General features: G+C 51.0%; 4 protein-coding genes across 5 annotated transcripts; 1 reads left to right on the top strand and 3 right to left on the bottom strand.

Moving 5' to 3' along the window:
• Window positions 1-4,449: 4,449 nt before the first annotated feature.
• LOC144949534 (NFX1-type zinc finger-containing protein 1-like) lies at window positions 4,450-62,371 on the bottom strand. Its single transcript, XM_078879460.1, has 20 exons — window positions 61,797-62,371; window positions 61,519-61,694; window positions 61,248-61,434; window positions 60,157-60,169; window positions 49,342-49,405; window positions 47,045-47,124; window positions 41,753-41,831; window positions 39,494-41,428; window positions 38,125-38,253; window positions 37,431-37,576; window positions 36,043-36,189; window positions 34,777-34,888; window positions 33,643-33,890; window positions 31,932-32,068; window positions 31,264-31,418; window positions 29,172-29,317; window positions 20,757-20,867; window positions 19,555-19,650; window positions 8,167-10,327; window positions 4,450-7,630 (listed from the first exon to the last, which is right to left on the bottom strand). The coding sequence occupies exons 1-20, from the start codon at window positions 62,369-62,371 to the stop codon at window positions 7,254-7,256; spliced, it is 7,074 nt and encodes a 2,357-aa protein (XP_078735586.1). The 3' UTR covers window positions 4,450-7,253.
• Window positions 62,372-65,290: 2,919 nt separating this feature from the next.
• LOC144949504 (1-acylglycerol-3-phosphate O-acyltransferase ABHD5-like) lies at window positions 65,291-66,419 on the top strand. Its single transcript, XM_078879428.1, has 2 exons — window positions 65,291-65,479; window positions 66,284-66,419. The coding sequence occupies exons 1-2, from the start codon at window positions 65,315-65,317 to the stop codon at window positions 66,371-66,373; spliced, it is 255 nt and encodes an 84-aa protein (XP_078735554.1). The 5' UTR covers window positions 65,291-65,314; the 3' UTR covers window positions 66,374-66,419.
• Window positions 66,420-75,876: 9,457 nt separating this feature from the next.
• LOC144949687 (2,4-dienoyl-CoA reductase [(3E)-enoyl-CoA-producing], mitochondrial-like) lies at window positions 75,877-92,169 on the bottom strand. 2 transcript variants are annotated; one of them, XM_078879699.1, is made up of 10 exons: window positions 91,783-92,169; window positions 87,464-87,666; window positions 86,445-86,502; window positions 85,662-85,755; window positions 82,973-83,149; window positions 81,914-82,013; window positions 80,969-81,041; window positions 79,815-79,961; window positions 77,291-77,353; window positions 75,877-76,323 (listed from the first exon to the last, which is right to left on the bottom strand). In XM_078879699.1, exons 1-10 carry the CDS (start codon window positions 91,855-91,857, stop codon window positions 76,264-76,266), a joined length of 1,050 nt encoding a protein of 349 aa, XP_078735825.1. In that variant the 5' UTR covers window positions 91,858-92,169; the 3' UTR covers window positions 75,877-76,263. The 2 variants fall into 2 exon arrangements, with proteins under 2 accessions (XP_078735825.1, XP_078735827.1); XM_078879701.1 differs by having other exon boundaries at window positions 82,973-83,120; window positions 85,669-85,755; window positions 91,783-92,166.
• Window positions 92,170-95,757: 3,588 nt separating this feature from the next.
• LOC144949510 (NFX1-type zinc finger-containing protein 1-like) lies at window positions 95,758-136,390 on the bottom strand. Its single transcript, XM_078879434.1, has 15 exons — window positions 136,235-136,390; window positions 118,035-118,113; window positions 115,670-117,607; window positions 114,339-114,467; window positions 113,645-113,790; window positions 112,254-112,400; window positions 110,990-111,101; window positions 109,850-110,103; window positions 108,139-108,275; window positions 107,471-107,625; window positions 105,379-105,524; window positions 104,427-104,537; window positions 103,254-103,349; window positions 99,001-101,155; window positions 95,758-98,467 (listed from the first exon to the last, which is right to left on the bottom strand). Exons 1-15 carry the CDS (start codon window positions 136,388-136,390, stop codon window positions 98,091-98,093), a joined length of 6,138 nt encoding a protein of 2,045 aa, XP_078735560.1. The 3' UTR covers window positions 95,758-98,090.
• Between the last annotated feature and the right edge of the window lie 7,789 nt (window positions 136,391-144,179).

Genomic DNA, 144,179 nt, shown 5'->3' with positions numbered 1-144,179 from the left:
CGTCATCCCGACCTCGCTCGTGGGTACGGGTAGTCTTCCTTGTGTCCATACTTCTTGAAGACAGGTTTACTTCTGACGCCAGTTGTAATGTAGTAACTCGGCGGGAGACGACTTCACGGGTAACACACTCTTTATTTTATCAAACTTGGTTACAGGTGACTAACACCTACTTTGTATCTCGGGTGACAAACACCCACTTAGCTACTTGGCGACTAACGCCCACTGAGCTACTCGGATGACCCACATCCACTTAGTACTCGGGTGACAACCACCCACTTAGCTACTTGGCGACTAACGCCCACTGAGCTACTCGGATGACCAACATCCACTTAGTACTCGGGTGACAAACACCCACTTAGCTACTTGGCGACTAACGCCCACTGAGCTACTCGGATGACCAACATCCACTTAGCTACTCGGCGACTAACGCCACTGAGCTACTCGGATGACCAACATCCACTTAGCTACTCGGCGACTAACGCCACTGAGCTACTCGGATGACCAACATCCACTTAGCTACTCGGCGACTAAGTCTTCAGCTCCGTCTTCGGGTCTTCAACTGGGTAACTCTTTCCGAGTGCTCTCGCGCGTCCCCCTTTATACCCCACCTGCGGACGTCGCTGCGAGCACCCACTTATTCGACCAATCGCCGGGCGCTGGCTACGATCCTCTTTTCCCACATCTCATCGTGCCTCACCACTCACTCCGCGCCGCCCCGTCATCTGTCACTCCCGGCGCGCGCGTCCACACCACGCCCACAACGCGTGCCCAACCCCGCACCCCGCGCCGCCCCGTGATCCATCACTGTCACAGTCGGCGCACGTCAATACCACCACTACATAAACATGGGCATTTTCGTTCCTTTGTTCTATCATGTGTATCAGACCTCCCCTCCCCCCTCTCTGCCCATTGTGTTGGCGTGCGCAGCAGCCGCGTCCAAGCCGTCGCCAAATGTTTTGTTGGCTCCCTCCCCCTCCCACCCCCCTCCCTCCCGATACGTTCCATTCATTGGCTACCACATTCTGATGAACTCCCCCCCCCCTCTCCTCCCCCCCTTCAACTTGCTTATAAGGGATTACATCTTGAATCATTGCTTCACTTGATGCAGCTAATCTGGCTGTGACGGTCCCACCTGATGACGGAGACTTGTGTTGCCTCCGAAACGTCGTGAATTTTATTTTTATTTTTGTTTTGTTTTATTTTACTTTCATTACTTTTAATGTTTTACCTACGTGACTTTACCGAAAAAACCTGAGAATATGAATCATTGCAGTCACGAAAGCTTCAAATCTAGAATTTATCAAAAAGTCTATTTAATTAAGTAGAACGTGTTTATATTTAAAGTTGCGCATTTTGATGTGACGTCACATTTCTCAACCCCCTCGTCACACATCGTCACAAATGTCTGACCCCCCCCCCCTAGGTGCGTGACGTCATTTATGGACGGCCCCTTTCTCCGTGGTTTGCTTCCGTCTGTGAGCCAGCACGTGCGTCTGTGTGCAGCACGTGAAAGTATTAGCAGCAGTACACCGGTACACAAAACAAATCTGAAATTATTTAGTTTCTTGTGATTCGCAATCGCGGTCAGAAACTCTTGCGGAGTGGAGGTGGTGTTGCTTCAAAATCAGTTCTCGTGATGTTAAAGCAGTTGGAAGACGAACGTTTATACTGGTAAGAACCTCCTGGTTACACCAGCCCACAGGGGATTATTGTGTCCGTCCGTCGTGCAGGGAGGGGCTGGGTGGGGAGGGTGGGGCTGGGTGGGGAGGGGAGGGTGGGGAAGGGCTGGGTGGGGAGGGTGGGGAAGGGCTGGGTGGGGAGGGGCTGGGTGGGGGTGGGTGGGGTGGGGCTGGTCACCCCGTGGTGCCCTTATAAAACTCAACGTTTAACCTACTCACGCCGGCTTGTGCCCGCCCTCACAGTCGCCGCCGTTGACCCTAGCCATTGACCGAGCAACCCTGCGCAGGAATGTGTTATGAGCGGCTGAACACGAAGCTTCACAGGCTGTTGTCGTATAGCCAGGGCCGGATTAAGGTTCTTGTAGGCCCTGGGCACTTTTCTTTCGTAGGCCTTCAGTGATAACTTTCGACAGCTGCTACCGCTGCACATGTCACGACTACCGTCGATGCCACTCGCTTGGTTCACGCGTAGCACAACAACAACGCCGCCGCTTGTCTTCCCTTGCACCACTCTCTATTGAGAATGAGATTGTGCGAATTTTTTTTAAAGATGTTATTGATAATTTTCCAATGAAAGAATCTCTAAAAGTTCATCTCCGGCGTTAATTTCTCTCATCTTATGAACAAAAAAAACATTGACATGACTCTGCCTCTTTGTATAGACATACACTGTGCTCATCCTTGTGTAGCGTCGGAAATGCACATCGTATCCCGTCCGTATATACACTTACCTGCAGTTGCGGGCACAGGCCCATAGGCGGTGCCACCCTGAGCTGGTGAAGGTCAGGGAGAGCCAGACCATTGCGGGGGCGGGTTCTCCCCCCGCCCAGACCCCAGGTGAGGGGTTGGGGGGTTCTTCCAGAGTCCCCTGGAAGGTTCCAGAGAGGGGGCGGTACCGGGGGCGGGGAGTCCCCGGGAGGTAGATAAAAGGGGCACCTCAAGCACAACTCGGGGCAGTGTTCTGAAGACGAAGAAAGAAGACCAGCCTAGCTCGGACCCTGGGACCCGACGTCCTTGTAAGGGCCGGGGCCGAGCATAGCCGGAGGGCTCAGGGCCCGGTTAACCCAGTGTGAGGCCACGCTAGCCATAGATAGTGGGAGTTAAGGGGAGTCTTGTTATTAAAGTTTATAAATAAACCGTGTTGCCTCTAAGACGGCGTCTCCAGTCTCCGTGGAACCCACTACACTTGCTATATATATTTATTCAAGAAAGTATCTTGCTTAAACAAAAATCATCCAAACAACACCTTAAAGCACGGCCAACATTTTTTTTCGAAGGCCCTTTAAGTTTTCCGTAGGCCCTGGACACAGTGGCGACTTGTTGCCGCTTGGCCTGCGTTTTGGCAGCAACCCAGTCCTGAAGACAATCGATAAAAAAAAAATTGCCTGCCCCGGACCCAAAACAAACCACCGATCAATATTTACCTCAGTAGACTCAAACTTAGCGACAGGGTCGATTAAAGACTGACAAAACAGATTTATATTTTTTGTTATTTTACACTTTTATGAGAACCGGTTTGTGAAGCTGCGTCAGTGTGCAGTATCGCCAGCACGTCCATTTGTATTCTCGTGTTGTGTCCTCGTGTCTGTATGTGTACGTACGCGTGTTCGTGTCTGTATATTTCTGTGTTTTTAATGTATTGCACTGTGTACAGTATTGTGCGGTACAGCCAAGTGTGACTGTATAGTGTGTAGTAGCGTGGTGTACTGTTTGTATAGCTTGGCGTAATAAAGGGCGTACAGTGGCTGTGTATGATACAGGTTGCGTGTAGGCCTTGATACTTGGCGATACAGGCTGTTTGTGTAAGTGTTGCAAGCTGTGTGTGTGGGGGGTTGTGTGTATTGCTAGGTTAGTGTGTGCAAAGGGCTGGTAACCCCTCGACCTGGCACTTCTACAAAGCAGCACGGTAGAAACATCGACATAATCTCGTGCTGGAGACCCCAGGGGACAGGCATTTAAGACACCTTCTGGTCAAACTCCATCTGGCAGGGCCAGACTGAACCCCTTCCGACTCTCGTTGCTTAAGAGAGGCTGCCACTCCTCTGTTGGGAGATGGACCGGTACCGCCTGGCAGAGGTGTGGACTCGAGTCATGTGACTTGGACTCGAGTCAGACTCGAGTCATGAATTTGATGACTTGCGACTCGACTTGGACTTGCATAACAATGACTTTGTCCCACCTATGAGATGTGGACTCGAGTCATGTGACTTGGACTCGAGTCAGACTCGAGTCATGAATTTGATGACTTGCGACTCGACTTGGACTTGCATAACAATGACTTTGTCCCACCTCTGCCGCCTGGCTCACTGTGGAATACAGGAGGCCCGGTGGACCGGTTCTGGCTCTAGTCATCATGAGGGGTGGACAGTTCCCCACTCGGGGCAGGAAACTGCCAAACAACTTGGAGTGGCACTTCTTTTGAACAAAAGACTCGAGTGTGGTCACCATCGAACAAAAAGATCACGACATCGTGCACTTTCAGATACGCTTCTGTGGCTGTCTGGAATGGTCTTCCTTCCGACATTAGGAAGTCATTGGAACTATGCACTTTTAAATCTAGATGGAAAACTAAACTTTTTGGAACTGCTTTTAGTGTTTATTTTATTGTCCTTCCCCCGCACCTCTGATCAGCACAGTTGGCTACGTACGGTACGAAAAGAGGTTCAACATACATGCATAGTTATACGGTGCACATACAGTATGCATATATTAAGTGACACTAATAGGCTCAATGTGAGATTTAACAATTTTATTAAACCCGTTCGCGAACTGTGTGTTGAGTTTGCACAGTAGTGCATGGCGGAAGCTTTAAGAGAAGAAATTCTTCGACACGCAGACCCGTCCGGAAAAAAACAACTCGGAAAAGCATTTGGGATTAAAATCAGCTACGAAAACCTACGGGGTTAAATTTTTTTGCAAACAATGGAATAATATAACCCCAAAAAGCGCAACATCTCCGAAGGCACTGACGTCAATTTGCTTTGAACAAGTGCGAGCTCAGGGGTCGGCAACCTGCAACTCCGGAGCCGAATGCGGTTCTTCAAGGACTGCTGTGCGGCTCTTGAAATATTTTTTTTTTTTACCAAAGTGGGAAAAAAATTGCCCTTATTATTTTGGTTACAGACCCCTGTACCATCGCTGGTCGAGTTACTGCAAAATAATGCAATATAACAGCGCGTACATTCGTCATCGGCATCTGCGCCACTTGCATAGCCACCACGAAGGCGCCCACGTTTTACGGATGGGTAAAGTTTGCCAGTACGGGGGGTGATGTTGCTCTGCGGTTTCACCAAATAACGTAAATGTGCAGCTAAATTTGTAAAAATGTGCCCATTACACATGGCCTGACTCTGTTCCGAATAAAAACACCACCAAGAGGTCTTTAAGGCACCATGTGAAGCAGCTGGCCATGTACTTTTCAGTTATTTCACATTTTTTGGCTGTTTTGCTATTCCAGTCCTCTGTAGCCATGATACCATTTCCCTCAACACAGCACAGAAAGTGTGAGATTAACAACACCACACTCCCGCATGCCAACAAGCCCTTTTTCTTAACGTCATAAAATGTGCATTTTAAACACTAGGCAAGCAACACTTCATTGGTAAAGCACAGTTTTACAAACACGTAAAATGTGTTATAATTTATCACAGGTGACAAATAATAACGCCACTTGTGAAAGATCCTTTTTAAAATATAAAACTAAACTAAATTATTTGTATTTTATCAGATAAGGCACACCGAGCTATGTAGCTTTTTTTCAGAAGCAACTTGGCAACAAATAATAGCCCAACAAAGTGGTTTACATCATGGGACCTCCTTTGTCAGTACCAAAATATACTAATAGGGGTTTTCCCCTTTTTTTCTGGCAACAGAACTGACACCTTTTGCAAGGAATCATGCTTACATTAACTACAATACTTGCAGTAAAATACAAACAAAAAACAATACTCTGATAATTTATGCATTGTCTTTGAAACTGATTGGTCCACACCAGAGACAGCTTTCTTTAGAGCCGGCAGCCCGTTACCTGCCCGGGTCATGCTGTGTAGTATTCCCCGAGTGTTAGTGAGATTAGGAACGGTGATCACCACCCTGCGTATAATGCTCCAGTTGGTTGTTATGTGTTAATAAAGTGTTGCCTCCAAGTTGAGTGTGCGCTTCAGTCAAACCCACTACAATCTGACTGGTACTCATTTTCTCACTGCTCTCAACTTACTTTTCTTCTTTTCTGAAGCAGCCCAAAAACTGACGAATGTCACTGCCACCCTTCCAATTGCTCATGATGACACTCACTGTGAATGGAAGCTGAATGTAATAAAACTGCTTGCACTTTAATCAAAGAAACACATAATCAAAGAAACACATAAGCAAGTACAGCTATACACTATACCAGTGGCGGCTCCTGCAAAATCTCTCAGGGGGGGCAAATGTCTGGATGATTGATAAGGTCCACCCATGCAATGAATAAATTAACAGCTTAAGCATGTAAAGGCAACTTCACTTCTTTAATATTAATGAAAAATAAAGTGACTCTTACAATACATCTTGTTTGTTTATATACTCACTATTAAAACAAACCACTCAAGTTTATTTTATTAAAGATTCCACTAGGTGGCGATAAATTATATTGTTGGATGAAACGTGCTTACGTATGATGACGTTAGCACGTATGATGACGTAAGCACGTTAGTGCATGCCCTCCCAGAAGCCATAGAGAATGCATTGCAGCACCCCCGTTCGAAAAAAAACATCTTTGAATGTAAGTCTATGGGACCATTCGGGCCGATTCTCAGCCGGAGTGAAATCGCCCAAAAAGAGGCGGTACTCCACAGAACGTGACATGACGCTGATTGGACTATATCCAGAGGCACAGTGACGGCTAGCGTGACTCTGTGGTTGAATGACATTGGTGGTGCGTCGCCCAATCGCCCTAATGAAGAAACCGCCCCTGCACTATACTAAACGGATATGCAATAAATGAAAGCGACTGTCTACAAATGTATATTACACATGCAGCGAAACATAAATGATTGACACTTTACTCCGACTTCACGTGGGCTTTCTGACAAATATAACGTAATAAAGACATTAACGTTAGTTGAATACGCCCGTGAGCGCCATTGTTGGTCGCTGGGTGAATGTGTGGCTAATCAACTTTCCAAGTAATTTACTTAGCTATGATAGCTGACATTAGTGATGGTTGATTGGCAATCGGGAATTGGCCCGTTTTCACTAAAAACGTTTGTTTCCACTCGATAGTGATGTAGCCTACGTAACACTCATTACATTCTAGTTTTCCACTTTTTAATACATTTTAAAGGAATGAAATGGAGAGGCAGTACAGTGTTTGACATTGATTGTACCTACCCACAGCAGTCAAGCATCGGCTTCAATATATTGGGGGGGATATTTTTAGCATATTTGAATATTGGGGGGGATGTGTTCCCACCAAAATATATTATAATTACGGCCTTTACGCTGTACGACCACAACGAACACGCATCGGCGAGTTTACCCGACCCCCCCACCTCCCGTATGCTGGCTCCACACTGCAGCTCCTGGGCCCGTGACGCGTCACGGAAAATCGCGCAGCTGGTCGTAGTTGAACATGTTGTTGGCGGTGTCCGACCAGGCGGCGTGCCGCGCGCCATCCATCTCCGTGGCGACCGCGTTGCCGGCCTGCAGGCTGTGGTGCTCCCCGCCAATTTGCTCGCCGCACTCGGGGCACGTTCCTTTCTCCATGGCGCCGCCGCACTCGCCGATAGCGTACACGTGGCCGCGGGGGCACTTGTACCAGTGGCCTGGCGTCAGGCCGATGGCCTTCACGATGGACGCGCGCTCCGAGTCCGAGATGCCGAGGCCGCTCTTGGGCAGCTCCTCCTGGAGGCTCTCGGCGAGCCGGCGCACCTCCTTCTCCTGCTCGGGCCCGAACCTCCGCTTGTTCGTGAGAGCTAGGCGTGCGCACAGCAGAGGGATGGAATGATCGGGCACTCCGGTTAGATCGCTTACGTAGGCGTTCGCGGTTGTGCTGTATGACATATCTCCGGGGTCCTCCGGTATTTCCTTCTGCATTTAGAATCAGCGTGCATGTAGATTATTTGGCTGCTATACATTTCGACGCGATAAGCCACTTCGTTGAGGTATAATTTATGATGGCCAGGTCGCTTCGGAAAAAAAGAGCTATAGAGCTCAGTCGGGCTTACCTGGTGAAATAAAAAATATAGTCAAAATATATTGGTCCGACCTGCTGGGAACTTCATTGGCAACTGAAGTGAAGAAGCTCCCGGCACGCGGAGCAAAGCGTCAGACATCACCACAACACACGGTACAGCTCTGCATTTCATTCGCAGAGCTGGAATGTAGCCAAATTAACTCGCAAAACCAAACATGTGATTAGCTCTTTTTGATGACAGTAAGAGAAGGTGATGATGATGGCGATGACAACAACAAAGGACGATTATAACAATTGAATTGGAAACACGCTCACTTTTCATGATCTCTTCGCTGATCGCAGTTGCTGCGTCGGACACCTTGGCCACGCTAATGGCGACGCTCATGCCCGCCTGCACCTTGATGAGGAAGCTCAGACGCAGCGTCTCCGTCCGCAGGTCCTGCAGCTGCTGCTCCGTCAGCCCGGCCGTCTGCTGCTCGCACATCCACTCCACCAGCTTGTCGAGGGCCTCCTTGACTACCTCCTTCCTCTCTGTACTGATCTTCGACAGCTCCGGCCTCAGCTTGGCGATGTCCGCCAGTAGCGTGGCTTTGTTCTCCAGAGTGTTCACCTGCAGGAGGTTTAGCTCTCCTGCCAGCAGCGCACTCAGAAAATCCGTCGGGATATTCCACTCGGACACCGTCGTCCTGTCCCTGAGGAGCAGGTAGCGGAAGTTGAGCATCGCGCGCAGCGGTGACGCGGGCAGCGGTTTGGGGTTCACCTTCGCGAGGATCTCCTGCACGCGGTTCTTCGCCTGCGCGATCTCCTCGTCGCTGCCCCACAGCTTGCGCTTCACGGCCTCGATGTCCCCGAGCGTGCGCTTGATGATGTTGCCGTAGCGCAGGTTCCGCCGGATCGGCGTCTTGCACTTGGGGCACTCCTTGAGCTTCACGACAACGGGCGTCTCTCCGCAGTCGTCCGCGCCCCCGCCGCCGCCGTCCTCGCTCGTCTCCATCCACCGGTCGAGTCCCGTGCCCTCGACGAGGTGCTCGCAGTCCTCCAGCTCGACGAAGCGCGCGGACGGCTCGTCCTCGTTCCCGAAGAATATCTCAGTGACCTCGGCGGCGTGGCAAATGCGGCATTTGGAGGGGCACGGCTCCCCACAGTAGCCCACGCACGCGTGGCCGCACGGCAGGCGGCGGCGGCAAGGCTTGTCGCAGCGCGGGCGGTCGCACTCCTCGTAGCACAGTCGCCGGCAAATGTGGTGCTCGCAGCGCCACTCGCACGGCTCGGCACACGGCATGCACGGCTGGCCACACGGCCGCGCGCACGCGCTGTGCACGCAGCGGTTACGGCAGCGCAGCGCGCACGGGGGGCAGCCACGCGCCGCGCACGGCGCGGTGCACTGGTGCGAGCAGGGCAGCGAGCGCTCGCACGCTTCCCCGCACGCTGCATGCCACCGCCCGTTCTTGCACCACCGGCAGTTCCCGTGGCACGCGTGGCCACAAGCCAGCGCCGTCTGGCAGCGCGCGTGGCACGGCCTAGGCTCGTGCCTGCGGCCGCACGGCACGTCACACTCGTGCCCGCACACCTGCCTCTCTCTCACCAGCTCCACGCACGAGGCTAGGCAATTATTGCCGCAGAGACGGGGGCATGCGTGGCCGCACGCCTGTGGCTTCGGGCACGGCACCCGGCAGGAGAAGCGCGCTGTGTCTACGTGACACGGCATCATCTGCTCGTGCCCGCACGCCGCCATCGTCTTGGCCACGAGCTCCGTGCACTTCCCGCACTGTTCGTGGCAAACCTTGCGGCACCGGTGCCCGAGCTCGCAGATCGTGCGGCTGCACGGCTTCTGGCACTCGAACTTCTTGTGCTCGGGGTCCTCCGCGTGGCAGCTGCGTGTGCACACGTGCCCGCAGTCCAGCCGGAACTCGCACAGCAGCTCGCATCCACCCTCGGGTGCCCGTGCAAAGTCCTTGGCGGTCACCACCGCCGCCTCGCGCTCCGGGTGGTTTTGGCAGCGCAGCATGAGCGCGGGGCCGATGCGCCCGCCGGCGTGCAGCTCACCGATCACGCGTTTCCAGAGGGGCACCGCTGACAGCATCTTTGCGTCGCCCACGATGAAGAAGCCGATGCGCGCGCGCGACAGCGCCACGCACACGCGGTTGTCGATGTTTAGGAAGCCCGTCTGGCCCCGGGCGTTGCTGCGCACGAGGGACAACAGCACCAGGTCGTTCTCCTCGCCCTGGTACTTGTCCACGACGCACACGCGCACGCCGCCGTAGCGATCGCGCGGCAAGCGCTTGCGCAGCGCCAGCAGCTGGCCCGTGTAGGTGGTGAGCACGGTGATGCGCTCCTGCGCGTAGCCCTGCAGCAGAAGGTGCTTGCAGAGCGCGACCACGAAGTCCGCCTCGTGCAGGTTCTGCCGGCTCTTGGTGTCCTTTACCTCCACCTCCGCGTGAGAGTGCTGCACGAAGTACAGGTTCGTGGCGATGCCCTGCCAATACATTATTTTGATTACTTTTCTGCATACATTTAAAGTGATTTGTGTACCTTTCCTATACTTTGCACTCATGCCGTGTTTTTGCATTGTTTGTTATACAATTCTGGCCCAATGTCCCTTACAGGACATCTGTGAAAAAAGAGCTTTAGAACTGATCGGATTCCTCCAGTATAAATACAATATTCTTATTCTCAACAGCGTCAGCAACGTTAGCGATGGACGCAAAACGAATGGAGATGGCCACAGCCACCCGCCGGAAAGCCGAAGTGCCACCGTTATGAGACGATCGAGCCTGAGCGACGACACAGTCCCAAGTTTTCGTGACGTCATTCGAGACTGCAGTGCAGCCGAGCAAGACCACACACACGCGGTAACTGGCTGTGTGTGTATACGGCTTAACTCGGCTCTGAGGGGTGGGGGGTGTCGAGGTACTGTGCAACTCGGATTTCGAGCATGCGCCGCCATCTTCTCAGTCCCATCGTGTTCTCTCGCGTGCGTAGCTACGAGTTCTCGTTTTAATCGGCACAGACTTTATCGCAAAATATCGTCGCAACACTTCAACACGACTCATCCACTCCTCAAGGTAAGAGTATAAAATGATAGGTTAAGGAATTTTTTTAAATGCTGTTTAAGAGTCTGCCTTTTTTACACTAAGAATGGTTTTCTGTTCGAGTTATTGCTTTAAAATGTCATGAAACGATTTAAAGTGTACAGGGCTGCTTTGAAACACTCATAAAAATGGTTTTCAAATAAGTGTTTTTTTTTACTCAGAATTGGTTATAAATGTGTGTACATTATGTGTAGTGCAGGCAGTGTACATGTGAAGTATTGGAATGACGGCAGGAAACCACTTGACGGGTAGCACACTTTTTATTAAACCTTGACTTGTCACGATACAACATGTGGTCACTATTCCTCTGACTACACACACTTCACTTGACACGTGTGGTCACTATTCCTCTGACTACACACACTTCACTTGACACGTGTAGTTACTATGCCTCTGACTACACACACTTCACTTGACACGTGTAGTTACTATGCCTCTGACTACACACACTTCACTTGACACGTGTAGTTACTATGGCTCACACTGCATGCTCACACTGCACTCCGCCCCGTAACGTCCGTGGATACTACAGGCCCACCCCAGCTTGGGCGTGGGCCACAACCTCTGAGTCCCAAGGGCCAGCCCTCTCACGGACGCTCGGCCCCGGGTCCCAGGGTTCCGCCTCTGGGTGCCCCTACAGGACAGCGGGACTAGGTACCGCAGGGCCCTATCTCTTCCTCCTCCGTCTTCAGTCTTCGCTGGTCACTCGCTCCCCGTGCGCCTGTGCGCACCACCTTCTATAGCCCCCGCTCACGGGAGACGGAGCGTATGCGGACCTCGACGTGAGCATCCCCCTTAGTTGACCAATCCCCGCGCGCTTGCCCCAGGATCCCATCGCTGTCAGCGCGCGTCACTGATACCCAACCAATCACTGCCTCATAACCCCCGACCCCGCGCTGACCCCTGATCCTTCACCGTCAGCGCGCGTCACCAACACACACAGCCAATCACTACGCGCTGGCACACGATCCCTACCCCAGCGCGTATCACCACTACATCACCCCCTCCCACATAGCTCGCAGCCGGCCCGGCTGCTAAACAACACAACACAACGTCAACACAACAAAAACCCCACCCCCCAGTGTGCCCCGTAACGCAACAACAACAACACAACGACACAACACCCGACAACAACCTATGTACAAACCGACAACCAACACAATAAAAGTCAACAACAACACACAACACCTAGACAACAAGCTATGTACAGCCCGACGAACAACACACTAAAAGCAAATCCCAGAAAATTAACGTGTCCAGTGTCTCTGTGACTATTGATCCCTCCCCCCTCCGCTCGCTCCTCCACCGGGGTGATAGAGCGGTCGAGCGGATGAGGAACGCAGTGACGAGGCGCTCCGGCCGCATCGGCTCCTCATTCGGTTGGTCATGAAAAGTAGCGCGACTTAGCGCGAGTCCGCCTGGCCGGTCCATCGTATGGGACGGGACGCTGACGACCGTCCGGTGGCTCCGGCAGCCCTGGACGGCGCGGATCGGGCCTGGAAGGACCGGCCGCGCCGCGAGGATCCGGCCGCCGGTGGTCGGCAGCTGTCAGTTCCGAGACACCTGGGAGCGGATCAGGCGGAGACATGTGAGGATCAGGCGGAGACATTTCCCCCCTTGGGTCGTCGGTCACGTCACATGCTCGGCCCTCACGACACAAAGGGAGGCAATATGGAGGCGAGAACGGTTTCAGTCGGGAGGGGTGGACGAACCAACGGCGCTTTCCCCATTTTATTTGAACACACTGGGGGCGTGCAACCCGCACGACCTCCATGGGTCCCCGCCATGGCTTCAACAATTTAGGCGACGTAGCCAAAGGTGCCTGAGGGCAGTGCAGCCAGGCCCTATCGCCTGGTTTCCAGTCGTAAACGGACACCTTCTGTGCACGCAACCGCTCGTTGGCAATTTGGCGAGCCCGCGAATTAAGCCGTGCGGCCTCCCGTGCCTCGGTCAGCTTATGAATGTTAAATTTTATATGTTCTGCCAATTTCGAACTTGTTCGTGGTGCGGACAGTCCCAGCTGCGTTTCCATGGGCGGGTCGGCTTCCCGACCATACATCAGATAGAATGGGGAAAATCCCGTTGCTGCATGGGGGGCCATTCTATACGCGGCGAGGACCCCCGGGACCTGCAGGTCCCAATCAACATGTGCCTCACACACCTGCTGGCACAGCATAGAAGTCCAAGTCCTGTGGAGTCGCTCCACCATCCCGTCTGTCTGTGGGTGGTACGGGGAGGTACGCACCTTCTTAGTACCCAATAGGTCGCACACCTCTTGCAGCAATTTACTTGAAAAAATTTTCCCTTTGTCGGTCAGCAAGCGTTCGGGAGCCCCCTTGTCCAGGACGTAGCCCTGGACAAAGGCGTCCGTCACAGCCGCCGCCGACTGGTTGGCGAGTGGCCACGTCATAGGCCACCGGGTAAAGTATTCGACACCAACCAACAGGTACTTATTACCCCTAGGCGTGACTGGAAAAGGCCCCAAAATATCGAGCGCAACGAGCTCGTTAGTGCGCGAGACCTGAATAGATTGCAGCGGTGGATTTGATGCCATGGGCGGCGGTTTCCGTCTGGCGCAATCAACACACCCCTTTAGAATATTCACCACATCACTCCCCATCCCCGGCCAATAATAGTCACGCTGAAGCAGAGCAAGCGTTTTGTTTACTCCCAAATGCAAGAGGCGTTCATGTGCGGCCAGGACAACTTTCCCCCGCACAGCGGAAGGCACCACGAGTGCGTGCCGCCGGGACAAATTGTCCCATCTCATTAACAGGCCCTGCTTAAGTACCCAGGAACCAGTTCGCTCCCGGCCCTCCTCGGGACCCCCCACCCTGCGGCACAACGCTAGCAGGGAGCTGTCAGCCATTTGGAGACGGCCCCACTCAATCAGCGACAGTGAGAGCAGCGAGTCCTCTCCCTCAGGGGTAGCGGGAACATCCCCGATTGGTGCATCCGCGGTCGCAGCCAACGCCCCCATACTTTCCGCAGCTGGCGGTTTACAGCGCGCCGATCCCATTAAGCACGCACATTTGTGACAAGGCGACAATCGCGACAGGGCATCGGCGTTAGTGTGGCGCAACCCCTTACGGTATGTGGTCGTGAACTGATAGTCCTGGAGGACTTCCAACCACCGTGACAATTGGCCCGAGGGTTGGGCGACCCTCAATGAATACTGAAGCGCCGCGTGGTCCGTCCGGACCGTAAAGTGACGGCCATAGAGATACGGTCTAAATTGCTGTACAAAAAAATCAATAGCAAGCAACTCGCGACGGGTGACGCAGTAGCGCTGCTCCACCGGCTACAAGACCCTGCTACCATAGGCGACCACCCTTTCGACTCCCCCAACGACCTGTGAGAGCACCCCCCCAATGCCCGTGTTGCTAGCATCCGTGTCTAGCAAGAAGGGACTTGTAAAGTCAGGATAACGCAAGGGCGGGGCACCCACCAAGGCGTCCCGGAGGGAGCAGAACGCGGCCTCCTCCTCTGGTCCCCATCGGAACTTGACTCCTTTTGCCGTTAGAGCGTGCAAGGGTTTTGCAATGGTGGCGAAATGCTCAACGAATCGGCGGTAGTAAGAAGCAAAACCGATGAAACTGCGCACGTCCAAAACAGACGTGGGCGTTGGCCATGAACTGACACAGTCCGTCTTCGCGGGATCGGTAGAGATCCCCGAAGAATCGACAATGTGGCCCAAGTATCTCACGGACTTACGAAGAAGGTGGCATTTGGCTGGTTTCAACTTTAATTTAGCCGATCGCATTCGCAAGAACACCCCTCTCAATCGCTGGAGGTGTTCATCAAACGTTTTACTGAAAACAATGACATCGTCAAGGTAAATCAAGCAAGTATCCCATTGCAAGCCCGACAAAACCAATTCCATAAGGCGCTGAAACGTCGCGGGAGTGGAGTGAAGTCCCATGGGTAACCGGTTAAACTGGAATAGGCCCCCTGGAGTCCGAAATGCTGTCTTAGGTTTAGACTCGTCGTCGAGTGGCAGCTGCCAGAATCCCGATAATAAATCAAGAGTAGAAAAATATCGCGCACCAGACAATGCATTGAGGGACTCGTCCATTCTGGGGAGCGGATACGCGTCAGCCACGGAGATTTCATTCAGGCGACGGAAATCTACGCAAAATCGCAAGGACCCGTCTTGCTTTTTAACCAGCACAATAGGTGCTCCCCAAGGACTGGAAGAAGGCGAAATAATGTCGGCCGCCAGCATATCGTTGACGGCCGACTGAACGTGTTCCTTCTCAGCAGGACTCAGCCGGAAGGGATTTAGCCTGACCGGTGCCGCATCGCCTGTTTCAATATGGTGGCGCAACAGGTCCGTGCACCCAATGTCATATTTATGCTTACTGAACACATCAGAAAATTCTATCAGCAACGCACGCAGCGCACCCAACTGTACCGTTGACAAATCGTTCGAGTCCGCGCACAGCGAATCGACCCATTCAAGGTCCTCCCTCACTGGATTGTTCTGCGTCGGGCTTGGATCAACATGCGCAACCAGCCGCTCTTCCGCAGGGACCCGTGCCGCGTGAGCTAGCACAGTGCCCTGCTGAATAACGGCCGGCCGCGACCCAGCGTTTAAAACCATCACGAACGGGTCCTTGTCAGCCCGAACCAAAGTGTGAGCCACCGACAAATCGAGACCTCCGACAGCCCTATTTGAAGGACCCAAAAGCATGCTCTGTTCCGAGGTCTCCCCCACCCATGGTTTCCTCAACCGGAGGGGAATTAACATCTGTGAACCCGGGGGCACGTGCACGGTCTGTGTCGCCAGCGCTTGTATCGTAGCGCACGCCGTCCGAATTTCGGTAGGGTTCGTCAAAAATGAAATACGGCGACCCGATGGTAGTTCAATGCAACGCTGATCGATGAGAATTTTAATGGGCATTTTAGCCAAAAAAATCTGTGCCCAACAGACAAGGAACCGCCAAGGAAGAAGAAACGAAAACGGGTCCCGACAATTTGATATCTCCAATGCAAATGGACGCCCTAATCTGACCGACAATGCCCAACGAGCCCCCATTAGCCGCGTAAAATGGCACGTCCACCGGGAGCAGAGGTCGACATTGGACGGGGAGAATGTTGTAAATGAGGTCCGATATAATAGTCGTCGACGCCCCCGTGTCCACTAACACCCTGACCTCGACCCCGTCAATGAATCCCGTAACGACCGATGATCCCGCCGACGCAGCCACTATCCTGTGCCCCAACTCCGACCATTTAATGTCCCCTCGGTCCCGCACGATCCCCCCTCGCCGAACCGAATCCCCGATCCCTAACCGGCTCTCCTCCGCCGCAACGGCCCATGTGTGTCGTGCATGTAGGCCGAGCATGTGAAGCGCTGCGACTTGCCGGGGTTAGTAGGGATGACTTGGGGCCTTGGTCGTCGTCCAGCCGAGGTCCCATGGCGCGCTGACGTGGAGCGCGGCAACCGGACGCCACGTGGCCCCGGAGGCCGCAGTTGTAACACGTGATGAGGGTCGTCGGAGATCTCGGTTGCTCCAGCTTGTGGGCCGATCGCAGAGGCGAACGACCCCCCGACCTCCAGTCCCCCAGTCGTCCCGCGGTGAACGCCTCCTCTCGTGGGCTGACGACTTGGGGCTCGGTGACCATCGGGCCCGGAGCTGAGGCCACGGCAGCATTGCAGACGACCCCCTGTTTACGCTGGAGGACCTCGTGCGCCTGTATACTTGTTGCGACCCGCAAAGAAGAAATATCGACCTCGTCGGCCGTGTTGATGGGGACCCCCAGGTCCTGCGCCAACTTGAGCAGTTGCTCCAAGACCATCGCGTCCTGGCCCTCCTCGTCCATACGAGGGAACGCGGCGTCGGCGAGAGCCAACAACGCCGTGCGGTAGGCGAGCGCGGTCTCCGTGTCCGCCTTCCGCCGGGCGTAAAAGTGATGGCGACACGCCGAGGGAGGTCCGTAGACCTTGGCCATGAGACCCAGCGCAGCCTTAAGCGTGGAGCGGTCCGACCTCTGTGCGGACGTGAAGGCCGCGAGCGCGTTGTCGTCCAACATGGCAGGCAGTGCCCGCAGCGCCGTAGCGTCGGACCAGGCGGACATTTCCTGATGCGCCAGAAACCTGCGCTGGAATGCGCCCTAGTCCCCGCCTTCCGCCTTGAAGGCTGACAATGTGGGAAGGCGCTGTTGAAAGATGAAGTCGTCCTCTGCCTCGTGGTTCCTCTCCGCCGCACCGACGGTGTGCGAGATGGCGGCCCCAATGGCGGGTGGCTGATGGCGGTCCGCAGCGCGCGTTGATGACGTAAGCGGGCGCGCTTGGAGAACCGCCGCCACGTGGTGCTCGCCGTTCCCGCCAAAAGATGTCCGCGCAGTTGAAATGGCGGGAATCGCCCAGTCATTTTGGCGGGAATCTGCGGGGCGACCCTGTTGAATGTCCGCCGACGTCCCCGCTCCTCCCGACGTGCTGATTTCCGCCAGGATGGACGCGGCGGCGAGCAGCAACTCTGCCAGACGGGAGTGCGCCTCGCGGAGTACGGCATTGGTCCCCAGTCGCTCATCCGGTGCCCTCGGCGGATCCTGCGGCGTCGGCATTTCTTCGTCCTCTCCCCCCGATGCCAGCTGGCCCGAGTCGTCAAGGTTATCCTCGCGGTCAATCCCGTGAGTCCGACGGGTCTTCCTTGTATCCATGCCTGGAAGACTGTTTCACTTCTGACGCCAGTTGAAGTATTGGAATGACGGCAGGAAACCACTTGACGGGTAGCACACTTTTTATTAAACCTTGACTTGTCACGATACAACGTGTGGTCACTATTCCTCTGACTACACACACTTCACTTGACACGTGTGGTCACTATTCCTCTGACTACACACACTTCACTTGACACGTGTAGTTACTATGCCTCTGACTACACACACTTCACTTGACACGTGTAGTTACTATGCCTCTGACTACACACACTTCACTTGACACGTGTAGTTACTATGGCTCACACTGCATGCTCACACTGCACTCCGCCCCGTAACGTCCGTGGAGCCTACAGGCCCACCCCAGCTTGGGCGTGGGCCACAACCTCTGAGTCCCAAGGGCCAGCCCTCTCACGGACGCTCGGCCCCGGGTCCCAGGGTTCCGCCTCTGGGTCACACAGAGCCCCGGCCCCTACAGGACAGCGGGACTAGGTACCGCAGGGCCCTATCTCTTCCTCCTCCGTCTTCAGTCTTCGCTGGTCACTCGCTCCCCGTGCGCCTGTGCGCTTGCCCCAGGATCCCATCGCTGTCAGCGCGCGTCACTGATACCCAACCAATCACTGCCTCATAACCCCCGACCCCGCGTTGACCCCTGATCCTTCACCGTCAGCGCGCGTCACCAACACACACAGCCAATCACTACGCGCTGGCACACGATCCCTACCCCAGCGCGTATCACCACTACACATGTGCAGTCCGTATTTTGGTTGCTTTTGCTATGGGGGGAAATTCCCCGTGATTCGTCGTTTCGTTATAAGTTGCAACTTTCTGGTCCCTAACCCCAACGTATATCGGGGACCCCCTGTGTATAGCTCAGCGGGCCCTTTCCTGGTAAAACATTTTTTTTTATAGTTTCGTAGTAAACGGAAAGCCAGTGGAGTCGAAAGAGAAAAGGCAAAGTGGGGGGGGGGGGGGGGGGGGGGTGGGGCTGGAGCCCCTCGTCGCCCCCCTCTGTCTTCCCAACGATGCCCGATTACTTTTCAGCCCCCCAGCTTTCTGTCGCCCCCCAACTTCGAATAGGACCTATCCCAACCCCTCCTTATCAATGCCTATTGTTTTACTGCATCAAAACTACACCACCACTTACAATAACCCCATTTTTTCTTTCAAATTATTATCATAGCTGTGTACAATTGTATAATTGCTGTAAAGCGCCTTATTAAAATACTATATGAATCCCATTAGATTATAAGTAGATAAGATCATAAAACATGATACTGGCAAAAGGGGCCCATAGATATAACTGCTCGACCCGAGCTACAAATGCTCTGACACTGGCAATGTCTCCGTACTCTTCGCCTTTTGGTGTCCTCTGGTCTGACACTGGTGGTGAGACTAGGCCATAAAGAAGGCTGTTGTCTCTGGTGTAGGCCAATCAGTTTTGAAGACAATGCATCACACATTATCAGAGAATGTTTCTTTGCATGCTTTGTCACAAGTACGTGCGGTGAATGCAGACTTGATTCCTCGCAAAAGGTTTCTATTTGGTGTTTTTACACCTGAACGCCTCCTGTTTTATTGGCAGAAAGTGCAAAAACCTCTTCTTAGTTTTCATTCAAACAAAACGTGCTGCTCAAATGAACACGACAGGGTCCTGTTACGCACGCCTCTCCCGAGCCATGGACGCATTTATCTCCTCATAATCCGTCTTTACTTTTGTCTCATAATCCGTCTCCACTTTTCAACGCGTCCGGCATCAGTGGATTCGAGGCGCAAGACGTTCGGTGGAACTCGCAAAGCGCTACCACGGCGCCTTCATCCGCGACGACCCCCTCTGTAAGAACGATGAACACTTCCAGCTCGCGTTGTTGTTCATCGACTCTTCATCTACATTCCGGATTCGAGCGCGGGCCCCGGGGCATCTCTCCCCCCAGCGCACGGCCCTCACCTTCACGTTCTCGTACTTCAGCACGGACGGGTGGTTCTCCAGATGGTCGTAAATGTGCGGCACCAGCAGCTTCGCGATCTCCGGCCGCATGCGGTGCTGCGTGTGCGCGCGTGCGTGAGCATGCAGAAAATACAGAGTCTCGTTACGCACGGCTATCCCTTGCCAAGGACACTTTTCTCTCGGTTGGATCTCACTCGCGTCTGAAATGTGGGGCCGACATTGGGATAATGTTGGGCCGACATTGGGGTAATGTTTGGCCAACGTTGGGGTAATGTTGGTCCGACATTGCTTTCAACTACCACGCCCCAAACCACACCCCAACGTTGTACGTTTACTGGGTGATGATATCACACTGTGCTAACCCTGGAAACGTTGAAGGCAAGAGTTAAGGGCGCAGCTCTGCAATTGCCCGCTCACACCACTGCTGGCAAAAGCACTTCCACTGGAGGGAACTCTAGAGGGTATCTTGGTCTACTCTTCCAAACTGCCCAGATGTCTTGGAAGAGGTGGGAGTACCCACATTTTACCCCACCATGATAGGAAACCTGCCGATTGACTAACTGTGACACCCCCATCTGACAAAACAAACCTCGCCACGTTCGTCAATAACGCAGTTTGTGGCCTAACAAATAAAAATATATAAATGGGGACGTTTCAGGCCATGGCCCTTCTACCCAGCACATAGAGAGGCCAGAGAGGTAATTCCTTCAACTCGGTGGACAGAGGTGGTGGTTGGTGCGTGGTGCGGTGGATTTAGGGAACTGGCGCCGTTGTTTCAATTGCCACGCCGGTGACCTCTGGATTCCAAATCCAGCGTGTGAAGGAGGCGGCAACGAAGGCGAGTGGCTCTCACGGTGGCGAAATGTTATCTGCCTCACCTGGTATGCAGGAGTTCGTGGGTTCGATTCCGACCCTGATGCCTACTGTATATTTGGAGTTTGTGTGGCTCTCTCACTGTGGGTGGCATGGACTTTTTCTCTGGGTCCTCCAGTTTTTCCCTCCCACATTTAGAAGCAACGGGCTTTCACATTATCTGGCTGATATAAATTTCCACATGAGAAGCCATCATTTGTGATAGCCGGGCCGCTTCTGAAAAAGAGCTATACAGCTCAGTGGGCCTTACCTGGCACAATAAAATTAGTTTAGTCTTAGTTCAGAGTGCCGTAACGGCGTGCGGCGGCCGGGTGTGGCGCAGCGCTCACCTGGATGCTAAGCCGGGCGAAGGGGACGCTGTTCTTGACGAGGCGCTCGAAGAGCGACACCTCCAGGTTGTAGCGCTTGGCAAGCTCGTACACGCTGGCGCTCGGTCGCAGCTACCGGTGGGCCCGGACAACGGGCATCACAAATACACGCGGGGGAAGCAACGCAACGCTCGCGATGCACGCAACATACACGCTCGGGCTCATGCGCGCAACACAATATACGCACACGCGCGATATACACACGCACACGATGTATGTGTAATGTAGTAACTCCACGGGAGACGACTTCACGGGTAACACACTCTTTATTTTATCAAACTTGGTTACAGGTGACTAACACCTACTTTGTATCTCGGGTGACAAACACCCACTTCGCTACTTGGCGACTAACGCCCACTGAGTTACTCGGATGACCAACATCCACTTAGTACTCGGGTGACAAACACCCACTTAGCTACTTGGCGACTAACGCCCACTGAGTTACTCGGATGACCAACATCCACTTAGTACTCGGGTGACAACCACCCACTTAGCTACTTGGCGACTAACGCCCACTGAGCTACTCGGATGACCAACATCCTCTTAGCTACTTGGCGACTAACGCCACTGAGCTACTCGGATGACCAACATCCACTTAGTACTCGGGTGACAAACACCCACTTAGCTACTTGGCGACTAACGCCCACTGAGCTACTCGGATGACCAACATCCACTTAGCTACTCGGCGACTAACGCCACTGAGCTACTCGGCTTCACTAGGTCTTCAGCTCCGTCTTCGGGTCTTCAACTGGGTAACTCTCCCCGAGTGCTCTCGCGCGTCCCCCTTTATACCCCACCTGCGGACGTCGCTGCGAGCACCCACTTATTCGACCAATCGCCGGGTGCTGGCTACGATCCTCTTTTCCCACATCTCATCGTGCCTCACCACTCACTCCGCGCCGCCTCGTCATCTGTCACTCCCGGCGCGCGCGTCCACACCACGCCCACAACGCGTGCCCAACCCCGCACCCCGCGCCGCCCCGTGATCCATCACTGTCACAGTCGGCGCACGTCAATACCACCACTACATCACCCCCTACCACATAGCTCGCAGCCGCCCCGGCTGCTACAAAAATTACAAACCCTCCCTGTGTGCCCCGTAACACAACACAACAACAAGAACAACAACTAAGCTAACAACACAACACGACGCGAACACCACCATCCGCAACCCTCAACCAATGCCACCGCGACAACAGAACAATATATACAAACCGGCGAGTGACAATAGCAATGTGTATACAAAAAAAATAAATGGAAAAATTTTTTTTTTTCTTTCGACTCGTGCAGTGTCCCCTTTTCTTCCGAGCGTCCCTACAACGGGACATTATCCCGGCAGAGGGGAACACCGGGCGAGCTCGGTGTAGAGCACAAAAAAAACCCGTCCTCATGAAAATTGTTGAGACCTAGCCCGAGTCCGCCTTGCCGGTCCGTCGTACGGCACCAGACGCGGTTGAACGTCCGGTGGTGCCGGCGGTTCAGGAAGACATCGGCCAGGCATCGAGGACTCGTGCGTGCCCCGGGGTTCAGGCTCTCGATGGTCAGCAGCCGTCAAGCCCGAGGCACCTGGGGGTGGGTCAGGTGGAGACACGTGAGGATCAGCCTGCGACACCTCCCTCCCCGAGTCGACGGTCACATCACACGCCCGGTCGTCACGGCACAGAACGGGGTCACACGGTGCCGCATAGGGCTTCAGTCGGGAGGGGTGCACATACCAACGGCGTTTCCCCCATTTAATCTGTATACTCTGGGGCCGTGCAACCCGCACAATTTCCACCGGTCCCCTCCAAGGTCTCAACAACTTGGGGGACGTAGCCAACGGTGCATGTGGACAATGCAGCCAGGCCTTATCGCCTGGTTTCCAATCATGCGTATGCACCCTCCGCTCATGCAATTTCTCGTTTGCAATTTGCCGCGACCGCGAATTCAACCTTGCCCCCTCCCGCGCTTCAGTCAATTTGGCGATATTAAATTTGATGTGGTCTGCCAATTTAGATTTTGCACGTGGCTGGGAAATCCCCAGTTGGACGTCCATGGCCGGATCGGCCTCCCGCCCATACATAAGAAAAAATGGGGAAAACCCTGTCGCCGCATGAGGGGCCATTCGATAGGCCGCGAGTACCCCCGGCACCTGTAAGTCCCAATCAACCTGATCGTCGCAGACCTGTTGGCACAACATAGACGTAATCGTTCTGTTCAGACGCTCAACCATCCCGTCAGTCTGCGGGTGGTAGGGGGAAGTACGCACTTTCTTTGTACCCAACAGGTCGCACACCTCGCGCAACAAAACGCTCGAAAAATTCTTCCCTTGATCCGTCAGCAAGCGTTCGGGGGCGCCCTTGTCCAACACATAACCCTGGACAAAGGCGTCCGCCACCGCCGCAGCCGACTGGTTGGCGAGCGGCCATGCCATAGGCCATCGGGTGAAGTATTCCACGCCAACCAGCAGGAACCTATTTCCCCTTGGTGTAACCGGAAAGGGCCCCAAGATGTCCAACGCTACCAATTCGTTTATACGCGAAACCTGAATGGATTGCAGCGGTGGATTAGCCGCCAATGGTGGCGGTTTCCTTTTGGCGCACTCTACGCATCCCTTAAGAATATTCGCCACGTCGTTACCCATCCCCGGCCAATAATAGTCTCGCTGGATTAGGGCGAGCGTTTTGTGAAAACCCAGATGCATGAGCCGTTCATGAGCTGCCAGAACAATCCTACCCCGCATAGCAACAGGCACCACGAGCACGTGACGCCGGGACATGTTGTCCCACCTCATCAACAGGCCCTGTCTGCACACCCAGGAACCGACCCGCGCCTCCCCTTGTTCGGGAGCGCCAACTTTCCGACGCAGCGTAAGTAGGGAGCTGTCGGACATCTGGAGGCGGCCCCACTCAATGATGGGCAACGACAACAGCGAATCCCTCCCCGTGGGGGCGTCCTCTCCCGGGGTGTCAGTGGCGGCGAGCGCAACTCCCGGGGCGCCGGCGACCGGGGGTTTGCACCGCGCTGATCCCAACAAACATGTGCAGTCCGTGCACGGCGGCAACCGCGACAAGGCGTCCGCGTTTGAGTGCCGCAACCCTTTTCGGTAAATCGTCGTGAATTGGTAGTCTTGAAGGACCTCCAACCATCGGGACAATTGGCCCGATGGCTGCGCCACGCGCATAGCGTATTGTAGAGCCGCATGGTCCGTCCGGACCGTAAAATGACGGCCGTAAAGATACGGCCTGAATTGCTGTGTAAAAAACACAATGGCTAACAATTCACGACAAGTTACGCAATAGCGTTGTTCTGCGGGGGAAAGAACCCTACTACCGTAGGCGACCACCCGTTCAACCCCCCCGACCAACTGTGAGAGCACCCCCCCGATACCCGTATTGCTGGCGTCCGTGTCAAGCAAAAACGGTTGTGTGAAATCGGGGTAACACAAGGGGGGAGCCTGCACCAAAGCGTCACGGAGGGAGCAGAACGCATCCTCCTCCTCTGCCCCCCAGTGAAACCTCACACCCTTAGCCGTCAAAGCGTGCAGGGGCTTGGCTATGGTGGCAAATTGCTTGACAAAACGACGGTAATAGGAGGCAAAACCAATGAAACTACGAACCTCCGTGACCGAGGTTGGCGTTGGCCATGAGCTGACGCAATGCGTCTTAGCAGGGTCCGTCGAGATCCCTGAACGACTCACGATATGGCCCAAATATCTGACAGATTCCCGAAGCAGAAAACATTTAGCCGGTTTAAATTTTAGCTTAGCGGAACGCATCCTGAGGAACACCGCTCTCAGTCGCTGGAGGTGCTCCTCGAAAGTCCGACTAAAGACGATAATATCGTCAAGATAAATCAAACAGGTATCCCATTGGAGGCCTGACAAAACCAATTCCATGAGTCTCTGGAACGTGGCGGGGGCGGAATGTAAGCCCATGGGCAAACGGTTGAATTCAAAAAGGCCCCCAGGTGTGCGGAAAGCAGTTTTAGGTTTAGACTCGTTATCGAGTGGCAATTGCCAAAATCCAGAAAGCAGATCGAGTGTGGAAAAAAAACTGCGCTCCCGCCAAGGCATCCAGCGACTCATCCATCCTGGGGAGCGGATACGCATCCGCCATCGAGATTTTGTTTAAGCGGCGGAAATCGACACAAAACCGCAAGGACCCGTCCTGTTTCTTTACTAGGACAATAGGAGCACCCCACGGACTAGAAGAGGGCGAAATGATATCGGCCGCCAACATATCATTAACCGCCGATTGCACATGTTCCTTCTCGGCCGGGCTGAGCCGGAAAGGATTCTGACGAATAGGGGCCGCGTCCCCTGTAGCTATGTGGTGGCGCAACAGGTCAGTGCAGCCGATATCGTACTTATGTTTGCTGAACACGTCAGCAAACTCAATGAGCAAACCCCTCAATGCTCCCAATTGCACCCCGGACAAGTTAGCAGAACCCGCACACAGCGAGTCCAACCACTCAGTCCCCTCATCACTTTGAGGATGCGACTCGACAGTAAAATCTGCTTGAGCCACGAGCCGTTCCTCAACGGGCAGCGGCGCGGCGTGAGCCAGCACCGTTCCCTGCGCAATTACGGCCGGCCGCGACCCCGTATTCAGGACCATTACGAACGGCTCACTGTCCCCTCTCACCATGGTTTGAGCAACCGCTAAGTCGAGGCCCTTACTGGCTCTGTTTGACGGCCCCAACAGCACCCCCTGTGCCTCCGCACCCACCTCGAGTGGCTTCCTGAACCGAAGGGGTACTAACATTTGCGATCCCGGGGCTACCCGTACAGTGTGAGTCGCCAGCGCCTGCACCGTCGCACAAACCGTGCGCACTTTGATAGGGCTCGACAAGAAGGCAACCCGCCGACCTGACGGAAGCTCTATGCAGGCCTGATCAATAAGAATTTTGATGGGCATTTTTGACAAAAAGTCCGTACCTAGCAAACAGGGAACGGCCAGCGATGATGATACAAAAATAGGGCCCGCTAATTTAATGTCCCCAATGCAAATAGTCGCCCGAATCTGGCCGATGATCCCCAGGGATCCCCCATTCGCCGCATAAAATGGCACGTCTACCGGCAGAAGGGGTCTACTTTGGACGGGAAGGATGTTATAAATAAGGTCCGAGATGATGGTGGCCGACGCACCCGTGTCAACAAGCACCCGGACCTCAACCCCGTCAATGAACCCCGTTACCACGGACGACCCGGCTGACGCAGCCACGATCCTGTGGGCCAATGCGGACCACTCGACTGCTTGCGGGCCGCGTACGGACCCCCCCCGCCGAATTGAACCCCCGGCACCCAGCCGCGAACCCCCCACCGCGAAGCGGCGACCCGAATGTGCCGTGTTTGTGGACCGAACGTGTGAGGTGCCGCGACTTGCCGGGTTTTGTTGGGATGACTTGTGGCCCTGGTCGTCGTCCCGACGTGGTCCTGCGGTGCGCGGACGCGGGGCCCGGCACCCGGCTGCGACGTGACCCCGAAGGCCGCAGTTGTAGCAGACGACGGACGTCGTAGGTTTCGGTTGCTCCAGCTTGCGGGGCGAACGTGTGGGCGAACGACCTCCCGTTCTCCACTCCCCCGGACACGGTGCAGCGAAGGCCCGCTCCTGCACCGCAGCTGGCTGAGGTTCGGCGATCGTGGCGGCCAGTGCCGCATTCCCCGGCCATTTGCAGACGACCCCCGGCTTGCGTTTGAGGACCTCGTACGCGTGAATGCTCGTGGCGATCGCCAGGGAGCAGATCTCCATCTCGTCTGCCACGTTGATGGGGACCCCCAACTCGTGGGCCAACACCAGCAGCTGCTCCGTCACCATGGCGTCCTTCCCCTCCTTATCCATGCGGGGAAAAGCCGCGTCCGCCAAGGCGAGCAGTGCCGTGCGGTAGGCTAGCGTCGTTTCCCCAGCCACCTTCCGCCGATCGTAGAACTGGTGGCGGCACGTGGAGGGCGGCCCGAACACCTTCACCATCAGGTGTAGTGCGGCCTGGAGCGTAGAGCGGGACGACCTTGCAGCAGATGTGAAGGCTGCAAGCGCGTCGTCGTCAAGCATCGCTGGCAACGCACGCAGGGCAGTGGTGTCGGACCACCCCGACATCTCCTGATGAGCGAGGAACCTTCGTTGGAAGGCTCCCCAGTCGCCCCCATCCGCCTTAAACGCCGACAGCGCGGGCAATCTTTGCTGGAGGACCCGATCGTCGTCGACGTCGGAGAGATTTTCCCGCGCTCCGCTGGAGTTGTGTAAAATGTCGGCTCGGTTGTCAGGCGCAAAATGGAGGGCTCCGGCGCGCGCCGATGACGTGGGCTGCGCTGCGCGGAGGTGTCCGGCCACGTGGCGTCCGTCTTTCCCGCCAATCGGTGGCGGCCCCCCAAAAACGGCGGCAACTTCCAGGCTTTTGGCGCGAAGCGCCCTTTGGCGGGAATCCTCCACCGTCGCTTCCTCCACGACCCCCGCAGCCGTTTTTCCGCTCGCCGGAACGGAGATGTCGGCCAAGACAGCGGCGGCGGCGAGTAGCAACTCCGCCAAGCGGGCGTGCGCGTCCTGGAGGCCGGTGTCGGAGGCAAGCGGAGCGTCGGCCATCACCGCGAAGTGCTGCATCGGCGGCAACTCCTCGTCCTCTACTCCCGAGGTCGGTGTCCCCGGTACGCAGTCGTCATCCCGACCTCGCTCGTGGGTACGGGTAGTCTTCCTTGTGTCCATACTTCTTGAAGACAGGTTTACTTCTGACGCCAGTTGTAATGTAGTAACTCCACGGGAGACGACTTCACGGGTAACACACTCTTTATTTTATCAAACTTGGTTACAGGTGACTAACACCTACTTTGTATCTCGGGTGACAAACACCCACTTCGCTACTTGGCGACTAACGCCCACTGAGTTACTCGGATGACCAACATCCACTTAGTACTCGGGTGACAAACACCCACTTAGCTACTTGGCGACTAACGCCCACTGAGTTACTCGGATGACCAACATCCACTTAGTACTCGGGTGACAACCACCCACTTAGCTACTTGGCGACTAACGCCCACTGAGCTACTCGGATGACCAACATCCTCTTAGCTACTTGGCGACTAACGCCACTGAGCTACTCGGATGACCAACATCCACTTAGTACTCGGGTGACAAACACCCACTTAGCTACTTGGCGACTAACGCCCACTGAGCTACTCGGATGACCAACATCCACTTAGCTACTCGGCGACTAACGCCACTGAGCTACTCGGATGACCAACATCCACTTAGCTACTCGGCGACTAACGCCACTGAGCTACTCGGATGACCAACATCCACTTAGCTACTCGGCGACTAACGCCCACTGAGCTACTCGGATGACCAACATCCACTTAGCTACTCGGCGACTAACGCCACTGAGCTACTCGGCTTCACTAGGTCTTCAGCTCCGTCTTCGGGTCTTCAACTGGGTAACTCTCCCCGAGTGCTCTCGCGCGTCCCCCTTTATACCCCACCTGCGGACGTCGCTGCGAGCACCCACTTATTCGACCAATCGCCGGGTGCTGGCTACGATCCTCTTTTCCCACATCTCATCGTGCCTCACCACTCACTCCGCGCCGCCTCGTCATCTGTCACTCCCGGCGCGCGCGTCCACACCACGCCCACAACGCGTGCCCAACCCCGCACCCCGCGCCGCCCCGTGATCCATCACTGTCACAGTCGGCGCACGTCAATACCACCACTACATATGCATGGACGCGATACACAAACGCACACACATACGCAATACACACACACGCTCGCGATATACACACGCATGCACACGTGCCTCACGTGGAATCAATGCACGTGTGAACACAATTGTGTTTTCGCAAGCACATTTAATGTGTACCCCAGATAATCCACCCAGTCAACAGCCGCACCGCCCCTGGTAAGGCAATGCCGATGGTGAAAATGGTGGTGATGCTGACGATGAGAAAACGGTGGGGTGACGATGGACACGCTTGATGATGTACGCGTTCAGTATGCATCGGTCAAAAGCACTGGCAAACGCAAGGGTGTGTAATAAAACAACAGCCAGAGACAGGGACAGTGGTTACGATGACGACGACGACGATGATAGTGAAGCTCGATCTATAATGGTGATGACATTGATCTCGAAAATGGTGATTATAGTGATCAAATGACGAAGATAAAACCGCGATGACGTGCGACGATGACGAAGATGACAATGATGACAACGGTAACTGCCCACATACAGGAGTCGGTTGGACAGACGGAGGCTCCGAACAAACCTGCTCCTCCTTCTTCTTCCGTACGGCTGATGTAGATGCAGAGCAACGACTACAATTTCACATTCAGGTGGTCAAGCCAGATAACCGCTTCAGGAGCAGCGGAGTGTATCGCTGTGATGTCTCCTTTGTGTTTGTGGCCAACAAACCTGCTGATGATCCCCAATGAGGATGAGATGCTTGCAGGCGCTACTCAGCGTGGTGATGATGTGAGCTTCCAGGACCTCGGCCGCTTCTTCCACGATGACGATCTTGGGCCGCACCTTCTGCAGGATTCCCCGGAACTTGGCGGCCCCTGGGGGGGGACACGGACGACGCGCCGGAGGTCACCGGATGTCACCGGAGGTCGCCAGCGTGCTTGCGCCATTCCGCGTAGCGTCACAGCGCACCGTGGCCAAATATAAACAATTTTTGATTTAAGCAGGTAAGGCCCGCTGAGCTATATAGCTTTTTAGAAGCAACCTGTTTATCACAAATGATAGCTCAACGAAGTGGCTTATCGTCATGTAACTTTTATTGCGATGCATAATTTAAATTCTTATTGATGTACAGGAATCCATCGCCAACCGCAGTTTCATGTACCAATTGCGGCCTGGAAATTTGAGTATCCACAGGTAAGCACGGTGTTAAGGAATTCACATGACGTGTATATTACATCATTGCATCCCAGCATGACATCATTGTATTGTGTGACGTCGTCAAAGAAGTACTGTACCGATAAGGTTAGTTTAATTTTCTTCCGATTCCAGGAAAGGATTAATTTTGCCCTTAATCATGGACCTGAAGTGTGCAGCGAGTGGTGAAGGTGAGAGTGTCACGTGGGCTGAGCCTCTACTCTTTCTAAACAGCCCCCTTCCCCCATCATCTCATTGTCATCTTCATCACCATCGTTAATAGTAAAGGTACGTAAAGTTAACGTGTTTATTTATGTTATTGTACTGAATTTTATTCAGTGTTTAGTTAATAAACAGGGAACTTAGTTAAGCTATGACGAGTCTGACCTTGGCCGTGGTTCCCCTAATCCACTATTTCCCACAGGCCCTCTACTTTACCAATCGCTGACTTGCCTACCGCGGCATTTTCCAGGAACCTAGCCCCCTGTGATTGGTGAGGGATTGCTGTCATGTGATATACGTCCATCTATGTGAAGCGTTCTGTGACAATAAAATTGCACATTAAACTTGAACTTTCGATACATGTATGTCTGTTGAACTTCTTTCGCACCGTACGTAGCCAACCATGCTAATCAGAGGTATGGGGCAAGGACAAGAAACCAAACACAAAAAGCAGTTGATAATTGGTTTTTTACCCTTCTATCTGGCAACAAAACTGACACCTTTTTACAAGGAGTCATGTTTGTATAGACCGCAATACCTGCAGTCATAATACAAATGTAATAATCCTTCAGGAGACGGCTTCGGAATCGGTCCTTTTATTTCCACTCCACAATACACTTTGCTCACTCACTCTCCGTTGCTGGCAGACAACGGAGAGAGGACAGACCACGCACTAAGTCCCCACCGCGCACGTGGCAACCCCAGCCCCCGTCCGCGCGTGACCCTGCTCTTGTCAGTTTCAGTCTGCTCTCGATCGTTCTCCTCCACTCGCTCTTAATACCTTCGTCACGTGGTTCCCCCAGCCAATCGTTCATGGACAGCTTCGACCATTCTCGATGGTTCCCTGTCAATCCCGGGACCACGCCCCTCATCCGGCTCCCCATTAGCTGGGGCCCCGAATGGCTAGGCCAATCACTCCTGATGACCTGTCGTGATGACGCATGGGCCATGGTCCCTATCTCAACCCTTATTGGCTACAAGCAGGACCGGCAAGCCAATCCCCACGTGAACCCTCTATGGCTGTTATTACACAAACAAGAGTTATGTCTTTTGTTTGTATTATGACTGCAGGTATTGCGGTCTATACAAACATGACTCCTTGTAAAAAGGTGTCAGTTTTGTTGCCAGATAGAAGGGTAAAAAACCAATTATCATATTTATACTGGCAAATGAGGTTCCTATAGTGTACAAAAAGCAGTTTTAAAGAAATGAATTTTCAATCTAGATAATTTAAAAGTGCATAGCTCCAGTGGCTTCCGAATATCGGAAGGGCCAGCCAAAAGCCGCTGCGAAGATGACCGGAGTTTGCGCGATGGTTTATGCTCCTTGACGAGATCATAAACACGAATAAAGATGAAAGTTGCGAATCACAGTTTGCGAATGCGGTTGTGCGGAGGGGCCTTGCCTGTCGTGGTCATGCCGATGACAGTTGCCTCCTTCAGGATGCCGTGGTCCTCTTCGTCCCGCACCTCTGACAGTTGGTCCGCCAGCCTCTGGTACCGGTCCTCCTCGTCCGCGATCGTGTCCCGGATGCTTGTCTGGTACCTGGTCACCCACAGCCTGCACGGCACGGCATGCGCACACACACACATACAAAGACAAAGATCCTCCATATAGCCTTGAGAGACTGTTGGTTTTCCGGTCTTGGATAACGCGCGCTGAGGGATTCACAAGCGGCGGTGCTGGGCTCACACCAGGTCGGGTCTCGCGAGAAGCGGCGGCGAGGTCGCAGCAATCGTCCTCGTCGCATTCCAGTTTCTCACAGAATCCACAATCAGGAATCCGGATGAGCTATGAAGCTCTTCATCATAGGCATGTCCATATATGGGCGTGTCAGCCAATCCGCCTGTATGCGTCAATTGGCTGAGACGAGGTGGAGTTTGCAGCTCCCCAAAGCTGGATCAACGGTCCACCACTGCCAGAACGTCTGACATGGTGTGCGAGCCACCGTGAAATCAATAAGCAGCTGACACTTTATCGTGCCTTCGCATTTGAGTTGTGTTCCCAATTTTTAGACGATTAAAGAAAGAAAAAATGGTTTTAACGAAGGAGACAGCACCGGCAGTCTCGTACCGGTACAAACGCCACCGCTCTGCCATGGCCAGGTGCCAGACGTTCTGGACTTGTTTCTCCTCCTCGTCAGACGTGAAGGCCGCCTTTTTCAGCTCGCTCGTCACCATCCTCTTCATGTTCCGCTTGCTCATGGTGCTCTGCACACCACAGGGGAGGAACGCGACGCCGGTTGCTCCATCACGAGTTCCTCCGTTTGAGCGCTCGGCTCTCCGTCAGAAGGCTGCAGGCTCGACGTCTCGGGTCAAAAGTCGAATTAATATTTTTTTTGTTACCACTGATTTATCCGGAGAGGGCCACGCCGAGTCGCGGACCCCTCCTCAGAAGGGTCCTGCCGCCGCCACTACTTTGGGGGTTATTATTTTAGGATGTTTTCAGCCGATTATTAACGAGGTTGTGTTTGTTAGGAAACCGGAGAAAACCCACGCGTTGCGCGAGGGGGGGAGGGGCAACGCTCTATCCCCCGATTAGTTAACTTGCTGCACCGCCTTCTCCTGGCGAGCCAGGGCATGGCAACTCTACACTCCCAGCATGTGCTGTGATCCACCAACCCTCACTGCCTCTACAGTGTTGGTTCACAGCAGACACGTACAGCGTAGCCATCACAGCCCAGACTTGGCCCATTCATCCCTTCCGATCGCTGGATGAGAATCGCTTTGAAGTGACCGGGCGGCTTAGCAGTCAGAGTGCCGAGCCAGCACCAACGAGTCTGCTGGGTTCGAATCCAGGCAGCTGCTTGTGTTTAAACCCAGCCCTGTGTCCGTATCCTTTATATAACCAGGAGATAAAATCAACTGCTTTTTGTGTGTTTAGTTTGTTGTCCTCCCGTACCTCCAATTACCGCGGTTAGCCACGTATGGCGTGAAAGAAGTTCAACACACTTACAAGTGGAGCGAGTTCCTGGTCTCAGCCCTGTCACAAATGACTGCACTAAAGAATTTGGTTACGGCTAATTCTTATTAATTATATTATTAACTCTGAGAATTCAAATATGGAATTGTCTGTCATGTGAGGAACCTCCCTCTCATGTGCTGAGCAAGTGTCACCCTCTACTGTGTGCGGACGAGAGATCATTGGAGTAAGGGACCTCAGATGTAGCTCCGTGATGGCCACTTCCATGCGTCGTTCTTTAACGCGAAGGGTCGCACCGCTCTGCGAGAAATCAAAAGGGATTCTTCCTCGTATGGTGACGTTCAGTACAGACAGAATAAGAGGCAGGTGTGGACACCTGGGGCACCGCAATGGCGCGATGTGAACTACCTCGCCTGATATACAGGCGGTTGTGGGTTCGATCTCAACCATGATGCCTGTATATTTCCATGGTGGTCACGTGGATTTTTCTACGGGTCCTCTAGTTTTTTCCTCGACATTTAGAATCAACGTGCGTCAAGAGTATTTAGCTGCTGCAAATTTCTGCACGGTGACAAGCAACTCCATTGGGCTATCATTTGCGAGAGCCAAGTCGCTTCTGAAAAAGAGCAACATAGTTCAGTGGGGCCTTACCTGGTGAAACAAAAGGTATTCTTTGGGTCTTTCGGTCACGTACGTGACCCAAAGAATATTAATTCCTACAGTCACGAAAGCTTTAAGTCAATATTTAAACAAAAGGTAGTTTAAGAGTTTTAGTTTAGACGGACGAGCTGCAGAAACAAAACAGAGCCGCGGGAGCTGACAAACTAAGGTGGCGGCAGTGCGGAGCGGCAGGAACCCTCACCTGCCACCTGCCCCCCTCCTCCTCCCCCTCCCCCTCCCCCTCCTCTCCAGCCCCACGGTCCTCGAGGCTGAAGGCGACGAACTGTCGGTGGAGCTCGTTCATGGCGCGGCGCCGCTCCGCAATCTTCTCGTGCTGCGTGCGGTCCTCCTCTATCATGCGGTTCCCCACCAGCTCCTCCTCCAGCTCCTCCTCCAGCTCCTCCAGCAAATCCTCCAGCTCCTCCTCATCTTGTCCTGGCTGTGCCCCTGCTTGGACGCAGCGCGTGCATGGCGAGGTCGTGCCGATACAGGTCAGGTCGCCGTTTGTCATCGTTGTCGTTAGGAATGTGTAACGCGCGTAGTTGCTTGTTGGTCTCAGCGAGAGAGACAGAGAATGATTCAGAGACATGGGAAACCACAGACAGACAAGTGGGACGGCAGCAGCCAGAAATCGGCGCCAACAACAACTTCCCCAAGCTCTGCCGTCCTATGTTGCGATATTGGGCTCACTTCATCAATGAGTGATTATTCACGTGGGAGGAAATCGGAACACCCGATCGGCGTATGGATTGAAATCAACCGACTTGCTGTATTGCCGCCGTACCCTGGCACATAAGCCAGGAGACGATGACCTCGCGGGCAGGGAGAAAGTTTTTACAAATGCACGTGCGTGTGATCCACCAACGCTCGCTCCGGTCTCCACAGGCCTGGGCCCGCACCTCTGTGTAAATCGGAGGTGCGAGGCAAGGAAAACAAACTTAACACAAAAAGCAGTTTTAAAGAAATGAGTTTTCAATCTCCATTATTTAAAAGTGCAGAGCTCCAGTGGCTTCTTAACATCGGAACGAGGAGCGTTTGAGACAGCCACAGGAGTGCATCTGAAAGCGTGCGATGCGGTGACCATCTTTGGCTCGCCAAAAACCACTGCGAGGATGACCGGAGTTTGCGTAATGATGGTTTATGCTCCTTGACAAGATCAGCAAGTTATTGTGGTTAATTTGTGGCAAGCACCTTGTGTGTAATGAGCGCGACCTGATAATGTGTTTGTTTGGCAACCAGTAGACAATGCGGGCTCGGCGAGCACTGGATGGACACGGTGGGATCTTGCAGTGCCCGTCACGACCACGTGACAACCCATTGCCTTGTAGCCTCTCACCTCCATGCACGCCTGGGAGTTGCTGAGCTCCGATCTCTGAGAATCCGAGGCCGAGCCACTCCATGATGTATGACACGCGCTTGCTTCCCATCACCATCTGCTGCATGCACTGCTGCTCGCGCGCAAACAGGCGTCTTGTCTTCAGCGTGGATTCAAACGACTAGAACTAAACTGTTCGACTGTTTTTTTATTTTACAAAGTAAGAAGGCCTACTGAGCTATATAGCTTTTTTCAGAAGCGACCTGGCCACAAACGATAGCTCAACGAAGCGGCTTATCGTCATGTGGAAATTTATAGCGGCCAAATACTCTGAATGCGTGATGTTGATTCTAAATGTAGAGCAAAAAACCGGAGGACCCGCAGAAAAATCCACGGCAACCACTGGGTGAACATGCAAACTCCAAATATAGAGCAGGCGACAGGGTCTGGATGGAACCCACGACCTTCTGCATACCAGGCGAGGCACCCATGCTCAACCCCGAAAGCGTTGGGTGTTGCCAGATCTGACATTTTTTGCCCCAGATTTAGAGCTGTCGTGCAGAGTGAATTAGACTCGAGGTGGATTCTCCCCACCTTATATTAGAAAGGTGATGCAGATCAAGCCAAACAACCAATCACTTTATTCCTCAGCCTAAACACTCTACCAACCACCACACCTCTGGAACAATCTCCCCGAAGCAATCCGCACACTCAACTCCATTGCTACATTCACGTCACAACTCAACACCACATTTCCTTGCACTGGCATAGAACACACATTAATATGATGGCGCTGTGAGTGGTAGATCTGTGCCACTCAAAGCGCCATCAAATTGACTTCACTTCACTTGACCATCCGATTAGCACGGTTGGCTACGTGCTTTGGCGAAAGAAGTTTAACATACACATGTACAATCTAGATTTGAAGTTTTCCTGACTGCAGGGATCCATACTCTTTGGTTCTTTCGGTAAAGTGACGTAGGTATAAAATAAAATAAATTATATCGCGACGTTTCGGGCACAACACAAGCGTCCGTCATCAGGTGGGACAACCACAGCAAGAAACAATTGCTGAAGTGGGCAAAAGGGCTGCTGTAACGTCGTGATTTAATTTATTTTATTCCTACGTGACTTTACCGAAAGAACCAAAAAGTATACACACGTACTTTGAAGTTTGTCCTTAACATTGCCTGCCATGAGAGTAAACAAAGTGCAGACGCAATCGCAAGAGAGATAGCGAGGCCACAATGAGAGGGACAGTCGCTCGAATCGCGAGCAACAACTCACCTTCACGACCTGCTCCAGCTGCTCCCAGTGCTCTCTGTCGACATGGCTCATCAGCACCGAGTCTCTGAGGATTCCCAAGTGAGTGGCCATCAGCTGCGCCGTCTTTTTTTCCAGCATCTGCTGGCATTGGGCCATCTCGGTCTTCACCTGCATGGGGGGGTGGCGGGCAGAGCGGTCACACCCTCCGCATGCACCTAGCCTGGCACACACACACCAAGACCGGCGAGACCGCCCATCCCCCTCCCCCGAATGGAAGATGAAAAAGAAAGCCCACGCAACCCACGGAAACAAAAAACGAAACGGCTCTCATCCCGCCGACGCAAACTTTGGGGGCAAGTGCTGGGCCGCGGGATGCCACGAAGGAGAGCGGGGACTCGCAGGCCACTCCTAAATACATAAATAATCTTTCGCACTTTATCTCATCTCTTTCTCACATCACATTCTCTCTCATCACTTTATCGTACCACTTTATCCTATTACTTTATCTCGTCACTTTATCTCTCGTCGCTTTTTTTCTCTCTCTCTCCCTCGATGCCGTTGTGTAGAGTTCCAGATGCGATTCGCGGATAACCGAAATCACGGACAGCAGGTTCGTGAATAACGCGGGAATACCGATGTTATCTCTTGCTCGGGTTCGAGTCTTCCCAGTTTGTGTTGGGAAGTCTTCCTCCAATTTGGCCAACACCACTTTACACCACCGTTCAGTTCACGTCGGATCATTATTGACCCGCCCATATCGTGAGAAAAAAAGCTTCCGAGCTCATTGGATTCCTCCCGTCTAAATAAAGATTCCAATTCTGATCGTCACGAGGAGCTACTATCAAACTATAAAACAATGTTTTTTACCAGGTAAGGCCCACTGAGCTATACAGCACTTCTTCAGAAGCGACCTGGCCACAAATGAAAGTTCAACAAAAAGGCTTATGATGTGGAAATTTATAGCAGCCAAATACTTGCACGCCGATTCTAAATGTGGAGGGAAAAACCGGAGGACTCGGAGAAAAATCCACGTGACCACGGGGATAAAGACACCGCAAACTCCAAATATACAGCAGGCGTCAGGGTCGGGATTGAACCCACGACCTCCTGTATACCAGACGAAGTAGTTAAGATTTCATACTGTTAGGTTTTTTCGGTAAAGTAAAAAAAAAACCGGTATGAATCCTTGCAGTCACGAAAGCTTCAAATCTAGAAGGTAAGATCTCGCCACCACGGTGCCCTAAGTTACAGTGGCCATCACAATTTCCCTGAGAAAGGGCGAGGGGTGGACCAGTGGGCCACAGAGTCCGAATCCCCAATCCCCACGGTGGCGTCGGCTCAACCCCCCGCCCCGACACGGCCATCGCGAACTCCCGTCGGCTTCGGGGCTCGCCAGGGGAAGCTGAGACCTCGTAGAAGAGTCTGCGGAGGTACGCCGGCTTGTCGTCGCGGTGCTTCACGCGCAGCTTCCTCAGCGTGCAGCTCTCCAGGGAATCTCGTGAGCAGCGGCCGCCCACTCGCACCACGCCATCCGTGGACAACATCTTTGTGATTCCTGGGACGGGGCACAAAAACAAGTGACCAATATTACTCATTATTCATAATAAAGGTTTTTTTGGAGTTAGAGCTCGTAAATATGAATATGTCGTTAAACCCGCCACCACCCGACACAGACAATGAGTAAGGAATTGTCATGTTAACCAAACGTGGTAATCGGTTACTATTCTAGCACACTGTTAGTCATGAGCGTGAATCGAACTCAGGTTCGGGTCGCAGGGGTCGTGGTGCAGTGCGCTAACCGCTGCGCAAAACACACACATGCACACGCACGATCAAACAACCCCCATCGAGGTCGCTCAGAGCGGGGAATAGACAAAAATGACAAATCGCCATGGGCCTCATTCTCAAGCCGGTCGCACAATGGCAATGTTTGTTCCGTTTACGGGGGCCTTCCCACGAACCATTCGACCCCGGACCCCAGGAACCTCTGGGAGGGGGGGCCCCTGACGAGGCGTGGAGAGACCTTCATCCAGCGGTAAAAGTTGCAACAGGCGGTCGATGCTCCATTCGTCCTGTTACGATCGCGCGCGAGAGAGATGTCACCTTCGAGGAACTGGTCCAGGGCGTGGTTGGTGTAGCAGACGACCAAGATGGGACCCGGGTCAACTTGGTTCCACGCAGCCTTGTTGTTCAGCAGCAGCTCGGCAATCTTGAGGCCCACGTAGGTCTTTCCTGCAACCATCGCAGCAACGGAGAGGTGGATGAATAAATTAGGTCAACAAAATGAACATTTATTTAACTCAGAGCTTCCTAATGCAGCCCTGCAACTGCAGAAGGGCCTCCCCCCGAGGGAGCTGTACAACGCCTCTCTACATGCTATTTTGGCCTACTCTTCCACGCTAAGCAAAGGTCTTGGAAGTGGTCGGAGTTACCCACACTCTACTCCCCGGCAGGTCTCGTGTAGTGGACCATGACATTGATAGTGAGGGTTCTGAAATGATGGTATTAATTATGACGATGACAACAAAGATGATATCTATTGGACCTTCTTTGGCAGTATCAAAATGATCAAACAATAACAATAGGTTTAATCCTTTCTGTTCAAACACCAAATACAGTACGACTCTCAATTATTCGTTCTAATGACGGGGAGGACTGCAGCGGTTAAATAAAAATCGAGGATAATCCAAAAATAAATAAATTTTCCGCAGATCTCTATGCCAAAAAACACTAATATAGGGTATAAATTAAATCTCACGAAATAAATTAACATATAAATCACTCAAAATGATGTACAACTGATGATTGATTGTTACTCTTTCGATTTAGAACGAATTCCAACGATCAGTGATAACAACACTTTACTGCCCCCGCCCAGCAGAAAAGTGGACGACAGCAGAGCCACGCCAATCAAAATCAATAAAACCCCGCCCACTGTTGTAAAGATATGCAACTACTGTACAGTAGGGGCGATCACGTTGCTTTCAGATTAACCGGAGCAACATATTTGTTCGGTTTAAGCACGTGACTTGTAATAAACATTTCAAAGAATAACAATGTATAACTGATTTGAAATGATTAATTTGGGCTTTCAGGAAAATACATGAGTTATTAATTTTTGTCAAAATCTACTGCACATACCTTTTCGCAAGGTATCAAGTCTGCATTGGTTCATGATGAGTCAAGATTATTTTGTGCGGTTGGGTGACTTTAGGGTGTCGCTAGCAGGTTGATTGTTTAGTGATTATTTCGGTGTTGTGTTTATTTGTGCTCTGATAAATATCAAAGTGTCTCTTGTAAGAGTCGGTGGTTCTTCATTTTCAGTTGACTGGGCTGAGGAGTGACTATGTGCCACGAGCTGGATGGCTTTATGAGTGGTTTGGAGGTCTTGTCGGAACCTGGCGGACCCCAACCCAACCCTCACAATGATCACAATGATGACAACGACGCCGATGAGCACACACGCATGTACCAGTGCCGGGCGGTCCCTGGATGATGGAGAGCTCCTGGGTCACGGCGACCACCAGGGCCTCCATCTGAGACTCATCGAGCCCCATTTCCTCCTTGGTGGGCCACCACTTGGGCCGCAGAGCGGGGGCCACGACCTGCTCCTGGGCCGTCGCGTGGTGATCCAGCAGCAGGCACGAGAAGTCGTAGCTGGGGCTCCGCGCCAGCAGCGGATCCCTAAGATACCAGGGCGCCTCCACCACCTTCTCGCAGTCCACCAGGTAGCGGCTGAAGGGCAGCTCGTTCTCGTCCACCTCCTTGAGGCCCTCCAGGACGTAGCGGAACGCCTCGAAGTACGACGTGCTCTCGGCCATGAGGAAGCACTCGCGCGGCCCGATGGCGCGCAGCAACCCCCTGCTCTCGGGCACGAACGCCACGCAGACGAAGCCCCTGCGCAGGTCCTCACCGGAGCGCTCGGCCACCGTGCCAAAGAGCATGGTGGCAAAGCCGTCGCTTGACAGGCACACAAGCGAGCCGAACAGCAGCCGCTTGGAGTTCTCCCAGCGCACGTTGTGCAGCGCCGCCGCGTCAAAGCGCACGCTGTGTACCAGGCCCTGCGGCGTGCAGATGGGCGCCACCACGCTCGCACCCGGGTACACGCGCACGTCGTTGAAGCGGCCGTGGAGGGCACGCGCACCGCCCACGGCCGTCGCGCCCAGCACCTCAGCAATGCCCTCACGCAGCGGCCTCATGAAGTCCTCACGCAACAGCCGGAACTGCACATCCAGGTAGGTGGCCGCGTCCGGGTAGCGCCCGCACACGATGTTGGGCCGCACGAAGGGCTTGCGGTTGGGGCGGATGTCGGCGTACGACGGGTAGAGTGGCAGCTCACGGAAGTTCTCGGGCGGTTGCGAGTCCAGGCCATGCGCGACGGACAAGCCCTCGCGTCGCCGCTCCTGCCGCGCCTGCACCTGCCGCTGCAGGTCCCGCAGCCGCCCCTCGGAATCCTCGAGGGAGCGATCGCCGCCGTGGCACAGCGCCGTCACGGTGGCATTGAGCAGCGTGAGCAGCAACGACGCCTCAGCGATGGAGCTATTGGGGAAGACGGCGAGCAGCGCGCTGGCTATGTCTAGCATGGAGGAGACCAGCACCGGGTAGAGGGCGGTGCGCTCCGGTGAGCTCTCCTCCGGCATGGAGGTGATGAAAATGGGCAGCACGAGCTTCAAGAACTTGGAATCCTTCACGAGTCCCACGAGGCAATGGTGGCTCTCTCGGTTGGTTTTGGACGTGCTGGCCCTGCCGACGACCCTGATAAGCAGCTCCAGAAAATCCTTCCGGATGTCCTCCAACTTGAGCAGCGGCCTCAGGCCCGAGCGTGGCGTGCTCAGGCGCAGTGCAATCTCCCACGGCTCCACCTCCAGAAAGGCCTCTAGGGCCTTGAAGCTCAGGGGACGCTCCTCCAGCTCGGCCCGCGGCTCTTGCGGCACGGACGAGCTGTTCCGCCGACCCCTACCGTCGCTCTCTCCGTGCTGGACGCGCGACCCTCCGCGCCTAGGCTGGCTGCCGGCCCGCCCCCTAACAAGATCTAGCTCAGCTCGGCCCTCCGGACGTTGCGGCCGGCCCTCCCGGACCTCGGCAGCTTCGCGCCACCCTCTGCCCCTGCCCCGGCCACCGCCGCCTCTCGGTTCGCAGGCGCCTCTCCAGTAGGGGGCCCTTCCGTTCTGACCGCGCCAGCGCGCCAAGCCGGCGTCGTCCCCGGGTGCCCCACCATTCCGCCTCCATGACCCGCACCGGGCCTCGGGGTCCGGGTGCTGTGCCATGAGCGGTCTCACGCCACCCCTACCTTCCCGCAGACCGCCATGCCGGTCCCCGCTCACGGGCCGCGTGACCAGTGGAAGGGCAACCATGCTGGGTATCCCCACGCGGCCGCTGAGCCTGCGGCGGTCTGCCGTTCTGGCCGCTACAAAGGGCAACACAAACGGGGTAGATGGGGGACATTGACCGTCGCACAGGCCACGTTTTACTCAAGTCAATTTATTAAACCGTAAGTCGACCCGGGCATAAATGATGGCGCATTCGTTGCCAGAATACATTTACCGAGTTTGGCGCAGTCCAGCTGACATGCCCTCAAGTAGCGGGGATTCCGTAGCAGATTCATAAGAACTTGCTCAGAGGGTTTTCTTATTAATATTATCACGAGGAACCTCACGCCAGTCGGGTCGGCCGGATACCGTCAAAGGAAATGTGGCATGTGGCGGGCTTGTCGGTATGACAGGGAACTCACCGGCAGTTCGGTCGATGCCAGACTCCTCCGCCATCATGACAGGCAAAATGGGCGCGACCCTTCTGTGCCTTGCGCGATTCTGCATGACGAGAGGAGGAGAACCACTCAGCACCTTAACAGCATCAAGTCATCAGTAGATCTGGTAATCACGCTGTTCTCATAGCGTGGGCACTATCGTGAAGGTGCAGTGTTTCACAAACACATACAGTCAGCAGCGGTTTCGCGGTGGCAATGGGTGGGGGGGGGGCGATGTTGCTACGTGTCGTCTCACGGACGGCATGCGTGTGGTACATTACGTTTCATGCGCACAACCGCAGAATCAACCAGCAACATCCTGCCGGATTCAAACCGTGAAAGCCTGCGACAAGCAACGACACGCACGAACGCTGGGCTACGTCACCGCTCCTTGGGTTGAAGAGCGCGCCCGTCAACCAATCAGTCAACTCCTCCTTTGGAGGTAGGTGTGCTTTGCACGTCGCACGCAAAATATTGATAATTCACAACTTATTTCCTTTCCACGTTTACATTACGGGGACGCCGCCACAATAGCCAGGAGGCCCGCCTCCATCCACCCATTGGTATAAAGTCAACCCCTGAATAAGCTCCCAGCGCGTGGTGCGAAACGTTGGGCATCAAAGCGCCTCCGAGATTGTGTAACAAACAAGTGTGTTACCGTGTGATATGACCGTGCCGAACATCAAGCGGTGCAAGTTAGATGCAAGCACTTCCTTCATCGTTTCGTGGAACAGATAGTCGGCATGTATTCACAAAAGATCTGGCGTACCTTGACACAGTCGTAGATGTTAGCAAGTAAACCAGGCCCAAACCACTAAGGGTAACCACGTGCATGATTTTGTTGGAAGTCAGAAGCCAGAGAGCCATGCAGATCTCTGTCAAGGGAGACTTGGGCCAGCAAACAACAGTTGTGGTGACAACCCCAGGTCATCACTCGTGCGATTTAGACTCATCCTGGTCTCTCCATTTCTCTCCTGATCAACCAAATTAAACTCGACTACTGCTGAATGAAGGCTTTCTCAACGGCGTGTGAATGCTGGTGGGTTGTTTGACCGTACTTCACCAATCTGGTGAGTGCGATTTGATGAAGGAAGGAGCCCCTGAACCATTTCACGTTTCACTCGCCACTGATGTTGGCAGTAAATCAAACTTAAGGAACCGGATTCGTAGTGCTGCCACTCCCCACCCCAATGAAACGCAGCACGTACGTTTTGGGAATGAATAAAAGCAACGGTGTCTCCACTCAAATCAGTGTGTCCCTCCTCCCGTCTACCTCTTTCCCCACACCCCGTCTCCCCCCATCTCCCTCCCCCCATATCCCTCCCCCCCATCTCCTTTCCCCCATATCCTTTCCCCACGTTTCCCTCCCCCATCTCCTTCCTCCCATCTCCTTCTCCGCGTCTCCTTCCCGTCGTCTCCTTCCCCAGTCTCCATTCCCCTGCACCGCCAATTAGCATGGTTGGCCTATGTACGGCGCTAAAGAAGTTCAACATATATATTATACTAGCGGGAAGTACCCGGCATTGCCCGGGCGACAAAGACAGACACACACATCGACTTACACACAGACATCGACCCACACACATAGAAACACGTCGACTTACACAACAACAACACCCGCCATTCGCCACTAAGTGGCGGTGACGTCACCACGACGTTTGTACCAGGCCATGTGCACCTTGAGGCCACGTGAAGTGTCGAACGCCCGCTGGCAGGAGGTCACGGGGCAGACCCAGGTGCCACGGGTCGACTGACTGAGATGACCGAGATGACTGGTTGATGCACCACCTGTGCCCCCTACTGTGCCAACCTTCTGTGCTTTAGCCACCCGGCGCTCCGCTCGTTGTTGTGAGCGTCGCTCCTCCGCCCTCCGTTGTTGTTGGAGGGCGACTGCCTCCAACTGCCCAGTAGCGTCCTTCACGAGCCTCCTCCACAGAGGCCGATCTTGACACCGCTGGTACCAGTCATCGGCAAGTCCACTCAGCTCCACGTTCTCCTGTACCACATCACTCCATCTCTTCTCTAGCCCGTGCCGCGCCCGTTTTGCCCCCTCGATCCGGCCGAACTAAAGCTGTTTAGGCATGCGGTGGCTGGGCATGCGGGCTACATGGCCCAGCCAACGCAGCCTTGCCTGCCGGAGGAGCTCACCGATGGGACTTTGCCCAGATCTTTCAAGGATTTGTGAGCTCACACAATCCAGCCTGGTTAAACCCAGGATGGATCGTAGGCAAGCCAGCCTAAATGTTTCCAACCGGCGAAGATGCTCCATTAGGGGGGTCCACGTTTCGCAAGCGTAGAGAAGGGAGGGAATGACTGTGGCCGAGAAGACCTGAAGCTTCGTGCGGAGCGACAGACCAGGTAGCTTCCACACAGCTTCACACAACCGATGAAAAGATATTGCCGCTCGACTGATTCCGAGTGAGACCTCTGCTGTTAAACTGGAGCCGGTCATAAGCACACTGCCCAGGTATGGGAAACTCTCCACTCTCTCCACTACTGCCCTATCACCGATTGGGAGTTGTGGGGGTGGAGTGTCCGATGGTACAAAATACCCAGGCAGGTGCTTAGTTTTGGTGGGGCTGATGGTAAGGCCCCACCTCTTAGTGGCACGCTCTAGTCTCAGCAGCAGCGTCTCCAACTCCTCCTCTGAATGAGCAGCAATTACCAAATCATCGGCTTACATAACGTGGTTGACATCCCTTGATCGCACCCGGGCATCGATCAGCCTCCCATTATATCTGTACCAAATGGAAATTCCCCCGGTACAGCTATTGAAGGCTTCACGAACTACGTGGTCAAAATAGATGTTAAATAATGTGGGAGCCAGAGGACATCCCTGTCGCACCACAAGGTGTACAGGGAAAGGCTCTGACTCCCGGCCACGTAGTTTTACTCGGCCCCGCTCACCATTATGAAGGTCCTTAATGATCGTGAGCAGAGGGTCAGGGACTCCGAAAGCACGAAGAACAACCCAGAGCCCAGGCCTACTGATGGCATCATAGGCCTTGACCAGGTCAATAAAGCAGAGATGTAGGTCTTGTTGGAATTCCCTACACCTCTGCTATAGCAGACAGACAGAAAATATGGCATCTGTGCAGGACCGCCCTTTCCTGAAACCGCATTGGGGCTCTGCAAGCCTCTCCTCAGCGTTCCTAGCAAGGCGATGTTAAATAATCCTTGCCAGGACCTTTCCCGGCACACTGAAGAGTGAGATGCCCCTGTAGTTGTTTCAGTCTGTGCGGTCCCCCTTCTTAAAGAGGGGGACCACCAGGGCATCCTTCCAATCCTGTGGAACCCGTCCAGTGGTCCAGACTGTTGTTATGATGTCATATACGGCAGTCTGTGCACAAACGCCACCCTCCCTGAGCATTTCACTTGGGAGATCATCTCTGCCCGGTGCATTTCCTGGTCTCAGACTCCGGATCGCCTTCAGTACTTCCTCAACAGATGGCACCTCAGCCAGCCACTCACAGGGGGTGACCTCTTCCAATATTTGAGGCACCGCAGCCTCAGCAGGGTTATCCCCACTTTGTGCCATGATGTTTTCCTGGCTGAGGGATTTCCCCTCCCCCAGGACCTCACAGAAATGCTCAGCAAATCTGCAAACCTGACTTACACACACACGCATGGACTCACACACACATAAATCGACTTTAGACACACACACATGGACTTACACATGTAGTGACTTGTAGCGTCACTACCGTGTGGACCTACACACACATGCGTGACGTCACTACGCAGGGGAGCGTCACTACCACGCGGGTCCACACACACACACACGACGTCATCACGTCTGGATGCGGGATTGACGTCACGGCTGGTTCGGGGGGTATGGAGGCCATGGGTCAGTACCGCGGGCATTGTGTGAGGCTGTGGCACTCTGGATGAACCTGGCTGGACACGTGACCGGATCAAGGTGGGGCCCGGGGACCCCGGGGGCACCTTGGGGGCCACGTGGACAGGAGAAGAGCCTTCTCGAGAGTTCTCGAAGGTAGGCGTGGCCGGCGTGTGGCCCGGACACGCCGAGGCGCATATAAGTGGCCTCCGCACCGGGTTCGGGGCTGCTCGAGTCCAGGATGAAGATGCCTCATGAAGACGCCTCGTGAGGAAGAAGAGTCAAGCCTCAAGTCAGCGTGGTCAACCAGTAGCCTCCTGGCTTGGCCACGCTAGTCGTATCAGAAAGTCAGTGTTAGCGACTGATGGTGTGTGTTAGTGAGGATAGGTCGGTGGTCACTACCCTATGTTAAGAGTTACCTATTGTGTTAATAATAAATAGTGTTGCCTCCCAAGTTCACTGTGTGCGCCTCTATAGAACCATTACACACACACATCGACTCACACACACACGTAGACTTACACACACATATCGACTCACACACGCACATCGACTCACACGCACACATGGACTTAGACACACACATTATAGATGTAAAATTAAGTAACTTAATTTGAAATGATTAGTTGTCTACACACACACACCACGCACACATTGACTAACACACACACACACACATCGACTTACGTACACACACATCGACCTACACACACACATAGACTTACACACACACATCCACTTACACACACAGTTCGAATTACACACACACAGCGACTTACACACACACATCCACTTACACACACACAGATCGAATTACACACACACAGCGACTTACACACATATATTGACGCACACACACAGAAAGAAGGGTCATTGCTCGAAACGTCAGCCTGTTTTTTTTTATAACCGTAGGTAATTTTCTGTTCACTCTACAGTACATGTCCACTAACGATATAATGATCAGAATCGGAATGTTATTTAGACTGCCAGGAGGAATCCGATGAGCTATGAAGCTATTTATCACAGATGTCTAGTCGGGGCGGGTCAGCGAGTTACAACAACGAACAGTACAGCCGATCAGGGGTGCAACGTAGAGAAACAGCTAAGCAAGTCACCACATTAAAATAAATAGAAATACTGAAAAGTCTGCAAGCGCCACTTTTTCAACACAATGCAATGATGAGAATCACACCACGCTGACGATATTATCAATGACTCGTATTATAATGATAAGCGACGATGATTACAACAATCGGGGCTTTAATTTTTAGCCGTAGCTGTCTGGCCGGGGCTGAGGTCCAAAACATCTATTCCGCACCACCGCAAAGAGTGCGCATGGGTCATCAACGTCCCCGTGGTGCCTGCCACAGCAGACCCTGCCCTGGGGTCTCCCACGAGACTGATAAAACACTCGGCGAGAAACGAAGCCACCCGCTCACCCCGATGGCGACGAAGATGCCACTCCCTGGTGGTGGAGGACGGTTTACTTGCTTGATAGATGGGTGCTGGGCTGAGATGGCTGATTTGGGGTCGCTCGAGTGGGGCACGCATCCTTTATAAGCTCTGTCCAAAACCCTCCCCTGGCCCCCAACCATCCACCCCCTGCCCCTCCCCCTGTCCTCCCTCCCCCTACCCTTCCCCCTCCCCCTGCCCCTCCCCCTGCCCTCCTCCCTCCCCCTGCCTCCCCCTCCCCCTGCCCTCCCACCTCCCCCTGCCCTCCCCCCCTCCCCCTGCCCTCCCCCCTCCCCCTGCCCTCCTCCCTCCCCCTGCCCTACCCCCTTTCCCCTGCTCTCCCTCCCCCTGCCCTCCTCCCCCCTCCCCCTGCCCTCCCCCCTCCCCCTGCCCTCCTCCCTCCCCCTCTCCCTCCCCCTGCCCGCCTCCCCCCTCCCCCTGCCCTCCCCCCTCCCCCTGCCCTCCTCCCTCCCCCTCTCCCTCCCCCTGCCCGCCTCCCCCTGCCCTCCCCCCTCCCCCTGCCCTCCCCCCTCCCCCTGCCCTCCTCCCTCCCCCTCTCCCTCCCCCTGCCCGCCTCCCCCCTCCCCCTGCCCTCCCCCCTCCCCCTGCCCTCCCCCTGCCCTCCTCCCTCCCCCACTCCCTCCCCTTGCCCTCCCCCCTCCCCCTGCCCTCCTCCCTCCCCCTGCCCGCCTCCCCCCTCCCCCTGCCCTCCCCCCTCCCCCTGCCCTCCTCCCTCTCCCTCCCCCTGCCCTCCTCCCTCCCCCTCTCCCTCCCCCTGCCCGCCTCCCCCTGCCCTCCCCCCTCCCCCTGCCCTCTCAAGCCGTGGCTCTCGGCCAAGTCGTCGTCGTCACTTCTGGGAGTCGCTGCGATTCCTCGTCAACTGAGGAGTCTACGGCACATCGGTCACGTGTCCGTCGGGTTTCTCTTTGCCTGGGGGGGAGGGGGGTCATTGTTGAGGGGTCTCGCGAACCGCACGGAGGAGCAGCGGCAGCTTTGCTGTGGTGGCGTGTGTGTTTGGCCAGTTGTGTCTGCCCTTGCAAAAGGTATATAGCGAATCTCGGATTGTCTCGCCCGAGGGCGAATTCAAAGTGACGAATGGCGAATTCGTCATCGAGGAGTGGTGCTCATGTCACATGTATAACCAGTGATTGCAATTCCACATTCCTGTGCCGGGGGTGAGTATAGTCATAAGACAACCGCTGATGGCTTTCCCCACAAAGTGGTAGGAATGTTATTGACCCCAAAATGATTCTGGGCTGAGTCAACCCCCCGCCACCCCAACCTGGATTTGAACTCGCACCCTACCGATTGCGTCTGATGCGGGACTTGAACCCGGGATATTTAGGGTGGGAGGCGGTGGTCGCATTGGCATCCACGGATGAAATGCGCCTTACAAATGTAAATTATTGTTGTTGTCCACTACGCCACAGAGGACCAAGCACACGTGGATACTGCATGCCGATTGTCACGGTCATCATCATTAACATCACAGTCATCATTTACATCCACGGTTATCATCATTGTCAACGTCATGTCATGGGTATCATCACTCTCATCGTCAGCATGTAACCATGCTCAGAATCATCAGTAATCATGATTATCATCGTCAGTAATTATGGTCAGAATTATTAGTAACCATGGTTATCATGATCAGTAATCATGGTCAGAATAATCGGTAATCATGGTCAGAATCATCAGTAATAATGGTTATCATGATCAGTAATCATGCTCAGAATCATAAGTGATCACGGTTATCATGATCAGTAATCATGCTCAGAATCACCATGCTGATCGTGCTGATTGGGCATAACGCGGCTCAGAGTTGACGGTGGCCGGTGGTCGAGACTAAGAACGGAGCGGCAGCCAAAGGCGGAGCGCGTCCCGAGGGACGTCCCCAGCGGAGACGGAGCAGCGGTGAGCGCAGCTCGCGAGCGAGGTAGCTGGTTGCATCGCGAGGTAAGACCATCCAGCAGTGGATAGATCACGGCTGCTGACGACGACTGATTTTGAATGACACACGTCAACAGCGCAGCGCTGTACCCTTCAGTGCGCGTCTCGAAGGGGCTTTCTTTGATTACAGTGTAACAAAACAATGTTGTTCCTGGGTAGTGTCACAAAAGCAAAGTTTGTGTGGAATAATAGCCATTGCCTATACCTTCTTAGGCATAATGCAATTTAAAAAATAACACTTCGTACCCAGGAACAAAAGTTGTGTTATATTTAGTCCCATGGCAGATGGCACCGAAGCTGCCTCCTTCCTCCCTCCCCCCTCGCTTTCGGTCACTTTCGGGCACCGCCACCGGGGAACTTCCCTTCCGCAGCAAACGCCGCACGTCACTGGCGGGCAACTGCGAGCGTGGGCGGCAAGTGGCGAGCAATGACGAAAAGGGGGGAAAGTGACGCTCTTCCCAAACGATCTCCTCCCGTTTACCACTGGCTCAGGCCTTCCCTGAGCCAGGGCTCAGGGCTTCCCTGAGCCAGTGGTGGACATTCCACGGTCCTGCGGCGGGAACGAGGCCACGTATAGGACAAGCATCGTTGACTTCCCCATAAAGTGGTACCAATTTTATCGACCCAGGAGGAATGTTTTTTTTTTTAAACAAGAACTGCACATTGTATAGCAGCAGCTCCCCAAGGTCGGTAGTTGATACAGTACACGTGTGTGCAGTGCCCTGTGCAGAAATGTGTACAGTGGTTAACTAAATGTTTTATTTTGCCCGGGCATAGCCCACTGAGCTGTAGACGATTCAGAAGCGACCTGACCTCGAAGGATGCTTCGACGAATTGTCGGCTTGTAATGTAGAGATTTAGAGCAGCCACAAACTCCAAACGCAAGTTGATTCTAAATGTGGAGAAAAATCCACGCGACCACAGGGAGAGAGAGAGACACCGCAAACTCCAAATACACAGCAGCAGGAGTCAGGGTCGGGATCGAATCCACGACCTCCTGCATACCAGGCGAGGTAGTCAACATCTCATAGCCACCGTGATAATGATGAGAGAGAGACACGCAAACTCCAAATACACAGCAGCAGCAGGCGTCAGGGTCGGGATTGAACCCACGACCTCCTGCATACCAGGCGAGGTAGTCAACATCTCGCCATCGTCATCAATGACAGTATCATGGACACGCGCAGTGAAATCACTCCCCCCTTGTCCCACGCTGCATTTAGACTCTTACTTTGCACCCACAGATGAGCCTTGTTTTGACCATACTTCACCACGCCGGTCACGAGTGCGGCGGGTTGGTGAAGGGGGGGGGTTGAAGGGGGGCACACACGAGTACAGTACAACAACGCGTCTCGCGAGGAGCTACGCGGCGAGGGGCTTGAGGCCTGGCAGGGCGATCGGGTGGGCGAAAGACGCCGACTGGCGCCGCGGTCAGCGACGATTTCCGCCACCCCAACGTGGCCAACCAGCGGTCAGGTCACGGCCAACCATCACCCACGGCCTGCAAGGCGCGGTGTGGGGTGGGGGAAGAGGGCCCCTCATCCAGCAGTGGATTGACCAAAACAAACAAAACAATGAAAACCACCTTGGCAGTGTCACCAGCGTGCATCCTTTTTAAGAGTCCTAACCTGCGTATGGCTCTTAATCTGTGGGCTGTGCCAAACCTAAGGGCCCTCATTGTTACTGCCCCAGCTTGGGTCACTCAGCCAACACTGCCATCGTCACAACAACCACCACCGCCAAACCAGCGGCCACACCTCGCCAGCAAGTGCGTTATTATTACAACTACTATAGCAACTGAGCGTTATCCCCCACGGGGATTTCCACCACAAATATACAGAATGAACTCACTTGTACAGATGCCATTGTTTATACTATTTTTATATTTATTTAAAAAACCCATACTAGGTCACGAAAACGAATCTTATAGGCAGCCATGATCTATCGACTGCCCTACTCCACCCCCTTCACCCCAACCCCACAATGATGTTATCATCTCATCAGAATCTTTATTGATACTGTAAGAATCCGATGGCCTATACAAAAGCTCTTTTGTACAACATGTCCAATGAGAAAGTTAAAACAAACAATAAAAAAACATAGCATGAGTGCAGAGTACTGAATAGGAAAGTTAAGCAAATCACTAAAAATAAACACAAATCTATTCCCCAATGACCAAAGTCCCATCACCGCCACCCCATATCTCCCCCATGTAAATGAATAATCCCTCCCGAGACACACACGGAGTGGGAGTTTCCGCTTGCCAGTCAACGTGTGAGTATGTGTGGCCAGGTGGGGAGCGGTAGTGTAGCGGTGAGCGCGCTACGCTACGAACCTGGCGACCCGGGTTCCATTCCCGCTCACGACCAACACCAGTGACAATTATCTGAACCGATCCTGGGCCTCCCCATTGTCGACTCAGCCTCAAATGAGTACCTAGTGCAGTGGTGTAAACATCGCCACTGGGGAGACAAAGGCGGCCGGACGTGGTTGCAGGCCACCCACCCCTCTTGTGTGCCGTGGCGACCTTCATAGGTGGCTACTCGCTAACAGCACTTGCCCCTTCAGTCTGTTAAAGGCTACACGGGGGATCGTTGTCTTTGTGTGGCCAGGTGACGCATCGCGTTACCGCGAATCTAATGCGACACCGCCATCCGCATACAAAAGGCTGACTATCGCGGGGGGTTACGTTCTCGGAAAGTGGTTTGGCACACGGAAACCAAACACAGACAACATCACAATTGAAATAAGCACTGTAGTGTATGTAGAATAAACAAAAAACTAAACTTAAATACACATGTGTAGTGAGTTCAACTGAGTCACAGAAGTAGACTTGGAGGCAACACATTTATTCAACTCCAACACACGGGGTAACTTTCCCCTTAACAGAATAACCTATGGTGGTGGCCACCAGGCTAACTACACTAATTACAACGTAACTGCTACTACGGACCGAGACCAACAGCTTGGGTCCAGGTCCACGTGTTGGAGACTTGTTGAACGGACAACGTAGACAAAGGTTTCTTCCAGGATGAACAACAACAAGCCTGGTCCCTCTCGGGACCCGGCTTATATTCTCTGCGGTGTGTCTGTCTCCGCCCTTGGCCACGACCACCTTCCAGAATCCTCGGGAAGGATCTGGATCCCAATCACGTGACCACCCATAGCCCCCACTTGGGGCCCCCTTTGTAGACTTAACTGGTCACGTGTCCTCTCGGGTCAACCAGAGTGCCATGGCCTTTAGTAACCTCATCCTTTGGCCGGCACTTCCACACCCTGTCCTGTAGGGCTGGCACTGCACGCCAAGCGTGGTGCCATCCAGCGCTATCAATCAGCGCTCACCGGGCCTCTCTAGGTCCGGTACTGCACCCACACCCTCGTGGTGTCCGCGATGTCGTTACATCGCACGCCGTGCCTCTCTAGGGCCGGCACTGTACAGTGACATCCCGCGATGTCACTGCACATGTAAAAAAACCCATAATTAGGAGTATAAATACTTGAATAGACACCGTACTTACCGACAACGATCCGAAGCGTGTGTCTTGTTTGTCTGCGAGTGGGAAGCGGCAGTGCAGCGAACCCGACCACCCGAGTTCGATTCACGCCCAACAGCATTGACGATTATCTGAATCGGAGCCAAAGGCAGTCGGGCGTGGTGCAGGCTACCCCACCACCCTCGTGTGCCACAGTTCCGGCCTTCATAGGTGCTAATTCTAGATTTGAAGCTTTCGTGACTGCAAGGATTCATACTCTTAGTTTTATCGGTAAAGTCACGTAGGTAAAAAATTGAAATAAAAATTAATAAAAATAAAAAAATAAAAAATCACGACGTTTCGGAGGGAACACAAGTCTCCGTCATCAGGTGGGAGCGTCACAGCCAGATTTGCTGTATCAAGTGAGGCATCATAGGTGCTGCTCGCCAACAGCACTTGCCCCAACAGTCTGTTCATCGGCTACACTGGGGTTCTAGATCACATAAACATAATTGTGTCGTTGAACCCGCCACCACCACCACCTGACACGGCCAATAAGTAAGGTCTGTCACGTCAACAAAACGTGCCAATTAGTTACTAGTAAACCCACAACATTACTAATAAACCCATAACATTTACAATTGGAGTACGACGTTTCGCTTGTGATTACAACCAGTGTGATGCCGCCGCCACGAAGCCGTTCGGCAGGCGCCCCATCCCCGACCTCGCCACCACCAAGCAACGGAGCCAACCCCTCGTCCCCCTCACCTCACCTCACATGAACACACCCGCACGCATTTCCCCCCCCCCCCCCCATAGAGCTGGAAGGGAAGGTCACCTGATCGACCGGTTTTTATCCGAGAAACCCTTATCGGGATTAACTCTCACGGTTTCCGGCGATCAGGGAATTGGCCGGCCTCCCCCGACGCTACGTTGCACCGCGGCGCTGCGACCTGCCTTAAGATGGTATGGCCGCGGCGAGGGGCATTCGGCCACCGCGGTTGAAGCGCATCCCCCACACACACCACCCACGTGTCGACGGGGCAAGCAGGGGAGGGACGGGACAGCATGAGTAGCGGGACCGCAGGGGCTCTTGCGCATAGTCACGGATGGTTGGGATAATTACGCTTGAGCGCGCAGGCACCATTGTTAGGGAGGGAAAGGGATTAATTAGAATTTACGCCGCGCAACGCCGCACATTGATTAGCATATCACAGGCGCCCGGAACCGCGGTGCGCGTGCCAGAGGGGCGCGAGCCCATTGTTCAGAGCCACATCCCTTTGAGGTAGGGAGGATAAATAGTGGGCGCAAAGGGGAAATCGGGCTCTCTCTTGACTCCAGCACCAGGCGACACCACGAGCTCCAGCCCAGCGACCCGGACGTCCGTGAGACGCACTGAGGTACGCTGCGAGCAGGGGATCAACGGACCGCCGTGAGCACCTAACAGTGAGTAAGGAGGTGAATTATAATCATAGCAGATAAATCGGGAATAGGCATAAAGGTATCAGCGTAGGCCAGCCTCGTCGACTCACTTATTTAACACCTTGTTCCAGGTAGCGGACAATAAATCATTAATAGCGAATCGTGGCCTCGTGTGATCTCGTGGAGAGGTGTGCACGTGTGTGGTGCTGCGTACACAGTGGTTCGCCACGTGAGTGAGCGCGGCGCGGAGCTGCGCGTGTGGGTGGGCGTGTGTTCACTACGTGTATGATACAGGTGCGCGATCACAACGTGAGTGCTCCGTGGTGAGTGAGTTCCGCGGGGAGCTGTGTGCGTGAGTGCGCGTACGTTCGCTACGTGTCGGATACGGGCGCGCATTGGTAACGTTATTCGACGTGGAGGCGAGTGCCGCACAGGGCTGTAGACGGGCGCACGCTCGCAGCGTGCGAGAGCTGCGCATAGCGGTGTAAAGAGGGGGAGTATGGCGTTTGATTGATGATGCCGTGCGCACGTATGCTTGCAGCGTGGGAGCGCTGCGTGAAGCCGTATGGGTAGGGGCGTCGCGTTCGAAGGCCGGCGAAACCCTAGCGGGTATTAGGGAGGTGGGGTAACATAAACGGAATAGGGGATGATGGCGGGAGAGACCCCGGGGGCCAACGGCCCCCACATATTGGTGTCAGAAACGGGACGATCCCCTGCAACCCCAAGGGAAAGAGGCCCCCCGACCCAAGTTAAAGTAAAATGCACATTTACGGGCAAAGGGATTCCATCATGGAAATCGTTTGCCCGCAGCATCAGGGGTGCTAAAAAGGTTAATGGGTGGTCAGATGAGGAGGCGTTGCAGCAGTTAGAGCTACATTTAGATGGGCGGGCAGCTGACTTTGTGGAAGCTTTGCCCGCAAGCGCACAAACTCAGTGGGAAGAATTAATGTGCGAACTCGAACGGCGCTTCGGCGCCTATGACGAGAAGGATGCGCAGACGGCCTTAGAGGCACGCCGCCGGCAACCCGGCGAGGATTTGCGAGATTACGCAGAAGACGTACGCATGTTGACCCAGCTCGCGTACCCAGAGTACGAGTCAAAAATAATTGAGGGCCTCGCCGCCGGGAAGGTCCAGCAATATTTGGCACGCACCCCGTGGTGGCAGCCAAATGTAGACGGTGCACGCCTCTCCTTTAACACCCTCGTTGAGCACGCGCGCAAATGCGAGAAACTCTCGGGTGAGCGCGCGCAGCCTCGAGGGAGGGGACGAGAGTGCGCGTAGCGAGCCTACTCTCCGACGAGGAGGAAGAGCCCGCCATCGCAGTAAGGGGACGGGCAAGGGAGCCCCAGAGACCTAGCGAGACAATCCCGGGGTGGGCGGCCGGGTTACAGACCGGCATAGGAGATATTGCTGGCCAGGTACACCAAGTACGCGAGGAAGCAAATAAAAATGTGAAGACCATCCATTCTGAGATGGGTGAGCTACACTCCACAGTAGGGGGGCTGACCGGGAAGGTATCCCAATTAGAGTCCGAGTTGGAGCAACTGCGTACAGGGAGAGGGAGCGGGCAGGGGACCCACTACGGAGCCGCCACCCCTCCCCGGACGTGTTATGTGTGCGATCGGCGAGGGCATCTCAGGAGGGACTGTCCTCAGGTCGCCCGAGCTAGACAAGGGCTAAGGTCAAACACTAAGGCCCCCCTAGAGAGGGGACCACCGGGGGGTGAACTCGACGTAGCCCCGATACAAACAAGCTGTCGTGATAATGGCGAGCGAGTGATCTCCACACAGGTTCCAGCAACAACGCCCACGGAAACGGTGACTCCTGGCAACTGGCTACGGGAGCTGGTGGCGGGGATCACGGGGGCCACGTCGCTGGTGGAAGGGGAGGTAAACGGAGTGCGTACCCGAATTCTGCTGGACACGGCGGCGGTGGCCTCGCTCGTGAGCGCAGCGCACTGCAGCGCGATCGGGGTCGACGTGCGTCACCTGCAGGCACCGGACCGCGCGCTGCACACGGCGAGCGGAGCCGGAATGGGGCTGCTGGGGAGAGCCACCCTAGAGGTCCGCATAGGCAGTCAGGTGTGCACCCAGGAGTTCTACGTGTCGAGTGCGTTGTGTCACGAGTGTATCGCAGGTACCGACCTCTTAGAACGGCTGGGACTCAACGTGCAACCCCGCCAGCGATGCGCCACCATGGAGAGCAACGGCGAGCGGATACCGTTCCTGGGACGAGAACCGACGCACCCCCGCTTCGTACCTGTGGCCGCTATCCTGGCGACGGCAGTCACCATCGGCCCGCTCTCCGAGATGCTGGTACCGGTGGCAACATCCCCCACCGACCCCGCGCTCCGACCATCAGGGGAGGTAATGCTAACTCCTCACCTGGAGTTGGCAAAACGGTATGGGATAGTGGGATCCGCCACGTTGGTAAACGCAGATGGGGACCGATTGTTTATGCGGATGTTTAACCCCCACAATACCCCAGCGATACTGCGACGGCGCACCCCGATAGCCACCGTACACCCCCTGCACGCACGCCACTCTGACGACTCGGTGTTCGCACTCTGGGCTGAGGACCCCGGTCGTCCTGAGGGTGACCAGGACCTTGCCTGGCGAGTCGGCCCGACTCCCCGAGCCGTGGTCGTTCCCCTGCTCGACGCGTTACATGTACCATGGGCGGATTTACCTAAGGGAGAGGCCGATCGGCTGCGCGAGTTACTGCAGGAGTATGCCGACGTATTCAGCGAACACGACTCGGACGTGGGTCGGACCGACCTTGTTAAGCACCAAATTGACACCGGTGCAGCCCGACCCATCAAACTCCCTGCATACCGAGTGGGCGCACCCGAACGCACACAGATCAAAGAGGCGGTTGGGGACATGCTTCGCGATAACATAATTCAGCCCTCGGCGAGCCCCTGGTCAGCCCCGGTGGTACTAGTAACGAAAAAGGATGGGTCAACCCGGTTCTGCGTCGATTACCGTAAATTGAACGCAGTCACGCTCGGCGACGCCTTCCCCATACCTCGCATCGACGACACTTTTGACAGCCTCGCCGGAGCGCGATACTTTTCCACCCTCGATCTCGCGTCCGGGTACTGGCAGGTGGAGATGGCGGAGGAGGATCGGCCAATAACCGCATTCACCACCCCGATGGGACTATTCGAGTTTCGAGTACTCCCGTTCGGACTCACCAATGCGCCCGCGACGTTCCAGCGGCTGATGGAGTTGGTGATGCGGGGTTTGCAATGGGAACAGTGCCTGATTTACTTGGACGATGTGATCGTGTTCAGTAGATCTTTGTCTGAGCATTGGTCCAGGCTACGAGAGGTGTTCCAGCGACTGCGAGCGGCTCATCTCAAGCTCAAGCCACGTAAGTGTTACATCGCACAACGCGAGGTGGGGTACCTCGGGCATCGCGTCAGCGAGGCAGGCGTGCGTACCGATCCGGAGAAGGTACGCGCCGTAGTGGAGTGGCCACGGCCAAGGAATCTGACGGAGATCAGATCATTTTTGGGGCTCGCCACCTATTATCGTCGATTTGTAAAGGGATTCAGCGAGATTGCACGCCCCCTCACCCAACTCACCTCCCCTAAGCACCCCTATCAGTGGACGGGGGCCTGCCAGACGGCCTTCACCACTCTCAAAGACCATCTCACCCACGCCCCCACCCTCGCTTTCCCCGATTTTACCACCGATTTTATTTTGGACACCGACGCCTGCAGCAGCGGGCTGGGCGCGGTGTTGTCACAGGTACAGGATGGGACGGAACGAGTCATCGCGTACGCCAGCCGGACCTTGAGTGGGGCCGAGCTGAACTATTGCGTGACCCGCCAAGAGTTGTACGCCGTGATTTTCGCATGTAAGCAGTTCCGGCCGTATTTGTACGGCAGGAAATGTCGCGTACGCACTGACCATTATGCTCTGCAGTTCCTTCTTACATTCAAGGAGCCACGGGGGCAGATGGCCCGGTGGTTGGCGCAGTTGCAGGAGTACAACCTGCAAATCGAGTATCGGGCTGGCCGGACGCATGTAAACGCGGACGCCTTGTCGAGGCGGCCCACGGTGTACGCCGAGACAAGGGCGGAGGAGGCCTGCCCGTGTTTCACGGGGGGACGCTGCCGGCAGGCAACGGACCCCCGAGAGGCCGCGGCCACTGACCCCCCCCCAGCGAGAGAGAGTGCAGTGTGCGCCACAGAGACCCTCACAGGTGGCACCGAGGATCCCGTCGACCGCCCGGCAAGCGCGGGACCCGCGGCTCGGGACCCGATCGGACGGATCCAGGAGGACGTCGGCTGCGCCTTCCCGGGCCTAAACGACGAGCAGCTGAGACAGACCCAGCAGCGAGATCCCGATCTGGCGGCAGTGGAGGCGGCACTGCGGGAGGAAAAGAGCGCCCTACCAGGACCCTGGAGCGGTTTGTATGCCCGGTTGTGTGTGCAGAACGGAGTGGTACGGGAGTTAACCGAGGCCGGCCAGCTGGGGTGCATCTGTGTTCCTGCCCAGGTGCGACCCCAGCTGCTACGGCTGGTGCATGACCACCCACTCGGGGGCCACGATGGGGAACGACGCACTCGAGAGACCCTGCGTCGCCAGTATCTCTGGCCCAAATTGGCACAAGACGTGGCGGCCTGGGTACAGGGCTGCCGCGCCTGTCAGCAGTGCGGGCCGAAACCGGCACGATACCAGGTACCCCTAAGGCCGTTCCGCGTCAGCCGCACGAATCAGCTGGTCGGGATCGATCTACAGGGGCCATTCCCGCGATCCCATCGAGGCAACCGGTATATCCTAGTCGCAGTAGAGTATTTCACCCGCTACCCCGTGGCAGTGGCCATCCCTGATAAAACGGCCTTGGTGGTGGCCCGGGCATTCATGGAACATTATGTACTCAAGCACGGGATCCCAGAACGAGTCCCCGTGATAATTGGCCCGAGGGTTGGGCGACCCTCAATGCGTACTGAAGCGCCGCGTGGTCCGTACGGACCGTAAAATGACGGCCATAGAGATAAGGTCTAAATTGCTGTACAAAAAAACAATAGCCAGCAACTCGCGACGGGTAACGCAGTAGCGCTGTTCCACTGGCGACAAAACCCTGCTACCATAGGCGACCACCCGTTCGACTCCCCCAACGACCTGTGAGAGCACCCCCCCAATGCCCGTGTTACTAGCATCAGTATCCAGCAAGAAGGGTCTCGTAAAATCAGGGTAACATAAGGGCGGGGCACCCACCAAGGCGTCCCGAAGGGAGCAGAACGCGGCCTCCTCCTCTGGCCCCCATCGAAACCTGACCCCTTTTGCTGTCAGAGCATGCAAGGGTTTGGCAATGGTGGCGAAATGCTCAACGAATCGGCGGTAGTAGGAAGCAAATCCAATGAAACTGCGGACCTCAGAAACCGACGTGGGCGTCGGCCATGAACTGACACAGTTCGTCTTCGCGGGATCGGTGGAGATCCCCGAAGAGTCGACAACGTGGCCCAAGTACCTTACGGATTTCCGAAGCAGGTGGCATTTAGCCGGTTTAAACTTCAACTTAGCCGATCGCATCCGTAAGAACACCCCCCTTAATCGCTGGAGGTGTTCCTCGAAAGTTCTACTGAAAACAATGACATCGTCAAGGTAAATCAAGCAAGTATCCCATTGCAGACCCGACAAAACCAATTGCATAAGGCGCTGAAACATCGCGGGAGCAGAATGGAGTCCCATGGGCAAGCGATTAAACTGGAACAGGCCCCCTGGGGTTCGGAATGCGGTCTTAGGTTTAGACTCATCGTCGAGTGGTAATTGCCAGAATCCCGACAGTAAGTCAAGTGTAGAAAAATACCGCGCCCCGGATAATGCGTCCAGAGACTCATCCATTCTGGGGAGCGGATACGCGTCAGCCACGGAGATCTTATTAAGGCGACGGAAATCTACACAAAAACGCAAGGACCCGTCTTGTTTCTTAACCAGAACGATAGGTGCTCCCCATGGACTGGATGAGGGCGAAATGATGTCGGCAGTCAGCATGTCATTGACGGCCGATTAAACGTGTTCCTTCTCAGCAGGACTCAGCCGGAAGGGATTCTGCCGGACTGGTGCCGCATCACCTGTTTCAATGTGGTGGCGTAACAGGTCCGTGCACCCAATATCATATTTGTGCTTGCTGAACACATCGGAGAATTCGATCAGCAGAGCGTGCAGCGCACCCAATTGCACCCTCGACAAATCACTGGAGCCCGCACACAGCGAGTCCAACCATTCCAGGTCCTCACCTGATTGAATTTTCTGCGCCGGGACGGGATCAACACGCGCAATAAGCCGCTCTTCCGCAGGGACCCGTGCCGCGTGAGCAAGCACGGTGCCCTGCGGAATAACGGCCGGCCGCGAACCAGCGTTCAAAACCATAACGAACGGGTCCTCGTCAGCCCGAACCAACGTTTGAGCCACCGCCAAATCCAGACCCCCGACAGCTCTATTCGACGGACCCAAAAGCACGCCTTGTCCCGCAGTCTCCCCACCCAATGGCTTCCGCAACCGGAGGGGTACCAACATCTGCGGTCCCGGGGGCACGTGCACCGTATGAGTCGCTAGCGCTTGGATCGTCGCACAAGCCGTCCGCAGTTCAGTAGGGTTAGACAAAAAGGAAATACGGTGACCCGATGGCAGCTCAATACAACCTTGATCAACCAGAACTTTAATGGGCATCTTAGCAAAAAAGTCTGTACCCAACAGACAAGGAACCGCTAGGGAAGAGGAGACCAAAACAGGTCCCGCCAATTTAATATCCCCTATGCAAATGCTCGCCCGAATCTGACCGACAATGCCCAACGAGCCCCCATTTGCCGCGTAACATGGCACGTCCACCGGGAGCAGAGGCCGACATTGGACGGGGAGAATGTTATAAATGAGATCGGAAATGATAGTCGCCGACGCTCCCGTGTCCACCAACACCCTGACCTCGATACCGTCTATGAATCCCGTAACGACAGACGAGCCGGCCGACGCAGCCACTATTCTGTGGTCCAACTCGGACCATTTAATTTCCCCCGGGCCCCGTACGAACCCCCCTTTCCGAACCGAATCCCCGGCCCCCAATCGCACCTCCTCCGCCGCAAAGCGGCGGCCCATGTGTGTCGTGTATGTAGACCAAGCATGTGAAGTGCTGCGACTTGCCGGGGGTAGTTGGGACGACTTTGGGCCTTGGTCGTCGTCCAGCCGAGGTCCCGTGGCGCGCTGACGTGGAGCGCGGCACCCGGACGCCACGTGGCCCCGAAGGCCGCAGTTGTAGCACGTGACGAGGGACGTCGGAGGTCTCAGTTGCTCCAGCTTGCGGGTCGATCGCAGAGGCGAACGACCCCCCAACCTCCAATCCCCTGGTCGTGCTGCAGCGAACGCCTCCTCCCGTGGGCGAATGACTTGGGGCTCGGTGTCCACCGGGGCCGGAGCTGAGACCGCGGCAGAAGCGCAGACGACCACCTGTTTCCGCTTCAGGACCTCGTGCGCCTGGATGCTCGTCGCAACACGCAACGAACATATGTCCACCTCGTCGGCTGTGTTGATGGGGACCCCCAGGTCCTGAGCCAACTTCAGCAGTTGTTCCAAAACCATGGCGTCCTGCCCCTCCTCGTCCATACGAGGGAATGCGGCGTCCGCGAGAGCCAACAACGCCGTGTGGTAGGCGAGCGCGGTCTCCGTGTCTGCCTTCCGTCGCTCGTAAAATTGGTGGCGGCAGGCCGAAGGTGGTCCGTACACCTTGGCCATGAGGCCCAGCGCGGCCTTGAGCGTGGAGCGGGCCGATCTCGGGGCGGACCTGAAGGCCGCGAGCGCGTTGTCGTCCAGCATCGCAGGCAGTGCCCGTAGTGCCGTAGCGTCGGACCAATCCGACATCTCTTGATGGGCAAGAAATCTTTGCTGGAATGCGCCCCAGTCACCCCCTTCCACCTTGAAAGCCGTCAATGCGGGAAGACGCTGCTGGAAAATAATGTCGTCCTCCGCCTCGTGATTTTCCCGCGCCGCACCGTCGATAGGAGAAATGGCGGCCCCTATGACGGGTGGCTGATGGCGGCCCGTAGCGCACGCTGATGACGTGAGCGGCAGAGATTGGAGGACCCCCGCCACATGTTGCTCGCGATTCCCGCCAATAGACGGCCGCTCGGTAGAAATGGCGGGATTTTCAAAGTCATTCGTGTGAAGCACATTTTGGCGGGAATCTGCAACGCGACCCCTTTCGATGTCCGTCGACGTTCTCCCTCCTCCAGACGTGGTGATCTCCGCTAGGATGGACGCCGCGGCGAGTAGCAGCTCTGCCAGGCGGGAGTGCGCGTCGCGGAGTCCGGCATCGGACCCCAGCGGCTCGTTGGGCGCCCATGAGGGGTCCTGTGGCGCCGGCATCTCCTCCTCTTCTCCCCCCGATGCCTGCTGGCCCGAGTCGTCGTGGTTTTCCTCCCGGTCACGCTCGTGAGTCCGATGAGTCTTCCTGGTATCCATGGCTGGAAGACTGTTTCACTTCTGACGCCAGTTGTAATATTGTAAATTACGGCGGGAGACTACTTGACGGGTAGCACACTTGATTAACACTTTCCATAGCCACAATAACACGTGTGGTCAACTACAGCTCACGCTACACGTTCCACCCGGCTACACACACACGGGCTCTCCAGCCCCGTAGCTTCCAGGGGAACTCACAGACCCACCCCAGCCGGGGTATGGATCACGACCACTGGGTCCCGCAGCCCGGCCCTCACAAGGACGTCCGGCCGCGGGTCCCAAGGTCCCGCCTCTGAGCCACACAGGGTCCCGGCCCTTACAAGGACAGCGAGGCTAGGGGTCTCAGGGCCCTATCTCTTCCTCCTCCGTCTTCCGTCTTCACTGGTTACCAACTCCCCGAGCGCCCGCGCGCATCGCCTTTCATAGTCCTCCGCTCCCGAGGGGGCGGAGCCTATGCGGACCGCGATGTGAGCACCCACTCTAGTTGACCAATCACCACGCACTGCCACACTATCCCTTTTGCCAGCGCGTGTCACCACCACATAGCCAATCACCACGCGCTGCCACACGATCCCTACTGCCAGCGCGTATCACCACTACACCTGCATTCCACCGCTCGACTATGTAGTAGGGGTGATGTTAAAGGCCACGAAAAGCTGTAATTTATTTGAAAACGTCATTACAAAATACATTTTTTGCTCAAGAGTAACATTTCACTTAGTTGTGTGTGTGTATGCATGTGCCTCTGTGTCTGTCTATGTGTATGTTAACGTGTAACATTAGTGATGAAGACGTTAACGTGTACATAGCCTGGCACAAGCGCCGTGGTGATGTCACCACCACTTAGTGGCAAATGGCAGTTGTTTATCTTTTTCAATGTGTGTTTATGAACATGTGTGTGCTTACGTATGTGTTCGTCGGTGCGTGTGTCTCTGTGTTTGCATACGTGCATATCTGTGTATGTGTACTTGTGTGTATTTGTATGAACATGTGTGTATACGAGTGCGAGGAGTTTGTAACCCCTCTACCTTCAATTCATTAACACTACACCATGAAAAAATATCCAACTAAGCTTGTGCCGGAGGCCCTGGGGGGACAGGTGTCCATGACGTCTCCTGGCCAAACCCCATTTGGCGGAGCCACGAGATTGAATCTCTACCCTCAGGGTTCCTCCAGAAACAGCAAAAAACCACTGCAGGTGGCCACGTGGAATATTCGAATGCTCACTGGGGAGGAGAGGTTGCCACTCCTCTATCGGGAGCTGGACCGGTACCACCTGGATCTTTGCGGTATTCAGGAAGTCTGGTGGACAGGCTCTGGCTCCTGCCATCATGAGGGGTGGACAGTCCTCTACTCGGGGCAGGAGACTGGGAGTGGCTCTTCTTCTGAACAAAATAATGAAGAGGGCATGGGAGCGTGGCGGTGAAGTGTGGGAAGCTGTAAGCCCCAGGCTACTTTGGGCTCGCCTTCCCATCAACCAGAGGCGAGGAGTGGTGGTCGTGGTTACTTATGCCCCCACCGAAGACGAACATCCGTGGAGGGATGCAGGCAAGGCCGATGAGTCGGATGCCTTCGATGACCGCCTGTCACAGGTGCTGGCTAAAGTGGCCCTTCGGGATAGTCATCTTGTTGGGTGACTTTAACGTCCGAGTTGGTCATGATGCTCGTACCTGGTCTGGAGTGATTGGAAGACATGGGCAAGATCAGCTCAATAACAATGGTAGGAGGCTGCAAGGACCTGCCTGGGTATTTTGTACCATCAGACACTCCACCCCCACAATTCCCAATTGGTCATGGGGTAGTTGTGGAGAGAGTGGAGAGTTGCCCGTACTTGGGCAGTGTGCTTATGACCGGCTCCGTTTTGACAGCAGAGGTGTTACTCCGAATCAGTCGAGCGGCATTATCTTTTCATCGGCTGCGTAACGCTGTGTGGATACTACCTGCTTTGTCGCTCCATACGAAGCTTTAGGTCTTCTCGGCCACGGTCATGCCCTCCCTTCTCTACGCTTGAGAAACGTGGACCCCCCTAATGGAACAACTTTGCCGGTTAGAAACATTTAGGCTGGCCTGCCAACGATCCACACAAATCCTTGAAAGATCTGGGCTAAGTCCCATCGGTGAGCTTCTCCGGCAGGCAAGGCTGTGTTAGCTGGGTCATGTAGCCTGCATGCCCAGCCACCGCATGTCTAAGCAGTTTTTGTTTGGCTGGATAGAGGGGGCTTAACAGGCACGTCACAGGCTAGAGAAGAGATGGAGTGATGTTGTATAAGAGGATGTGGATCTGAGTGGACTTGCCGATGACTGGTACCAGCGGTGTCAAGATCAGCCTCTGTGGACAAGGCTCGTTAAGAAACACTACTGGACAGTTGGAGGCAGTCGCCCTCCAGCAAGAACGGAGGGCAGAGGAGCGACCCTCAATAATGAGCGGAGCGCCGGGCGGCTAAAACTCAGCAAGTTGGCACAGTAGGGGGCACAGGTGGTGCATCGGCCAGTCATCTCAGTCAACCCATGGCACTTGGGTGTTCCCCGTGACCTGCCAGCAGACGTTCAACACTTCACGTGGCCTTAACATGCACATAACCTGTCACAAGCGCCATGGTGATGTCACTGCCACTTAGTGGTAAATGGCGGTTGTTGTTATTGTACGTATTTGTCTTTATGTACGTATTTTGAATTTTCGCACCGTACGTAGCCAACCGTGCTAATTGGAGGCGTGGAGAAATGACAACAAACTAAACACTAAAAGCAGTTCTAAGGAAAGGAATTTTCAATCGAGATTTAAACGTGCATAATATCAGAAGGGGCATTCCAGACGGCAGCAGATGCAATGACCGTCTTTGTCTGTTTATGTAACTTTGTCTCTGTGTATGTGCTTGTATCTGTATGTGTTCATGTGTGCGTATGCATGGTACGACCCGCAGTGGTGAGACGGCCTTCAAGGCCATGACGATCCCGTACGGCTGGGCCAAGCGGCCCATGCTGCACCGCATCGGCGACCTGGACCCGGCCATCCCCATCGCCATCATCTACGGCGCCCGCTCGTGGATCGACAGCAGCTCGGGTGGCAAGGTGGTGGAGGCGCGGCCCGGCTCACGCACGCGCCTCGTGGTGAGCACCGCTCCCCCCACCCCACCCCATTTCATTCTGTGCCCATCACCCCCAAACTCAATAATGATAATGTTAAACTTGGAACAACGCACAGAGAGACCGAGTGAGAGAGAATGAATAAATGATTTGGAGACATTGGAAACCACAAGCTCTGTGGTCCTGTGTTGGGACTGTTGGCCAACTCCATTAATTAATTATTTTTTATGCATGTGGAAGCAGACCTGAGTCACCGGAGAAAACGCGCACATGCACGTTAGGGGGATGCAGGGTAACACGAATCCGCGTACAGATATATATTAATCCACTTGCTCTGTTGCCAGGAGATGGTGACCTCGCGACACCTTCCAGTTTTTTTAATCCCCCCCCTGGCTGCCTCTGTCCGACCGAACACCATGCATAACAACCACAGCACGTGTGCGGTGGAGTTAGTTGCATGGCGGTTGGTTACGGTGGAGAGCGTAGACGTGCGGTCGTGGGTGGTCGGGTACGACAGCAGCCTACAACATGCGCAGTGGTTCCTCATGGCAGCCCGCTCTGTCCTCGAACCTGCTTAGCTTCTGCGATTTTAGGTTTGTTTTGTTTAACCAGCTTGTGTGAACTCAAAGCGATCAAGATGAGTCTCATTTGTCAGTGGCCTGGGTAGGGTCAGTTTTTGATGAGACACGATGTATTCCCAGTGATTCGGTCACAGGGGCTACAAAAGTCGTTTTACACGACTTTAGTCCACCGTTAACTTTGGCTCCCCCCCCAATCCTGCTTGCACCCCTGCGCGTGCGTTCACCGACTGCCTCCGTCTCGCCCCAGCAAATACGCGGAGCTGGGCACCACGTGTACGCGGACCAGCCGGAGGACTTCAACAAGATGGTGGAGCAGATTTGCGACAGCATCGACTAAATGCGGCGCAAGTCCAGGGGGTGGGGGTGGCCCAGGGCAATCGAGGCCAACAACACCGGGACAACACAAATGCTGAAGTAAAGGGGGACAGGTGGGGTGGGGGTAGTGGGAGGGGGGTGGGGCATTGGGGGCGGAGGGGGCAGCGGGGGTGGACAGAGGGGAGGCAGTGACCTCGTAAGGTTTGGCTGCTCTCCAGTGGCATCTCGTGGCTTCAGTTCAATCCACGTGCATTTGGCCTGAGTGATGATTGCAATGCAATGGCAACATGTGGTAAATGTGTAGTGGTGGTATTGACGTGCGCCGACTGTGACAGTGATGGATCACGGGGCGGCGCGGGGTGCGGGGTTGGACACGCGTTGTGGGCGTGGTGTGGACGCGCGCGCCGGGAGTGACAGATGACGGGGCGGCGCGGCGTGGGTGGTGAGGCACGATGAGATGTGGGAAAACAGGATCGTAGCCAGCGCCCGGCGATTGGTCGAATAAGTGGGTGCTCGCAGCGACGTCCGCAGGTGGGGTATAAAGGGGGACGCGCGAGAGCACTCGGGGAGAGTTACCCAGTTGAAGACCCGAAGACGGAGCTGAAGACCTAGTGCCCCGAGACCCCTAGTCCCGCCGTCCTTGTGGGGACCGGGGCCCTGTGTGGCTCGGAGGCGAGGCTGTGGGACCCGGGGTCCGACGCCCCCGTGGGTCGGGCTGGGGACCCACAGTCGAGACGGATACCCCGGGCAGGGAGTGTCCCGAGTAGCTCAGTGGCGTTAGTCGCCGAGTAGCTAAGTGGATGTTGGTCATCCGAGTAGCTCAGTGGGCGTTAGTCGCCGAGTAGCTAAGTGGGTGTTTGTCACCCGAGATACTAAGTGGATGTTGGTCATCCGAGTAGCTCAGTGGGCGTTAGTCGCCAAGTAGCTAAGTGGGTGTTTGTCACCCGAGATACTAAGTGGGTGTTTGTCACCCGAGATACTAAGTGGGTGTTTGTCACCCGAGATACTAAGTGGGTGTTTGTCACCCGAGATACAAAGTAGGTGTTAGTCACCTGTAAACGAGTTTGATAAAATAAAGAGTGTGTTACCCGTGAAGTCGTCTCCCGCCGAGTTACTACATTACAAATGCACCGGATGCCGGGCACCCACCGCTTCTGGCCACGAGATCTTACCGCGTGAGCTTACCGCGTGCGCGGTATGTCTGGTGGACAAAGCTCCGGTGGGCGCGAGTCCACTATCGTCGCGTTCCACTCGTCTGGTGAGTCCACCCAGAGTCACTCGGGAGTCCGCGAGCCCGTCAATGGGTCGCGCGCCATGGGTTCGGTCGGTTGGATGCCTGCATTTGCCAGCGCAGGGTTTGAAGGGAACCTCTCGTTACTACACCAGCCGTTAAACCAGCGACCATCGCTGTGTCAATCGCCTCGTCATTGCTGCTGCTGCGGGGACAGCGGCGGTTGATGGGGGGAGGCAGTTCCTCTAAGAGAGCCGTTCTCGCGCTCAAGTTAAGCTGCCAAATTTAACCGCCGGGTAAATTTTTTACTCGGCCTTTCCAGATGAGGGCGCATTCAACCGCTCCTTTTTCACGGAGGGGGGAAAATGTTAAACGTGAGTGTATTTTTGTAATTCCCAAATTGTGCTTTGCCAGTTTAAGTTGACGATGGAGAGGTGCTTAAACGTTGCTTCCAACTCAGCTTTGCCATCCACACTCTGCCACGTTTAATAGCTTTACGCTGCTCAGACGCAGTCGATCATTGAAAAGTCAGGGTAGGCGTTTGGAGAGAGCGTTTTAATAATGGCTACTTGTAAAACACACATACACATGTTTAACTGAAAGCTAGCTTGGGATTTTAAATTCTTAGCAAGCGAATAACTAATTCTGGTGTATTAATTTGACATGCTGTAAATGCAATCTGAGCAACATGCAGAAAGCACAACACCCCAGAGTGCAGTGTGCAACGCATTGGGACCCGTTTAACATTCTATAGAGGCTCGTGTGATTGGGTTGAGTGTGCAGAGCACGAGGAGTGTGACTTGTGGCTGCGGATATTCTGCTCATCATCATCGTAGCCCAGTCCACACTTTGATAGAGCAGGCAGAGTAGCACAAATTGTTCCATACCCAACATGCCACCGAGTCGGTCCCGGGACTCGCTGTAATAGCTATCTAAAAAAGTGTCGTCAGTTGACAACGGAGCGCCCGATGTCACCTCCTGTGATATCCTTTCAACCGAGCGCCGTGTGTAAAATCCCATGATGTTGCTTCTTGATGGAGAAAATGCATCAGAAATCTAAAAAGAAACAACACTGGATGAGGCACTTCCTGTGCAGGTAACTGATTGGACTGGAGATAGAACGAAGTGTCTAGTAAAAAATAATATATGATTATATAATATAATAATGTTATAATATATGCAATACTATTGTAAAATTAGTGTAAGAACAGTAATAGAATTGTAACGTTGTAATCGTGTAACGGCATTGTCAGTAATACATACGTCTTGTCAGTCACAGTATTGTTAATAGTACAATACGTATGTCAGGGCAAACCTTACTATTCTACCAGGCAAGATGTCATTCCTTTTCACGTACCAAAATAGTCACGTCCTCTCGACTTTACTCAAATCTATGGATAGTGAGGCCTGGTGAGTTGGAATCAGGTCAGGGTGCGATATCGTAGTTGCCATGACTGCACTGTTGTTCAGAGTAGCGGGGTGACGCCTTCACCGAGCGACGCTCGTGGTGACAGTCGGCAGGTGTCGCCCTGCAGAGTCTGCTCGAGTGAACGTTGGTTCTTGCGGTACGATGTGCCCCCGGCTTCATCTCGACCTTGTCCTGGAGGTTCGAGAGAAGTCTCGAGACGAAAGCTAGCAGCATCGTGGCCACTCGTCGTCTTGCTTGCGACACCAGCGCGCCGATTGTGAGAACCGTCAACCCTTCAAATTGTACTCGAATCTCAAGGTGCCAATTGCACTTCGAATAGCTTCACAGCGGCGATGCGTGCTTGGATTGGGGTGCCACTCAGGTTACTTTGTTTGCAAGGAATGGAAAAGTTACGAAAAGGTACTCTATGGGCAGCGTGGGCTCGTTGAGTTGCCAGCCATCTCCGGGAGTTGGCATCTGTGGTTGAGTGGCAAGGATCAATCCTGTACCGAGATCTGGTACTGGTATTGTAGTGAGCTTTATTTCAGTACACTGCACAGTTTTGATTGGTCTAGGCCAGGGGTTGGTAACAAATATAACAAGAAACATTTTTTTTTCGAATTGAGTACAAAACTTAATGTTTCAAGAGCCACCAATGTATGTGAATACATGCACACATACATACACACATACATACACACATACATGCACACATACATACACACATACATGCACACATACATAAGTTACGTTACGAAGCAGTCCATAAAGAGCTGCAGGTTGATCACCCCTGGCCTAGGCTGACAGAGAAATATGCCCGGCCTTGGTCTGTAGAAAATGCGGCAGCCTAAGAAAGTGAATCGGTGAATCAGCGATTGGCTACGCGACTCGTGGGGATCGGCATTTGCCGCGGGGCCACTTGGTTTGTCGGGACTTTACGTGAATCACGGAGCGATTGCCTTCTCCCCCCTCACCTTCTACTCTGCTTCACGCTCACCTCGTGGTGAAAGCAGCCCGGGCACACACTCTCCCCGGAGCCCTCGGTCACGAGCTGGTCGACGTGGCATCCCTCGTGTGACGAGCTTGCGTTTTTTCCCGAAATGCAGCGACGTCGCAGTCCCCGCTAGTGTCTTCCGTCATCTGTTTGTGTATAAACACACAAGTCCAAGGAATTCCTTGCTAAATGCCACTGCTCGCATAAGTGCCCTCCACTAAAGGGAGCCACGAGAGAGCTTTGTCGACGTCTTGTTAAACCCGCGTGGGGCTGCTGAAGAGTTGCTGCCGAGTTCACAGCAGCCACTGATGTTTTATGCACGTGTCTCGTTGAGCCTTCGGTTAACACTGGGTTTGTAATAGCATTTTAGATTTTTATGTCAGGGAAATGCCAGATTAATATACGTTAGGGTGGGTTTTTTTTAGGACGTCCTTAATTAGAGTGTTAGTAGCATTTTACGTAATTGTTGTTAATGTTGCCAACTGCCTACAGAGGTTTACGTTTTTTTAAATCTGCCAATTAAGACCTCAAGACGTGTTTTACAGCCGCGTAAATTTCTTTAAAAAAAAAATTCTCCTCCCTGCGACTGTTACCATTATTTTCGGCAAATGTGAATTAAGTTTACTTTTTTTGGTTATTGGACAATCTACAGCTGTTGATTTATTTCTTTTTTACATTTATTGCCCAAAGGTTCCATTTATAAACGTTTGGAAAGACAGCCCAAGGTGTGTTGTTTTGTGAGTGTTTAAAAATGTCACTTTATTTCTCGAACACCCCCCCACACCTCCCGGTTACTCCGTGTCCTGCAAAGAGAAGAGCTAAAGCTCGCCACGTGACTGGCTTCGTGGAGATCGCCCAGAGATTAAATCGTGATTCTTCGCCTGCCCTGAAATTAAGGGCAAAAAAGGTTTAAGCCAGACAGATAAAATGCAGTTCAGGTGTCGTGGAGTAATTCGTTACCACGTTCAAGATGTTTGAGATGTCTAACAGCAAACGGTGATATTTCCACGGTGATCTTGTAACATGCGTGGGCGCCGCAGCGTCCCCCCCTAAGCGCGGTGCTCCGTTTGACCTGCTACTACAGGCAATCCACTTTGCATGTAGCAGCAGGCAAGTTGATAGTTAACTAATAGTATAAACTATTAAACTAAACTATTTTTTATTTTCCAGATAAGGCCCATTGAGCTATGTAGCTCTTATTTAGAAGTGACCCAGAAATTTCTCGCAGCCAAATGCTAAAATACACATTGATTCTAAATGTGGAGGGGTAAAACCAGAAGGGCCCAGAGAAAAATGCGCACGACCAGTGGGAGAACATGCAAACTCGGGGTCTGGATCGAAACCACGACCTGTGTTTACCAGGCAAGGTAATTAACATCTCGCCACCGTGGTGCCCTCTCAAGCGTTCCGGCGCTTTTGGTTAAAATCCACAGGCGTTCGCTTGCCGATTCGTGGTGCGGCGGTGGCTGCGGCGGCTGCGGCGGCAATCGGAAAATGCGACTCTCGTCGGGAGCCTATTTTTGGGGTGGGGAGGGGGGGGCGCAAGCGATTTTAAACGTTTGTTTCACCAGCCCGAGTGAGCTGCAAACATGTGTTGGTATACAACGGGTGCTACAGATACGACTTCTCCAATCAACAGTTTATTTGCAATATATATGCACTATATGCACAAGACGTAATTAATTAAGTGTTTTTGAATCGTTCTTTTGTTTTTGATCACAAGTTGCATTCGGGAGCAGTAATTATGCCACGCACAATGTAATCGTTACCTCTCTGTTATCGGATATTTTAATGCTTCTTGGGGTTGGTGGATCATTCAAGGATGGAAAGGGCTGCTAATCGTACCAAATTCTGTCCGAGAATTTCTTGTCAGTTTACAGGATTATTGGCGTAACTTTTTTCTTCCCAATAGCGTGTGTCTTTTTTTTCTCGTCGCAAATCACCCGGTGTTTCATCGATGGTGGAGAGGCCATGACGCAGTCGCGGCAACGCTTTTTTACGTGTCGCGTTGCGAACGTGACGTGGCGCTGAATAGCCGAAACTCTCCAGCGTGCGTGTGCGGCTGCATACACGTCTGCCATTAACACTGTGCGCGCACAACACATTCGATTTGTACCGGGTGGGGGGTGGGGTGCCAGTTTAAAAGTAGTTGGTGATACGATTTTGATTATACTATATACTGTATCGCTAAATCCCGTGTTTGCACAAATGTAGCGTTAGCGTTCAGTGGTGGGGCGGGGGGAGGCTTGCGAGAGGTGGTTGTGGTTCGGTGTAAAACGATGACGCGTAAGCAATTGTTCGGTAAGCGAACGACACCTTCGCCTTGACGGGCAAGCTACGTGCAGTTGTATTATTTATCTAGTTTTGGTTTTAGCCTCTTTCTAAAAAAGTGATTTGTAAAAGTTGAATGTTTAAATTTGTTAATAAACATGTTTTGAGAAAATTTTGAGGCGCCGCGAGACATTTGTCCGATATCACAGTCTTGAGCGGTCCCGTGTGCAGGTGGTGCCGTACGCTCGCCAACACTGGGGCAGCAAGTTGACTCATTCCACATTCCTGTTGTGGGCACTGGTCTGCAAAGACATCCACTGTTGACTTCCCACCAGTTGATTTTGGTGATGAAATTATTGACGGTTATCTTCATTCTGGATTTGAAGTTTTCATGACTGCAAGGATCCATACTCTGGTTCTTTCGGTAAAGTCATGTAGGTATAAAATATAAAATAGATTAAATCACGATGTTTCGGGCGCAACACAAGCGTCCGTCATCAGGTGGGACAACTACAGCAAGAAACAGTATCTGAAATGGGCAAAAGAGCTGCAAATAACAAGAGATGTCTACGAGTGGACAGAAATCCTTGAGCACGGAGCACGGCATTGCAAACATTGCAAATGTCATTAGAAACTGCAGTTCACTTGGGTGGATGTGGGAGACCAAAATAAGGTAAATTGGCTTTACTATATATGGATATAAAGAATAAGTTCACCGATTGGCTGACCTGATATTTTATCAGGTAAGCCCCACTGAGCTTCCACTGCTTTCAGTAGGCCTCGGCAAGATAAGGTAGTTTAGCCTTTTTACCGGGTAAAAGGGTAAAGATGTCGACATGCCAAGGGGTAAGGTAAAGGGTAGGGTAAAGGTAGCTCGAAAGAATTACCCGGTAGGGTAAAGTATTACCCGGTAAATACTTGTTTACCGCTAAAAGCTCCGTGGCGCAGTCCGTAGCCTCCATTTAATAATATAAAAAAATACTCTATTTTAAACACGCTTTTATTAAATGTACTAGTACTGGCAGAACTCCACGACTCCAGGAAGTGGCCCCGAAGCTTGCCATAACGTAAGGGACCGTGGCCAATTACAGCTAACGTCAGTTGACCATGGACAATGAGACCCAAGCCGAAACATAACATGTAAAAAATAATGTTTAAAAATATATATTTTTTTAATGATAGAATATAGTATTGTCATCAGTATGACATAAGTATACCAAGTTTGCAGTCGATACCATATTGGAAAGTGGGTTAAAATTGAGTTAGAACATTTGAGGCTACAAGCGTGTAAAATTGGAATCGAGAGTATTCTATATGAATAAAGCGCTCTACCTAGCATTTACCGTTATAAACCTTTTTCATGTGTCGTACCTCAGGAATTACCCTGTAATTGGGTAATTGTATGGGGTAAGGGTAAAGGTAGGATAAAGGTAGGGTCGTTGCTTTTTACCTTTTACTTTACCTGCTAAAGGGTAAAAGGTAGGGTAGAGTGATTGTATTGTGGTAAGGTAAAAGGTAGGGCAAAGGTCGGCTCGTTTTTACCTTACCTTGCCAAGGCCTAGCTTTCAGAAGCGACCTGGCTGCCACAAATGATAACTCAACGAAGTGGCTTATCGTCATGTGGAAATGTACAGCAAATATTCTAAACGCGTGACGTTGATTTTAAATGTGGAGGGAAAAACTGGACCCGGAGTAAAATCCATGTGACCACGGAGAACATGCAAACTCCAAATAAACAGGCATCGGGATCAAACTCGTGCACTTCCTGCTGCATTCTCGGCGGGGAAGATATCTCACCACCATGGGGTGGAGGAATTTTGAGATCCTCAACAAGGAACCTTGAGACAATGTCAAAACCCGTCAAGGGTTTTGCTTGTTTTGATATAATTATGCTCCCAAGATGCACTTCCAAAAGGCTGCTGATGGATTGTGTAAAAAAATATATTTTTGTATGCACTTATATGGTCATGTCTTCTTTTATACGTTGAGAGACCACTTTGTCTTAATTTGGAACCAACAAAGGTCTCCGTAATATATAAAAATAAGAATAGGCTTTACTCTTCCTGGCAATAAAACAAGTGTTCAGATGTTCAAACACCAAATATATGGATTTCATAAAGAGCCGTTTCTGCATTAACACACGTACTTGTGAACATGTAAACAAAACATGGCCTCGATTTAAAGCTTTCGTGACTGCAGGGATTCATCTTCTTGGTTCTTTCGGTAAAGTCACGTAGAAGGGAAGTAATAAAATAATAAAAATAAAACATAATAAAACAATTCTCACGACGTTTCGGCCACAACGCAAGCAGCCGTCCTCGTCCTCGCCTGAGGACGGCTGCTTGCGTTGTGGCCGAAACGTCGTGAGAATTGTTTTATTATGTTTTATTTTTATTATTTTATTACTTCCCTTCTACGTGACTTTACCGAAAGAACAAAGAAGAAAAAAAACATGGCCTGATAATTGCATTGTATTTGAAACTGATTACACCAGAGACGACCTTCTTTATGGCCGAGTCTCACCAGTGTCAGACCAGAGCACTGTTTGCCTTTTGGCGTCCTCTGGTCTGATACTGGTGAGACTCGGCCCTACAGAAGACTGGTGAAGACCAGTTTCAAAGACTGCATCATTATCAGAGCATGTTTTCTTTGCATGTTCACCACAAGAATTGCGTATGGTTAATTCAGACATCATTCCTTGCCAAAGGTTTCTATTTTGTGTTTGAACATCTTAACGTGTTTTATTTTCAGAAAGGGTAAACCTATTCTTAATTTTTCATACTATTGTAAGGACAGTGAAGTCAACCTCCGGTCTGAGTGGACTAGTGGCCACGGGAGGTAATGACACGGGAGTCGGCCTACAGGGCGAATCGACTCGTGGCCACGGAAATGATCAATAGGGGCGTGGTCAGGTGACGTAAGAGGACAGTAGATCTAGTGGTCAAAGGTCGCTCTCGAGCCAATGAGAATTGAGAATAGGGGCGTGGCCACACCGTAGATAAGGGGAATAGGCGGGAGACTCAGGGCTGCCAAAGTGGGGGTCTCGAATGTGTGACCGAGTGCGAGCACATGCTCCCTCAAATAAACATCTCAAGAACAAGTGCGTCCAAGTCGTCATTACATTGATACTGGCAAAAAAAATCACGTAATATATATGTACATACTAACACTTCGTTTTGCAAAATTCTTTTTAATGTGGCACTTATTGAATAGTTATACAGCTCAGTATTATGATACTTAATTCAAAATAAGCTTCAAACTGCTTAAAGCACAGTACTCCAATAAGCTGTTGTGCACTGCAGATGCTGCATGTACTACATCGCTGGAACTAAAATACAAGAATAACTTCCATGTGTGGGAATTGAACGCAGGCATTGTTGTGCAAGCCACAGTGGGCAGACATGCCTATAAAAACCATGAGATGCCAGAAGATAGGACTCCCCATTAATTGAAATTATATTGCAAGTCAAGTCACTATCAAATAAGGATGGGCAAGATTAAGGTCCATATCCATATATTCCCAAACGGCACAACGGACAACTTGGTTAGTTTTATTGCGATAGTTATATAACGACAGCAGCGCATTTTAAGTCCGATGGAAAAGGAAGTTCACCAACAAGGCATTGTGGGTTTCTCCTTTAATACCGGACAACCTGGACACACATTTCCTTGGCGTAATTTCACAGGCATGATTGTGTTCAGGCTGATTAATGAGAGCCTACTGTTGGCTTATATCCATATCATCTTGCATACAATTTTGAAATTCACATTTTTCTTATAAACAGAAACATTTAAAGGCACTTAACAGTTTTATGGAAAAAAGTCAAAGGCTGAAGTGTCACCATGCTCAAATGAGCCACGCTAGGCGCTGGAAATTCTACAGTTTTGCAGCAAGTGCAACTTAACTTGTTATCGATAAGCGCTCACTCCGTTTGCAGAGGCAGTGCCTGGTTAATTTGTTTCACGACTTCGCTGTGACTTTTGTTTTCCGCGCTGGACGTGTTGGGTTTACGAGCCCTTTGTCTTACGAATCATTGTCTCCATCATGTCCCACTGCTCCTTTGAGACCTGAAAACAACATCGACATCGTCAGTCACCATCTTCGGTGTTCGGATTAGCATGGTTGGTGGCTACGAACGGTATAAAAGAATTTCAACATGCATACAAAAACATTACTGGCTTCTGGCAGTGTGAATCTGGGGGCATCGCGTCACCGTTGCATTAAAACCAAAGCACCTGAGTGTTAAAGCGAGATCTTCACTAAGGGTGCCGCTCCACTTGGCTAATTCATTAACCCCATTGTCAAACTCAAGAAACCTAAGACGGACATCTAATTGCCTTTTAACTATCCCAAGAACAAGAATTGGAATGGGTAACAAAACCTTTGCTGTTGAGTACCAGCGTGTTGTATTGGGTCTGTTGTTGTAATGTTCTTACCCGCCCCTACTGTACATCTGTGAAAAAGAGCTTTATAGCTTATCGGATTCCTTCAATATAAACACTGATATTCTGAACGTTTTGGAACACCCTTGTTCCTTCCTTAACACCGTAAACCTTCCTTGAAAACATATCCTGAAGCAGAAGATTAGCGCTGGATACAACCGCATTTGCGAATATGATTTGTAACTTTCATTGCTACCCGTGTATCGATAGTTAATTTTCAGTTTTATTGAGGGATTGTGTTGTCTTTGTGCGGTCTGGGACTGTTCTTGCTGTTGTTTTGTTGCCTTTCCCAACCTTGGGAATTGATTTACTCATGCCGTTTTAACTTATATACTTTATATATTTTATGTATTTAAGTGATTTGTTTACCTATCCTATTCTTTGCACAAAATCGTGTTTTTGTTTTGTTTTTGTTGTAACTTTCTGACCCACCCCTACTGGACATCTGTGAAAAAGAGCTTCATAGCTCATCGGATTTCTCCAGGATAAATACAGATTCTGATTAAGCAAATAGTCACTGGTCAGTAGGGACCCAAACGTAACGGCTACAGGGCTGGTGCGACGCGACCTACTCGATCTAATCCAGCCGTACCTGTTTGAGACCGTTAAACTCCCCAGCCATCGACACGTACTCTCCTCCATCCAGCCTCACCACCTGCAAGGGAAAAGTGGCATTTGAAGGTGGCGCACGGTAGCGAGTCCAACTTTCTCTTGCTGGAACTAGTGACGTAAATGTGCACGTGTGAACCGCCGCAGAGGCAATCGTTCGCCACAGGAGCTCGCAGAGGCAATCGTTCACCACAGGAGTTCGAGATGGAACAGCGGTCGGTTGGCCGCAACTCTGGCCCCTCTCTGCTCCACTGCCGCGTGCGTGGTGGCCCACATTGTAGTGGCGTTAGTGGTAGCGGTGCGGGTGGTGCATCTGTCGGTCATCTCAGGCAGTTAACCCATTACACATGGGTCTGTCTCGTATCCTGTTGTCAGCAAACCTTAGACACTTCACGTGGCCTCAAAGTGCACCAAGCCTTACACAAGTCCTGTGGTGATGTCACCGCCACTTAGTGGCGAATGGCGGCTATTGTTGATGGTGGTAGTGGTAGGATTATTCAACATCACTTTTGCCAGACACGCTGAGGATAGGCTTGCGGAGCCCCAATCTGGTTTCAGAAAAGGGCGGTCCTGCACAGATGCCATATTTTCTGTCCGTTTGCTACAGCAGAGGTGTAGGGAATTCCAACAAGACCTACATCTCTGCTTTATTGACCTGGTCAAGGCCTATGATACCATCAGTAGGCCTGGGCTCTGGGTTGTTCTTCATTAAGGACCTTCATGATGGTGAGCGGGCCCGGGTAAAACTACGTGGCCGGGAGTCGGAGCCATTCCCTGCTCACCTTGGGATGCAACAGGGATGTCCTCTGGCTCCTATATTATTTAATATCTATTTCGATCACGTAGTTCATGAAGCCTTCGATGGCTGTACCAGAGCAATTTTCATCTGGTACAGATACAATGGGAGGTTTATCGATGCCCAGGTGCGGTCAAGGAATGGCTCCCTATTGGTCAACCATGTTATGTATGCCAATGATCTGGTGATCTTTGGGTCTTTCGGTAAAGGCACATAGATATAAAAATAATAATATCACGATGTTTCGATCGCAACACAAGTAATCGTCGTCGGGTGAAAAATATATCAGGAGAGCTGCTGAGGCAGGAAAAAATATATGGCGGGAGCGCTGCTAAGGTTTGAGATGGGTGTAGCCCAAGGGTCAGTGGGCGGGGCTAGAGATGAAATTTGCATGTAAATGTAAGATCATAGAAATCTTGACAAATGAAGCTGTGGGGGTGGCCATTGTATTGTGAGAGATTAGCATGTCAATGTAAGAAGTTTACTTGTAAATGTAAGATTGGAGAGAGCTCGAAAAGAGCCATCGCCACATGGAGGTGGAAAAGGATGGCAAGCCGCCATTTACTAACACAGCTAAATGTGGCTGTGTTAGTGAATGTAACTCAAAGAGTCGAAAATAACTGCTAACATAAGCAGGTAGGAAGGGAACAACACAGCCAGTTATGACCTAAACTGGTTAATAACGTCCTTCCAATGATTGCTCAGTTTGTACCCATTATCTCGGTTGAAATTGTGTCTGTTTATATATTTGGATGGCTTCATAAACGAATATTTGCTGATAGCCAGTGGATTTGCAGAGTACCTTCGTCTTGGCAAAATAAATTTCGTGTGTGCCCACAGCGTTAAAATAATGATCAGCCACGGCCGAGGTATTGGTCCTACTGTGTTTCAGATCTGCCTTATGTTCACGAACCCGGTCCGAGACATGTCGCTTAGTTTCCCCAATGTAACTGCTGCCGCATACATAGCTTAGTTTGTAGACACCGGGGTATTGCATGTCAGGGATCACATCCTTCACAGATGGGATCAAATCACGAATTTTATGTATGGTGTTGAATCGTACCTGGATCTTGTGTTTTCAACCGCCTCTACGGGGAGGGTTCCCACATAACTATTAGATCTTTCAACAAACTTTGAGACAAGAAGGCTCATCTGATCGAGTCGCGCACATTTCTGAAGAGATGCCGCGACACTAAGGTCATAACGATCGCCTTTACACTCACATCTGCTGCTGACACTTCTCCTAATGCTAAACGGATCTTGTTCAGGGCCAGCCTAGCCCTGATCACAGAGAGATCCTTGAAAGACCTAGACAAAGTCCCATCGGTGAGCTCCAGCAGGCAAGGCTGCGTTGGCTGGGTCATGTAGCCCGCATGCCCAGTCACCGCATGCCTAAACAACTTTTGTTCGGTCGGATAAAGGGGGCTAAATGGGCGCGGCACGGGCTAGAGAAGAGATGGAGTGATGTGGTACAAGAGGATGTGGAGCTGAGTGGATTTGCCAATGACTGGTACCAACGGTGTCAAGATCAGCCTCTGTGGACAAGGCTCGTGAAGAAACGCTACTGGGCAGTTGGAGGTGCGGGGAAAGGACAGCAAACTTAACACAAAAAGCATTTCTAAAGAAATGAGTTTTAAATCTTTAAAAGTGCACAGCTCCAGTTGTTGGTGATAGTGGTAGTGATGGTGGTGGTGGATGTGGTGGCACTCACGGCGCCGCTGGCCCAGCTGGCGTAGTCGCTGCACAGGAAGGTGGCGAGGTTGGCGATCTCCGGCACGGTGCCGAGGCGGCCCACGGGGATCCGATCCAGCATGACCTCCTCGAACATGCCCGAGGGGTCGAGCCGGCTGAACGCGCCCTGCACGGCGGCATCACCACCACCAAAGACAAAGGTCCCCCGTGTAGCCTTAACAGACTGTTGGAGCAAGTGCTGTTAGCGAGTAGCACCTATGAAGGCCGTGACGGCACACGAGGGGGGGTGGGTGGCCAACACCACGCCCGCCCGCCTTTGTCTCCCCAGTGGTGATGTTCACACACCGCACCAGGTACTCATTTGAGGCCGAGTCGACCTCGGGAAGGCCAAGGACCGGTTTATACAATCGTCTGGGGGTTTTGGACACGAGCGGGAATCGAACTTAGGTTGCAGGGTTCGTAGCGCCACCACTCCCCACACACATGTACACACACAAGCAACATACGACATACACAAACATACACATCACCACCAGCAGCAGCTGTAGCAGCAGCTTCATAAAAACCATCGTCATTAATATCATCGGGGTCGTCAGCAGCTCCAAAGCCAACCTTTGGTCATCAATGTCAGTTGGGGTGTTATATTTGTAGCTGTCATCATCAGCAGTAAGTCAATACCATCAATGCCAACACTGCTATATTTTCGTACATGGGCATCGTCGGTTTTATTACCAGCATCACTGATGTCATGAGCACCAAAACCATCATCATCAATATCGTTATCGGCTTATGATTTATAATCTGCATCACTAGCATTACAATCTTTTTATTATTTTCAGCACCATACACGTATGCTCTGATGCTTGACAAAGTGGCACTGCAGTTGAAAAGTGCTTGACTCTAAATCCGGGGGGTAAGGGGGGGGGGCAATTCATGTCGAGGGAAAAAAGTGGTCATCCTACGGAAAAACTGGCCCTCGCCATGGGAACGTGGATTTACCACCAGTGGCTCACGACCATCAAAAGCAATAAGTTGCACCCAATTGATCAGTTGAGTTGGGAGATGCAGGATTGGCATGCATAGCTGTGTTAAGTCGCACATCACTCATTATACCGCGTTGCCTATGTTCTCTCTGAGCCACCGGACTCATCCCCAGAAACCCACACACCTCACCTTGGTTCTGATTGGTCCGGGCTGAATGACATTGAACCGCATGCCATACCTACCCCATTCCGCAGCTAGAGACCTGGAAAAAAAAGGGACGGCATTACAACCCATTCGCAAATTACAATTCCTCGTGACCCGCTCTGAAATCTACCAACTCACACCGTATTTACAGCCTCATGATAGCATTCCTGTCCCTTCTTTCCCCAACACTACCCCTCGACTTAACGTCGCATCCATGTTGTACGATGTTATAAAAAACAATTGCATTTAGACACTTTTTTAAATCCAAATCATCTTAATGAATAGACTTCAGATATGATTTGTGATAGGTACAATACAAAATATGATAATTAGGTTTTAGACAAAACTTCTGCCACAAGGACATCACCTTAAAAATTGCAATGTACCTTCTTACCCGATTGTGATATATTTCACAGGGATATGACCTATTACGGGTACTGTAAGATCCAATCATGTCCGTCCAGTGCTCGCTAAGCTGCATTGGCTTCCAGTTGCCGAACGAATACATTATAAGGTCGCACTCATTACACGCACAAAGTGCTTGCCACGAATGAACCACGATACCTTGCTGATCTCATCAATGAGCATAAACCATCACGCAAACTTCAGTCATCCTTGCAGCAGCTTTTGGCTAGCCATTGAATAAAGACGGTCACGGCATCACGCGCTTTCAGATGCGCTGCTGCGGCCGTCTGGAACGCTCTTCCAATGTTAGGAAGCTACTGGAGCTTAACACTTTTAAATCTATATTGAAAATTAAATTCTTCAGAACTGCTTTGTGGTTTGTTTGTTGTCCTTTCCCCGCACCTCCGATTAGCACGGTTGGTTATGTATGGTGCGAAAGAAGTTCAACATACATATCACACCAGATAATGACCTCTTACAAGAATGTGAGAACACCTCTCACCAGGTCAACATTCCCACACTCACTTGTACATGGCCTCCACTCCAGCCTTGGCCGCTGCACTTGGCACAACAAACCCCGAGCCACTCTCGGCATAAATGGTGGTGATTGCCAGGAACGCAGCACCTGTTCACATGAGCGAGAATTATTTTTATTTCAGCTGACATCTGTCTCATGAGCTTTTTCCATGCAAAAAAAAACTAAAATTATTCCTGGCTCAGCCAGGTAAGTGCTGTAGAAGAGAGCTGAACACGGACGCATCTCTGGGCCTAAAGTGAACATTCCACATTGCTGTGACAGGGGCCACTCCCCTTTGAGCAACCATTGCAAACTTTCCACACAGTGGTACACAGTGTAGCCACCCTGGGGAAATGGATGGCCCAATTGACCCCTGACCACGATTTTAACTTACGGTCTTCTGAATTAAATTTGAGCACTCTAATCTCTAATGCAGGTATCCCTCGATTTACGAAAGGAAGGCGTTCTTTAAAAAACACGAGTACAATAAAATATTGTAAATCTGAATGGCTTTTCCCATTCATGTAATCCAACTCAACTACTAACCTAAATATATACACCTATATCATTTTCCACAATACAATAATAATAATAAAAAACATGAAGATTAAACCGATTGAATAATAATTTAAAAGAAAAAATTTAGCTTTCATGGAAAAAGATCTGACTGTAAAGATGCTGTGGAGGTGTTGCTGTTGCACCGTGGGGACACCGTGAGACTCTGTGGCCGATCGATGCCGCAGCCTCCCAGGTGGCTCTTCTGTGACGATCTCACGGCACGTGGCCGTAGTGAAATTTCATTCACGCGAAAATTAGATTTCGTTAATCGAAAAGTGTCCTTAATTTGTCAATTGTGTTCACGCGAAATGTAAACCAAACGTTCGTAAATCGAGAGATACCTGTACTTGGGGTTAATTTTCTAAAATGTTTGGTTTGGTAGAAGATACCAGCACACAATGGCCTATTGTAGCAAAGCACACCGCACGTTCAACGTCAACTTCATCGTCGTGACTATCATCATCATTTGTCGTCGTCGGCGGCCACAATGGCACAAAAGCAGCGGTCACCTTTGCCGGCCTGGATGAGCCGCTTGCCCAGGTCCAGCGTGACGAAGGCCGAGCCGTTGAGCACGATGTCTGTGATGGCGCGCCACGCGTTGGGGGAGAGACGCTCGCTCGGGGACACAAAGTTTCCCGCCGCGTTGTTGATGATCACCTGCAAGCGCCTCCCATTAGCACGGCTGGCTACGCATGGTGCGAAAGAAATTCAACGTACGTACGTACAAGTAATTAATATGAAGGCAAGAGGGGTAAAGGTGCAACCCTGCAATTGCTCGCTTATGCCACTGCAGCGGAAGGGCCTCCTCTAGAGGGAGCTATAGAGAGGCCTCTTGAGGGAGCTCTCAAGCTCTAGAGCCCCGATAATAAAGGTTTTTTTTGGGCTAGATTGTGTAAATATAAATATGTCAGAATAGGTTTTTCCCATTTTTTCTGGTAACAAAACTGAAACCTTTTTACTAGGAATCATGTCTGCATTAATCAGTTTCAAGGACAATGCATATATTCATCTTCTTGGTTCTTTCGGTAAAGTCACGTGGAAGGGAAGTAATAAAATAATAAAAATAAAACATAATAAAACAAATCTCACGACGTTTCGGCTACAACGCAAGCAGCCGTCTTCAGGTGAAGAATGAGACACTGCCAAGCTAGGAGCTTATATATAAGCTGAGTTGGAGGTGGAAGAAGAAGAGAGCCTTAACAAAAGAATGTGCATATCAAGAGGAATTTAGCATATTCATGGGAAATGCGTAGGAGGTGGGCGGGGGGGTTTCAAAGTCATATTATGCCCATGCATTATGCAGGATCAGCAGCACCAAAGGGAGGGGGGGGGTAGCATTAACAAAGGGAGGGCATGTTAATAGTATGTAGAAGCAATGAAACATGTGAATGGGAAAACGGTGGCAGGAGATCCGCGGCGGAGCAAATAATGCATTCCCTGTGGAGAACACAAGATACACAGTTAATGCCAGTGAGTGGACTGCGGTCTGAAAGTCACCATAAACGTGAACAACAATCAGTTAAGATCCAAAGTGGTTTATTACGTCCTTCCAATGATTGCTGAGCCAGAATCCATCTTCTCGGTTGAAATTGTCTCTGTGTTTGTATATGTGGATCGCCTCATGAACGAATCTCTCATGGTAGCCAGATGGCTTGCAGAGAACCTCTATCTTGGAGAAGGCAATGTCATGTGAACCCACTGAATTGTAACAGTGATCTGCCACGGCTGAGGTGTTTGTCCTACCGTGTTTCAGGTCAGCTTTATGTTCACGGATGCGGTCCGAGACATGTCGTTTGGTTTCTCCAATGTAACTGCTACCACAGAGGCAACTTAGTTTGTAGACGCCAGGGTACTGTATGTCTGGAACCACGTCTTTTACAGACGGAACCAGATCACGGATTTTATGTACTGTGTTGAATCGTACCTGAATCTTGTGTTTAATCAGGATTTTGGAGATCTTTTTTGTGACCCCAGCAATGTAGGGTAAGGTGATGGTTTTGAAAGGCTCCTCAGCAGGATCCTTCTTGACGGTTGGAGTGATGGCCTTGCGGATTGTGTAGTCGGAGTAACCATTAGCCTTAAGAGCTTGGCGTACGTGTTTGAGTTCACTGGCAATGTGTTCCTGGTCGGAGATGCATTGGGCTCTATGGTATAGAGTCTTGATGAGGGAGTTCTTCTGGGATGGATGGTGGTGGGAATCCGGTTTCAGGTAAGCATCCGTATGGGTGGCTTTCCTGTAGACAGAATGGCTCATTGAACCATCAGGTCTCCTTTTAATTAGGACATCCAAAAAGGGTAGCTTGCCATCTTTTTCGACTTCCATGGTGAATCTGATGGCTGGGTGTGCGTTGTAGCCAAAACGTCGTGAGATTTGTTTTATTTTTATTATTTTATTACTTCCCTTCTACGTGACTTTACCGAAAGAACCAAGAAGATGAATCCCTGCAGTCACGAAAGCTTTAAATCGAAAAATGCATATATTGTCAGTGTTTTTTTTTGCATTCTGACCACAAGTCTTGTGGTTAATGCAGACATGATTCCTCTTAAAAAGGTTTCAGTTTTGTTGCCAGAAAAAAGGGGAAAAACCTATTCTTCTATTTTGGTACTGGTAAAGGAGGTCTCATGATATAAATGTGTCATTAAACCCGCCACGACCCGACACAGCCAATTATTAAGATTTGTCACGTAAATATTTATATGTACGCAATCTAACTGTAGTGTAGCCATTTATACACCTGCGTGGACAACGGTGGGGGGAATTAAGAAACTTTCCCGTTGTTTCAATTGCCACGCCGGTAGATCAAATCAGCGACCTCTGGATTACAAGTCAAAAACTAAACTAAACTTTCGTATTTTACAGGTAAGGCCCACTTAACCATATAGCTCTTTTCAGAAGTGACCTGGCCACAAATGATGGCTCAACGAAGTGGCTCATTGTCACGTGGACATGTATAGCAGCAAAATACTCTCAACGTGTGACGTTGATTCTAAATGTGGAGGGAAAAACCGGAGGACCCGGAGAAAAATCCACATGACCACGGAGAGAGAAACACCTCAAACTTCAAATATAGAGCAAGCGTCAGGGTCTTAATCAAATCCACAACCTCCTGTATACCAGGCGAGGTAGTTAACATCTCACCACCGTGGCACCCAAACACAGATGAGCGGTGTGCAGTGAGCGCAAAGTGAAGGAGCGACCTCCGACCTGGGGCAGCCCCGCAACCTCCACGGCAGAGTCCACGGCCGCCTTCACTGACGCTGGGTCCCGCACGTCGCACTGCACGGCGTGCACCTAGTCAGGCACAGGGCGCACACCAACATCACCACCGGTACTACTTAGCAGGAGTACCATCACTCCCACAAATACCATGACCATGAAGTAACACTGATATACAGCACAAGCGCCGGGAGCATCTTTAGAACCATCACTACCACTGTTAGAACCACACCGAGTACCATCGCCATCACCAGAACCAGCACGATTAGCACTACCACTTGCAGCACCACCACATTACCATAATCACGAGTACGATCAGCACAAGCACCCCCACAAGCACAGATAGCGCGACCACCAGCGCACCACGATGTGCACCACAATCTTGAATCGTAACCACCACAAACACAATTATAACAGACCAAAAACGCATAGTTGGAGACATTCAGCAAATTGGTGATAATAAAAACGTTGATTATGAATAAAAGAAACTTTTTATTTTACTAAGTCCCACTGAGCTATAAAGATGTTTTTTCAGAAGCAACCTGGCCACAAATTATAGCTCAATAAAGTGGCTTATCATGTGGAAATGTCTACTCTAAATGCATTATAAAATAAAACTGTCATTACAGAATGTTACATTGTTGTAATATATTACAATAGCACTAATATCACTAGTCCTGTAGAAACACACATCTCATTCTCAAGGATGGCTGATCACCCATCACATTTCATTGTGGTGTGTAGAGGACTCATTTGTCGAGCACCTTGTTTCCCGTCTCGGCCGTGATCTCTGCTGCCGTCTGCTGCAGAACGTCCAGTTTCCTGGGTACAAAAAACAAAGCAGCACTCTAGGGGACCGTATAGTACAGCTAGTAGGTTATCCATCACATCCGGGCGACGCTGCAGTCAAGAGTGTTTAAGTCAAAATGGAAGGGACGCGAGTTCAAATCCTAGTCAAGGTTTGCAAGATTGCATTTGGTGTTGAAACATCGGCAGGAATGTATGTACTTATGCAATTGTACTTATAAATCTTCTTGGTTCTTTCGGTAAAGTCACGTAGAAGGGAGATAATAAAATAATAAAACACAATAAAATAATACAATTCTCACGACGTTTCGGCCACAACGCAAGCAGCTGTCCTCAGGTGAAGAACAGGTCTGTCGGAAAGACTGTCTGTCGGAAAGACCTGTTCTTCACCCAAGGACGGCTGCTTGCGTTGTGGCCGAAACGTCGTGAGAATTGTATTATTTTATTATGTGTTATTTTTATTATTTTATTATTTCCCTTCTACGTGACTTTACCGAAAGAACCAAGAAGATGAATCCCTCCAGTCACTAAAGCTTTAAATTGTACTTATAAACTTTGTGACTTGCTTAGCTTTCCTATACTTTGCACTGCCATCTGTTTTTGTATTGTTTGCAGTTGTAACTTTCTGACTCGCCCCGACTGGACATCTGTGGAAGAGAGTTTGATAGCTCATTTTATTCTTCTAGTCGAAATAAATATTCTGATTCTGACTTGGCTCACCATCCATTTAGAGTAGATAAAATAAGTACGATCTTTGGGAAGTCAACAGTCACCCGACGGAGATGATGGCTCTTGCCATGGAAATGCAGACATTCCACCACCGGTTCAAGAGCTACGAATAAGATGATTGTTGCTCAATGCTCATGTGAGCAGTGAGCCACTTTCACTCAAGACTACGACTTAAATTTCCGCAAGAAAAGGCAGCGTTAGTCAGAGGCGTATTCAAGGACGGACGGACGGTGGTGAAGGCGACCACCTGCTGGCGATGACGCACTGAGCTCCAAGGGCAGACAGCATGGACACCATGCCCCGGCCCAGCCCCGTGCCACCACCCGTCACAAACGCTACTTTGCCGGCGAAGGTTCCAGGGGGCAGCATGGGCGCTGCCTGCGCCAGGAAGTGAGAGGCGTGAGGCCTCGACTTGTCATCGCTTGCGCGTCTCCGCGGCTCGACCAAGCCCTGAGGACACAATGGAGGGATCGGTGCGGCTTTGCCAACATGCCGCGTGATGGCAGCAACGACCCGCGCGCGGTCGCTCATATGTCCTTTTCCGCTGTACAAGCGAGACGAGCCGGGGCTGTGCCGACCCGGCTTTGCCATGTGTGGCTCATGGAGGCATCAGATTACTCGTTATATATTTCAGAACACATGCCGCCCCTGATGTCACACGTAAGTGTACTGGTTTGGCAAACATGATTGACCCTGCTCTTGGCCCTGCTAGGCCCAGAGTCAGATGCCTTGTGAGGCCAGAGTTGTTTTATGGTACGGTTCTGTCTAGATTTGAAGCTTTCGTGACTGCAGGAATCCACTCTTTGGTTATTTCGGTAAAGTCACGTAGGTTTAAAATAAAATAAATATGCTTCTGGTTCCACTTGGCTCAGCAAATTGCAAATGACTCTCAAAGATTTGTTTTGGAGGAGGGTGGAGGGAGCAGCTGCCCCTTGTACCCTGTTTCCTCTCAAAAGTCCAAACATTATAAGACAAAACCCACTTGAAGGGCATCATTTATACCTGCAATCGTGGTAACTGTTGTTTTCTTCCTATAACAGGTTGTTAGGTATTTAGGTCAGCGTGAACAAGCCTCCGTTTCAAAGTCGGTGAAATGTCAATGTATCAACTCACCATTTGAACATTATGGCAGGAACCCAGGGTCCCATAAGCCCCCGGCTCTGGTATAAATATTATATTATAATGTACACAAAAACTTTGCTCTTTTTAAATCCTTTATATTAACTTCACTTGCTTGCTTGCGCGCTTACGACTGTGCAAATCTTTCGGTCGTTTTTTAACCCACTTCCCGTGATCCAATCGAGCTGACATTTTGCACACAGGCTCGTTGTGCGTGACAATTTATTTTCGTGAAATTTTTTGTTCCAAAATTTTCCACTTTTTAGGAATTTTTTTTTTTCATATTTAATTTAAAATACCAATGTGATCAAAATGAAACTCTTACTCAAGAAAAACAGAAATGAATAATAAAATAAAACCGATGCCACGCATATAAAGGATTTATAGTGAAAAACTTTGTTTTTACGGGTTAATTTTTTCACCAATGGGTTTGAAGGATGGTGGAAAGTGTTGTCTTGTTAAACTATGCCTTTAAAACTGAAACTACTTACCTGCAGTACCTCTATTTAAATACACTATCGACATTTTTTATACAACCCTCTGTCAATCATCGTGTTTCTCAGTGTGGATTCGTGAACACACTTTGTAAACAATACATAAAATAGTAAGCGTTTTCAATGCGCTGTTCATATTGTAACAAGCGTTTATACCAATGTTACTCTACAGAGTAGTGGGTCACCGCCAGAGGCGTAGCTAGGGGGGGGCAGGGGGGTACATATGTCTCCGGGCGCCAAGGTAAAGGAGCGCCAAAATGAGGCTTACAACGTTACATTATAACTTATTGCGGCGGGCGCGGCAGCCTGAAATTACTGCACAAATCTACACCTCAACCTAAAAGTTTATATATCCCGCCACACACAGCCTACATGTCATGTAATTACATTTTGGTACGCGCGCCTATTAAGAACTTACATGGAAGAACGTCCCAAACAACAGACAGGCGCAGTCTTTCAGCCTTAGTCACTGGCCTGTTTTTTGGTGGCGGAAACTACGACGCGTTATGAAGAGCGTATTTTATCGACTTCAACAGGAGATGTCAACACGGTTTTTACGACTAAAAGACTTGAACACAAAATTTGGATTTCTGCTGGACGTCAAAACTCTTCTATCCGACACAGATGTCGATGCAATTCGTCGAAATTGCACAGATTTTGGAAATTTCTATGACACCGACATCAATGGCCACGAACTTTTCACAGAAATTGGAGATTGCAAAATGCTGCTCAGTAACCGGAATGAAGTTCTACCAGAAACTCCTTTGGATCTTCTTGGTTTTATTGTGTTTTATGGAGACGACATATTTCCGAATTTGCGAATTTCACTGCAAATTTTATTAATAGCAGTTTCAATTGCAAGCTGTGAGCGGTCGTTCAGAAAATTGAAACTCATTTTGTCGTATTTGCGTGCTGAAAGAGAAACATTGGAAAAAACAGATTTTGATTACGTGATTGACCAGTTTGCGACAGTGAAATCAAGAAAAATGTATCTTTTGTAGACTATGTCAACCAGTCTACGACAGTGACTGAGTGAGCCATGTAATATAATTTCTATACATTTGCTTCTTTAAATACAATGTTTCATTAAAATTTAAATTGTTATTCCTTATTCGATGTAAGAGTAAAATGTGATTAAACGGGGGGGAGGGGGGCGCCAATTTTATTGTTCGTCCCCGGGCGCAAAATATCCAAGCTACGCCTCTGGTCACCGCTCCTCTTATCCGCATTGATACGAGCTGTATGTGGGGACTATGGCTTAACCGCAAAAAAAAATCTGTACAGATGTATACGGACAAGAGAAGTATTATCAAACAGGAGGACTTAACGGTGCAACGCATCTCATCTGTTCTGCAGGTAATAGGCTTGTCATCGATTGATTCTGGCTGCAGACATTGGTAGGTTACAAATAATAATGAAGATAAGAGAGCAGTTTCACCGTATTATGCATACCGTGGTGACAAATAAAGGACTTAAGTCATGTAGGCAGTAGTAATAGGTTTTTACCCTTTCAACTGGTACAACAACTGACACATTTATACAAGGCATCATGTTTGCAATAACCACAACAAAAGCAGTCAAAATGCAAACAAAAATAAACAACTCTGATGATGATCATGATATGCACTGTCCTTGAAGTTGATTGGTCCACACCCGAGACAGCTTTTCTTAGAGCCTAGTCTCCATTGGTGTTGGACCAGATGACGCCAAAGGGCGTACAACTCAAAGACAATGCACTATCAGAGTATTGAGAGCTCGGGGTAAGCATTTACACTGAGACCTCCTTTACCAATGGCAAAATATAGTAATAGGTGTTTACCCTTTCAACTCATGTAGGCAGTTTGAGCAGCTTTGAACAAGACTTATGATCCTGCCCGTACCTGAGCATGGAGTGCATTCGCTTGTTCAGCTCTTCTGCGCATTCGTCCTCGCTGCTGCGCTTGGACACGACACAACAGAATGATCCGCGCCAGGCGGGTCGAGCCGTTTATGTGCGCGGAGGGACGGAGTCGCTAAAAATAAATAAATTACGATTTAGACTTCCGTTTATTCGGAACCCCAGGGTCCCGCCATAAAGTTCATTTGTTCCCATTGCAACGAACGGATGTAGTTGGGGACACAACAATTAACGTTCACTTTACAATTTCTCAAACAAAAACATTCGGGCAACATTCGAACCCAAGTGAGGGCAATCCGGCCAAATGAAATCGCAATGTCTCGGCTCAAACTTGGGAAGGTGTTCATCTCCACTGGCAGCCCTCATTCAGGGGTGGAAATTCCACATTCCCGTGGTAGGGACCGGCAACCCTTGCTGATCCTCTAGGACTGTGGTTGTTTACCTGGGGTGGCACGCACCCCTTTGGGAGTGCGAGATGCCCTTGGGCAGATTTTTTTAGAAGGTAAATAATCTAAAACATAAATGAGGCACGTAAGTACTACTACTTTGTTTTATCAAACCCCATGTACGCATTAACATGATACATGCTTTACCGATTGACAACCCAAGGGGTGCAAGGCTGCAGGCAGTGAAGGTTAATTTTAACTTTCGTGATTGCAGGAATTATTATTTGGTTCTTTCGGTTAAGTCACGTCTAAAGATAAAATAATAAATTAAATTAAATAATAGAATACGACGTTTCGATTGCAACACAAGCAATCATCAGGTATAATGAAATAGCGACATAATATCTAACCAGAAAACTATAGACAGACATATTAGCAGACAGATATCACCAAGATACATAGCGAGAGCAACACAGGTAACAGAGAGGGGTGATCGTCTCTGTGGGGTGGCCTTAAATAGACAGAGGGGGGGGCGGAGGCAGAGAGAGGGGGGTTAGAGAAAAAATTAGCATATCAATGAGTGGTCAACAGACCACTCATTGATTGAGAAAAAATTAGCATATCAATGAGTTGCGAGCGACGGCGGGAGACGTCGGGTTGGGCCTTGTACCTGTTGCCTTGACAACAGAGGCGCGCCTCGCCTGGCGAGCGAGGCCCGCAGCAGCAGGAGGGGGGAAGAAGCCATGGCGGGCGCGGGCGAGGGCGACGAGCGGACTCCTTGCTGCCGCTGATGTTGTTGTTGTTGCTGCTGCTGATGTTGTTGTTGTTGCTGCTACTGATGTTGTTGTTGCTGCTACTGATGATGTTAATGCTGCTGTTGTTGCTGCTGATGTCGCCGCTGTTGCTACTGCTGTCGCCGATGTTGTTGCTGCTATCGCCGATGTTGCTGCTGCTATCGCCGATGTTGCTGCTGCTATCGCCGATGTTGCTGCTGCTATCGCCGATGTTGCTGCTGCTATCGCCGATGTTGCTGCTGCTGCTGTCGCAGGGGGTTTTATTTAACGCGGCGCCGCGACCTGCACGGAGACTCCGCCCACGCACGTGGCCACCCAATGGGCGCGATCGCCTCGCGCGTGGGCGGGGGGTCGTGAGCCAGACGATGGCGTTGTTATGGACACGCGCTGTGAAGAAGGGCCATTGCCCGAAACGTCGTTTCTTATGTATCCCCCCCCCTTTTTTGAAGCCACCGTGGTTTTAACGACAGCGATGCGTTTGTTTTTGTTATAGTGTATCATAGCTGTCAACCCCTTAGGGGCCGTCCATAAATTACGTCACGCGATTTTGGACGATTTTTGACCCCCCCCTCGTCGCACGGCGTCACAAAAAGTCAGACCCCCCCCTCAAATATGACGTCACAAAGCTCTGCCCCCCCCCCCCCCAAAATATAAAACATGCTTCAAATCGCTTTAAACTATTGTTATTGTAGTGCGTATTTATTGTGGCGCTGCACTCTGATGTTGTAGGAGAAAACATTTATCAAAAATTATATTTAATTAAGTAGAACGTGTTGTCTATATTTATTTAAAGTTGCGCATTTTGATGTGACGTCACATTTCTCAACCCCTTCGTCACACATCGTCAAAAATGTCTGACCCCCCCCCCCTAGGTGCGTGACGTCATTTATGGACGGCCCCTTTCTCCGTGGTTTGCTTCCGTCTGTGAGCCAGCACGTGCGTCTGTGTGCAGCACGTGAAAGTATTAGCAGCAGTACACTGGTACACAAAAAAAATCCGAAATTATTTAGTTTATCGTGATTCGCAACCGCGGTCAGAAACTCTTGCGGAGTGGAGGTGGTGGTGCTTCAAAATCAGTTCTCGTGATGTTAAAGCAGTTGGAAGACGAACGTTTATACTGGTAAGAACCTCCTGGTTACACCAGCCCACAGGGGATTATTGTGTCCGTCCGTCGTGCAGGGAGGGGCTGGGTGGGGAGGGTGGGGCTGGGTGGGGAGGGGAGGGTGGGGAAGGGCTGGGTGGGGAGGAGAGGGTGGGGAAGGGCTGGGTGGGGAGGGGCTGGGTGGGGGTGGGTGGGGTGGGGCTGGTCACCCCGTGGTGCCCTTATAAAACTCAACGTTTAACCTACTCACGCCGGCTTGTGCCCGCCCTCACAGTCGCCGCCGTTGACCCTAGCCATTGACCGAGCAACCCTGCGCAGGAATGTGTTATGAGCGGCTGAACACGAAGCTTCACAGTCTGTTGTCGTATAGCCAGGGCCGGATTAAGGTTCTTGTAGGCCCTGGGCACTTTTCTTTCGTAGGCCTTCAGTGATAACTTTCGACAGCTGCTACTGCTGCCCATGTCACGACTACCGTCTATGCCACTCGCTTGGTTCACGCGTAGCACAACAACAACGCCGCCGCTTGTCTTCCCTTGCACCGCTCTCTATTGAGAATGAGATTGTGCGAAATTTTTTTTAAAGATGTTATTGATCATTTTCCAATGAAAGAATCTCTAAAAGTTCATCTCCGGCGTTAATTTCTCTCATCTTATGAACAAAAAAAACATTGACATGACTGCCTCTTTGTATAGACATACACTGTGCTCATCCTTGTGTAGCGTCGGAAATGCACATCGTATCCCGTCCGTATATACACTTACCTGCAGTTGCGGGCACAGGCCCATAGGGGGTGCCACCCTGAGCTGGGGAAGGTCAGGGAGAGCCAGACCATTGCGGGGGCGGGTTCTCCCCCCGCCCAGACCCCAGGTGAGGGGTTGGGGGGTTCTTCCAGAGTCCCCTGGAAGGTTCCAGAGAGGGGGCGGTACCGGGGGCGGGGAGTCCCCGGGAGGTAGATAAAAGGGGCACCTCAAGCACAACTCGGGGCAGTGTTCTGAAGACGAAGAAAGAAGACCAGCCTAGCTCGGACCCTGGGACCCGACGTCCTTGTAAGGGCCGGGGCCGAGCGCAGACCAGTGGTCAAGACCCGTACCTTGGCTGGGTCGGGTCAGTTCGGGCACAGATAGCCGGAGGGCTCAGGGCCCGGTTAACCCAGTGTGAGGCCACGCTAGCCATAGATAGTGGGAGTTAAGGGGAGTCTTGTTATTAAAGTTTATAAATAAACCGTGTTGCCTCTAAGACGGCGTCTCCAGTCTCCGTGGAACCCACTACACTTGCTATATATATTTGTTCAAGAAAGTATCTTGCTTAAACAAAAATCATCCAAACAACACCTTAAAGCACGGCCAACATTTTTTTCGAAGGCCCTTTAAGTTTTCCGTAGGCCCTGGACACAGTGGCGACTTGTTGCCGCTTGGCCTGCGTTTTGGCAGCAACCCAGTCCTGAGGACGATCGATAAAAAAAATTGCCTGCCCCGGACCCAAAACAAACCACCAATCAATATTTACCTCAGTAGACTCAAACTTAGCGACAGGGTCGATTAAAGACTGACAAAACAGATTTATATTTTTTGTTATTTTAGACTTTTATGAGAACCGGTTTGTGAAGCTGCGTCAGTGTGCAGTATCGCCAGCACGTCCATATGTATTCTCGTGTTGTGTCCTCGTGTCTGTATGTGTACGTATGCGTGTTCGTGTCTGTATATTTCTGTGTTTTTAATGTATTGCACTGTGTACAGTATTGTGCGGTACAGCCAAGTGTGACTGTATAGTGTGTAGTAGCGTGGTGTACGGTTTGTATAGCTTGGCGTAATAAAGGGCGTACAGTGGCTGTGTCTATGATACAGGTTGCGTGTAGGCCTTGATACTTGGCGATACAGGCTGTTTGTGTAAGTGTTGCAAGCTGTGTGTGTGGGGGGTTGTGTGTATAGCTAGGTTAGTGTGCAAAGGGCTGGTAACCCCTCGACCTGGCACTTCTACAAAGCAGCACGGTAGAAACATCGACATAATCTCGTGCTGGAGACCTCAGGGGACAGGCATTTAAGACACCTTCTGGTCAAACTCCATCTGGCAGGGCCAGACTGAACCCCTTCCGACTCTCGTTGCTTAAGAGAGGCTGCCACTCCTCTGTTGGGAGATGGACCGGTACCGCCTGGCTCACTGTGGAATACAGGAGGCCCGGTGGACCGGTTCTGGCTCTATAGTCATCATGAGGGGTGGACAGTTCCCCACTCGGGGCAGGAAACTGCCAAACAACTTGGAGTGGCACTTCTTTTGAACAAAAGACTCGAGTGTGGTCACCATCGAACAAAAAGATCACGACATCGTGCACTTTCAGATGCGCTCCTGTGGCTGTCTGGAATGGTCTTCCTTCCGACATTAGGAAGTCATTGGAACTATGCACTTTTAAATCTAGATGGAAAACTACACTTTTTGGAACTGCTTTTAGTGTTTATTTTATTGTCCTTCCCCCGCACCTCTGATCAGCACAGTTGGCTACGTACGGTACGAAAAGAGGTTCAACATACATGCATAGTTATAGTATACGGTGCACATACAGTATGCATATATTAAGTGACACTAATAGGCTCAATGTGAGATTTAACAATTTTATTAAACCCTTCTTGGTTCTTTCGGTAAAGTCACGTAGAAGGGAAGTAATAAAATAATAAAAATAAAACATAATAAAATAATATAATATAATATTTGATTTTATTATGTTTTAGTTTTATTTTTATTATTTTATTCCCTTCTACGTGACTTTACCGAAAGAACCAAGAAGATGAATCCCTGCAGTCACGAAAGCTTTAAATCGAAATTTATTAAACCCGTTCGCGAACTGTGGATTTCCCGGTTGGTCTGTGTGTTGCGTTTGCACAGTAGTGCATGGCGGAAGCTTTAACAGAAGAAATTCCTCGACACGCAGACCCGTCCGGAAAAAAACAACCCGGAAAAGCATTTGGGATTAAAATCAGCTACGAAAACCTACGGGGTTAAATTTTTTTAGCAAACAATGGAATAATATAACCCCAAAAAGCGCAACATCTCCGAAGGCACTGACGTCAATTTGCTTTGAACAAGTGCGAGCTCAGGGGTCGGCAACCTGCAACTCCGGAGCCGCATGCGGTTCTTCAAGGACTGCTGTGCGGCTCTTGAAATATTTAGTTTTTTTTTTTACCAAATTGGGAAAAAAATTGCCCTTATTATTTTGGTTACAGACCCCTGTACCATCGCTGGTCGAGTTACTGCAAAATAATGCAATATAACAGCGCGTACATTCGTCATCGGCATCTGCGCCATTTGCATAGCCACCACGAAGGCGCCCACGTTTTACGGATGGGTAAAGTTTGCCAGTACGGGGGGTGATGTTGCTCTGCGGTTTCACCAAATAACGTAAATGTGCAGCTAAATTTGTAAAAATGTGCCCATTACGCATGGCCTGACTCTGTTCCGAACAAAAACACCACCAAGGGGTCTTTAAGGCACCCTCTGAAGCAGCTGGCCATGTACTTTTCAGTTATTTCACATTTTTTGGCTGTTTTGCTATTCCAGTCCTCTGTAGCCATGATACCATTTCCCTCAACACAGCACAGAAAGTGTGAGATTAACAACACCACACTCCCGCATGCCAACAAGCCCTTTTTCTTAACGTCATAAAATGTGCATTTTAAACACTAGGCAAGCAACACTTCATTGATAAAGCACAGTTTTACAAACACGTAAAATGTGTTATAATTTATCACAGGTGACAAATAATAACGCCACTTGTGAAAGATCCTTTTTAAAATATAAAACTAAACTAAATTATTTGTATTTTATCAGATAAGGCACACCGAGCTATGTAGCTCTTTTTCAGAAGCAACTTGGCAACAAATAATAGCCCAACAAAGTGGTTTACATCATGGGACCTCCTTTGCCAGTACCAAAATATACTAATCGGATTTTTCCCCTTTTTTCTGGCAACAAAACTGACACCTTTTGCAAGGAATCATGCTTACATTAACTACAATACTTGCAGTCAAATGCAAACAAAAAACAATACTCTGATAATTTATGCATTGTCTTTGAAACGGATTGGTCCACACCAGAGATAACTTTCTTTAGAGCCGGCAGCCCGTTACCTGCCCGGGTCATGCTGTGTAGTATTCCCTGAGTGTTAGTGAGATTAGGAACGGTGATCACCACCCTGCGTATAATGCTCCAGTTGGTTGTTATGCATTAATAAAGTGTTGCCTCCAAGTTGAGCGTGCACTTCAGTCAAACCCACTATAATCTGACTGGTACTCATTTTCTCACTGCTCTCAACTTACTTCTTTTCTGAAGCAGCCCAAAAACTGACGAATGTCACTGCCACCCTTCCAATTGCTCATGATGACACTCACTGTGAATGGAAGCTGAATGTTATAAAACTGCTTGCACTTTAATCAAAGAAACACATAAGCAAGTACAGCTATACACTATACTATACGAATATGCAATAAATGAAAGCTACTGTCTACAAATGTATATTACACATGCAGCGAAACATAAATGATTGACACTTTACTCCAACTTCACGTGGGCTTTCTGACAAATATAGCGTAATAAAGACATTAACGTTAGTTGAATACGCCCGTGAGCGCCATTGTTGGTCGCTGGGTGAATGTGTGGCTAATTAACTTTCTAAGTAATTTACTTAGCTATGATAGCTGACATTAGTGATGGTTGATTGGCAATCGGAAATTGGCCCGTTTTCACTAAAAACGTTTGTTTCCACTCGATAGTGATGTAGCCTACGTAACACTCATTACATTCTAGTTTTCCACTTTTTAATACATTTTAAAGGAATGAAATGGAGAGACAGTACAGTGTTTGACATTGATTGTACCTACCCACAGCAGTCGAGCATCGGCTTCAATATATTGGGGGGGATATTTTTAGCATATTTGAATATTGGGGGGGATGTGTTCCCACCAAAATACATTTTAATTACGGCCTTTACGCTGTACGCTGTACGACCACAACGAACACACATCGGCGAGTTTACCCGACCCCCCTACCTCCCGTACGCCGGCTCTACACCGCAGTTCCTGGGCCCGTGACGCGTCACAGAAAATCGGGCAGCTGGTCGTAGTTGAACATGTTGTTGGCGGTGTTTGACCAGGCGGCGTGCCGCGCGCCATCCATCTCTGTGGCGACCGCGTTGCCGGCCTGCAGGCTGTGGTGCTCCCCGCCAATTTGCTCGCCGCACTCGGGGCACGTTCCTTTCTGCATGGCGCCGCCGCACTCGCCGATAGCGTACACGTGGCCGCGGGGGCACTTGTACCAGTGGCCTGGCTTCAGGCCGATGGCCTTCACGATGGACGCGCGCTCCGAGTCCGAGATGCCGAGGCCGCTCTTGGGAAGCTCCTCCTGGAGGCTCTCGGCGAGCCGGCGCACCTCCTTCTCCTGCTCGGGCCCGAACCTCCGCTTGTTCGTGAGAGCTAGGCGTGCGCACAGCAGAGGGATGGAATGATCGGGCACTCCGGTTAGATCGCTCACGTAGGCGTTCGCGGTTGTGCTGTATGACATATCTCCGGGGTCCTCCGGTATTTCCTTCTGCATTTAGAATCAGCATGCGTGTAGATTATTTGGCTGCTATACATTTCCACGCGATAAGCCACTTCGTTGAGGTATAATTTGTGATGGCCAGGTCGCTTCGGAAAAAGAGCTATAGAGCTCAGTCGGGTTTACCTGGTGAAATAAAAAATATAGTCAAAATATATTGGTCCGACATGCTGGGAACTTCATCGACAACTGAAGTGAAGAAGCTCCCGGCACGCGGAGCAAAGCGTCAGACATCACCACAACACATGGTTAGCTCTGCATTTCATTCGCAGAGCTGGAATGTAGCCAAATTAACTCGCAAAACCAAACATGTGATTAGCTCTTTTTGATGACAGTAAGAGAAGGTGATGATGATGGCGATGACAACAACAAAGGACGATTATAACAATTGAGTTGGAAACACGCTCACTTTTCATGATCTCTTCGCTGATCGCAGTTGCTGCGTCGGACACCTTGGCCATGCTACTGGCGACGCTCATGCCCGCCTGCACCTTGATGAGGAAGCTCAGACGCAGCGTCTCCGTCCGCAGGTCCTGCAGCTGCTGCTCCGTCAGCCCGGCCGTCTGCTGCTCGCACATCCACTCCACCAGCTTGTCGAGGGCCTCCTTGACTACCTCCTTCCTCTCCGTACTGATCTTCGACAGCTCCGGCCTCAGCTTGGCGATGTCCGCCAGTAGCATGGCTTTGTTCTCCAGAGTGTTCACCTGCAGGAGGTTTAGCTCTCCCGCCAGCAGCGCACTCAGAAAATCCGTTGGGATATTCCACTCGGATACCGTCGTCCTGTCCGTGAGGAGGTCGAGCATCGCGCGCAGCGGCGACGCGGGCAGCGATTTGGGGTTCACCTTCGCGAGGATCTCCCGCACGCGGTTCTTCGCCTGCGCAATCTCCTCGTCGCTTCCCCACAGCTTGCGCTTCACGGCCTCGATGTCCCCGAGCGTGCGCTTGATGATGTTGCCGTAGCGCAGGTTCCGCCGGATCGGTGTCTTGCACTTGGGGCACTCCTTGAGCTTCACGACAACGGGCGTCTCTCCGCCGTCGCCCGCGCCCCCGCCGCCGCCGCCGTCCTCGCTCGTCTCCATCCACCGGTCGAGTCCCGTGCCCTCGATGAGGTGCTCACAGTCCTCCAGCAAGACGAAGCGCGCGGACGGCTCATCCTCGTTCCCGAAGAAGATCTCGGTGACCTCGGCGGCGTGGCAAATGCGGCACTTGGAGGGGCACGGCTCCCCGCAGTAGCCCACGCACGCGTGGCCGCACGGCAGGTGGCGGCGGCGGCAAGGCTTGTCGCAGCGCGGGCGGTCGCACTCCTCGTAGCACAGTCGCCGGCAAATGTAGTGCCCGCAGCGCCACTCGCACGGCTCGGCACACGGCATGCACGGCTGGCCGCATGGCCGCGCGCACGCGCTGTGCACGCAGCGGTTACGGCAGCGCTGCGCGCACGGGGGGCAGCCACGCGCCGCGCACGGCGCGGTGCACTGGTGCGAGCAGGGCAGCGAGCGCTCGCACGCTTCCCCGCACGCTGCATGCCACCGCCCGTTCTTGCACCTCTGGCAGTTCCCATGGCACGCGTGGCCACACGCCAGCGCCGTCTGGCAGCGCACGTGGCACGGCCTAGGCTCGTGTCTGCGGCCGCACGGCACCTTACACTCGTGCCCGCACGCCTGCCTCTCTCTCACCAGCACCGTGCACGAGGCTGGGCAATCCTGGCCGCAGGGACGGGGGCATGCGTGGCCGCACGCCTGCGGCTTCGGGCACGGCACCAGGCAGGAGAAGCTCGCTGCGTCCACGTGACACGGCACCATCTGCTCATGCCCGCACGCCGCCATCGTCTTGGCCACGGGCTCGGTGCACTTCCCGCACCGTTTGTGGCAAACCTTGCGGCACCGGTGCCCGAGCTCGCAGATCGTGCGGCTGCACGGCTTCTGGCACTTTAACTTCTTGTGCTCGGGGTCCTCCGTGTGGCAGCTGCGTGTGCACACGTGCCCGCAGTCCAGCCGGAACTCGCACAGCAGCTCGCATCCACCCTCGGGTACCCGTGCAAAGTCCTTGGCGGTCACCACCGCCGTCTCGCGCTCCGGGTGGTTTTGGCAGCGCAGCCTGAGCGCAGGGCCGATGCGCCCGCCGGCGTGCAGCTCGCCGATCACGCGTTTCCAGAGGGGCACCGCCGATAGCATCTTTGCGTCGCCCACGATGAAGAAGCCGATGCGCGCGCGCGACAGCGCCACGCACACGCGGTTGTCGATGTTTAGGAAGCCCGTCTGGCCCCGGGCGTTGCTGCGCACGAGGGACAACAGCACCAGGTCGTTCTCCTCGCCCTGGTACTTGTCCACGACGCACACGCGCACGCCGCCGTAGCGATCGCGCGGCAAGCGCTTGCGCAGCGCCAGCAGCTGGCCCGTGTAGGTGGTGAGCACGGTGATGCGCTCCTGCGCGTAGCCCTGCAGCAGAAGGTGCTTGCAGAGCGCGACCACGAAGTCTGCCTCGTGCAGGTTCTGCCGGCTCTTGGTGTCCTTTACCTCCACCTCCGCGTGAGAGTGCTGCACGAAGTACAGGTTCGTGGCGACGCCCTGCCAATACATTATTTTGATTACTTTTCTGCATAAATTTAAAGTGATTTGTGTACCTTTCCTATACTTTGCACTCATGGCGTGTTTTTGCATTGTTTGTTATACAATTCTGGCCCAATGTCCCTTACAGGACATCTGTGAAAAAAGAGCTTTAGAACTGATCAGATTCCTCCAGTATAAATACAATATTCTTATTCTCAACAGCATCAGCAACGTTAGCGATGGACGCAAAACGAATGGAGATGGCCACAGCCACCCACCGGAAAACCGAAGTGCCACCGTTATGAGACGATCGAGCCTGAGCGACGACACAGGCCAAGTTTTCGTGACGTCATTCGAGACTGCAGTGCAGCCGAGCAAGACCACACACACGCGGTAACTGGCCGTGTGTGTATGCGGTAACTGGCTGTGTGTGTATACGGCTTAACTCGGCTCTGAGGGGTGGGGGGTGTAGAGGTACTGTGCAACTCGGATTTCGCGCATGCGCCGCCATCTTCTCAGTCCCATCGTGTTCTCTCGCGTGCGTAGCTACGAGTTCTCGTTTTAATCGGCACAGACTTTATCGCAAAATATCGTCGCAACCCTTCAACACGACTCATCCACTCCTCAAGGTAAGAGTATAAAATGATAGGTTAAGGAATTTTTTTAAATGCTGTTTAAGAGTTTGCCTTTTTTTACACTAAGAATGGTTTTCTGTTCGAGTTATTGCTTTAAAATGTCATAAAACGATTTAAAGTGTACAGGGCTGCTTTGAAACACTCAGAAAAATGGTTTTCAATTAAGTGTTTTTTTTTACTCAGAATTGGTTATAAATGTGTGTACATTATGTGTAGTGCAGGCAGTGTACATGTGCAGTCCGTATTTTGGTTGCTTTTGCTATGGGGGAAAATTCCCCGTGATTCGTCGTTTCGTTATATGTCGCAACTTTCTGGTCCCTAACCCCAACGTATATCGGGGACCCCCTGTGCATAGCTCAGCAGGCCCTTACCTGGTAAAATAAAAAAGTTTAATAGTTTCATAGTAAATGGGAAGCCAGTGGAGTCGAAGGAGAAAAGGCAAAGTGGGGGAGGGGGGGGGCTGGAGCCCCTTGTCGCCCCCCTTTGTCTTCCCAACGATGCCCCCCCAACTTCGAATAGGACCTATCCCAACCCCTCCTTAGCAATCCCTTTTGTTTGACTGCATCAAAACTACACCACCACTTACAATAACCCCATTTTTCCTTTCAAATTATTATCATAGCTGTGTACAATTGTATAATTGCTGTAAAGCGCCTGATTAAAAATACTATATGAATCCCATTAGATTATAAGTAGATAAGATCATAAAACATGATACTGGCAAAAGGGGCCCATAGATATAACTGCTCGACCCGAGCTACAAATGCTCTGACACTGGCAATGTCTCCGACTCATCGCCTTTTGGTGTCTTCTTGTCTGACATTGCAATGTCTCCGACTCTTCGCCTTTTGGCATCCTCTGGTCTGACACTGGCAATGTCTCCGACTCTTCGCCTTTTGGCGTCCTCTGGTCTGACACTGGTGGCGAGACTAGGCCATAAAGTAGGCTGTTGTCTCTGATGTAGGCCAGTCAGTTTCGAAGACAATGCATCATAGATTATCAGAGAATGTTTCTCGGCATGTTTTGTCACAAGTACGTGTGGTTAATGCATACTTGATTCCTTGCAAAAGGTTTCTATTTGGTGTTTTTACACCTGAACGCCTCCTGTTTTATTGGCAGAAAGTGCAAAAACCTCTTCTTAGTTTTCATTCAAACAAAACGTGCTGCTCAAATGACCACGACAGGGTCCTGCTACGCACGCCTCTCCCGAGCCATGGACGCGTTTATCTCCCCATAATCCATCTCTACTTTCATCTCATAATCCGTCTCCACTTCTCAACGCGTCCGGCATCAGTGGATTCGAGGCGCAAGACGTTCGGTGGAGCTCGCAAAGCGCAACCACGGCTCCTTCCTCCGCGACGACCCCCTCTATAACAACGGTGGAGATTCCAGCTCGCGTTGTTGTTCATCGACTCTTCATCTACATTCCGGATTCGAGCGCGGGCCCTGGGGCGTCTCTCCCCCCAGCGCACGGCCCTCACCTTCACGTTCTCGTACTCCAGGACGGACGGGTGGTTCTCCAGACGATCGTAAATGTGCGGCACCAGCAGCTTCGCGATCTCCGGCCGCATGCGGTGCTGCGTGTGCGCGCGTACGTGAGCGTGCAGAAAATACAGAGTCTCGTTACGCACAGCTATCCCTTGCCAAGGACACTTTTCTCTCGGTTGAATCTCACTCGCGTCTGAAATGTAGAGCCGACATTGGGGTAATGTTGGGCCAACGTTGTGGTAATGTTGGTCCGACATTGCTTTCAACTACCACGCGCCCCAAACCACACCCCAACGTTGTACGATTACTGGGTGATAATATCCCACTGTGCTAACCCTGAAAACGTTGAAGGCAAGAGTTAAGGGCGCAGCTCTGCAATTGCCCACTCACACCACTGCTGGCAGAAGCACTTCCACTGGAGGGAGCTCTAGAGGATATCTTGGTCTACTCTAACAAACTGCCCAGATGTCTTGGAAGAGGTGGGAGTACCCACATTTTACCCCACCATGATAGGAAACCTGCCGATTGACTAACTGCGACGCCCCCATCTGACAAAACAAACCTCGCCACGTTCGTCAATAACGCAGTTTGTGGCCTAACAAATAAAAGTATATAAATGGGGACGTTTCAGGCCATAGCCCAGCACATAGAGAGGCCAGAGAGGTAATTCCTTCAACTCGGTGGACAGAGGTGGTGGTTGGTGCGTGGTGCGGTGGATTTACGGAACTGGCGCCATTGTTTCAATTGCCACGCCGGTGACCTCTGGATTCCAAATCCAGCGTGTGAAGGAGGCGGCAACGAAGGCGAGTGGCTCTCACAGTGGCGAGATGTTATCTGCCTCACCTGGTATGCAGGAGTTCGTGGGTTCGATTCCGACCCGGATGCCTACTGTATATTTGGAGTTTGTGTGGCTCTCTCACCGTGGGTGGCATGTATTTTTTCTCTGGGTCCTCCAGTTTTTCACTCCACATTTAGAAGCAACGGGCTTTCACATTATCTGGCTGCTATAAATTTCCACATGATAAGCCATCATTTGTGACAGCCGGGCCGCTTCTGAAAAAGAGCTATACAGCTCAGTGGGCCTGACCTGGCACAATAAAATTAGTTTAGTCTTAGTTCAGAGTGCCGTAACGGCGTGCGGCGGCCGGGTGTGGCGCAGCGCTCACTTGGATGCTAAGCCGGGCGAAGGGGACGCTGTTCTTGACGAGGCGCTCGAAGAGCGACACCTCCAGGTTGTAGTGCTTGGCAAGCTCGTACACGCTGGCGCTCGGCCGCAGCTACCGGTGGGGCCGGACAACAGGCATCACAAATACACGCGGGGGAAGCAACGCAACGCTCGCGATGCACGCAACATACACGCTCGGGCTCATGCGCGCAACACAATATTCGCACACGCGCAATATACACACGCACACGATGTATGCATGCACACGATACACAAACGCACACACATACGCAATACACACACACGCTCGCGATATACACACACATTCACACATGCACACGTGCCTCACGTGGAATCAATGCACGTGTGAACACAATTGTGTTTTCGCAAGCACATTTAATGTGTACCCCAGATAATCCACCCAGTCAACAGCCGCACCGCCCCTGGCAATGCAATGCCGATGGTGAAAATGGTGGTGATGCTGACGATGAGATAACGGTGGGGTGACGATGGATACGCTTGATGATGTACGCGTTCAGTATGCATCGGTCAAAAGCACTGGCAAACGCAAGGGTGTGTAATAAAACAACAGCCAGAGACAGGGACAGTGGTTACTGTGACGACGACGACGATGATAGTGAAGCTCGATCTATAATGGTGATGACATTGATCTCGAATATGGTGATTATAGTGATCAAACGACGAAGATAAAACCGCGATGACGTGCGACGATGACGAAGATGACAATGATGACAACGGTAACTGGCCACATACAGGAGTTGGTTGGACAGACGGAGGCTCCGAACAAACCTGCTCCTCCTTCTTCCATACGGCTGATGTAGATGCAGAGCAACGACTACAATTTCACATTCAGGTGGTCAAGCCAGATAACCGCTTCAGGAGCAGCGGAGTGTATCGCTGTGATGTCTCCTTTGTGTTTGTGGCCAACAAACCTGCTGATGATCCCCAATGAGGATGAGATGCTTGCAGGCGCTACTCAGCGTGGTGATGATGTGAGCTTCCAGGACCTCGGCCGCTTCCTCCACGATGACGATCTTGGGCCGCACCTTCTGCAGGATTCCCCGGAACTTGGCGGCCCCTGGGGGGGGACACGGACGACGCGCCGGAGGTCACCGGATGTCGCCGGAGGTCGCCAGCGTGCTTGCGCCATTTCGCGTAGCATCACAGCGCACCGTGGCCAAATATAAACAATTTTTTCTTTAAGCAGGTAAGGCCCGCTGAGCTATATAGCTTTTTAGAAGCAACCTGTTTATCACAAATGATAGCTCAACGAAGTGGCTTATCGTCATGTAACTTTTATTGCGATGCATAATTTAAATTCTTATTGATGTACAGGAATTCATCGCCAACCGCAGTTTCATGTACCAATTGCGGCCTGGAAATTTGAGTTTCCACAGGTAAGCACGGTGTTAAGGAAGTCACATGACGTGTATATTACATCATTGCATCCCAGCATGACATCATTGTATTGTGTGACGTCGTCAAAGAAGTACTGTACCGATAAGGTTAGTTTAATTTTCTTCCGATTCCAGGAAAGGATTAATTTTGCCCTTAATCATGGACCTGAAGTGTGCAGCGAGTGGTGAAGGTGAGAGTGTCACGTGGGCTGAGCCTCTACTCTTTCTAAACAGCCCCCTTCCCCCATCATCTCATTGTCATCTTCATCATCATCGTTAATAGTAAAGGTACGTAAAGTTAACGTGTTTATTTATGTTATTGTACTGAATTTTATTCAGTGTTTAGTTAATAAACAGGGAACTTAGTTAAGCTATGACGAGTCTGACCTTGGCCGTGGTTCCCCTAATCCACTATTTCCCACAGGCCCTCTACTTTACCAATCGCTGACTTGCCTACCGCGGCATTTTCCAGGAACCTAGCCCCCTGTGATTGGTGAGGGATTGCTGTCATGTGATATACGTCCATCTATGTGAAGCGTTCTGTGACAATAAAATTGAACATTAAACTTGAACTTTCGATACATGTATGTCTGTTGAACTTCTTTCGCACCGTACGTAGCCAACCATGCTAATCAGAGGTATGGGGCAAGGACAAGAAACCAAACACAAAAAGCAGTCGATAATTGGTTTTTTACCCTTCTATCTGGCAACAAAACTGACACCTTTTTACAAGGAGTCATGTTTGTATAGACCGCAATACCTGCAGTCATAATACAAATGTAATAATCCTTCAGGAGATGGCTTCGGAATCGGTCCTTTTATTTCCACTCCACAATACACTTTGCTCACTCACTCTCCGTTGCTGGCAGACAACGGAGAGAGGACAGACCACGCACTAAGTCCCCACCGCGCACGTGGCAACCCCAGCCCCCGTCCGCGCGTGACCCTGCTCTTGTCAGTTTCAGTCTGCTCTCGATCGTTCTCCTCCACTCGCTCTTAATACCTTCATCACGTGGTTCCCCCAGCCAATCGTTCATGGACAGCTTCGACCATTCTCGATGGTTCCCTGTCAATCCCGGGACCACGCCCCTCATCCGGCTCCCCATTAGCTGGGGCCCCGAATGGCTAGGCCAATCACTCCTGATGACCTGTCGTGATGACGCATGGGCCATGGTCCCTATCTCAACCCTTATTGGCTACAAGCAGGACCGGCAAGCCAATCCCCACGTGAACCCTCTATGGCTGTTATTACACAAACAAGAGTTATGTCTTTTGTTTGTATTATGACTGCAGGTATTGCGGTCTATACAAACATGACTCCTTGTAAAAAGGTGTCAGTTTTGTTGCCAGATAGAAGGGTAAAAAACCAATTATCATATTTTTACTGGCAAATGAGGTTCCTATAGTGTACAAAAAGCAGTTTTAAAGAAATGAATTTTCAATCTAGATAATTTAAAAGTGCATAGCTCCAGTGGCTTCCGAATATCGGAAGGGCCAGCCAAAAGCCGCTGCGAAGATGACCGGAGTTTGCGCGATGGTTTATGCTCCTTGACGAGATCATAAACACGAATAAAGATGAAAGTTGCGAATCACAGTTTGCGAATGCGGTTGTGCGGAGGGGCCTTGCCTGTCGTGGTCATGCCGATGACAGTTGCCTCCTTCAGGATGCCGTGGTCCTCTTCGTCCCGCACCTCTGACAGTTGGTCCGCCAGCCTCTGGTACCGGTCCTCCTCGTCCGCGATCGTGTCCCGGATGCTCGTCTGGTACCTGGTCACCCACAGCCTGCACGGCACGGCATGCGCACACACACACATACAAAGACAAAGATCCTCCATATAGCCTTGAGAGACTGTTGGTTTTCCGGTCTTGGATAACGCGCGCTGAGGGATTCACAAGCGGCGGTGCTGGGCTCCCACCAGGTCGGGTCTCGCGAGAAGCGGCGGCGAGGTCGCAGCAATCGTCCTCGTCGCATTCCAGTTTCTCACAGAATCCACAATCAGGAATCCGGATGAGCTATGAAGCTCTTCATCATAGGCATGTCCATATATGGGCGTGTCAGCCAATCCGCCTGTATGCGTCAATTGGCTGAGACGAGGTGGAGTTTGCAGCTCCCCAAAGCTGGATCAACGGTCCACCACTGCCAGAACGTCTGACATGGTGTGCGAGCCACCGTGAAATCAATAAGCAGCTGACACTTTATCGTGCCTTCGCATTTGAGTTGTGTTCCCAATTTTTAGACGATTAAAGAAAGAAAAAATGGTTTTAACGAAGGAGACAGCACCGGCAGTCTCGTACCGGTACAAACGCCACCGCTCTGCCATGGCCAGGTGCCAGACGTTCTGGACTTGTTTCTCCTCCTCGTCAGACGTGAAGGCCGTCTTTTTCAGCTCGCTCGTCACCATCCTCTTCATGTTCCGCTTGCTCATGGTGCTCTGCACACCACAGGGGAGGAACGCGACGCCGGTTGCTCCATCACGAGTTCCTCCGTTTGAGCGCTCGGCTCTCCGCCAGAAGGCTGCAGGCTCGACGTCTCGGGTCAAAAGTCGAATTTATATTTTTTTTGTTACCACTGATTTATCCGGAGAGGGCCACGCCGAGTCGCGGACCCCTCCTCAGAAGGGTCCTGCCGCCGCCACTACTTTGGGGGTTATTATTTTAGGATGTTTTCAGCCGATTATTAACGAGGTTGTGTTTGTTAGGAAACCGGAGAAAACCCACGCGTTGCGCGAGGGGGGGAGGGGCAACGCTCTATCCCCCGATTAGTTAACTTGCTGCACCGCCTTCTCCTGGCGAGCCAGGGCATGGCAACTCTACACTCCCAGCATGTGCTGTGATCCACCAACCCTCACTGCCTCTACAGTGTTGGTTCACAGCAGACACGTACAGCGTAGCCATCACAGCCCAGACTTGGCCCATTCATCCCTTCCGATCGCTGGATGAGAATCGCTTTGAAGTGACCGGGCGGCTTAGCAGTCAGAGTGCCGAGCCAGCACCAACGAGTCTGCTGGGTTCGAATCCAGGCAGCTGCTTGTGTTTAAACCCAGCCCTGTGTCCGTATCCTTTATATAACCAGGAGATAAAATCAACTGCTTTTTGTGTGTTCAGTTTGTTGTCCTCCCGTACCTCCAATTACCGCGGTTAGCCACGTATGGCGTGAAAGAAGTTCAACACACTTACAAGTGGAGCGAGTTCCTGGTCTCAGCCCTGTCACAAATGACTGCACTAAAGAATTTGGTTACGGCTAATTCTTATTAATTATATTATTAACTCTGAGAATTCAAATATGGAATTGTCTGTCATGCGAGGAACCTCCCTCTCATGTGCTGAGCAAGTGTCACCCTCTACTGTGTGCGGACAAGAGATCATTGGAGTAAGGGACCTCAGATGTAGCTCCGTGATGGCCACTTCCATGCGTCGTTCTTTAACGAGAAGGGTCGCACCGCTCTGCGAGAAATCAAAAGGGATTCTTCCTCGTATGGTGACGTTCAGTACAGACAGAATAAGAGGCAGGTGTGGACACCTGGGGCACCGCAATGGCGCGATGTGAACTACCTCGCCTGATATACAGGCGGTCGTGGGTTCGATCTCAACCATGATGCCTGTATATTTCCATGGTGGTCACGTGGATTTTTCTACGGGTCCTCTAGTTTTTTCCTCGACATTTAGAATCAACGTGCGTCAAGAGTATTTAGCTGCTGCAAATTTCTGCACGGTGACAAGCAACTCCATTGGGCTATCATTTGCGAGAGCCAAGTCGCTTCTGAAAAAGAGCAACATAGTTCAGTGGGGCCTTACCTGGTGAAACAAAAGGTATTCTTTGGGTCATTCGGTCACGTACGTGACCCAAAGAATATTAATTCCTCCAGTCACTAAAGCTTTAAGTCAATATTTAAACAAAAGGTAGTTTAAGAGTTTTAGTTTAGACGGACGAGCTGCAGAAACAAAACAGAGCCGCGGGAGCTGACAAACTAAGGTGGCGGCAGTGCGGAGCGGCAGGAACCCTCACCTGCCACCTGCCCCCCTCCTCCTCCCCCTCCCCCTCCTCTCCAGCCGCACGGTCCTCGACGCTGAAGGCGACGAACTGTCGGTGGAGCTCGTTCATGGCGCGGCGCTGCTCCGCAATCTTCTCGTGCTGTGTGCGGTCCTCCTCTATCATGCGGTTCCCCACCAGCTCCTCCTCCAGCTCCTCCTCCAGCTCCTCCTCCAGCTCCTCCAGCAAATCCTCCAGCTCCTCCTCATCTTGTCCTGGCTGTGCCCCTGCTTGGACGCAGCGCGTGCATGGCGAGGTCGTGCCGATACAGGTCAGGTCGCCGTTTGTCATCGTTGTCGTTAGGAATTTGTAACGCGCGTAGTTGCTTGTCGGTCTCAGCGAGAGAGACAGAGAATGATTCAGAGACACGGGAAACCACAGACAGACAAGTGGGACGGCAGCAGCCAAAAATCGGCGCCAACAACAACTTCCCCAAGCTCTGCCGTCCTATGTTGCGATATTGGGCTCACTTCATCAATGAGTGATTATTCACGTGGGAGGAAATCGGAACACCCGATCGGCGTATGGATTGAAATCAACCGACTTGCTGTATTGCCGCCGTACCCTGGCACATAAGCCAGGAGACGATGACCTCGCGGGCAGGGAGAAAGTTCTTACAAATGCACGTGCGTGTGATCCACCAATGCTCGCTCCGGTCTCCACAGGCCTGGGCCCGCACCTCTGTGTAAATCGGAGGTGCGGGGCAAGGAAAACAAACTTAACACAAAAAGCAGTTTTAAAGAAAAGAGTTTTCAATCTCCATTATTTAAAAGTGCAGAGCTCCAGTGGCTTCTTAACATCGGAACGAGGAGCGTTTGAGACAGCCACAGGAGTGCATCTGAAAGCGTGCGATGCGGTGACCATCTTTGGCTCGCCAAAAACCACTGCGAGGATGACCGGAGTTTGCGTAATGATGGTTTATGCTCCTTGACAAGATCAGCAAGTTATTGTGGTTAATTTGTGGCAAGCACCTTGTGTGTAATGAGCGCGACCTGATAATGTGTTTGTTTGGCAACCGGTAGACAATGCGGGCTCGGCGAGCACTGGATGGACACGGTGGGATCTTGCAGTGCCCGTCACGACCACGTGACAACCCATTGCCTTGTAGCCTCTCACCTCCATGCACGCCTGGGAGTTGCTGAGCTCCGATCTCTGAGAATCCGAGGCCGAGCCACTCCATGATGTATGACACGCGCTTGCTTCCCATCACCATCTGCTGCATGCACTGCTGCTCGCGCGCAAACAGGCGTCTTGTCTTCAGCGTGGATTCAAACGACTAGAACTAAACTGTTCGACTGTTTTTTTTTTACAAAGTAAGAAGGCCTACTGAGCTATATAGCTTTTTTCAGAAGCGACCTGGCCACAAACGATAGCTCAACGAAGCGGCTTATCGTCATGTGGAAATTTATAGCGGCCAAATACTCTGAATGCGTGATGTTGATTCTAAATGTAGAGCAAAAAACCGGAGGACCCGCAGAAAAATCCACGGCAACCACTGGGTGAACATGCAAACTCCAAATATAGAGCAGGCGACAGGGTCTGGATGGAACCCACGACCTTCTGCATACCAGGCGAGGCACCCATGCTCAACCCCGAAAGCGTTGGGTGTTGCCAGATCTGACATTTTTTGCCCCAGATTTAGAGCTGTCGTGCAGAGTGAATTAGACTCGAGGTGGATTCTCCCCACCTTATATTAGAAAGGTGATGCAGATCAAGCCAAACAACCAATCACTTTATTCCTCAGCCTAAACACTCTACCAACCACCACACCTCTGGAACAATCTCCCCGAAGCAATCCGCACACTCAACTCCATTGCTACATTCACGTCACAACTCAACACCACATTTCCTTGCACTGGCATAGAACACGCATTAATATGATGGCGCTGTGAGTGGTAGATCTGTGCCACTCAAAGCGCCATCAAATTGACTTCACTTCACTTGACCATCCGATTAGCACGGTTGGCTACGTGCGGTGGCGAAAGAAGTTTAACATACACATGTACAATCTAGATTTGAAGTTTTCCTGACTGCAGGGATCCATACTCTTTGGTTCTTTCGGTAAAGTGACGTAGGTATAAAATAAAATAAATTATATCGCGACGTTTCGGGCACAACACAAGCGTCCGTCATCAGGTGGGACAACCACAGCAAGAAACAATTGCTGAAGTGGGCAAAAGGGCTGCTGTAACGTCGTGATTTAATTTATTTTATACCTACGTGACTTTACCGAAAGAACCAAAAAGTATACACACGTACTTTGGAGTTTGTCCTTAACATTGCCTGCCATGAGAGTAAACAAAGTGCAGACGCAATCGCAAGAGAGATAGCGAGGCCACAATGAGAGGGACAGTCGCTCGAATCGCGAGCAACAACTCACCTTCACGACCTGCTCCAGCTGCTCCCAGTGCTCTCTGTCGACATGGCTCATCAGCACCGAGTCTCTGAGGATGCCCAAGTGAGTGGCCATCAGCTGCGCCGTCTTTTTTTCCAGCATCTGCTGGCATTGGGCCATCTCGGTCTTCACCTGCATGGGGGGGTGGCGGGCAGAGCGGTCACACCCTCCGCATGCACCTAGCCTGGCACACACACACCAAGACCGGCGAGACCGCCCATCCCCCTTCCCCGATTGGAAGATGAAAAAGAAAGCCCACGCAACCCACGGAAACAAAAAACGAAACGGCTCTCATCCCGCCGACGCAAACTTTGGGGGCAAGTGCTGGGCCGCGGGATGCCACGAAGGAGAGCGGGGACTCGCAGGCCACTCCTAAATACATAAATAATCTTTCGCACTTTATCTCATCTCTTTCTCGCATCACATTCTCTCTCATCACTTTATTGTACCACTTTATCCTATTACTTTATCTCATCACTTTATCTCTCGTCGCTTTTTTTCTCTCTCTCTCCCTCGATGCCGTTGTGTAGAGTTCCAGATGCGATTCGCGGATAACCGAAATCACGGACAGCAGGTTCGTGAATAACGCGGGAATACCGATGTTATCTCTTGCTCGGGTTCGAGTCTTCCCAGTTTGTGTTGGGAAGTCTTCCTCCAATTTGGCCAACACCACTTTACACCACCGTTCAGTTCACATCGGATCACTATTGACCCGCCCATATCGTGAGAAAAAAAGCTTCCGAGCTCATTGGATTCCTCCCGTCTAAATAAAGATTCCAATTCTGATCGTCACGAGGAGCTACTATCAAACTATAAAACAATGTTTTTTACCAGGTAAGGCCCACTGAGCTATACAGCTCTTCTTCAGAAGCGACCTGGCCACAAATGAAAGTTCAACAAAAAGGCTTATGATGTGGAAATTTATAGCAGCCAAATACTTGCACGCCGATTCTAAATGTGGAGGGAAAAACCGGAGGACTCGGAGAAAAATCCACGTGACCACGGGGATAAAGACACCGCAAACTCCAAATATACAGCAGGCGTCAGGGTCGGGATTGAACCCACGACCTCCTGTATACCAGATGAAGTAGTTAAGATTTCATACTGTTAGGTTTTTTCGGTAAAGTAAAAAAAAACCTAACAGTATGAATCCTTGCAGTCACGAAAGCTTCAAATCTAGAAGGTAAGATCTCGCCACCACGGTGCCCTAAGTTACAGTGGCCATCACAATTTCCCTGAGAAAGGGCGAGGGGTGGACCAGTGGGCCACAGAGTCCGAATCCCCAATCCCCACGGTGGCGCCGGCTCAACCCCCCGCCCCGACATGGCCATCGCGAACTCCCGTCGGCTTCGGGGCTCGCCAGGGGAAGCTGAGACCTCGTAGAAGAGTCTGCGGAGGTACGCCGGGTTGTCGTCGCGGTGCTTCACGCGCAGCTTCCTCAGCGTGCAGCTCTCCAGGGAATCTCGTGAGCAGCGGCCGCCCACTCGCACCACGCCATCCGTGGACAACATCTTTGTGATTCCTGGGACAGGGCACAAAAACAAGTGACCAATATTACTCATTATTCATAATAAAGGTTTTTTTGGAGTTAGATCTCGTAAATATGAATGTGTCGTTAAACCCGCCACCACCCGACACAGACAATGAGTAAGGAATTGTCACGTTAACTAAACGTGGTAATTGGTTACTACTCTAGCACACTGTTAGTCATGAGCGTGAATCGAACTCAGGTTCGGGTCGGAGGGGTCGTGGTGCAGTGCGCTAACCGCTGCGCCAAACACACACATGCACACGCACGATCAAACAACCCCCATCGAGGTCGCTCAGAGCGGGGAATAGACAAAAATTACAAATCGCCATGGGCCTCATTCTCAAGCCGGTCGCACAATGGCAATGTTTGTTCCGTTTACGGGGGCCTTCCCACGAACCATTCGACCCCGGACCCCAGGAACCTCTGGGAGGGGGGGCCCCTGACGAGGCGTGGAGAAGCCTTCATCCAGCGGTAAAAGTTGCAACGGGCGGTCGATGCTCCATTCGTCCTGTTACGATCGCGCGCGAGAGAGATGTCACCTTCGAGGAACTGGTCCAGGGCGTGGTTGGTGTAGCAGACGACCAAGATGGGACCCGGGTCAACTTGGTTCCACGCAGCCTTGTTGTTCAGCAGCAGCTCGGCAATCTTGAGGCCCACGTAGGTCTTTCCTGCAACCATCGCAGCAACGGAGAGGTGGATGAATAAATTAGGTCCACAAAATGAACATTGATTTAACTCAGAGATCCCTAATGCAGCCCTGCAACTGCAGAAGGGCCTCCCCCCAAGGGAGCTGTACAGCGCCTCTCTACATGCTATTTTGGCCTACTCTTCCACGCTAAGCAAAGGTCTTGAAAGTGGTCGGAGTTACCCACACTCTACTCCCCGGCAGGTCTCGTGTAGTGGACCATGACATTGATAGTGAGGATCCTGAAATGATGGTTTTAATTATGACGATGACAACAAATATGATATCTATGGGACCTTCTTTGGCAGTATCAAATGATCAAACAATAACAATGCGTCTAATCCTTTCTGTTCAAACACCAAATACAGTACGACTCTCGATTATTCGTGCTAATGGCGGGGAGGACGGCAGCGGATACATAAAAATCGAGGATAATCCAAAAATAAATTAATTTTCCGCAGATCTCTATGCCAAAAACCACTAATACAGGGTATAAATGAAATTTCACGAAATAAATGAACAGATAAATCACTCAATGAAGTACAACTGATGATTGATTGTTACTCTTTCGATTTAGAACGAATCCCAACGATCAGTGATAACACTTTACTGCCCCCGCCCAGCAGAAAAGTGGACGACAGCAGAGCCACGCCAATCAAAATAAATAAAACCCCGCCCACTGTTGTAAAGATATGCAACTACTGTACAGTAGGGACATATTTGTTCGGTTTAAACACGTGACTTGTAATAAACATTTCCAAGAATGACAATGTATAACTGATTTGGGATGATTAATTTGGGCTTTCAGGAAAATCCATGAGTTATAAATTTTTGTCAAAATCTACTGCACATACCTTTTCGCAAGGTATCAAGTCTGCATTGGTTCATGATGAGTCAAGATTATGTTGTGCGGTTGGGTGACTTTAGGGTGTCGCTAGCAGGTTGATTGTTTAGTGATTATTTTGGTGTTGTGTTTATTTGTGCTCTGATAAATATCAAAGTGTCTCTTGTAAGAGTCGGTGGTTCTTCATTTTCAGTTGACTGGGCTGAGGAGTGGCTATGCGCCAAGAGTTGGATGGCTTTATGAGTGGTTTGGAGGTCCTGTCGGAATCTGGTGGACCCCGACCCAACCCTCACAATGATCACAATGATGACAACGACGCCGATGAGCACACACGCATGTACCAGTGCCGGGCGGTCCCTGGATGATGGAGAGCTCCTGGGTCACGGCGACCACCAGGGCCTCCATCTGAGACTCATCGAGCCCCATTTCCTCCTTGGTGGGCCACCTCTTGGGCCGCAGAGCGGGGGCCACGACCTGCGCCTGGGCCGTCGCATGGCGATCCAGCAGCAGGCACGAGAAGTCGTAGCTGGGGCTCCGCGCCAGCAGCGGATCCCTAAGATACTGGGGCGCCTCCACCACCTTCTCGCAGTCCACCAGGTAGCGGCTGAAGGGCAGCTCGTTCTCGTCCACCTCCTTGAGGCCCTCCAGGACGTAGCGGAACGCCTCGAAGTACGACGTGCTCTCGGCCATGAGGAAGCACTCGCGCGGCCCGATGGTGCGCAGCAACCCCCTGCTCTCGGGTGCGAACGCCACGCAGACGAAGCCCCTGCGCAGCTCCTCAGCGGAGCGCTCGGCCACCGTGCCAAAGAGCATGGTAGCGAAGCCGTCGCTCGACAGGCACACAAGCGAGCCGAACAGCAGCCGCTTTGAGTTCTCCCAGCGCACGTTGTGCAGCGCCGCCGTGTCAAAGCGCACGCTGTGTACCAGGCCCTGTGGCGTGCAGATGGGCGCCACCACGCTCGCACCCGGGTACACGCGCACGTCGTTGAAGCGGCCGTGGAGGGCACGTGCACCGCCCTTGGCCGTCGCGTCCAGCACCTCAGCGATGCCCTCACGCAGCGGCCTCATGAAGTCCTCACGCAACAGCCGGAACTGCACATCCAGGTAGGTGGCCGCGTCCGGGTAGCGCCCGCACACGATGTTGGGCCGCACGAAGGGCTTGCGGTTGGGGCAGATGTCGGCGTACGACGGGTAGAGTGGCAGCTCACGGAAGTTCTCGGGCGGTTGCGAGTCCAGGCCATGCGCGACGGCCAAGCCCTCGCGTCGCCGCTCCTGCCGCGCCTGCACTTGCTGCTGCAGGTCCCGCAGCCTCCCCTCGGCATCCTCGAGGGAGCGATTGCCGCCGTGGCAGAGCGCCGTCACGGTGGCGTTGAGCAGCGTGAGCAGCAACGACGCCTCAGCGATGGAGCTGTTGGGGAAGACGGCGAGCAGCGCGCTGGCTATGTCCAGCATGGAGGAGACCAGCACCGGGTAGAGGGTGGTGCGCGCCCGTGAGCTCTCCTCCGGCATGGAGGTGATGAAAATGGGCAGCACGAGCTTCAAGAACTTGGAGTCCTTCACGAGTCCCACGAGGCAATGGTGGCTCGATCGCTTGGTTTTGGACGTGCTGGCCCTGCCGACAACCCTGATAAGCAGCTCCAGAAAATCCTTCCGGATGACCTCCAACATGAGCAGTGGCCTCAGGCCCGAGCGTGGCGTGCTCAGGCGCAGGGCAATCTCCGACGGCTCCACCTCCAGAAAGGCCTCTAGGGCCGTGAAGCTCAGGGGACGCTCCTCCTTCGGCTCGGCCCGCGGCTCTCGCGGCACGGACAAGCTGTTCCGCCGACCCCTACCGTCGCTCTCTTCGCGCTGGATGCGCGACCCTCCGCGCCTAGGCTGGCTGCCAGCCCGCCCCCTAACAAGATCCAGCTCAGCTCGGCCCTCCAGACGTTGCGGCTGGCCCTCCTGGACCCCGGCGGCTTCGCGCAACCCTCTGCCCCTGCCCCGGCCACCACCACCTCTCGGTTCGCAGGCGCCTCTCGAGTAGGGGGCCCTTCTGTTCTGACCGCGCCAGCGCACCAAGCCAGCGTCGTCCCCGGGTGGCCCACCATCCTGCCTACACGGCCCGGACCGGGCCTCAGGGTCCGGGTGCTGTGCCATGAGCGGTCTCATGCCGCCCCTACCTTCCCGCAGACCGCCATGCCGGTCCCCGCTCACGGGCCGTGTGGCCAGGGGAAGGTCAACCATGCTGGGTATCCCCACGCGGCCGCTGGGCCTGCGGCGGTCTGCCGTTCTGGCCGCTACAAAGGGCAACACAAACGGGGTAGATGGGGGACATTGACCGTCACGCAGGCCACGTTCTACTCAAGTCAATTTCTTAAACCATAAGTCGGCCCGGGGTATAAATGATGGCGCATTCGTTACCAGAATACATATTCTTGGTTCTTTATTATTTCCATTCTACGTGACTTTACCGAAAGAACCAAGAAGATGAATCCCTGCAGTCACGAAAGCTTTAAATCGAAACAGAATACATTAACCGAGTTTGGCGCAGTCCAGCTGACATGCCCTCAAGTAGTGCGGACTCCGTAGCAGATTCATAAGAACTTGCTCAGAGGGTTTTCTTATTAATATTATTACGAGGAACCTCACGCCAGTGGGGTCAGACGGATACCGTCAAAGGAAATGTGGCATGCAGCGGGCTTGTCGGTATGACAGGGAACTCACCGGCAGTTCGGTCGATGCCAGACTCCTCCGCCATCATGACAGGCAAAATGGGCGCGACCCTTCTGTGCCTTGCGCGATTCTGCATGACGAGAGGAGAACCACTCAGCACCTTAACAGCATCAAGCCATCAGTAGATCTGGTAATCACGCTGTTCTCATAGCGTGGGCACTAAGGTGCAATGTTTCACAAATACATACAGTCAGCAGCGGTTTCGCGGTGGCATTGAGGGGGGGGAGGGGCGATGTTGCTACGCGTCGTCTCACGGACGGCATGCGTGTGTTACTTTACGTTTCACGCGCACAACCGCAGAATCAACCAGCAAAATCCTGCCGGATTCAAACCGCGAAAGCCTGCGACAAGCAACGACACGCGCGAACGCTGGGCTACGTCACCGCTCCTTGGGTTGAAGAGCGTGCCCGTCAACCAGTCGGTTGACTCCTCCTTTGGATGTAGGTGTGCTTTGCACGTCGCACGCAAAATATTGATAATTCACAACTTTTTCCTTTCCACGTTTACATTACGGGGACGCCGCCACAATTGCCAGGAGGCCCGCCTCTGTCCACCCATTGGTATAAAGTCAACCCCTGAATAAGCTCCCAGTGCGTGGTGCGAAACGTCGGGCATCAAAGCGCCTCAGAGTTTGTATAACAAACAAGTGTTACCGTGTGATATGACCGTGCCGAACATCAAGCGGTGCAAGTTAGATGCAAGCACTTCCTTCATCGTTTTGTGGAACAGATAGTCGGCATGTATTCACAAAAGATCTGGCGTACATTGACAAAGTCGTAGATGTTAGCAAGTAAACCAGGCACAAACCACTAAGGGTAACCACGTGCATGTGTACATCCCTGTGTTGATCCACGAGACTTGTTTTGATTTGTTGGAAGTCAGAAGCCAGAGAGCCATGCAGATCTCTGTCAAGGGAGACTTGGGCCAGCAAACAATAACAGTTGTGGTGACAACCCCAGGTCCTCACTCGTGCGATTTAGACTCATCCTGGTCTCTCCATTTCTCTCCTGGTCAACCAAATTAAACTCGACTACTGCTGAATGAAGGCTTTCTCAATGGCGTGTGAATGTTGGTGGGTTGTTTGACCGTACTTCACCAATCTGGTGAGTGCGATTTGGTGAAGGAAGGAGCTCCTGAACCATTTCACGTATCACTCACCACTGATGTCGGCAGTAAATCAAACTCAAGGAACCGGATTCGTAGTGCTGCCACTCCCCACCCCAATGAACATTTTGGGAATTAATAAAAGCCACGGTGTCTCCACTCAAATCAGTGTGTCCCTCCTCCCGTCTTCCTCTTTCCCCACACCCCGTCTTCCCCCATCTCCCTCCCCCCATCTCCCTCCCCCCCCCATCTCCTTTCCCCCATATCCTTCCCCCACGTCTCCCTCCCCAATCTCCTTCCTCCCATCTCCTTCTCCGCGTCTCCTTCCTGCCGTCTCCTTCCCCCGTCTCCATTCTCCTGCACCGCCAATTAGCATGGTTGGGCTATGTACGGGGCTAAAGAAGTTCAACATACAGTAGAACCTCTGGTCACGACCATAATTCGTTCCATAACTTTGGTCGCAACCCGATTTGGTCGTGACTCGAACCTAATTTCTCCATTGGATTGTATGTAAATACGATTAATCCGTTCCAGACTCCTACGAACTGTATATAAATATTAATTATGCCATAGAATTCACAGTGTAATAGTAAACTAAATGTAAAACCATTGAATAACACTAAGAAAACCTTGAACAACAGAGAAAACTAACATTGCCGCTACAAGGTTTAGAATCGTTCAACAAGATGATTGTTTCGTCTGCTACATCAGTCGGTCCATTCTGAGAAAGAGAATATTCGTATGAGCAATTCATGTTTCTATTGAAAGTAAGTTAACAGTAATATTTGGGTACAGTATTGTTTTTGGAAGCATTCACCGTAATATCGTATGAACGTTTACTTCACCGCATCATCGTATGAATGATTAACGGGTTCTTATGTTAGCGATTTACGTACTCAGCGCTTTCGCTCTCTAAATTACGGCTTGAATGAGGGGGGAGGGGAAGGGTATGACTACACTCACAAAATTAATATATTACTAGGAATTTTATATAACAAAAGTTATATATATAACTGTTACGTTTTGTGTTGTTTGTTGTAAACAAACAACAGGAAATTTGGCGCTTATAACAAAAGTAATATATACAGAACCGGCCCTAGACCATTGGGGGCCCTAAGCAAAATTTGGTTGGAGGCCCCTTTGATGTATGATTTTTTTCACCCACAAGCTAGGAGTGACTCTAGGGGGCCCTCTGCTGGCCACGGGGCCCTTTGCAATTGCAAGGGTCGCTTAGTGGCTGGGCCGGCTCTGAATATATATAACTGTTAAGTTTTGTGTTGTTTGTTGAAACAAACAACATGAAATTTTGGCGCTTACAAAAAAAAATGGCGCGGAAGGGGAAATCGACCGCGGCCGTGTTTGATCGCCACCCGAGTTTGCGTTCGTGACCAGATAAAAAAATGTTGTGAATTTTTTGGTCGGAACCCGATTTGGTCGTGGTCATAAGCGTTCGTGACCAGAGGTTCTACTGTATATATTATACTAGTGGGAAGTACCCGGCATTGCCAGGGCGAAAAAGACAGACACACACATCGACTTACACACAGACATCGACCCACACACATAGAAACACATCGACTTACACACACACATGGACTCACACATACAGAAATCGACTTTAGACACACACACATGGACTTACACATGTAGTGATTTGTAGCGTCACTACCGTGTTGACCTACACACACATGCGTGACGTCACTACGCGGGGAGCATCACTACCACACGGGTCCACACACACACACATGACATCATCACGTCTGGATGCGGGAATAACATCACGGCCGGGTCGAGGGGTCTGGAGGCCGTGGGTCAGTACCGCGGGCATTGTGTGAGGCTGTGGCACTCTGGATGAACCTGGCTGGACACGTGACTGGATCAAGGTGGGGGCCGGGGGCACCCTGGGGGCCACGTGGTCACCTTCTCGAGAGTTCTTGAAGGTGGGCGTGGCCGGGGTGTGGCCCGGACATGCCGAGGCGCGTATAAGTGGCCTCCGCACCGGGTTCGAGGCTGCTCGGGTCCAGGATGAAGATGCCTCATGAAGATGCCTCGTGAGGAAGAAGAGTCAAGCCTCAAGTCAGCGTGGTCAACCAGTAGCCTCCTGGCTTGGCCACGCTAGTCGTATCAGAGAGTCAGTGTGAGCGACTTATGGTGTGTGTTAGTGAGGATAGGTCGGTGGTCACCACCCTATGTTAAGAGTTACCTATTGTGTTAATAATAAATAGTGTTGCCTCCCAAGTTCACTGTGTGCGCCTCTATAGAACCATTACACACACACACATCGACTCACACACACACACACACACACGTAGACTTACACACACATATCGACTCACTCACACACACACACATAGACTCACACACACAGACACATCGCCGTACACACACACATCGACTGACACACACAGACTTACACACAAACACACATCGACTCACACACGCACATCGACTCACACACACACATTATAGATGTAAAATTAAGTAACTTAATTTGAAATGATTAGTTGTCTACACACACACACCACGCACACACATTGACTAACACACACACACACATCGACTTACGTACACACACATCGACCTACACACACACACATCGACTTACGCACACACATCCACTTACACACACACACAGATCGAATTACACACACACAGCGACTTACACACACACATCCACTTACACATACACAGATCGAATTACACACACACAGCGACTTACACACACACATGGACTTACACACACATACATACATAGACTTACGCACAGACATATCGACTAACACACAATTGACTCACACACACACAGACTCACACACACATATTGACGCACACACACAGACATCGACTTACGCACACACACACACAGATGCACACAGACACATTGACTTATCGACTCACACACATCGACTTCCACACACACATACATAGTCACACACACACTTTGACCTACACACACACATATAGACTTACACACACATATCGACTAAGACACATGCACACGGACCCACGCACACACATCGACTTTCACACATACATAAACTTACACACACATCGACTCACACACAGACATCGACTCACACACACACCTTCTTCTTGGTTCTTTCGGTAAAGTCACGTAGAAGGGAAGTAATAAAATAATAAAAATAAAACATAATAAAATAATTATCACGACGTTTCGGCCACAACGCAAGCAGCCGTCCTCAGGTGAAAACCAGGTCTGTCGAGGCGACAGCGTCTGAATGAAACAGCACCATGCTTACAGCATATATTTAAGCTGGGTTGGAAGGGGGGAAAAGGGCGCCTTGACAAAATAATTTGCATATCAAGAGGAATTTAGCATATTTATGGGAAATGCAGGTATGTGATTAGTACTACTTATGCCCGTGCATTATGCAGGATTAGCAGCATCAAAGGGAGGGGATAGGGGTAGCATTAATAAAGGGAAGGAGTGTTAATAGTATGTAGCTGCAGTAACTAAAACCACCATGTAAACAACTAAAGTATAAACTACATAGTATCATCAGTATACTAAATATACTCTACAATAAGCTGAGTTACTAACAGTAAGCAATACATTACAATTCTACGTCGTAAAAAATATAATATGCTTCCATCTAAACTTTATTCTCTTATATTACACGAGTCTACACCGTACTATAGACTGCCATAGACAAACCCAACATTAAATTACATACTGTATTGCTATAAACCACCTTATACATTGTAATATTACACTATGTATTATTCTACCCACCCTAATGTATATCACACTCCTATATATTCACTATACGATACTATATATTACTTTGTACATTGTATTAAGCATATAAATCTTTTATACTATTTGTCATTATACACTGTACCATTGACCGTCGTGTGAAAGATCCTAAGAGGAAGCAAAGAAATATGTGAATAGGAGAGTAGTGAGAGGAAACTTGCAGCGGAGCAAAGAATCCATTCCCTGCGGAGAATACAATGCCAGTGAGTGGAACGTGGTCTGAAAGTCACCGTAAACGTGAACACAATCAGTTAAGATCCGAAATGGTTTATGTCCTTCCAATGATTGCTAAGCCAGAATCCATCTTCTCGGTTGACATTGTCTCTGTGTTTATATATGTAAATCGCCTCATGAACGAATCTCTCATGGTATCCAGATGGCTTGCAGAGAACCTCTGTCTTGGAGAAGTCAATATCATGTGAGCCCACTGAAATGTAACAGTGATCTGCCATGGCTGAGGTGTTTGTCCTACCGTGTTTCAAGTCTGCTTTATGTTCACGGATGCGGTCCGAGACATGTCGTTTGGTTTCTACAATGTAACTGCTACCACAGAGGCAACTTAGATTGTAGACGCCAGGGAACTGTATGTCTGGAACCACATCTTTTACAGACGGGACTAGATCATGGATTTTATGTACTGTGTTGAATCAGACCTGGATCTTGTGTTTTATCAGGATTTTGGAGATCTTTTTTGTGACCCCAGCAATGTAGGGTAAGGTGATGGTCTTGAAAGGCTCCTCAACAGGATCCTTCTTGATGGTTGGAATGATGGCTTTGCGGATTGTGTAGTCGGAGTAACCATTAGCCTTAAGAGCTTGGCGTACGTGTTTGAGTTCACTGGCAATGTGTTCCTGGTCGGATATGCATTGGGCTCTATGGTATAGAGTCTTGATGAGGGAATTCTTCTGGGATGGATGGTGGTGGGAATCCGGTTTTAGGTAAGCATCCGTATGGGTGGCTTTCCTGTAGACAGAGTGGCTCATTGAACCATCAGGTCTCCTTTTAATTAGGACATCCAAAAAGGGTAGCTTGCCATTTTTTCGACTTCCATGGTGAATCTGATGGCTGGGTGTATGGAATTGATGTGGTCGAAAAATTGGTCTAGAGCAGGCCGGCCATGTGGCCAGATGACAAAAGTGTCATCTACGTACCTCTTCCATAAGGTCGGGCGTAGAGTGGCAGTCTGGATGGCGTCAGTCTCAAATTTCTCCATGAAAACGTTGGCTACAACCGGAGATAGGGGGGAGCCCATTTGGGTGCCCTAAGTTTGCTTGTAGAAAGTTCCATTCCAGGTGAAGTATGTATTGGTTAAGCAGTGTCTCACCAAGGGGGTACCCCAGTATTCAGTCCTTGATGAACCAAGTCTTCAATGATTGCGATGGTGTCAGGTACAGGAACTTTGGTGAATAAGGAAACCACATCAAAACTGACAAGCAGGTCGTCTGGGGACAGGGAAATCCCCTTGATTGTCGATACCAGGTCAGTAGAGTTTAGTACGGCAGAGGTGTTTTTTCCAGTGAAAGGCTGTAGGATTTCAGACAAAAACGAGCCAGTTTGTAGGTGGGGGAGTTGATAGTAGAGGTTCTCTGCAAGCCATCTGGCTACCATGAGAGATTCGTTCATGAGGCGATCTACATATACAAACACAAGAGACAATTTCAACCGAGAAGATGGATTCTGGCTTAGCAATCATTGGAAGGGCGTAATAAACCATTTCGGATCTTAACTGATTGTGTTTACGTTTACGGTGACTTTCAGACCGCGTTCCACTCACTGGCATTATATTCTCCACAGGGAATGGATTCTTTGCTCCGCTGCAAGTTTCCTACCACTACTCTCCCATTGACATATTTCGTTGCTTCCTCTTAGTATCTTTCACACGACGGTCAATGGTACAGTGTATAATGACAAATAGTATAAAAATTGTATATGCTTAATACAATGTACAAAGTAATATATAGTATCGTAATTGGTTTATAACAATACAGTATATGATTTAATGTTGGGTTTGTCTATGGCAGTATATAGTCCGGTGTAGACTCGTGTGATGTAAGAGAATAAAGTTTAGATTGAAGCATAGTATATGTTTTACGACGTAGAATTGTAATGTATTACTTACTGTTAGTAACTCAGCTTATTGTAGAGTATATTTAGTATACTGATGATACTATGTAGTTTATACTTTAGTTGTTTACGTGGTGGTTTTAGTTACTGCAGCTACATACTATTAACACTCCTTCCCTTTGTTAATGCTACCCCTATCCCCTCCCTTTGATGCTGCTAATCCTGCATAATGCACGGGCATAAGTAGTACTAATCACATACCTGCATTTCCCATATCCCCTCCCTTTGATGCTGCTAATCCTGCATAATGCACGGGCATAAGTAGTACTAATCACATACCTGCATTTACCATATCCCCTCCCTTTGATGCTGCTAATCCTGCATATTGCACGGGCATAAGTAGTACTAATCACATACCTGCATTTCCCATAAATATGCTAAATTCCTCTTGATATGCAAATTATTTTGTCAAGGTGCCCTTTCCCCCCTTTCCAACCCAGCTTAAATATATGCTCCAAGCATGGTGCTGTTTCATTCAGACGCTGTCACCTCGACAGACCTGGTTTTCACTTGAGGACGGCTGCTTGCGTTGTGGGCGAAACGTCGTGAGAATTATTTTATGTTTTATTTTTATTATTTTATTACTTCCCTTCTACGTGACTTTACCGAAAGAACCAAGAAGATGAATCCCTGCAGTCACGAAAGCTTTAAATCGTAATTTCACACTCGCACACATCAACCTATACACACACACACATCGACGCAGACGCGCACATCGACGCAGACACGCACATCGACTCACACGCACACATGTACTTAGACACACACATTATTATTGTAAAAATTACTAACTTAATTGTTAAATATTAGTTGTCTACACACACACCATGTACACACATTGACTAACGCAAACACATCAAATTACACACACACATCTACTCACATACACATATCGAATTATACACACACGGACGTACACACACACACATCGACTCACACACACACATACATAGACTCACACACACATCGACCTACACACACATATAGACGTACACACACACACACACATCGACGCACACACACACACACATCGACTTACACACACATGGAACTGCACACAAACATATGGACTTCCACAAATACACATATCGACTAATCACACATGGACTTACACACGCACATATCGACGTACAGACACACAGCGACTCACACACATCGACTTACACACACATCGACTTACACACACACATGGACTTTAACACACACATACATAGAGTCACACACATGGACCTACACACACACATAAGGACTTACACAAACACACATCGACTAACACAGACTCACACACACATATCGACGTACACACACACATATAGACTCACACACACATGGAACTACACACACACAAACATATGGACTTACACACACACACATCGACTAACACACACAGACACATCGATCTGCACACACACACATCGACTTATACACACACACGGACGTACACACACACATCGACGAACAGACAAACTCATCCACTCACACACACACATATATCAACGCACACAGACACATTGACTTATCGAGTCACACACACACACATACATCGACTTACACACTCACATATCGACGCACACACACATATAGACTCACACACCTGAAACTTGAAACCGTGCATGCCTTTGGCGATGCACAATTTTCCTGTTCTTGTGATTTTCTGACGTTTACAAAACAGGCGGCCGACCTTGTGTTATGACCACGGCTGATGCGTGCTCGTCATTCCGAACAACAAAGTGACGCGCCACAACCAAGAGCCGAATATCTGTGGAGATAATCCATCCGGCACCGGTGTTCGTTGACGGAGGGAAACTCCGACATCCCTGGCACGGCAATGCTTTGCGTTGTTGTTGTTGAACCAATAAATATAATTTAGATATGCAAGGAGACCCATGTACTGGATAGGTACCCCACTAAAATAATATAAAAGGGCAGAAATTACTCCATCGAGAAAACAACATTTTAATTCAAACCCAGTAAACATGCAACGTTGAGCCAACGTTGGCATATGGTTAGAACCGTTGGTCCAACGTTGGGCCAACAGCTCCACGTTTGATGGGACGCCTGTACACGTCTCCCACTGAGATCAATACACGTATTAAAACGTTTAATACTTGACCGATAAACTCTGCCATAAGGAGCCGTCCATAAATGACGTCACGCGATTTTAGCCGATTTTATACCCCCCTCCCCCCCTCGTCACACGGCGTCACAAAGAGTCAGACCCCCCTCAAAATATAACGTCACAAAGCTCTGCCCCCCCCCTCAAACCATACTTCCATTTTGAAAATTAAACATGCTTCAAATCACTTTAAACTATTGTCATTGTAGTGCGTATTTAATGTGGCGCTGCACTCTGATGTTGTAGGGGAAAACATGTATTAAAAAGGAGGCGTTGGAAAGCTGAACTTTAGCATAAAATTCACTTGAAAATATTCATCGTCTAACTAAAACTGCAGATGTTCAGAATATTATATTGAAATTCTCTTATAATTATAAAATATTAAAAGTAATTATAAGTATAAAAAATACTTGAAACTTTGTAGTAGAACGAAGCAAAATAGAGAGTACAATTATAACAATCACATATTCATTCCACAGAATGAAAATCCCTGATAGAATCATTAGAATCAAAATGTTTAATAGCAATCATAAAAAAAAAATCAGAAAATTTATGCTTCTTCATTCTCCCATGGAGAAGCAAAATTCTCCTTCATGGAATAAAAAAAAACTATTTATTTTTTGCGCGTAAAATACTAAATCGTGCACACGATATACTGAATCGTGAGCGGGTTAATTTTTTTTCATTTCCATAAGGGAATAACATAGTTAAATCCTAACTAGTTAAGATCCTAAATGGTTAAATTCAGTCACTCATGGTTCATAGTAGGACAATGTCGAAAAGAAGCATGACGCCATTTTCTGGGTATAAAGAACAAAAATTTAATGGAGGAATAATTAATGAATCATGCAGGACGCGTTGGCTATTGTCCGCCTGTCGAATGACGTATATTAATTATCCCTCCATGCTCGAAAAAGGCTGTTTGATGTATTTGTACCCAAAAACTATTCTCTCTATAGTACCATAAATGTTATCGTAATATAATAATAGTATAAAAATGTAAAACTGATATAAAAAATTCATATTTAATAAACAAATGTGTGTGCTTTAAAATTATGTATATTGTCATGACAGGAATAATAGTACTTACTTTTTAAAATCATTATTCGAAACTATTGTTTTAATATAACGACTGCGTTAAAAGTTTATTTGCACTTCCTCTTCCTGACGAAGTAGTATCCCTTCATCTATATATATAAAAAAGGGAAATTTGTGAATATGTGTGTCTATTCTAAATGTTTAGCATACTTCCCGACATGCAACAAACTTGAAATGTGGCATGTGGGTAGTTTCCAGACTGTACACAATGGAAAAAAGTATAAAAATAGACTTTTGTATTTTAAAAATAGACTTTTTTGTAACGGCAGCGTTACACAGTGTGCCTGCTGACGTCACGGATCCCCCCACCCTCCGCTAGGCCGCGTATCCCGCACAAATTAGCGGCTGGGTTTGGGGGGGAAATAATGAATATTATATACTAATAATGAATATTATATACTAGGCTACAAACTTTAAATTTTCCATGTGGCTAGCTTCCATACTGTACACAATGTAAAAAGTATAAAAATATACTTTTTTTTTTATTTGGGGGGGAAATAATGGATATAATATATTGCACAAGTGAGCGGTGACGTCACATCTGTGATGTTTAAAGATTTCCAAAATCTTTAAACAAACACAAGACCCAGGTCCGATTCAGTACAGTACACAAAATCCGTGATGTAATCCCATCTATGAAGGATGTCATTCCTGACATGCAATATCCTGGAGTCTACAAACTAAGTTACACTTGTGGTTATTGTTACATTGGGGAAACGAAACGACATGTCTCGGACCGTGTTCGCGAGCACAAGTCAGATCTGAAACACGGCAGGATTAATACCTCTGCCGTGGCCGACCATTGCTATAACACTGTGGGCTCTCATGATATTGTTTTTTCCGAGAACAAGGTGCTCTGCAAACCTTCAGGCTATTATCAAAGGTGTGTTCATGAAGCCATCCAGATAATTAAACATAGGCATAACTTCAACCGAGAAGATGGATACAAATTGAGCAACCATTGGAAGGATGTTATTAACCAGGTAAAACCTTAACTGCTTTATAGTTTGCCTTCATATCCGCATCTCCAGTTTCTTCAGCCTCCTACCCCCAGCCCCGCTCACTTCCCAGCCCCAGCATTTTGTCGAGCTTGCAGCTCCCCACTCTCCCCCCCTCTCTCTATCTCTCCTCCCTGGCTCCTCCCCCCTCTCTTACCTATATAGCCTCTTGTTACAAGCAGCCCTTTTGCCCACTTCAGCAATTGTTTCTTGCTGTGGCTGTCCCACCTGATGATGGATGCTTGTGTTGCGCCCGAAACGTCGTGATTTAATTAATTTAATTGTATACCTACATGACTTTACCGAAAGAACCAGAGAGTATTTAAAATTATAATATAATCTATGCTAAAAATAAAAGGTGACCTCAATACATTTAAATAATCAAAAAATGTATAATGAAAATTAATACAAATTAGTGTTGTTATAACAATTCTATTTAATTAAGTATATATATTTTTTAAGTTGTGCATTTTGATGTGACGTCACATTTCTCAAACCCCCCTCCCCCCTCGTCACACATCGTCACAAATGTCTGACCCCCCTCCACCCTCTAGGTGCGTGACGTCATTTATGGACGGCCCCCAACGAAGCCGGTGCGATTTGCTAAAACATTTTGCTATTGCGTGAACTGAGATGGCATTTGAAATCAGTGGGTCACTGTATTTAACGTCAGAAATCGCTTTTTGAAAGAGTAACCACAATATATTGATGTCATTCATTTAACCGAGCGAGAAAATCCGATATTCGCTATACCTTTTGCAAGGGCAGACACAACTGGCCAAACACACACGCCATCACAGTGACAATCTGAATTCTCGTTATACACAAAATGTTCACACGACTGCTAAACAATGCAATGCTTTGCTAATGAACTCACAGGGTCTTTAAAGACCAACTTATCGAGCATTCTTTAGGAATTTCCCGCAGACAAATATTAAAGACAGCAGCTGACTGCAGAAGGCTATTCACAGCACAGGAATTATGAATTTACAGTGATGAGTCATGAGTTTGCATCGGAAGACAAACATAGCCCACAGCTCTCATAAGCAGAGACACTTTGTACCAAGTGAGGTAGCTCTATTAATAGCCTCTGTAAGCATCAATCACACCTACTTACATTACGCCCACCAAGACCAACTTTCATCACATTCACAATATTCATAATCAACGTTTTTGGGTTAGATCGCGTTATTTATAAATGTGTCGTAACCCTCCACCACCCGACACGGCCAATCAGCAAAAAAGTGTCACGTTGACAAAAGACAAACAGGTCCTTGCGGGATGGGCTGGTAGGAACGAATAACCAAAGAATATAAACATCATGTATTATTACACTTGTTTAGCCAGGAAAGCCTCACCGAGTGTAAAGGTTTTTGTAGTGTCCTGCCAAGTGTTTGCAGTAGGGGGCGATGTTGCTACACCTAATCGGACGATACGAAGGGAGAGTTTGAGCCCTAGTTCTAGGCTTTAGGCCTAGCTGTAGGCTTGAGGCCGCTGTGAGTTAATTTATAATTTAAATGTTTTAATTATTAATGTAAAAGCTTTAAATGTAAATGTTTCTATTTAAAAACATCAGGGAATGTAACATGGTTAAACATTAACTCCCTTTCACACACACGGGGGTACGATACGAAGGGAGAGTTTGAGGCCTAGTTCTAGGCTTTAGGCCTAGCTGTAGGCTTTAGGCCGCTGTGAGTTCATTTTTAATTAAAATGTTTTAATTAAAAGCTATCTCAGGGAATTATAAGGGAATGTTACACTTGTTTAGCCAGGAAAGCGTCACCGAGTCTAAAGGTTTTTTAATTAAAAGCAATCTCAGGGAATTATAAAATAAGGGAATGTTACACTTGTTTAGCCAGGAAAGCATCGCCGAGTCTAAAGGTTTTTGTAGGGTCCTGCCAAGTGTTTGCAGTAGGGGGCGATGTTGCTACACCTAATCGGACATCGGACGGACGGACGATATAATCTATTGTAGGCTGGTTCACTTCGTTCCTACCAGTAATAGTTCACTGCTTTAGCCCACCGGTGTGTTGAAGCGTTGAAGCGTGAAACCACAACATTTACAATTTGTAAGCAGTGAACTATTTGTCTTTTGTCAACGTGACACTTTTTTGCTGATTGGCCGTGTCGGGTGGTGGAGGGTTACGACACATTTATAAATAACGTGATCTAACCCAAAAACGTTGATTATGAACAATATTTGTCGCGAAAGCCTACGTGCTAAACTGACATTCGCACTAATTCGCCGCCTCTGTCAATCCACTGCTGGATGAAGGCCTCCCCTGTCCCCGTGTCAGTCGTGTGGGGCTTGTTTGACCGTACTTCCCCACGCAGCTCCGTAAGGGTCTGCGAGGTAGGCGAGACCCAGGACCGGTTAAATACATCACCCGCCACGGATGTTGCTCGTGCCTGGGAATGGAACTGCTGGGTGATGCGGCACCACCTCCAACGCCACCCTCCGCCTCCTCACGCCGAGACGGTCAAACAAGCCGCAAAGGGGTTCGTTGGGCATGGGTTTATTCTCAATTAGAATTTGTGATGCGTGCAGCGACACTCGGCACCGACATCTCTCGGCCACGACCTCGCAAGCCCCACGCCCGCAACAGCCGCAGTTCTAGCCAGGCTCAACTCCTGCTTAGCTTCCGAGATCCCGTCGGGATTTTCGCGCATTAACGTTGAGTTGGTAACAGTAGGTTAACATGCGTACACACAAGCAGAAATGTAGCAACTGATTAAACTGCTGGCACGTGGGGCCTTCACCCACCACTCCCCATTACCACCCTCAACACAAACCACTAATTAATGACACTATGTAACACGATTTTTGTCCCCGGGGAGTAAGTGTTATTTTTTAATTGCTTATGCCTAAAAAGTATATAAGATGGACATTATTCCCCACAAACCTTTGCTGTTGTGACCAGGACGTTATGTGAAGAAATTACACAAATGCACACCACGTTTTCTCATTGAAAATATGTAAATAAAAAAATATCACTGTCCTGGTCACAAAAGCAAAGTTTGTGGGGAATAAGCCATTTTCTGTACTGTTGAGGCTTAAGCAATTAGGAAATAACAGTTACTACCCAGGGACACGTTTGTTACACAGTGTCACTGTGTCCCAACAACACAGCAGCAACACGACCACGCTCTTGGGAGGCTCAACCAGGACACACCCACTTCTACATAGCCACGCCCACCTAATCGCGAGCCCGCCCACTACTCCGGTAGCCCCGCCCACTACCCCGGTAGCCCCCTCCCACAACCGCCCGCGTAGCCCCGCCCTTTGGTTGAGTGACAGGTAACCACCAACAAGGACACATCCGTTTATTTATTTATTTTCATTTCTTTGGTATAGCCCCGTGAGCCATTCGGCTCTTGAATCGGGTGCAACCGCAACAAACAAAAATCATGAACAAGAAAACATCTTAAAGTGACTTTGCGCAAACAGAAAAATCCAGGAAAAAACTGCAAAGTCTTCCACTCCCGTGTCAAATGCCCACACACGAAGCTAAAAAGTTAATTAGTCTGACGCGCCGGCTCAGCCTATTGCACCCTGTCATGTACGCTGCTGGTTGGTGTAGGCGGGGAGCCTAGACGGGAGAGCACAGTACAGTACAACAATGGATTTTGCTGCACTGCCGCTCGCCACGCAGCCTATAGCACCTGTGTACGCGCGGTGGTCACCTGTCCGAGAAGCGGATTTGAGAAAACCTTTTGAACCGGAGTGGCGGCGACCTCTGGACTGCGAGTTCAGAATCGTGATAACCACTCTGACTGTTTTCACAGATTATCGCTTAGATTTGCCACTACTCCCAGGACCCGCAGCGCAGTATGACGACCGATCTCCAACTATACAGCCAGTCGATCGCTATGCTCCTAAGAAGGGCCATTGCTCGAAAAGACAGCCTGTTTTTTTTATAACCGTAGGTCATTTTCTGTTCACTCTACAGTACATGAACACTAACGATATAATGATCAGAATCGGAATGTTTATTTAGACTGCAGGAGGAATCCGATGAGCTATGAAGCTATTGATCACAGATATCCAGTCGGGGCGGGTCAGCGAGTTACAACAACGAACAGTACAGCCGATCAGGGGTGCAACATAGAGAAAAAGCTAAGCAAGTCACCACATTACCACCATGGTTTGATCCTTTGATTACAAAACTCATGAAAACTAGAGACAAGGCTTGGGCATGTGCTCAGAAAAGTAATTTGGTTAATGACTGGCTAGAATACAGGATTTTAAGGAATAGATGCGTCAAAAAAATACGGCATGCAAAAAACGACTACTTCTCTTCTACTCTCCTTGAATCTCATGGAAATGCCAGGATTTTCTGGAAAACAATCAAATGTATCGAAAAGGCATCCAAAACAGATAATCTGCCCGTTCAGCTTAACCGAAATGGGGAATATTTTTCAGATCCCCAAAAAATAGTTGACAATTTTAACCTTCATTTTTCTGAAGCTGGTACCCTATTTGATAATCTATTGGGAGTCACCCCTGCTCATGCAAATTCCTACACCCCTATCCAAACATTAAGCGAATTTAGTTTTCAGCCAATCCACGAAAGTAATGTTCTGAAACAACTGTCCTTCCTCAAAGGGTCCTCCTCTACCGGAGCAGATAGTATTCCCGTCTTTGCTCTACTAAGTGTTGGTCACCTAATATACAAACCTATAGCCCATATTTTCAACCTGTCCATCAAAGAAGCATCAGTTCCTCTAGAATGGAAACATTCCTATGTTCGTCCACTTCACAAAGGGGGCCCTAAAGATGATCCAAATAACTACCGACCTATCTCAATTTTGTCCCCGTTGATGAAAATTTTTGAAAAATTATTGAACTACCAAATTATCAGTTTCCTGTCCGCCAACAATCTATTACATCTAAAACAATCTGGGTTCCGAAAAAAATACAGCACCACATCTGCTGCATTAGACTCTATGAATCACATTTACAGTAGCCTTGATAATAAGCAGTACTGCGCCTGTCTTTTTCTTGACTTGTCCAAAGCTTTTGATACAGTAGACCACAACATCCTGCTTAGTAAAATAAGTTGCCTCGGTTTTTCCGAAAACACAGTAAAATGGTTAAAAAATTACCTCTTTTCTCGCACCCAAACTGTATTCACAGATGGTTGGAGGTCAAACAGTGTTAAGATAACAAAAGGGGTTCCACAGGGTTCCATTCTCGGCCCCCTCTTGTTCTCTCTTTATGTAAATGACTTGGGCACTGAACTGGATTATTCCAGGGTAAATCTTTTTGCAGATGACACGGTACTAATTACTGCTGGCCGCTCTCCGGATGACGTGATTGCTAAGCTCCAGAGTGATTTCAACAAACTACAACATCAGCTAGTTGCTCTTAAACTAGTCCTAAATCCTGCCAAAACCAAGGTGCTATGCTTCTCACCAGGACTAAAGCGGGAAGTTATTTTCCCCAAATTACATTCCTTAAATAATGATCAAATAGAGCAAGTTAAGATCTATAAGTATCTTGGGATCATCCTGGATTCAAAACTGAATTTTGAAGATCACATTGATTATATTGGGAAAAAGACAAAAATTAAAATTGGTTTTCTATATCGACACAAGCACTGCTTCCCCCCTATGTTCCGTTTGGAATTGATTAAAGCTACCATACTGCCTCTACTTGATTACTGTGACATTGTTTATAAATCAGCCCCAAGTACTGTACTGAAGAAGCTTGACTCAATGTATCACTCGGCCTTAAGATTTGCATTGAACTGCCCATATAGGACTCACCACTGTGACCTCTACATTGGGTCAAACTTAACATCTCTGAATGTTCGACGGCTTGTGCACCAGATCTTATTTATTCATGATGTACTTGCAAAAGAATCTGCAGATTACCTGCTGGATCTCATCTCTGTTTCAAAGAACAAATTTGACCTAAGGTCTACACTCATTTACCAGCTTAATATTCCCTATTGCCGTACATATACTGGAGGAAGGGCCTTTGCTATTGATGCCCCCAGGGTCTAGAATGCTGTTGCCAATAAATTGAAACTTGAGTCACTACCTATGAGATCTTCACTCAAAACTGCTCTAGAGGAGTTGTACACCCCTAGCTGCCAGTGCTATTCAGTGACCTAAAATAAAATGTTTCGCTCCGGATGATCGCTACAAAGTATGACCTGTGTTTTGATTTAGTGTGCTGATCTTAAAGGTGGAGTGACTCATGCAGCCAGCTATGGCTGCAGGGTTTTGGTAGTACATGTTGTTTATGCCATTTATTGTGAAAATTCTGTCACAGTTCCTATGATTGCTTTTTCACTGCTTTCATGGCTTTATTTTGGTGATTTCGAAAAGTGTATTGGTTTAGCCATGTTTGTTTGTTGTAGTACAGAGTTAGACTGATGGCCTTAATCTAAGCTGTCTTGTGGTTGTTGTTGTTGTTGTTTGACTTGCATCCCACTGGGATTTTTGCACACAGCGTTGGTGTACGGTGTTTTTTCTGCAATATTTTGCTGTCTATTCTTGGATTTTCTGTTTGCACTTAGTCACATATTCACTTTAAGATGTTTTTTGTTCATGTTTTTGTTTTTTGTTTGTTGCGGTTGCACCCGATTCAAGAGCTGAATGGCTCACAGGGCTATACCTAATAAATGAACTTGAACTTGAACATTAAAATAAATAGAAATACTGAAAAGTCTGCAAGCGCCACTTTTTCAACACAATGCAATGATGACAATCACACTACGTTGACGATATTATCAATGACTAGTATTATAATGATAAGCGACAATGATTACAACAATCGGGGGCTTTAATTTTTAGCCGTAGCTGTCTGGCCGGGGCTGAGGTCCGAAACATCTATTCCGCACCACCGCAAAGAGCGCGCAATGGGGCATCAACGTCCCCGTGGTGCCTGCCACAGCAGACCCTGCCCAGGGGTCTCCCACGAGACTGATAAAACACTCGGCGAGAAACGAAGCCACCCGCTCACCCCGATGGCGACGAAGATGACACTCACTGGCGGTGGAGGACGGTTTACTTGCTTGGTAGATGGGTGCTGGGCTGAGATGGCTGATTTGGGGTCGCTCGAGTGGGGCACGCATCCTTTATAAGCTCTATCCAAAACCCTCCCCTGGCCCCCAATCATCCACCCCCTGCCCGCCCCCCCTCCCCCTGGCCGCCCCCCCTCCCCCTGTCCTCCTCCCTCCCCCTGCCCGCCTTCCCCCTCCCCCTGCCCTCCCCTCCTCCCCCCTCCCCCTGTCCTCCTCCCCCCTCCCCCTGTCCTCCTCCCCCCTCCCCCTGTCCCTCCCCCTCCCCCTGCCCTCCCCTCCTCCCCCTCCCCCTGTCCTCCTCCTCCCTCCCCCTGTCCTCCTCCCCCCTCCCCCTGTCCTCCTCCCCCCTCCCCCTGTCCTCCTCCCCCCTCCCCCTGCTCTCCCCCCTCCACCTGGCCTCCCCCCTCCCCCTGTCCTCCTCCCTCCCCCTGCCCGCCTCCCCCCTCCCCCTGCCCTCCCCTCCTTCCCCCTCCCTCCTCCCTCCCCCTGTCCTCCTCCCCCCTCCCCCTGCCCTCCCCTCCTCCCCCCTCCCTCCTCCCTCCCCCTGTCCTCCTCCCCCCTCCCCCTGTCCTCCTCCCTCCCCCTGTCCTCCCCCCTCCCCCTGCCCGCCCCTCCTCCCCCCCTCCCCCTGTCCTCCTCCCCCCTCCCACTGTCCTCCTCCCCCCTCCCCCTGTCCTCCTCCCCCCTCCCCCTGCTCTCCCCCCTCCACCTGGCCTCCCCCCTCCCCCTGTCCTCCTCCCCCCTCCCCCTGTCCTCCCCCTCCCCCTGCCCTCCCCCCTCCCCCTCCCCCTGCCCTCCCCTCCTCCCCCCTCCCTCCCCCCTCCCCCTGTCCTCCTCCCTCCCCCTGCCCGCCTCCCCCCTCCCCCTGTCCTCCTCCCCCCTCCCCCTGTCCTCCTCCCCCCTCCCCCTGTCCTCCTCCCTCCTCCTGTCCTCCTCCCCCCTCCCCCTGTCCTCCCCCCTCCCCCTGTCCTCCTCCCCCCTCCCCCTGCTCTGCCCCCTCCCCCTGTCTGCCCCCTCCCCCTGTCCCCCCCCTCCCCCTGCTCTCCTCCCTCCCTCTGCTCTCCCCTCTCCCCCTGTCCTCCTCCCCCCTCCCTCCCCCTGTCCTCCCCTTCCCTCCTCCCTCCCCCTGCCCTCTCAAGCCGTGGCTCTCGGCTAAGTCGTCGTCGTCACTTCTGGGAGTCGCTGCGATTTCTCGTCATCTGAGGAGTCTACGGCACATCGGTCACGTGTCCGTCGGGTTTCTCTTTGCCTGGGGGGGGGGAGGGGGGTCATTGTTGAGGGGTCTCGCGAACCGCACGGAGGAGCAGCGGCAGCTTTGCTGTGGTGGCGTGTGTGTTTGGCCAGTTGTGTCTGCCCTTGCAAAAGGTATATAGCGAATCTCGGATTGTCTCGCCCGAGGGCGAAGTCAAAGTGACGAACGGCAAATTCGTCATCGAGGAGTGGTGCTCATGTCACATGTCTAGCCAGTGATTGCATTTCCACATTCCTTCCACATTCCTGTGCCGGGTGTGCGTATAGTCATAAGACAACCGTTGATGACTTTCCCAACAAAGTGGTAGGAATGTTATTGACCCCAAAAAGATTGTGGGCTGAGTCAACCCCCCGCCACCCCAACCTAGATTTGAACTCTCACCCTTCCGATTGCGTCTGATGCGGGACTTGAACCCGGGATATTTGGGGTGGTCGCATTGACATCCACGGATGAAATGCGCCTTACAAATGTAAATTATTGTTGTTGTCCACTACGCCACAGAGGACCAAGCACACGTGGATACTGCATGCCGATTGTCACGGTCATCATCATCATTAACATCCATGGTTATCATCATTGTCAACGTCATGTCATGGGCATCATCACTCTCATCGTCAGCATGTAACCATGCTCAGAATCATCATTAATCACGGTTATCATCGTCAGTAATTATGGTCAGAATCATTAGTAATCATGGTAATAATGATTAGTAATCATGGTCAGAATAATCAGTAATCATGGTCAGATTAATCAGTAATAATGGTTATCATGATCAGTAATCATGCTCAGAACCACCATGCTGATAGTGCTGATTGGGCATGACGCGGCTCGGAGTTGACGGTGGCCGGTGGTCGAGACTAAGAACGGAGCGGCAGCCAAAGAAGGAGCGCGTCCCGAGGGACGTCCCCAGCGGAGACGGAGCAGCGGTGAGCGCAGCTCGCGAGCGAGGTAGCTGGTTGCATCGCGGGGTAAGACCATCCAGCAGTGGATAGATCACGGCTGCTGACGACGACTGATTTTGAATGACACACGTCAACAGCGCAGCGCTGTATCCTTCAGTGCGCGTCTCGAAGGGGCTTTCTTTGATTACAGTGTAACAAAATAATGTTGTTCCTGGGTAGTGTCACAAAAGCAAAGTTTGTGTGGAATAATAGCCATTGCCTATACCTTCTTAGGCATAATGCAATAAAAAAAATAACACTTCGTACCCAGGAACAAGAGTTGTGTTATATTTAGTCCCATGGCAGACGGCACCGAAGCCGCGTCCTTCCTCCCTCCCCCCTCGCTTTCGGTCACTTTCGGTCACCGCCACCAGAGAACTTCCCTTGCGCAGCAAACGCCGCACGTCACTGACGGGCAACTGCGAGCGTGGGAGGCAAGTGGCGAGCAATGACGAAGAGGAGGGAAAGTGACGCCCTTCCCAAACGATCTCCTCCCGTTTACCACTGAGCCAGTAGTGGACATTCCACGATCCTGCGGCGGGAACGAGGCCACGTATAGGACAAGCATCGTTGACTTCCCCACAAAGTGGTACCAATTTTATCGACCCAGGAGGAATGTTTTTTTTAAACAAGAACTGCACATTGTATAGCAGCAGCTCCCCAAGGTCGGTAGTTGATACAGTACACGTGTGTACAGTGCCCTGTGCAGAAATGTGTACAGTGCTTAACTAAATGTTTTATTTTGCTCGGGCAAAGCCCACTGAGCTGTAGACGATTCAGAAGCAACCTGGCCTCGAAGGATGCCTCGACGAATTGTCGGCTTGTAATGTAGAGATTTAGAGCAGCCACAAACTCCAAACGCAAGTTGATTCTAAATGTGGAGAAAAATCCACGCGACCACAGGGAGAGAGAGAGAGACACCGCAAACTCCAAATACACATCAGCAGCAGGCGTCAAGGGTCGGGATCGAACCCACGACCTCCTGCATACCAGGCGAGGTAGTCAACATCTCGCCATCGTTATCAATGACAGTATCATAACCCTAACCCTAACCCCTAACCCTAACCCTAACCCTAATTTATTTTAGCTCATTATTAGGGTTAGGGTTAGCAATCACTCCCCCCTTGTCCCACACTGCATTTAGACTCTTACTATGCACCGACAGATAAGCCTTGTTTTGACCATACTTCACCACGCCGGCCACGAGTGCGGCGGGTTGGTGAAGGGGGGGGGGAGGTTGAAGGGGGGCACACACTGGTACAGTACAACAACGCGTTTCACGAGGAGATACGCGGCGAGGGGCTTGAGGCTTGGCAGGGCGATCGGGTGGGCGAGAGACGCCGACTGGCGCCGCAGGAGTCGCGGTTAGCGATGATTTCCGCCACCCCAACGTGGCCGACCAGCGGCCAGGTCACGGCCAACCATCACCCACGGCCTGCAAGGCGCGGTGTGGGGTGGGGGAAGAGGGCCCCTCATCCAGCAGTGGATTGACCAAAACAAACAAAACAATGAAAACCACCTTGGCAGTGTCACCAGCGTGCATCCTTTTTAAGAGTCCTAACCTGCGTATGGCTCTTAATCTGTGGGCTGTGCCAAACCTAAGAGCCCTCATTGTTACTGCCCCAGCTTGGGTCACTCAGCCAACACAGCCATCGTCACAACAACCACCACCGCCAAACCAGCGGCCACACCTCGCCAGCAAGTGCGTTATTATTACAACTACTATAGCAACTGAGCGTTCTCCCCCACGGGGATTTTCACCACAAATATGCAGAATGAACTCACTTGTACAGATGCCATTGTTTATACTATTTTTATATTTATTTAGATCAGCCATGATCTATCGACTGCCCTACTCCACCCCCTTCACCCCAACCCCACAATGATGTCATTATCTCATCAGAATATGTATTGATACTGTAAGAATCCGATGGCCTATACAAAAGCTCTTTTGTACATGTCCAATGAGAAAGTTACAAAAACAAAAAAAACATGGCATGAGTGCAGTGTACTGAATAGGAAAGTTAAGCAAATTACTAAAAATAAACACAAATCTATTCCCCAATAGCCAAAGTCCCATCACCGCCACCCCATATCTCCTCCATGGAAATGAATAATCCCCCCCGAGACACACACACGGAGTGGGAGCTTCCGATCCAACAACAACAGTCGGGCGGGTCGCTTGCCAGTCAACGTGTGTGTACTTGTGGCCAGGTGGGGAGCGGTAGTGTAGCGGTGAGCGCGCTACGCTACGAACCTGGCGACCCGGGTTCCATTCCCGCTCACGATCAACACCAGTGACAATTATCTAAACCGATCCTGGGCCTCCCCTATGTCGACTCAGCCTCAAATGAATATCTGGTGCAGTGGTGTAAACATCGCCACTGGGGAGACAAAGGCGGCCGGACGTGGTTGCTGGCCACCCACCCCCTCTTGTGTGCCGTGGCGGCCTTCATAGGTGGCTACTCGCTAACAGCACTTGCCCCTTCAGCCTGTTAAAGGCTACACGGGGGATCTTTGTCTTTGTGTGGCCAGGTGACGCATCGCGTTATCGCGACTCGAATGCGACACCGCCATCCGCATACAAAAGGCTGAATATCGCGGGGGGTTACGTTGTCGGAATGTGGTTTGGCACACGGAAACCAAACACGGACAACATTACAATTGAAATAAGCACTGTAGTGTATGTAGAATAAACAAAAAACTAAACAACTTAAATACACATGTGTAGTGAGTCACAGATAGAGACTTGGAGGCAACACATTTATTCAACTACAACACACGGGGTAACTTTCCCCTTAACAGAATAACAACCTATGGTGGTGACCACCAGGCTAACTACACTAATCACAACGTAACTGCTACTATGGACCGAGACCAACAGCTTGGGTCCAGGTCCACGTGTTGGAGACTCGTTGAACGGAGAACGTAGACGAAGGTTTCTTCCAGGATGAACAACAACAATCCTGGTCCCTCTCGGGACCCGGCTTATATTCTCTGCGGCCTGGCTGGCTCCGCCCTTGGTCACGACCGCCTTCGATAATCCTTGGGAAGGATCTGGATCCCAATCACGTGACCACCCCTAGCCCCCACTTGGGGCCCCCTTTGTAGACTTAACTGGTCACGTGTCCTCTCGGGTCAACCAGAGTGCCATAGCCTTTAGTAACTTCATCCTTTGGCCGGCACTCCCACACCCTGTCCTGTAGGGCTGGCACTGCACGCCAAGCGTGGTGCCATCCAGCGCTATCAATCAGGACTCACCGGGCTCGTCTAGGGCCGGTACTGCACCCACACCCTCGTGGTGTCCGCGATGTCGTTACATCGCACGCCGTGCTTCTCTATGACCGGCACTGTACAGTGACATCCCGCGATGTCACTGCACATGTAAAAAAAAACATACAAAAGTCATTTTTCCACAATAATTAGGAGTATAAATACTTGAATAGACACTGTACTTACCGACAACGATCCGAAGCGTGTGTATTGTTTGTCTGCGAGTGGGGATCGGCAGTGCAGTGAACCCGACCACCCGAGTTCGATTCACGCCCAACACCATTGACGATTATCTGAATCGGAGCCAAAGGCAGTCGGGCGTGGTGCAGGCTACCCCACCACCCTCGTGTGCCACAGTTCCGGCCTTCATAGGTGCTGATTCTAGATTTGAAGCTTTCGTGACTGCAAGGATTCATACTCTTAGTTTTTTCGGTAAAGTCACGGAGGTGAACATTTTTTATAAAAATTAATAAAAATAAAATAATAATAAATCACGACGTTTCGGAGGCAACACAAGTCTCCATCATCAGGTGGGAACGTCACAGCCAGATTTGCTGTATCAAGTGAGGCATCATAGGTGCTGCTCGCCAACAGAACTTGCCCCAACAGTCTGTTCTTCGGCTACACTGCGGTTCTAGATCACGTAAACATAAATGTGTCGTTGAACCCGCCACCACCACCACCTGACACGGCCAATAAGTAAGGTCTGTCACGTAAACAAACGTGCCAATTCGTTACTAGTGTAATACCGTCGAGGACTCTTGGACACCCGGGGTTGAGGCACACGTATTTATTCCGCAACAGTTGTCACAACCGCGGACATACAATACTGGAGGGGGTATCGGCCCCCTCACCCGGCTAGCTGGGAATACACTGCTAGCTATCTCTGACCTACCTCCTAGTCCTCCACTAACGGGCTAGGGGAGGCTGTCTGGCCCGACACTGGTAAGTCGGGCTACGGTACCCGGAGTCCCAGAGCACTAGTTCTGGTTCTCGGGACCACGCCGCTGGCTCGGTCCTGCGCGGCCCTGACAAGGGCGGCGTCCCAGGGGAGTCCAGGGCTCTAGCTAGACGATCTTCGGTCTTCACTGGTTTAGCTTTAACATTCTGCCCCGAGCCCTCTGACACATCCCCCTTTATACTCAACCCCCGCTGAGGGGTGGGGCCCCGGGCTGCCTGGTGCGGACGTCGTTGAGTGCACCCCCCCCCCGTGCACTCACGTAGCCCCGCCCACTGTGTTTGTTTCCCATAAGCTGCCATGCATAACGGCTCTCTCTCTAACACCCCTACACTAGTAAACCCATAACATTTACAATTGTAGTATGACGTTTCGCCGGTGATTACAACCAGCCTCATCAGGCGATTAGCCAGAATTATGAAGAAGTCTTCTTGTATTCGGTCTTATATCGAGGTGTGGGAATGTCATCACTGTGATGACATCACTAGGAATGTCATTCTGAGAATATGCAGTACCTATTACACTGGTCTACAATTTTTTAGACGTCGTCTGCTTCTGAGATGAAATGTGCTGTTTATTATGGATTCTGATGCGCTGAATTCAAATATGACAATTAAAACAACTGATTGGCTACTGTTCCCAATATATTAAAGTTTTTACATTTTACGTCTATGTATATTGTGTAGATAGAGTTGTACTTATAAATTGTAAACCTAGGTCTTTTCATGTGTTTATGGTTGCTTTACATGATAACATGTCACCTGTCCTGTTCATGTAACACTTTAAAAATCAGCAAAAGGGTTAGATAAATAAAATGTATGATGAAACAAAAGGCAAAAAAACTATTATGGATATATATGTACATAGTTTATTTAGTCCTTATTCAGTGTCTACTTGGCTTGTCTCTTGTATTCATTAAATGGAGCATCTCTTGCCACTGTCCAGCAATAGTCTGCAAGCATTGATGGGCTCCATTTGCCCTGAGAGCGTTTCTCCATCGTCGCAATGTCCTGGTGAAATCGCTCGCCATGCTTGTCACTCACTGCTCCGCAGTTCAGTGGAAAAAATCTGGATGAGAGTGCAAACATTTATCTTTAGTGACATGTTGCAACTAAAGCTTTTGTATGCCTTGAGGTTTTCCACCAATGCTCTCTAGTTGTCTGCCTTGTTGTTTCCAATAAAATGTGTTGCCACTAACTGGAAGGCTTTCCATGCCGTCTTTTCCTTGCCACACAGTGCACTGTCAAATGCATCATCTCGAAGAAGTTCATGACAAAGACACCATACTTCATCTTAGCTTCACTTAACCTTGGAAATTTTCCACGGAGGTACTTGAAAGCTGCTTGTGTTTTGTCCATGGCTTTGACAAAGTTCTTCATCAGACCCAGCTTGATGTGTGAGGGTGATAACAACATCTTTCTTGATTCAACAAGTGGTGGATGCTGAATACTTTTCCTCCC

This window comes from Lampetra fluviatilis, chromosome 54 (assembly GCF_964198595.1).
Source record: "Lampetra fluviatilis chromosome 54, kcLamFluv1.1, whole genome shotgun sequence".
NCBI lineage: Eukaryota > Metazoa > Chordata > Hyperoartia > Petromyzontiformes > Petromyzontidae > Lampetra > Lampetra fluviatilis.
This window is presented reverse-complemented; position numbering and strand designations above follow the sequence as displayed.

Coding starts and splice junctions, on each gene's coding strand:
- LOC144949534 (XM_078879460.1), bottom strand. CDS start 62,371: ATGGATACCAGGAAGACTCATCGGACTCACGAGCGTGACCGGGAGGAA. Junction 41,832..47,044: donor GCATCTTCGTCGCCATCGGG/GTGAGCGGGTGG, acceptor CTCGTCATGCAG/AATCGCGCAAGGCACAGAAG. Junction 29,318..31,263: donor CATCGGCATGACCACGACAG/GCAAGGCCCCTC, acceptor GTCCCCCCCCAG/GGGCCGCCAAGTTCCGGGGA.
- LOC144949687 (XM_078879699.1), bottom strand. CDS start 91,857: ATGGCTTCTTCCCCCCTCCTGCTGCTGCGGGCCTCGCTCGCCAGGCGA. Junction 86,503..87,463: donor CAGTGCGTCATCGCCAGCAG/GTGGTCGCCTTC, acceptor TTTTGTACCCAG/GAAACTGGACGTTCTGCAGC. Junction 85,756..86,444: donor CGGCCGAGACGGGAAACAAG/GTGCTCGACAAA, acceptor GTGCCTGACTAG/GTGCACGCCGTGCAGTGCGA.
- LOC144949504 (XM_078879428.1), top strand. CDS start 65,315: ATGACGATCCCGTACGGCTGGGCCAAGCGGCCCATGCTGCACCGCATC. Junction 65,480..66,283: donor GCTCACGCACGCGCCTCGTG/GTGAGCACCGCT, acceptor GTCTCGCCCCAG/CAAATACGCGGAGCTGGGCA.
- LOC144949510 (XM_078879434.1), bottom strand. CDS start 136,390: ATGATTGGGGGCCAGGGGAGGGTTTTGGATAGAGCTTATAAAGGATGC. Junction 117,608..118,034: donor TGGCATCGACCGAACTGCCG/GTGAGTTCCCTG, acceptor TGCCCTTTGTAG/CGGCCAGAACGGCAGACCGC. Junction 108,276..109,849: donor AGGAGGGGGGCAGGTGGCAG/GTGAGGGTTCCT, acceptor TGTGGTGTGCAG/AGCACCATGAGCAAGCGGAA.